This window comes from Rhipicephalus sanguineus, chromosome 7, assembly GCF_013339695.2.
Source record: "Rhipicephalus sanguineus isolate Rsan-2018 chromosome 7, BIME_Rsan_1.4, whole genome shotgun sequence".
Classification (NCBI taxonomy): Eukaryota; Metazoa; Arthropoda; class Arachnida; order Ixodida; family Ixodidae; genus Rhipicephalus; species Rhipicephalus sanguineus.
Genome location: NC_051182.1, coordinates 97968041 through 98089936, shown reverse-complemented (window position 1 = coordinate 98089936; position 121896 = coordinate 97968041). Strand labels below are relative to the sequence as shown.

Here is a 121896-nt window from a genome sequence, read left to right as displayed (position 1 = left end):
ACAATGCCCACGACTCGTACACCAATAAAGCACAGTTGATGCACATCATAAAAGACAAACGGGGCAAGAAAGAGCGGAAAAACATCTACGTACCTGTCGCACCTTTTTATTGGTATTGCTTTGCTTGATAATTCCGGAGAATGCCAGGTCTATTCGCTAAATATCTTGCTCCAATGCCACAGACAAGCGAGGGTTCGAGCCCACGACCATTCCAAAAACGGCTGACACGTTGACATCGGCATTACGGGGCGCGAGTCGGAGCTGTAGCCATTCCAAGCCAATCGAAGCCAGTTCTAGTTCACTTTGTTGATTGCGGCTGCTGCAGCCAGCTCGTGGCGTGTGGCAACGAAATCGTGCTGGTCTATTGACCTTTCCCTTAGCGCCGTGATTACGGTAGTCGGAGCGTCTCCAGGACGCCCGCTTGCCGTCTACGCTCGCCGCCCGTCGGCCTGTCACATCAAGCGCGGCACACACTTCCCGACTCGAAAAGCCGCTACAACATGAGTCACCTCGTTGGAAGATAAGCACTGTTACCCAGCAGCTGTCGCGCTGCGTATGTTTGCAAGCGTTGTTCGTACACGCGTCGCACACTTTTGACTGGTTTTCAGGTAAGCTTTAATACCACTTGGCGCGTCACGTGTACTTCAACGGTGTTACTGGGACGACTGCGTCCCTTTACGAGGCATCGCGTTGCAGAATTGCGCCGCCCGACTGTTTCTGGAAGCAGTGCATTGACGTGAAAGCGGATCGCGGTTGTCAGACAGACGAAGGCGCTTGCTTGTTTATTAGACCTTGTTTTTTGACAGTTACTGTTGCCAGCGCAAGCAAAGGATCGCGCGGGTCGTCCCGTTTCAACCGGTGGTTAGTGCCGTGCGCAGGCGGGAACTGTCAGTATACAACTGCGGCGCGAAAACGTAGTGTCTGTTTCGCGACAGCGTTTCCCTGAACTAGCTAACGTACGGGTCGAGGAATCGCGCTAACTCGTCGCGCTTATGTTTTCCCAGTGTTTTAGAATGAACACGGCGAGTCGAGATCGGCCGATAAGCGCGACGTCGTTTTGACGACTCGCCTGCGGAATGCCGGGGAAAAGCGAACTTGTCTTGACATCGACTGGGAATATTCGATGGAGAGAATCCGTGCGCCGTTTCTGTGCGTATACTTGAATCCGCTCCGGTGTTTTTGCACGTCGTTCAAGAAGCCTGGAAGAGGGCTCGCCTCGCATGTTTTATAACCACCTGACGTTGTTATGCTGGCGACATTTTGCCGACTTCCGCGATGCTGGACGGCACGCGGCTTTCCGATTCCGCTTTTAACAACAAACTTACTAGCGTGGGGCAACGGGGTCGGTCACATTCTTATCGGTGTTACGCATTCAGCGTACGAAAAGCGCGTGCCGAACACGGAACTATATACAGATCGCGACCGGGCAGCGTTACGATTGTTCATTGTTTTCTCCCTCTTTGTTCGCCCGGATGTGTTGTCGATCGCCGCATACTTCTCCGGAAAAGTAAAATACTGCGCATTTTCTCCCTCCGCAGTGCCATAGGGGTATCACATGGCACGGCAATACAGCCCTGCGTAGCAGTCATGCTTACTCTTTGGCTCCAGTAGTCCAGGCAAGAGAAGCTTCGCACAACACGAACATGGCTTGGGGTAAGTGTTCCCGAAGTTGCGGATAAATACGAGCTAAAATATGCCACTATAAGTGTGTCATTGCGAACACTTTAGAGGAGGACCTTTTTCAACTTGTTTCCAATACTGCCACTTGGTTCAGCGCATAGCAGATACGTGACGTGTACTAAGTGTTACAAATTTCTTGCGCGATTATCGAGATTTACACGTAATTGTGTAGCAGTGACTCACTGGGCTTTAATGGTTGTTCTTACTGCATGTTGATGTACACATCCGAATAATGATCTCAACCCCCTTTAGGTGCTGTATACACATTTGTGTACACGATTTCTTTTTTGCCTGTTACATCCAGTGATGGCACAGAAAAAGCAATAGACATTGGTCTTTAGGTGAATTAAACCCTTCCACATTCAATACATTCTCATTTAAGATCAAGTATGCTGAGTAGTGTTTAAGACAAATCACTTTGGTAGCGACACTGGCACATTTGATGGGGATGTTTGGCAGGCTGATAATGATAGCAGTAAATAAATCCTGCATATGTCGTGATGCTTGCAGCCAATAGTTGCTGTGTCCATGCAAGTTTCGTCAGTGATTCAACTCCAAAACACACATGATGATCGGCCGCGGAATAAGCACACATTTCATTGCTCTAGGGTTATCATGGCTCACTACGATTTGTGCAGAGAGACGTACTGCCACCGTCATGCAATAAGATAACCAGGTGTTTAATGAATTGCTGCAAGTTTGACACATTCTCTAACGAAACATCACAATTCATTCCCCGAAGGGGATAGATAATGTTTAGTGCGCCACTGTCTAAATTTGCGGAGCATGACTAAATGACTGCATTGAGCATATGACCAGTTAATTACGATAAAGCAAGAACCAACTTATTTTTGAGAGGGCACAAAAGGTCAGCTATTACAATAGACTGTATCCTCAATGTGCATATATGAGCCGTCATTATGCTCTTATCAATGACGGCAGTGATAGAGGTTTGTCAGATTGCGGTGTTCTTATCAACTCGATGTCTCCATGCCCCATTAAGGTCACACTTGATCAGATAAATTGTTTATTGCACTGTGATATGAGCAACAGGAAATGGAGATAGTTGTTTGCACTTATAGGGTGCAAAGGAAGATAAAAGACAGTGATGACTGTTGGTGGGTACTGATTAGCTCCGAGTAGGAACAAATTAATTGCATCGATAAGAGAAATATATGTCTTGCAGTGGATGTCAACGTGATCTGATCAAGCCGATCAAGAATGCGAAATATGATAAGCCTTGTCAAATGAGGAAGGAGCAAGAAATATCCGTGCCTTTTGACTTCGACTTCCAGGCTCAGTGGAGATTTAAATTAATGCTCACCGAAATGTAAGATTAGAGAAAATGTAATTTTCCATGCGCAATGTGGCTAGATATTATTCTGAAGTCCAAAGGGAGATTTCTCAATGAACTTGGAACAAATTCTATTAAATTGATCTCACTGGTATTCATATACTTGTGGTATCGCCACGAGCTGCCAGTGGCTCAATTGCACTTAACGACTACAGTAATAGGAAGTTTAAGGATGGCATAGTCGATAATTAAAAAGATATCACGGATAACATTAAACCTTTGTGGGTTGCCTATATTTTTGACACGATCATATAAAAACCGGCTGTGGTATATTCATGTAAGCTATAAAGAAATAATATAAAACAAATTTCATCAAAATCAAGCCATTAGTTTGCTGAAAAAAAATGGGACATATATGTCCTACTGTCTCATGAAGGCACCATCTCGAGATTGCATCAACGGGTATTTGGGATGAAACGGCCGAAGCAAGTGGCACAGAGTATCGCTTCTTAAGTTGTGCTGAGGAAAGTTGTTCAGACCTCATTTCCAGCAGTAGAACACCTGCGAGCGCTGTGGTCTGTTCCTGTAAAGCTTACTTCACCGTATGCACCAACCATTTTTTTTTCTCCATTTGCCTGTCCTTGCTTTGGCTGTCGAAATTGTCGAGTACCACTGTTGTCCCTGAATATGCGCCTACTTTTCAAGAGGTATATGATGTCAAGAAAAATATTTCCACGCACCAGTATCCGCAATTACGTTGAGGATGAGCGTGGCAATATCGCAGGGGATTGTTTCGATGCATTTATCGGTCAAGTTATTCCGCAAATTTACAAAAACATATGATGACTGGAAGCTAAAATCACCTCTCTGCAAAACCAGAAAAAGAGGAAATTATCCGGTATTTCAATTGGTAGGTTCTTTCTACCTGAAAAGAAGAAAATTCAGAAGCTATCGTGAAACATTGATCGAAATTCAGAGTCACTGTAACACTACTTCTGCCCTTCGAAAGTGTGGCAAAAGATTTTTTCTCGAGAATGCGAAGACTTAGGTAAGATATGAGTAACTTATCGTTGCGCTAATTGCGACGGGTGATGTGGGAGAAAGTTTTCCCTGCAGACGGAAAAGTGGGATGTAGATGTCCCGGTGTTGCACAAAGTGTTAAGTTACAGAAAGATAATAAAAAACCCAGTCCAAATGCGTGCATGTGGTGTCCTGGCTGAGATTGACATGAAGAAAAGATGTTTATCAGGCCGTATAGTGAGTAAAACGGGTACCCAACTGACAACGGAGAATGGGTGTTAAGAACATGTGCACATTCTTGACAATAGTACGGGATTAGATACATAGGTACAGCTTTGTTTGTGCGAATGCAGTACAGGTTTATCCGCGGTAGATATCTTTGGCTTGCATTGGGCATAGAATGAGCCAGTGATGTGTGCGACAAGTGATTTCCCCGGGAGCAAAATATTTACAGTAAATTGTTTGTTTTTGAAGCGTATTCTATTTTGTGTGTTTCCTCCGTAAGTCCGTGCTTTTGTGTGTGCGTGTTTCATTCGGAGGGCAGTTGGCAACTGGCCCTATGCATCTGAGGTTATACTTCGGCTGTGCAAGGAATTCCTTGTTTGTGTGTAGGAAGAGCCACACGCATTGCCTGCTGTATGACTGTCTCCATCGCTTATGGTATATTTAGGTGGTTGTTTCAGAGTGCTCTGGAGGCTCCGAAAAATTGATGTAGAAGAGCAGCTAGGCATTAATTCTAAAATAAGCGGGCCAATACGTAATCGGGAAGGAGGAACGTGATTTGCATACCTGCTTGTCCTCGTCGTAGAGCTTAAAAGCTGTTGAATTCACCAGTTTCAAAAAAGGTCAGAGCGTTCTCAAATGACCACCCAAATGCACCATTAGACATCCTACAAATTACTGGATCGTTAACCCATTTGTGCTTGGTCGATGCGTTGCGCCCTTTCGCTGACCCGTTCCGCTCGTTGCAGCTGACGCAGAGCCGTTGGACTTCACCTGCGAGTTCTGCAAGGTAAGCTTCGACAGGGAGAAAGAGTTTCGTGACCACTGTAACTCGCCCGAGCACCGCACGGTGCTTGTGTCCGATGGCGGCCGCACGTGGAAGCACCGGCCACCGCCACGCGGCTTGCCAGCCGATGGTCTCTCGATTTGTCAGAGGTGAGTGGTCTGCCAATCTCTTTCATGACACACTTGGTTTTCGTTTATTAGGTGGCGGGTCTCTGTGAGGGTGTTTGATCGAGCTCAACGATTTCGTCTTGCAGCAGCAGCAAAGCGGTTGTACTGTTAAAGGGGTACTGACACGAAAATTTTCAGTTGTCGTTTTTTAGTGTAGTATGAAAGGCAAAGCCCTCAAGAGCCTAGAAAGGGTAGTGATAAGTGCAAGTGCACCTTGAAAAAGTAATTACAGTATGTTTTTAAAAGGCAATTTCGGTTCCTACTGTACCCTGATGTCACAACACGGTATGGGCTTCTCATTACTTGCTCACACAATATATGGTGACGTTTCCATGGCCGCGCCGCATCGTGGCTTTGTTGGGGACGCACAAGTGGCCATTTTGAATGTTTTGGTGATGCACAAGCGGCATCTTGGAAGTTTTGGTACCTGATGTCATCACAACTAGCCAGACTGCTGCGTGAAGTCACCAGAATTAGTATTGTAGCCTGACGTCAAGCTAGTGTCGATGTTGATAGGCGCGTCACGGAAAAATTGACTTTATTATCGAAATAAAATGTCTTATCAGCGTTTGCTGAGCTTCACACTTGCTCAGCGTCGTCTCTACATACAGGAGATTGGTATTGCAGAGTAAACTCGCCTTTGAAAAAAGGTGTCAGTTCCCCTTTAAGCTCTAGGGCATGGGTTCGCTTCCCGACCATAGTCAAAGTTAATCCATAATTTTTTATAGGGCATGCCTGATAATCTTATCATAGTTTTGACATGTAAAAGTGCAACCCAAGGATTGTGCTGTACTGTTTCTTAACAATGCAGCAGGATAAGGAGGGTGCAGAGACTCTTCTGATCAACTGGTAGACTGGCACTATTTTCATGCCCCATGGCAGGTTGTGCTGAACCTCAATGTTAGTGTGTGGAAAGCACCAACCTTCGAATATGGTAGGTTAGTCTTTACAGCTGCCAAAGCTTTGCAAAAAGATTGTTTCTAGGTGCTGTGGCTAAAACAGCGCAAACGAAGCTGCAGTTGCCTCTGTGTCCTGGCTTGCGCACGAACACGACGCCGTAGCTGTCTCAACTTGTTGACAAGCTGCTATAGCGATCTCAGTATTCTGGTAGCAAGTATAAATTGGTTGTAGCTGATTCTAGATTGTTGTTGGTGTGAAGTGGGGCAACGTTACCTGCTACGAGAGTTGCATCCAACAGCCACTTGAGGTGGCAGCCGAAAGCTATCTCAGTTGAGGACCTCACTGCAGTACCCTTCTTGTTTATATTATCTCCAGTGCAAACCCCTGCCGAGATAAGCCTGATAACATATCACTGACTATCTGAAGGGGTCTCTATTGCGGTCTGCAGTTTGTTGACGCTGGTAAGATGGCTTTTTTTACGGCACGAACGTAAACACGAGTGGCACGTGCGGCATTTACGCGACTCTAAAGAGAAAACCGATCTTTCTCGTATTAGTAAATGACTTTTTCACAATACCAAAACCACCACGCTTACTGCGAGAAGACACTTAATAAGTGAGAAAACGCGTAAAAGGAAAATGCGTGGGGTGATGCCATCTTGAAGTTCCTGCACCAATTGTCATGACGTCATCTACTAGAACCTACATTGTTCCTAATCGGTAAAAATGAAGTACGTTGTCCTCTGAGGGGGCTAGAGACTTAAAATACCAAGTTCCAGGAAATTTCGTTGGGCCAATGTCGCCAAAATGCGAAAAATAAACATTGAAATCCATGACATCACAAGCAGATATTTCGGCGCGGAATTTAAATATGAGACCTTGGCCTTGATTTCCTCCTCTGTTATTAAAGCTACGACGGTGAAATTAATGACATTACAGTTTTCACAGTAAAATTTATCAGCCTAAACTGATCCATTGTTTCACTTCAGTATCTCTTTAATCAGTGCATTCATTCTGTAAAGTTGCCCTACTGATAATTCAAACAGTGAAACTGTTAATACAGGTAGGCCTATCTGTCTTTCAGTATGCACTGAGGGGATGCAAGGAGGTACAATCAATATGAGAGGGCTCGTGTTTTTGAACATACATTCTTGCATCATCATCTGCCAATTTTTGTACATACGGATGCCCATAGTTGCGCATTCTATAAGCGCAGCATCTGGCAACAATTTTCAAGAAATTTTTGTTTAGGTTTTCCGTGTTCCTCAATGATGTCTTGCGCAGCACTGTGGTAGCTAGACGACGTTTGTGGAGTTGCGGCAGTCATCTACCGCAGTGCCAACCATTTTGTAAACGCTCCGAGTTGTCGGGAACAGGATCTTCTGAGAAACTACAAAGCCTGTGTGTAAACGGGACGTGTGCGCACATGTGATTTGCGCTTTTTTAAAGGGGTACTGTCACATGACAGGCCAAGTGCTCGAGAGCTTAGAAAGTGTACTGGTAAGTGCATGTGAGTGCACCCTGAAATATTAATTATACGTTTTTGAAAGCTAGTTTCTGTTCCTACTGTACCTTGTCATCATGACACGGCATGAGCTTGTCGTCATGTGCTTGTGCAAGATATCGTGACGTTTCCACGGCCACTCCGCAATTCCATTGGTGACGCTGTTTTGGTTCCTGACGTCGTCGCAACTACCCATACTGGTACTTGAAGTAACCAGAACTGGTACTGTAGCCTGATGTCACGCTAGTGTCAATGTCAGTACGTGCGCCAGGCAAAAATTGACTTTAAATATCAAAATAAAATTTCTCAGCATTTCCTGAGCTTCATGCTTGCTCAGAGCCATATGCGCCCGCATACAGGAGATTTCTATGGCGTAGTAAAGCCAGCGTCGAAAATTGGTGTCAGTACCCCTTTAAGATAATGTCCTTTGCACGAGAATTGTTTACCATCAAACCTCGATATAACGAATTACCAGACATAACAAGATAACGAAAATTGTCTCACTGCTAAGTCAGTGCTACGGATACACATTGGCCACGAAAAAGGGTTGAGCTAAGTTGGTAGGGGCTTATTGTTAAGCAAATAAGGCATACGAAGACCGACGCAAGGGATGAAAACCTGACATCATAAACACTGCACATACGCTGCATTTGTGCTGCATAGTCCTCAACACTTGTGTCCGTGTTTGCACAGTTGACTTTACTTCACAAGGTGCTTGTTTTTAACGAATATTGAATCCAACAAAGTTACTTTTGTGTCATGTGGAACTTTGCATAATAAGGATATGAATGTGAACATTTGACACAAGTCTGTCTGGTTGGGAAGGAACTTGGGTTTCAAACAAGAGGACACCAACTAATGTCACAACGTTGGTTGGCGTTCCCTTGTTTCAACCACTGTGCTATAAGGTTTGGCCGTATGTGCAACTGGTAAACGAGAGAAATGGTCTAACATTTCCTTCCCGCAGCCACCATCTGTTTGGCCAGTGCCGGCTGGGAGGCCAGTGCTGCGCGGCCCATAGTGAGGACGAACTGGCGGAATGGCAGGAACGCCTCGAGTACCGTAGGGAGAGGCTCAAGAAGGCTCAGCAGAGGCACCTTGAGGTTTGTGCAAGCCTTGCCGTTGTGCGTTTCCTCATGCCTGTCGGCTGTTGAACTGTACGTAAGTAGCGTCACAGACCGTACGCGCATAGGTGTGCACACAGGCAGGCAGGAAGGGTGCCCCCCCCCTCCTTTTGCCAAGTCTGCCTGATACCTTTGTTCGGTCAGACCTGACCCATCACTGTTGAGAGCGCAGGTTTATGGTTTGCGTAGGATTTTTACAATAATGGTGGCGAAGGGTCCCCGATGTTGCATTCCAAGTACTGTTGCCTTCCCACTCTTACCCCTGGAAAGCTGGGGCTAAAGACAGGCCCTTATGTGAAGCACGTCATTGCTTATTCTCATTTTTTGCATGCATTGTGAACGCCGTTTTGGTTTGCACTCGACCAATTTTTTGGGGGGAGGGAGGGTTGCCGCGATGAAATCTTTGACTTACTCCAATGGAGAGCCCTGCACGTGCCTATGCTTATGTAGCCTCTACAGTTGCTATGGTCTTATCCACAGGAGGCTGTCTGATGTGGTTTTTTCACTGTGCAGTCTGAAGCAGCCACCAAAAACATGTAGCGTGCAGTCAGATTGCATCAATCTGAATATGGAGAGCAAAATTTCTCTGTGAGAAGCCATATTGGAAGTTCTTTGTGCACGTGTCACGCAAACAGGTTCTGAATATAGTACAGTAAAAGCTCGTTAATTCGGATTTCACGGGACCGGAAAAAAATGTCCGAATTAACCGAATGCCGAATTAACGAATAAACAGGAAAAACAACATTAAAATCAAGTTGCAGAGGCATACCTTTATTTGCTGAAGTATTTTGTAATGGTCGTCTGCGTTTTCGCGCAGATTCCGGCTGACATTACAATTTTTCTTAACTCTTCCAAACGGCCAACAGCATGCAAACTGTTGCAAGTGCTCAGGCAAACGTCCTCTAATATCAAAAGTGCCTCCGAGGCTTCCCGTGAGGTGCGACGATAAGGTCACGACATCATTAATAATTTCTTGATCGGGCAGGAGACCAGTCGTGGCGACAAAATCATCAATCGCGATGTAGTCCTGAAGGGTCATATTGTGGGAAGGACAGCATCGAAGGTCGGACAGTCATCGTCGGTGGACTCGGCTGATAACTCGTCGATGCCATCGTCAGCTACTGCCGCATGCTCGGGCCTCACATGTAAACACGGTCACAACGGGGAAAAATAAGAGAACTCCGCAAGAAGAGACGGTGCCGACACAACACAAGGGAAAATGGCGTCAGAGGCGCATTGGAGCGAAGAAAGAAGACGCCGACGTTCGGTGACGCTGCGATCGCCCTCACTAGTTGATGACGATGGCGATGTCGCTCAGGTTTCGGTTTCGCTCCAGTGGTGCCAGCGATGCTTTATCACACTTTTGTGTAGCGGCAGCCGTCAGCATTTGTCCGTATTAAGCGGTGCGGAGCCCAATTCTGACGAATTAACCAAGGTTTGCTCCCGTAGATTAACATGCACTTTGGCCGGGACCAATAGAGCCGTCCGAATTATCCGAATTTCTGAATTAACGGGTGTTGAATTAACGAGCTTTTACTGTACTCAAGTTCCACTATGTGCAGTTCCATGGCTGGGCCGTGGCGGCCAAAATCACTGTCCCATAGTGGGCACAGTGTTGTGTACTCATTTTACAGAAAGGGTGTGTGCTTCTGTTCATATTTCTAGCTGAATCCGTGCCTTCACGGTGGAGAAAGCCAGAGTAATCCACGAATAAGTGAGTTGAATCAAAACAAGTGGAAAAGGCTAGTGTGCTCCCATTTGACCAGTCAAAAGACGGATTCACTTCTGCGGAGTGAAATAATCCTGCTCCAGATTGACTAGGGAAAAACACCATGAACGTTGCTATGACGCTTTTAGCAGTTGTAAAGTACTGACAGCAGCTGTGAGGGATTGTAATATATGTGGGATGGATACGAATAACCAAAGTGTTGCACTGTGGCATGCAAGGTCTCCAGTATTCATTGTGGGGCATTCAAAAAACAGTTTGTAGAACATCCTGTTGGAATGTGCTTGCAAGCACCGGTACAGTCGCCGATCAGTAATTTGCACTCAATGGGCAACGCTTGAAGTCGGAATAACTGGAAGTATGTAATATGTTGAATTGGACAGAGGATATGTGCCCTCATTTCAGAAGCAGCCATACGAATCTTGTCAGCGTGTTGCTGGATGCACATGTGCTAGCACTTAGCAGGTATGTGTTGCAAACATTGTCATGCTAGAGCGATGACAGTATGGTCAATGCTTGCACCAAAGTTCCATCATCCAGCATTACATCGCAGAGTTAGCTAAGGTCAACTGCCCTTGTATAGTGTACCATCTGCAGGTTTATTGGGAAAAATTGTTCAGAACTTTTCTCGCGTCACTGCCATCTTTGTTGGCACAGACGTTGGTGCCATTTAAAGCTTCCTGGCAATTCGGAGCGAAAAACTTCATAGAAGGCTCCCATGCCGTACTTTCGGGACTTGTGATAGTTCACAGAAGTAGCTTTTTACATCTTACCATAATTGGCTTGGCTTAATCTGCGGTTTGAATGTGATCAGCGACTGCAAGATTTGCTAGGCACTTTGGAACCTTCAGGAGGCACTGCCAACTTGCCAAAACAAAAGGGTCTGTTCTACTTGACTTGGTGACTGACTTGGTGGCCATGCGTACGGGTCCAAATAACCTAATTGCGGCACAATGTATGACCCATGACACATGTAACTCCTATAGGTATATCTTCACGGTAGCTTTGAGGTGCACATTGCGTACACCTCAGCTTGCATGATTTGGGGCGCGTGTTCTTTTTTCAGGTCGTCACATGTGACACTGCGCTTTGTCTTATGCCTGGTGTCACGAACAATATGTACATTGCTTTATAGTGTTGTGAAAAGGAGTGGTGTAGAAGGCTAAGTTCGACTATGGAACAAGTAATCTTGGTGGTATTGCGAGCAGAGGTCCTCACGACAGCTGTAGTGTTATTACACTCAAACCTCATTATAACAAAGTTGCATCTGCCACGACAATAACTTCGTTATATCCGAAAATTCGTTATAAACGTTTATTTGTAACACTGTAGCTATGACAAGACTATTCTTCATTTACTTCGTTATAACCGATAATTCGTTATATCTGTGTTCGCTATAACGAAGTTTGAGTGTATTCCGCAGGGTTATCAAGAGTATGCCAAGGATCTGCTGGAGCGGTACGCAGAGGCGAAGGACCCGACGGACATGCAAAGGGTGATGACGGAGAGCATGAAGGGCCTGAGGCTAACATGCAAGCAGCAGCTCAAGCGTACGGTCACCTCCAAGGAGACTGCGCTTGTCTGGGAGTTTGAGCTGCGCACCATTGTGAGTATGGGCAGAGTCGACTGTGACCGTGTCATAGACTTTTTGGCTGACATTACTGCTGCCAGGCTGATGAGAGACTTGTGTTTTCTGATCGTGTGCTTTTGAGGAATAAACCTAATTACAGTAGGGTTCCACTGATTCGACCCTGGTCAGACAAATGAAATTGGCTGAATTATCCGAGGAATCAAAGTAAGCCAGAGGTGCGAAAAACAATGAAATACAGTAGAACCCCGCTGATATGTTTTTTGAAGGGACCGTAGGAAATAAACGTAAGAGACGGGAAACGTAAGAGCCGAAAAACAGGAAAAACGGCAAAATATTTAGTGGTACAGAATTTTATTTCAATTCTTACGAGTAGCACGAAAATTGGTGCGCTCAGCCGCGATCTAGTCGATGGATAGAAACGCGGAGCTTAGGACGGCCTCATCCACAGAAATGTAATCAACGTATGTGATTTTTTTAACACCAACAGCTGTAGGCATGAAAAAACTAAGCACACGCAATCACGACCGGCGCGGCGAGTCCGACCGCGAACCGCACGCACGACCACGCGAGCTCCAACCAGCTCAAACTCCTCCCGTTCTCCGACAAATAACGATGATGATGAGTCTACGCCAACGCGATGGCAGAAGTGAATGCCAATCTCGAAGGCCTTGCTTTCGCAAACAGTTACGTCATTCACGCCATGTTTGTGCAATACAAATCTCAGAGGCTATGCTTTTGTCAATAGTAAATGCCAATCTCGAAGGCCTTGCTTTCGCGAGCAGTTACGTCATAGACGCCATCTTTGCAATTTGAATCTCGAAGGCCATGCTTTTGTTTGCATCAATTGAAAGATTCTGTTGCTTGCGCCTCTCATGCGGCTAATATTACGGTCAAACGAGGCCAAACTGCGTGAAAATGCACCATGGCCGCTCTCTTTGGTAGTCACTCGGTCGGCTCCGAGCGCACTTCGCGACGTATCATACGGGAACGGTCCGACAGTTGCGACGTAACAGCGGGGTTCCCAATACATTGTATCCTATGGGAGCTATGCCGGGACAGGCGGAAAACGCCGTAACAGCTGGGAAAACGCAGCAGTGAGGAACGTAACAGCGGGGTTCTACTGTACCATGCCAACTGGCAGCATTTGACCCAAATGCCACATGTCCGCCAATTGATCAGACACCCACGTTTTTTGGGGTCCAAAATATAAACTTCGAAGTGGCATCAGAGCACATAAAATATGGAGCAGTTGGACGCACAGCGAATTTTTTAGCAATGAAAGTGGTATTTTGAACTATTTTCCCACTGCTTGCAAAATGAAAAAGACCAAGACAGAAAGTGGACTTTACCCTCACAGCAACAAACTTTATTTACATAATGTCTACCATTGTCACTCTTTTACGGTAAATATTTTTTTTACGGTCCCACAAAGAACATACAGTCGACTCTTGATAATTGAAACTCATAATTCAGACTTATGGTTAATTCGAACAAATCTTAAAGTTTTGGTTGGCCTGCTACATTTTCAATTAACTACTCCGTTGCACAAATTTGTTCAATTCAAACTTTTTGCTTGTCCATACCTGGAAATGTCTGCTGCCTATGCTGCTCCTAGTTGAACATCGCGTTTTTATGTTACCAACAGTCACCAACAAATCCGATTTCCTGCCTACAAAACGGCCGAACTAGCCAAACTGCGCTCGCCAACAATCTCGTGACCAAGTAAAAAAAAAAAAAAAGCGGACTGGCCTTGGTTTATCACGTGCCGAACGCTTCCTAAAGTCACTTTCGCCGCGATACATTGGTGTCATGCAAGACAGTGTCCTAAGAATGGGAAGGGGCTACAAGCTGTCGCAAGAGACAACACATTTTGTCCCTTACTTTACACTCGCGTGCACTTGTATAATGATTACCGGTGTAATCACTTATGTCTACAAACTTTACTGGCATTCATGCAGAGCTGTCTGTGATGTGGCTGCGGCACTGGGAAACAATAAACATCCCAACGCCGATTGGTATGTTGCCCCGGGTCATATTTATGAGAACTTCTGATAATTCAAAGTTCTGGTGATTCAAACAAGATCCTGAGGTCCCCTCAAGTTTGCATTATTGAGTGTCTACCGTATTAGAGGGTTCCTACTGTAACTTGACCGCGAGGCTTTCTTCGTTTGTGAGCAGACGCCGCTTCAGCGCCTGGTCCTGCTACACGACACCTATCGAGGCCACTTTGAGCTGAGGCGGGTGGAGAAGTCTCCGTTCAAGTTTGTGCTTGCACCGGGCTGCCAGGAGTGGGTGAACAGCCTCCAGACACCCGCCAATAAGAATGTGCTCATCTACTACATTCAGGTAAGGACAGCAGAGGGAGATGCTAGTCTCAATGTTGAGCGATGTTTCCATAAGTTTCCATAAGATTTCGGGCGTTTCTTGGATTTGTCTTCAGTGTCCCGGGCGAAGGTACCATAACCCTTTGTGACACGTCATCCTCATTTGAAGATGCGAGTTACTTTTGCCGTTTCTGTGCACCATTAGCAAGGGAGAGACCACACAGACGCTGAGCTAATGGTGAATTAAGGGGGGATGCGGCTCTCATATCGCGAAAAATGGCAAAAAATAGATTTTCTGAAAATAAAATTTTCAGTTATTTTTCTATCTGATTTCAAAATATCTACACTGAAAAATGCGCAGAAGTGCTTTAAAAAATTTGTTGTGCCCTCCGAGGTGGCGAAAATGATTGTGGAAATCGCGAAAAAAACAGTGATGTTATAAAAAAGTTCTACCTTCCCGACAGCACAGCCGGGAGCCGCCATCTTTGGCTCGTCGGAAGGAGCAATTCTTCGTGTTCATATCCCCCCACCCCCTTCTTCAGCTAGCTTCTCCATTCAGAAAGAAGCGCACAAAACGCAAATGTTTGAGGGTCGTTTCGAGGTCTCCGATTGGCTGTGTTTGCCATGTTGCCCCAGCGCACCTCGCCTTTGGTCTGATGCTCGCTCCAGGAGATCATCATCTGCTGCTTGTGCGTCGCAAGGTCATGGCTGTCAAAAATTGCGTTACTTCATGACGCGTTCGCACTCGTTCTGTGTTCCCTGCTTGACGATCACCTAGAATATAGTTACGCTTTAGTTTGGAGCTGCAATCGCAAGCTCGGTCAGATTATGATAGTGCGCTGCGCTCGTAGCGAACATTGCAAACGCGTGTATCGGACTGACTGTTTTGCGTTGACTCGTCAGATTCGCGGTTAGAGGTTCTGCTTATCAGCACTTTGGACGTCATGACAAAGACCATCGCAGGACGACTCTTTGTACTAGCGACCATGCATTACGTACTTTGAAACATCGGGCACCGCGGCCTGCGTGCCTGCTGCTCGGAGTGGTCACTAGGCCTAACTCTGCTCGCGGTGCCTACGTGCGAGACGAACCTCGAACATGACGGGCAAGAACAATGCACCAGCGGACCCGTGGCAGTGTGCTTCTCTGCAAGCAACGAAGCACGTGCCCGCTGGCTCTTTGGAACCGCGGATGGGCATTTTACGCATCGGCAGCGGACCCCACAACCAAGCTTGTCAGACACCAAGCCGCGGACTGCTGGGAGCAGCGACTAGCAATTTCGCGTGTCAGCACCTGAAAATTCGTGCGTCGTCACCAACTGCCGCCACCAAGCACATCACGTGCAGACTCATACTCTTATGAAAGCATTATAGGGCCGTTCTTAGTCTCTGCCAATTTTCATCAAAATCCAACCAGAAACAAGAAAGTCGGTTCCAAAAACCACGTCTTCCCTTAAGCCTGAGTGCTTAAAGTTTTGCGATCAATATTTTTTTGCATATAAAGAACTGTGTGCCAAAGTTATGCTATTTGTCTTTCGGAGTCATGAAAAAAGATATTTGAAGCACTGCAAGCCAGAATTCGCATTTATTGGTGGTGTTTTTGCCATATTTGCAACTATAAACCTCTCTTTAAAAATGAAATTTTTGTCGAAATGTTTTTCCCTTGCACTTGTTAGAACCACGGGAAATAGGATTTTGCAAACTGCATCCCTTGCATATACAGTCGTAGTCCGATTTCCCGGACCCTCAAGGGACCGCGAAAACGTCCGGAAAATGGGGCAGTCCGGAAAAACGAATGCACGTGAAAACGCACCTTTTTGGTAGGCATTTTTCGCTGACGGAGAGGGTCACGGCCGGATTACAAGATTCCCATTGCAATTCAGCCAATGCATCGTTTAGGTGGCTCTGAAAAGAGCCGTTTATAAAAAAAAAAAAATACGACGTGGCCGGCGCTACCTCATAGGTCAGCACTTGGGTGCAAAGAAGTTGCTTATTTTCTTTTGCACGGTCCGCTTGCCAGCGATCATGTCTGCCTCAATTTCAGTCAACGTCATGTTGCCGCTGTACACCGATGACAGTGTCATCAGTTCGCGTCAACTCCGAGCTCGTTGGCTGTGTAGGAGCTGGCTCTTCGTTCTCGGTGTCGGAGTCGTCGGAATCCTCCGTAACTTGACGAATGATTTCGTCATCGGTCCACTCCGCACATAGCTCGAGGTCTTTGTCAGCGTCGGCGAAGCCCTCAAAGATTATCCCGGCTGGAATCGACACGCCGGCAGCGCGCAGATCGTCGAAGGCAACGTCCGCGGATGGCAGTTCGTCACACACGCTGTCCACTTGGGGCGAGACGGCCGTCTCGGCGTCGAGTGTGAAGCCCGCATGGCGAAAACATTTCCGCAGTCTCTTGCGTAACCGCCTTCCACGATTCCGCTAGCATGCCGACAGCAGAGCTGAGGTCAACAGCGTAGCTTTTCCCGCTGGCGGAGCAGAGCACCATGCGGCTAAGCACGCGTGATTTGTAATGATGCTTCAAGTTACGAATCACGCCTTGGTCCATCGGCTGCAGGATTGCTGTGGTGTTCGGCGGCAGAAATTCAATCTGTACAGCCTTTAGGTCCTTGATGTGGCCATGCGCAGTTATCCACAAACAGCAGAACTCTTCGATTTTGCTGCTCGAACCTTCTGTCCAGCTTGCGCACGTACGCTTCGAATAGCTGCTGCATTATCCACGCCTTCTTGTTAGCTTCATAGAGAACAGACAGAGTTACTGCCCCCTTGAAACATCTTGGATGCTTCGACTTGCCTATTACTAGTAACGGAAGCTTCTTGCTGCCTGACATGTTGCTGCCAACGAGGACAGTGAGCTGCTCCTTGCTGTGCTTGCCGCCGTGGCAGGGGTCACCGGCAAATGCAAGCGTTTTCTCTGGCAGCAGCTTGTAAAACAGTCCAGTTTCGTCGCAGTTGAAAATATCATTAGGTGCAAACTGCTGAAGCAAGGACTGCAGCTTTCCATCCCGATATTCGGCGACAACGGAATAGTCGACGGCGCTGCTTTCTCTGCACATCTTCTTGAACTTCAAGTCATTGCGGCTCTTGAAATTGCGAAGCCATTCATCGCTGAACTTGAAGTCCTTCACGTTCATCTGAAGCGTGAAAACCTCCGCCTTCTGCTTCAATATGTCGCCTGACACCGGGATTTTCTTAGCGATCATGGCACTGGGCCACACAAGGAGCGCTTCCTCGAGCTGCGGGTAAACACCCTGACTCGCATTCTTCTTTCCAGCCCCGGTTGATTTGGCAGCCACTTCCAAGACCTTCGGCTTGTTTTTGATGAGGTCCGAAACAGTTTGCTTCGAAATTCCGAACTCCCTCCCCACCTCTGTCTGCGAGCGACCACTTTGGACTTGTTCAATGATGGCGGCTTTCTTCTCCATCGTGAGCCTACGAGGGGGCTTTGTGTCAAAGGCGCGGACGAAAACGAAGGAGCAGTCGGTGTCATCGCTGTAAACGGCGAATCCGCTCGACGAAAAGTGCAGCACGAAACAGCTAGGAACTCGGTGGATGCTGAAGGTAGGGAAACGTGATCACTGAAGATAGCGCGCAGCAGCAAACGATCAACCGCAGACACGACCGCAGAGCTGGGAGAGCTGACAAAACAACACGTGAACGAACACAGTGAGGTTTGGCTTGGCTAAGCTACGGCTGGCAACGGATTGACACGTGCGGTTTCGCGGTTACGGCAGCTGCGGAGCGGTGCGGCGGTGCTGCTGGCCACACCTGCGATGCGAGTATGGTGGGTTCGAGAATATGAAAACAACCAAAATGGCGGCGTCGGTGGTGACTTTGGGTCGGTGGTTAACAGTAAAAAGACCGGGAAATCGGATGGCGAAGGCTATAAGCGTCCGGAATTTCGGACTTTTTAATACATTGACTCTATGGGGAACTTGACGGTGCCACAGATGAGTCCGGGAAATCAGGCATGTCCGGGAAATCGGACGTCGACTGTATATTTGTTCGGTAGTGAAGAGGCTAGACTCAAAACTCTTTGAACATGCTCTGTTCAGCCTTGATCACTCGGACCCAAGCTCACTCAAGTCTGAGGTTGGCTGAGTAGACTCACTAGTCAGCACCAGCCTATGGTGAGGGCCAATCTCAGGATGAAAAATAACGAAACTACTACTGGCCTGTAGCAGTGGTCCACAGTATGGGCACCGGCTTGGACATGTGGTCAGGATCGAATTAACTGGAAAATAAATTAACCGAAGTCTGAATTAAGCGTCTGCTTATACCATCTGAAAAATACTGTACTTTCTTGCATATAACCCGCACAAAATTTTTTTATAAAATTGGGAGCTAGGAGTCAAACGGCACATTTGCCACTAAAAAGAACGCACACAGAAGATGACAAGGACGATGTATGGGCGGTGTCATCGTCCTTGTCTTCTACTGTGGGTGTTCTTTTTTGTGGCCAATATGCCTTCAAACGTACACCAACTAGGCCAAGAACAAGTTCTTCTAAAATCAACACGAAAAATGCAAATTCCAGTCTGCAAAGGTGGCTTCTTGGCTGTGCTTCACAGCTATGCAAGGAAGCTAGCTTCGCGGCAAGACGCGGATTATTTTGACAATTTTCTGCAAGTCATTCTTGATTTTGTAGGTGATGCTATAGAAAGTTGAAGGGAAAAAAAATTGGCCGCGTATCTGTGCGCTTTGCTGCAAATGTCGTCGAAAGACGATAGTCTTCTGCTATTTATGTTTTGCCTTGCCTCAGACAGCGCCTCTTCTGTTGAATCGGCCGCATCTGTCTGGCATTGATAAAATAAAGGCGCTGCGTGAGATTTGGACGCCATCTGACAGTGGCGCTGGGAAACATGAGCTTGTGCAGAACCCAGGGCAACTGCCAGGTGGCAGCACCATATCGTCGGCAGAGGGCTTTTTCATGCATAGCGTTGCATTTTCAGCGCAGCCTAAGAAACACTAGGGTCTGTAGAATTACGTATCTACAGTAGACTCCTGTTAAACGAAAGCTGAAGGGACCGGGAAAATATGTTTCATTTAACAGGAGTTTCGTTTACTGAGAGATGAAAAGGGGTGCAGAATTCAAGCACAAAACCAATCATGTTAGAGGCAGTTGTTCCATTTAAGCAGCAATTTCATTTAAGAGATTTTCGTTTATTGAGAGTTTACAGTATGTATTTTCTATAAAAGAACACACCACCTGATACTTATGTATTGATGGTGCGCCTCAGATATGCGTAATATTTGCTTTTGATCTACGATGTTCACAAGTATGAACGCAGCTACCAGTTCAAGATGGCTGGGCGTTCAGCAAGTGCTTAAACTTTGGCTGGGTGGCTGAATCGTGACAGACAGACAGAAAGACAGACAGACAGACCAAAATTTCTGTGTTCGAGTATCCCAAGGAAGACTATTGTCTTTAAAAAATAAGTAGGAGACTCACCAGCAAATATACGGCTGACAGTGTAAGTGATATGGCAACAGAGGGTGTTAAACGAAAAATCAGAGAAGTGCAGAGGATTCATTGGATAGCAGCGATGGAAAAAAAAGCTGGCTTTGAGTAACTACCGAAAGTGCAAAGACGAAATGAAGGAGGTATTTGATGGTAATTTAAGGGGAATTGCTTTGCTGTTTGAAGTAAGGTCGGGTTGGCTTAGAACGCGTAGTTATAAAGCGGGAATCAGTAAAGAAAAAGAAAAATGTGCATGCCGTGTGCAAGCTTATCAAATGACAGAGCATGTTTTATTAAATGCGAAACGTTTCTTAGCGAACCTCAGGTGCTTTGGCCGTTTCTATCTACGTATCTATCTATCCGTCCATCTCGTCGCCTACATCTGGGCGCTCCCCTGGTCGTCTCCATAACTTCTAATATAGCAAATTTGTCACAGCAGGGAATCAGTGTTGGCTGAACACGATTCGCTTGTCATGACACGAATAACTAGAGCTGTGCGAATAGCAAAATTTTGGGTGCGAAGCGAATTCGAATAATAAAGATTGAGCGCGAATCGAATCGAATAATTTCGAATAATTTTCGAATATTTCTCAAACATTTTTCGAATAATTCGAAGTGAAATTACAGAAAAAGTTGCAGAGAATCCCTAAGTATGTTCTTGTGAGATCGCAACTTGAAAGTGTTTCTTTTCGCTAGGTTGATGAAGCACTGGTGGGGTCATATTTCATAGTTGTCTTTCTTATCAAGAGTGAGGCAATGTAGAGGCCGAATTGTATTTATGTACATGATTTGGTGCAACCAAAGTGTTGCTGACAACACTTTACACGTGATAGGCAGAGATGCCATTTCCTCAGCCTCTCCCCCTCTTTCAACTGCTGTGGAAGGCCAACTGATGTGGCGGACAAGGGTGTGCTCCCTTCAAGTCTGGAGTTCCAAATCTGCCTCGTAGACGTCGATATATAAGAACATCTGAAATTTTGGATGCTAAAAAGCTTCGGCGTCCGATTTTTCAGACTTCCTGCCCATATTTCAGGTCCAAAACAGCATTAATTGAGCCCCCAACTCTGCCACATCTTTCATCTCCATATTGGAACCAGCGTTTTCTCGAGTTAATACATTTGCGACCGTAGCGGAGCTTGAAAGGCAGCTTTGCCGCAATACGGGGGTGTGATGAGGTGCAGCATGTAGAAAATGTAGGGACCACTTCCAAACGGATGTTGACTCTCTTGGCCAAGTTCGACCGTAACTGACCTTGAAAGGCAGCTTTGCCGCAATACGAGAATGTAATGAGGTGAAGCATATTGAAAATCTAGGGACCACTTTCAAACAGACGTTGACTGTCTCTTGGCTAAGTTCGACCGTAACTGACCTTGAAAGGCAGCTTTGCCGCAATACGGGGGTGTGAGGAGGTGAAGCATATTGAAAATCTTGGGACCACTTCCAAACGAACGTTGACTGTCTCTTGGCTAAGTTCGACCGTAACGGAGCTTGAAAGGCAGCTTTGCCGCAATACGGGGGTGTGTTGAGGTGAAGCATATTGAAAATCAGAAGGGGTCACTTTCAACCGGACGTTGACTGCATTCGTCTTTCGCAAGTTCGAATAGTTCGAATAGTAAAATTTCAGTGCGAATCGAATCGAATAGCAAACACTATTCGAAAAATATTCGAAATTTCGAATATTCGCACACCCCTACGAATAACGCAAAATGGCTGTTGCGTATGTCATGAAATGATGCTGCTTTCGCCAACTCCTAATCAGCTTCTCGTTTACACAGAAATCACGCTGCGCGGCACAATTGCTCGAGTTCTCGGCAAAAAGTATCACTTGGCGCTTGAAGTCAGCTGTGTAACTCTGCCGACGTTACATCGTCGCAACCACGCACAAGCAGATGCGAACCGTCACTGCCGTCACCCCATCATGCTGGTCGTACAACGAACAAAGAGCGAGGCGGCGAGGCCTCAGGCCAGTGCCAGTGCGACTGCGCGCTGGCAGGCGGCACCGCAGCACGGCTAGCGGGCTAGGGACTTCACAGCCTACCTAGGGAAATCATGGGTTTCATCGCACACAGGGCGGAGCGGCTGCATTTCACGGGGGCTTTGAAAAGGCGGTATGCGGCTATAGCATCAATAACCTTTTTCTTAATTACTTAGTCGGAAAAGGGGGGCGGGCGTGGTCTTTATTCCAGATTTTATGGTATATAACGGGCATATGTAGCAGGAACTGCTTGAAGAACAGTGGGTGCAGCAGTTGAACGCCATAAGCTTGGCGCTTTTAGTTCGCGAATATACAGTAATACCTCGTTAACTCGAAGTCGTAAAAACCGGTGAAAATTTCGAGATAAGCGGATTTTTGAGATAAGCAGAGTTTCGGAAATTGCCAGGAAAAATCGAGCTCTTTCCAGAAAAATAACTACTACTTACCGGTAGAGCTGTGCGAATAGCAAAATTTTGGGTGCGAAGCGAATTCGAATATTGAAGTGTGAGTGCGAATCGAATATTTTTCGAATAATTCGAAGCGAAATTGCAGAAAAAAAAGTTAGAGAGGATTCCTAAGCATATTCTTATGAGACAGCAACACGAAAGTGTATCTTTTCGCTAGATTGATCAAGCACTGGCGGGGTGGTGTTTCATAGTTGTCTTATCAAGAATGAGGCAATGTAGAGGCCGAATTCTATTTATGTACATGATTTGGTTCAACCAAAGTGTTGCCGACAACACTTTACACGTGATAGGCAAAGATGCCATTTCCTCAGCCTCTCCTCCTCTTTCAACTTCTGTGGAAGCCCAACTGATGTGGCGGACAAGGGTCTGCTTCCTTCAAGGGGTCATGAACCACTTTTCCAAGTAATGATCTAATGACCTCAGTATCGGAGTGTACTGCCTCCCGAATCGATTGCCGCAAAAATTTCTCGAATACGTCAAGAATCAGCGGAGTTACGAGGGTTTGGCGCACGCTCCCAGCGCTTTCTCTCTTTTCTCGTGCCGACGAGCGCACTGGAAGCTAGACAGGGAGGGATGGCATGGGGGAAAGAAGTTACGTCAGCGCGCGTCATGAAACGCGATCGCTATCCCGCTGTGATTCGCTTGCGCGAGTGTGGCGCCGGCAAGTGGCGGTACCCCGCGGCAAGAAGCGCATCTAATCCGAACGCCGCTCTCGATTTACGTCGGCTATCGGCCAATAAGCATGCTATGTCTCTTGCGACGTAAACTGACAGATCCGCGACGTAAACGGACAGACGCCCCGCCCACCGACGAGAGTGAGAACCGGCCTCTGTTTGAAAAGAGGGTGCCTGGGGAAACGGCAACTTCGCGCTCCGCTTGTGGCCATTACGCGGCGCGCACGACTGTAATATTTGGCAGAGCAGTTCATAGCCGTGTCAGCTTTCCGCAGGATGTGTTTTTTCAACAAGCCCAAGGGGTGCTTCATGACCCCTTTCAAGTCCGGAGTTGCAAATCTGCCTCGTAGACGTCAATATACAAGAACATCTGAAATTTTGGATGCTAACAAGCTTCGGCGTCTGATTTTTCAGACTTGCTGCCCAAGTTTCAGGCCCAAAACAGCATTAATTGAGCCCCCACCTCTGCGACATCTTTCATCTCCATGTTGGAACAAGCGTTTGCTTGAATACATTTGCGACCGTAGCGGAACTTGAAAGGCAGCTTTGCCGCAATACGGGGGTGTGATGAGGTGAAGCATATTGAGAGTTTAGGGACCACTTCCAATTGGACGTTGACTGTGTCTTGGCAAAGTTCGAACGTAACGGAGCTTGAAAGGCAGCTTTGCCGCAATACCGGGGTGTGATGCGGTGAAGCATATTGAAAATCTAGGGATCACTTCCAATAGGACGTTGACTGTGTCTCGGCTAAGTTCGACCGTAACGGAGCTTGAAAGGCAGCGTTGCCGCAATACAAGGGTGTAATGAGGTGAAGCATATAGAAAATTTGAAGGGGTCACTTCCAATCTGACGTCGTCTGTATTTGTTTTTGGGAAGTTCGAATAGTTCGAATAGTAAAATTCCAGTGCGAATCGAATCGAATAGCAAACACTATTCGAAAAATATTCGAAATTTCGAATATTCGCACACCCCTACTTACCGGCTTTCAGCAGCAGCTTCTAATCTTTCTTCTCGTAAAGGTTTGAAAGAGAAAAAAAAAGTAACATACAAGAGACGCTAACGGGCTGGGTTTCGCAGCACTGCCATTTTATTGAGCAGAGAAGAACTGCCGAATGCTGGTCTGCTTTGCGGTCGCACTTGGGCCAAGGAAGGCGTCCTCTAGCTGCTCGACGCATCGCGTGAGTCGATCTTCCCCACCGCTGCACTCAACCTTATTTCGCAGCAAGCGCAGCAAATTCCTTGTTTCGGCAGATGATGGCACCTCTCGAGGTGGTTCGTCGTCGTCGCCATCGTCTCCGTCGTCCCCTCCATTTGTAGCTATTTCAACAATTTCGGCGTCCGTCATTTCTCCTGTCATCGGCACATCCTGCTCGCACAGCGCGTACTCGTGAAAGGTCATGTCACCGTCCGTGGCACCATCGCCGGTGAGCTTCATCACATCTTGACAGAGTTCCTCACAGTCCGTGAAGTCATCTGTCTCCGCCTCTGGCAAACTGGCGGCACGTGTAAACCCCGCGTGCACGAAACAGTTAGTGATAGCCGCTGCGCGAACTTGCTGCCAAGCGCTGCTGAGGAGATGTACTGCTCCCGGCAGGTCAATTTCATAGCCCTTGCCGTTTTCGTACGACAATAAAATTCAATGCAGCAGGCTCTTTCGGTAGATTTTGCGGGCAACTTCAATCACACCTTGATCCATCGGCTGCAGCACAGAGGTCATATTTGCCGGCAGAAACTCTACTGTCACTGCTTGCAAGTTGTCAATTTTGCCGTGGCCTGGGCAATTGTCCACAATGAACAGGACTTTCCTGTTTTTCTTGGCCATCTTGTTATCGACGGTGCGAACGTACTCTTCGAAAAGAGTTGCTGTCATCCACGCTGCTTTGTTGGCACGATAGATAATGCCATTCGGCAGTCGTGCATTACGAAAGCACCTAGGCTTGAGAGCTTTGCCAGTTATAAGTAACGGCAGCTTTTCTTCGCCCGTTGAATTTGCTCCGAAAAGGACCGTTACCCGGTCCTTCCTTTGTTTTCCTCCCGAGCACGCTGCACCTTTCGGTGTGAAGGTACGGCTCGGCAGCATCTTATAGAAGAGTGCTGCCTCGTCGAGGTTGAATATGTCTTTGTCGGCGTAACTCTCTTGCAACTCGGCGAGCCGGCTGCTGCGCCAATTGTCTGCAGCGGCTGCGTCGACAGTGCTGCTCTCGCCGTGCACCGACTTCGACACAACACTGTTCCTTTTTTTGAAGCGGTCAAACCAGCCGCTACTGCAGTTGAAATCTGTGTGCCCCATTTACAAGGCCAGAGGATCTGCCTTGTCCATCATCAATGCTGTGGTGACTGGAAGGTTGGCCGCTCTGGCATTTCGCAGCCACACCATCAACGCCGCTTCAACGTCCGGGAACTTGGAGCCTCGAGCCCGCTTTCGCTGGCTGGAGAAGCTCTGTTGGTATCCATCCAGCACCTTCTGCTTGTTTTTCAGCACTGTCGAAAGTGTAGACAATGGGATGCCGAATTCCAGCGCGATGCTTGATTTTGTTCGGCCTCCTTTCTCCACCTCCTTAATTAGGGCAACCTTCCTTTCAAGCGTTAGCGACTTGCACTGCTTGAGTGACGCCATGCTCGCTGCACTCACGCTAAGTTGCCGCTCCTCACAGTCAGCGAAAAATCCGTACCGCGTGCGTTGCGCAGACTGAACGGAAATCACAGCTCTTGGAGAGAAAAATCATGAGCACTGCACAAAGCGAACGAGACAAACTGCGCCAAGCGTGGGCCGAGGGCCTGCTCTGCGCATGTGATGGCGATGGTAATGGCGATGCCAAATGACGCTCCGAAGGGTTGCTTGACAAAGTTGATATCACTAGGCTCCGACTTCACGTTCGCGGAAAGCATCGACCTTGTGGCAGGCGCCCGGCTATAAAAAAACAAACCAAAAAAAAAAACCGAGAGACTTCAGGCGCGGCAGCATCGCGCGAGTCTTGTGAAATGGTCCGGCGGCGGAATTTTTGTTCCACTCGCAGTCAAGATTTCGAGATATCCGCAATCTGACCCAAAATTACTTCGAGATAAAGGGCAAGAAATACATAGGACATATAGGAAATGGTTCGGTGCTGCGGAAAATTTCGACTTAGCCGATTTTTCGAGATATGCGAGTTCGAGTTAACGAGGTATTATTGTAGGTCGAGATTCTTTGGTCACGAATATAGGTCGATAGGTGGTTATGAGCAACATTTTTGGGGAAAAAAAAGGTCAACCTATATTGGAATAAATACGGTATGTGCCACAGGTGATTCACAGTCTCAATCGACACACTAACGGCGAACATACACCTTCAAATGCAAGGCAAGTGAGGAAGCTGAATACAGAACACTACTGGGAGACGCTCAACTGCAATCCACTCGTCCATGTGGTCTGCAGAATGACGTAGTGTTCTCTTCATTTCATATGAGGATGGGTGATGGCCTCATATGGAGAACCACTTACCGTGTTTCACAACCTCGTCCAGTGCACTGAATTAGATGCTATCAGGATAAATCACTTTTTATTACCCTACCAACAACAATTCCCACTGCATCCTTTTATGTTGATCGGTAGGGATGCGCTTTTTAAACATGAATCATTGTTCGTGTTGTTAAAAGATGGGCATAGTTTTCACTCCATATTCCCAGGTGATCCGTAGCACGACCTCTGATCAGAGGTCGCTACTGCGGTGACTCAATTAAAAAAAAGGCACCTGCCTCGCGGCCCTTGAGCTCAAGGGCGTTTATGAAGCAATCGTGCTGATGCCATATTTCCACTATAGTTTCATTACCACAAGCATTGCCATTTATTATCAGTCACACATTTCACATCACCCTCATGATTTTATTATATGTTTTACGCACCTCTAGTGCACAGTATTTTAGGCCCATGTACAGCCACGTAACATAATCATAGTTGACATCCATTACAAAAATCACTGATCATTGTTAACTTTCCGTCATCTCTAATGGCACTCTTTGGCCAAGCACGGCCCTTGCGCCAGAAAAAAACACATATCATCATCATCATCATCATCAGTTCAAGATGGCTGGGCGTTCAGCAAGTGCTTAAACTTTGGCTGGGTGGCTGAATCGTGTGACAGACAGACAGACCAAAATTTCTGCGTTCAAGTATCCCAAGAAAGACTATCGTCTTTAAGAATTTCTCAAGTATGCATTGGGTTCCTAGCTCGAGGCTGATTGGGATCCGCCCCTCCACGGTGGTCTAGTAGTTATGGCGCTCGACTGCTGACTCGAAGGTCGCGGGATCGAATCCCGGCCGCGGCGGCTGCATTTTCGGTGGAGGCGAAAATGTTTGAGGTCTGTGTACATATATTTAGGTGCACTTTAAAGAACCCCAGGTGGTCGAAATTTCCAGACGCCTCCACTACGGCGTCTCTCATAATCATATCGTGGTTTTGGGACCATTAAACTCCAGATATTATTACTAATTGGGATCCGTACCTAAAGTGATTTTCGTTTTGTATGCGTTAGCATCTGTTCCTGATCCCCTTGTCTGTCCTCCAGGTTGGTTTCCAGTCGTCAATGTACGCCACGTTTGTACAAACGCTGGCCTTTGACTTCGGCGGCTACCCCGTGCTGATACAGAACTTCAGTGTCGACATGGTGGCGCCGGACACGCTGAGCACGATTGAGCGCAGCCGCCGCCTCATCCTGACGGGTATGGGACGCTGGAATGCAGCCGCCATTGATCTGGTGCCCTTCACGGAACGCAGAAGGTACGTGGGTGTTTGTCAGTACAGTGAGACTTCTGCCCAAATGAGCAGATAGATGGATGATTACAGTGAAGTCCACTTATAACGATATCAAGAAAACCTAGAGATATGATAGTTATAACTGGTGATCGTTATATCTGGACTGCCGCAAAAAAATCGTCGCTGGGCATACCCTTTGTAGCACCAGGCTTGAATTCGCTATTTGCACCAATGACTAAATATTGTAGATAGTAGGATGTCAAAAACAAGACTTTATTTCTTGCTCCGAACTGTGTTGCGACGTCAGGGTACAGTAGGAAACGAAACTGGCTTTTAATAACATACTGTAATTACTTTTTTATTTTTTCAGGGTGGACTCACGCTTAGCAGTACATTTTCTAGACTCTTGAGGGCTTGGCCTTTCATTTGATGAAAAAAAAAAACAACTGAAAATTTTTGTGTCAGTACCCCTTTGACAGTAAGACTGTAGATTTGTGGCAGGAGCTCTGCATTCTGGTAACCGCATAATTGCATTTGGATGGTTATTCCCTAAAATATAATTTTGCTTGTGCTGAAAAAAATGGTGCAAGAGGTTATGCCACAACGTACATGATGCCCTTATTTTTGCATTATCAGGTTAAGCAATAATGAGTGCTCCAGAGAGCATTTTCTCCAGTGATCTGCAGTGGATTGAAATATTTATCTAGCTCTTAATAAAGGTTCCATTCAGGTGTTTGAATGTAAAAACACAACTTGCTTCTCCGACGTACTCTAGTATGTGAAATTATCTACTCGAAGGTGTTCGTAAATACAAAAATAGCTGCTCCAAAGTTCTCTAAAAAGAATTTGTGCTGCTCCCAAGCGCTCCAAAATGGAAATTCTGCTGATCCAAAAGTTGCTCCAAATCGGAAGTCCTTGGTCTCAATTATGGTGATTGTAAAATTGCGGCACAAAATTAAAAGAAACACGAACAAGCAAACAATGATACCCACAACACAGGCACATCCGCGCCTGTGTTTTGTGTATCATTGTTTGCTTGTCTGTGTTTCCTAAATTCGTCACTGCTGTTCTCAAGATCATGTATGACCAACTAGCCTGCCAGTACCACCTAAGCAAGTGTAGAGTCATGGTTAGTGAATATATGTGATTGCATGTATTGTCTTTGTTGTAGTGCCAAGGCACAGAGCCTACTTGAGATGTATCCGGCTCCAGACATGGATACGTTCCAGCTGACACAGGCCGTCATTGGCGAAGAGCTGACCCGGGAGAACTACCAGCCCCGGATGCATCAGCTCCTCTACGTTGAGGAGATGGCACGCGCAGACATCATTGCCCAGTAAGTTGATTGATGCTGGTTCTGGTCGGTGGGCACACACTGGGCATGTGCATCCTCCCTCTTCCCACTTTAATACAGTCAAATCCTGCTATAACGAAATTGACGGGACGCACAAAAAAGTTTGTTGTCGCGCAGTTTCGTTGCAGTGAAATTTCATCTTTAGACCACAAAAGTTAGGAAGATCTAATGATCATGACTCGTACTTTGTTCCCGGCAAGCGCGTGCATTGTCTTCTGCATTGAACTCTCGCTAACTCGGGAGTACTTGGCCGCACACCGAGTGAATGCATTTTCTCGCATATAACACACAAAATATACAAAAAATTTAGCGCTAAACTCGGGGTGCAAGTTATACGTGAATTTCGGTGTGCAAGTTGGCTACACGGCAATGCAAGGAAGGCGGCTTTGCGTCAATACGCGAGTTACAGACGAAGCAACCTAAAGTTTGCGCGCGCGACGCCAGCGCCGAATGCTTCCCTGATGGGCCGCTGAAAACCTCGAAGGTCGTCGGCTCGCCCGCGGAAGCGATTGCGTGCTGCCACGTGCGTGTTTTTGGCGGAGCGCGTGCTGCCGGTGATTGCGTTTCCAAGTTGCAAAGAAAGCCACGTAATTCCACAAGTTGGTACGCATCATTCTTATGCCGCGCAGTGCCACGTCAGCTTTGAAAAGATTTAAGTACTCAACTGAATTGTGAAACTGCATACGTATTCAAGAGAAATGCACAGGCAAAACAAGCGCAAAGCTGTACGCAGGTTCAAATCGTCATTTATTTTGCGTGCCTTATTTTGATCATAGTTGTACGGCAGACCGAGTGGTCGTTACGCATACAGCAATAAAGTTTAGTCGACTCCTCCCATATCGTCGCGCCCATTCACTACCTTCAGGAAAGAGCACACTGGAACACCGGCTGATCTGAAAACCCGTTGTGGTACTGCGCATACCGCGAAATATTTAACTCGGTGATCGCGATTGCGTATCTGCACTAGTGCTCTCCGATAATCCTGCTTGCGGCCTGCAAGCCCGTGATGCAGCCGCGTGACAGAACGGGTTCTGTATTGTAGATTTATCACATGAATGCACAAATGACGGTTGTACTTTTTATCATTACTAACTCGATTAGTTTATTCTGATAAGCCTTTGAAAGTCCTTGTATCATTTATTGGACGCAGTACTCACCAAAGCAAAGGCCATTTCTGATCGTTTTATATATGTGGTTCATACAGTGGACTATATATATGATGACAAACATTTTCGTGCCCCGCAAAAGCGGGCGCTCAAGCTACTTAACTTTTCCTTTTTTATTTCAAACGCGTAAAGAGGCCATATTGGTGCAACGGATATTGTAGCATTCCGTTCTTTCTATACATTGACTACTATGTACAAGGCCATTGTAATTGGTTACTAAAAAATCTCGCCCGTGTTTTTGAGGCAAAGCAGCACAAAACGTTACCATTCGCTCAAGTGCTGCTAGCCGAAATAGGGTGCGTGCGTGCATGTGTGTGGGTGTGTGTCTGAGTGTGTCTGTAAGCATCTTCGTTTCCTCAAGTTTTAGCAATGTGGCTCTTATGTTGCTCTGAAATGACGTTGCAAAGAAATAAACAGCAGTCGTGTTTTTTTCTTGGCACTCTTCTATTTTTGGAAACCGCAGGATTAGGAAAACAGTCCACCCCAACCTTGCGGAGAACTTGTGCAAAAACGAAACAGTGAAGCTACCATACGCGAACGCACCATTCTTGTTTCCCCCTTATGCATTGGTGCTTGATAAGGTGCATTGGTGCTTGATGAGGTGCATTGGTGCTTGATGCTTGATGAGGGCTAGTCGGTTCATAATTAGAGCAGAGAATAAAACAGCGCGAGGAAAACAATGACAACAAAGGAACGAAGCCCTTGTCCAATCGTCATCATTCTTTGTTGCCCTTGTTCTTGTCGTGGTGTTTCATCCTCTGCCCTTGAGGAGCTCACCCTAAAAATCGTTTGCAAGACGCTCAGCTTAAAGGGACACTAAAGGCGAATATTAAGTCGACGTTGATTGTTGAAATAGCGGTCCAGAAACCTCGTAGCGCTGCTTTTGTGCCAAGGAAGTGCTTATTTTGAAATAAAATCACGTTTTTAGTGGTCCGCATCGCGTTAGCGCGCTTCAAATCTCCCGCCTGAAAATACGACTCTCATACGTCACTGCTGCCATGCCCAACGTTGCCCGCTTTTACTGCGCGGCCGCCGACACTAGTAGCAGCCGAGCGGAAGTAGCGGGACCCACAGTAGCAACAACGGCGCTGCGGCAAAGACTTGCTCGGATGGGCACATTCAAAGCCGTCACCAAGTTGCGGTTGGTCTCGTAATCCTCAGTACGAAAGTGCAGCGAGCACACACGCAGAGGTTTTGACTGTTTAGCACACTGGCGCAATGGCATGTCACTAAGCCACTTCGAGCGTAAGGGTTCATTCCGCGGCACCCAGTGAAAAGACACACCGGTTTCCTTGCTGCAGCACTGGCGTTGTGCACCATTCGGGCATCCGGCAATATCACACGCATGCGGCATTTTGTCGAACTTTCTGTGAGAGCGACCTTCACGAGCGCGCAAAACACGCACGGCAGTACGCGAACCCGAAACTACCACTGAGACGGGCGAGGCACAGTTCGGCGAAAACGGAACCTTTGAACCCCGCGCGCCGTTCCCCATGGCAATGCCACGGAGGTTTTGTTTTCCATGAATCAAGCGGAAACGAACAAACAGCATTTTATTACGTCTTTTGATGCTCGGAATGTTCTTTTTTTACTGCTGCTAGTTTGATTACTAGTGATTTATTGCAGGCCGACTTCCCTACGTCATCGGGATCACTTCAAAATTGTCCCACTCGTGGCGCTCGTCATGTGATACATTTAGCTTAATTTCTCGGTAAGTAGGGCCCTGCTGTTGATAATATTGCCGTTTTAGAAGTTGTCATACATTGGGCTTTCACTCTGACATAAATTGTTATTTGCCTTTAGTGTCCCTTTAAAATCCGTTTTCGGGGGGACACGCCTGTTTTCGGGTGGTTTTCATGCCAAACTCAGGTTGGCATGAATTTGTCCATGCTGGTTGTGTTGTTTATAAACGCCTCTCTCATATGCACACATTTTGAAGCAGGGTGACTAATTCTACTTTTTTTTTGCGCTTATTTTCATACCGAGGTCGCAGAAATTCTCGTCAGAAATGTTCTGCGCGATCATGGTGCCATTTCTTTTCACCATTCTAAAAGCATGGCACACTAATTTATTTTCAACCTTTCATTTTCTCGACCATCTGGGTATTAACGTCGAACAAAAGGGTGGATTTCTTAGCCAGTCTCTTGACAAAACATGCTCTATACCATCTCCACCGACTCTGCAAGATCACGATGTTCAATAAAACACTAGAGCAAGTGCAGCGCGAGAGGAGAACGCCTGCACGAGCGCATTGAAGAGCTCATGCGTAGCGCGAGCAGAAAACGAAATGGGGAGAGAGAGAAAGCACGTGCTCACGTGAAGCGAAACGGAACGCACGCAGCATCAACGTAAACAAACCGGCGGCGGAGCGCCGTACGAGACCGCATAACGAGATTTCCGAAAAAGGGGGCACTTTTCAGAAAGGCGCAGCAGCGCCCCCTGGCCCAGGTTTTCTCGTCTATACACGTGGGTTTCACACCAGCAAATACTATGTGCAGGCTACCCTTGAAGCGTGTCGAGCGCGTAGCGCTGCGAAGGAGCGTGCCAAAGTTCGCTAGAGGCTAACTGAAAACGAAGTGCCGAAGCTCCGCACTACCACAGTCATAAGCGAGCGAAAGGAAAGCCGAAACGCTTCGTGCCGTTTTACGACTTTATTGCCTTTAAAGGGGCCCTGCAACACCTTTCTTAGTTATATTGGAATAGCCTCATTATTGACGTATGACTCTTCACGAGTCATATGCCGCAAAAATTTTTCGAATCCGTCAAGTCTAAGTGGTGTTACCAAATTATAGAGATCACGTTCCGCAGCTTTCTCCCTCAACTCAACGCCGTGAGCGCGCGGAAAGCTAGGCAGCGAGTCGAGGGAGGGAGCGCAGAGGAGCGAGGCTCCGCCCAAGAGCGCCGGCGGAATTTTTTTCTTCATTTTTTTCTCTCTGACGTCTGGGCGCAACCACGTGGTCTGTGCTGCCACTTCCGGTCGGCTTGCGTCGTTCTCGTCGAGCGGAGCCGATCGCACTGTGTATCGCGCGTGCTTGAAAACTGCGCGTCGGTTTGGTAATGTTGGGTGTGCACCTCGAACGCCGTAGTGTTTTCATCGCTCTGCCAACCATGGAAGCAAACCTGCGCGCTCGTTTGGAACGAATGACAGCTGAGATCGGTTTCGGCCCATACTCCGATACACCGCCTCGTAAGACGGCACTGGCAGACGACCCCGAAGCGCCGCCATTACTGGACGCCAGCATTGTTATCGGAGACATGCTGCGCCCCTGCCTCGGTCGGTCGTGAGAACGTGCCGACGATGCAGTTCCCAGCTGACGAGGCAACACTCGAACGGCTGCCACTCTCAACGGCAACCGGCGATGGTCAAAAGCACAGAAATATTCACGTTTCCGGCAGTGCGCATGGCGAAGAAAACGGAACCACGCAACTACGAGCAGACGAGCTGTCGGTGAGACCGGAAGTGCTAATATTAATGTTTGGTCGGCGTTTTTAACGTGATAACAGAATATAAACATACATATTATCTACTTATTGAACTCAAAATTAACAACAAAAGTAATAATGAGGGTGTTATCGTGATTATAACATCAGCCAATGGTAGAACTGCCGACAATCGCGTCATGTTTTGCGGACTAATACATCATTTGTCGAGAGAAGAGGGAGCAATTTTCAGCTGACTTTGAGAATTTATTGTAAATTCCAGGCCGTGCGCATCGCTATAATATTTGGCTCGCGTGTTCTCGGGAGCCTCAACTACCGATCGGCAGCGCTTTTTGAGCATGCTCGAAAAGTGTTGCAGGTCCCCTTTAACCTTTCTTCCGGCATGTTAGCTGCGTACTTGAGCGTATTCGCTATCGATGATCGCGACGATAGCGACAGTGGCATCCGTTGCGGCAAACAGTTCTGTTTTCAGTCTTTGAGTGCTGGCCATGTGCGTGCCTTCAGAACTGCGTCGTTGCTATCTGTGATCGCTTCTACCGAGGCTTTGACCGCAGCATTGCTTTGTGTTGGTGCGCGTACGTTGGATGCACGCGTACTTTTGTCGTCGCCCATGATGGTGTTGACACAACCACATTTGTGTTCGCAGCGGTTGCGGCAGAATGTAGTTACACTTGGACTAGGTGTGCGCTGGCCGCGTGTGTGCCTTCAAAATGCCGTGGATGTCATTCACGATCGCAGGACTTGTGACGATGAGCAGTATTTTTGTTTTGAGTGCTACGTCAAAACAATGGCGGGAGTTCTTGAAGAACGAGTCTTCCGCGGCCCGCACACACATCAAACCCTCCAGCAGCATCATGGCGGATGGACGATCTGTCGCCGAGCATCTCACTGGCGAATAATTTACTGGGATGTGCGTGTGGTGGCAGAAAGCATGTCTCCGATGAAGACACAGGTCTTGTGATATGGCCGCATGGCTCTGGCAACGAGAAATGGTCGAGTTTCAAGCGGAATTTCGCGGCAATCCTAGGCAAGCTCCTTTTCCTTATGTGGTGGCATTAGCGAAAACTTCATTCAAGCGGAAATACCCAGAAAAAATATTCGTTGTGATGAGACATTTTTCGCATTGTTTTCTATGGGCGGCTGACGGGGAATTGAAAATTATTCGTTGTGGCGGAAATTTCGTTGTAGCGGTATTCGTTCTAGCGGGATTCGACTGTATATGCTCAAACCTCATTATAACAAAATCACATCTCGCACGAAAATAAGTTCGTTATATCCAAAAATTCGTTATAAACGTTTATTTGTAACACTGTATATATGACAAAACTATTCTTCATTTACTTCGTTAGAACCGATAATTCGTTATACAGCATAGACCGCTTATAACGTAAGTCACCGGAGTCGCGAATATCCGCACTATAAGTGGTACCGCACTATAACCAAAGCAACATTTTTGAAAGGTTGCACGTGTGCAAAACATGACCAACAGGCAGGCGCGCGATTTTGACTATCGAGGCATGCGACAGGGACGTAAGTTTGCATCTGCTTACTTTTGAAAATGTTGAACGGTTAGCGTCCACGGACCTGCGGTGCCGATGTAACGAACGCGGAAAAAAATGCGCCGTCACGGGAAGTCGCCGTGGTAACACACTGCGCGTGTGCGATGTCGAAAATGGTGGCGACCACAAACCACCACTAGAGTGTTTCACACGCACGCCCGCATTTCCTTAAGGATGTAAGTTGCCCCTTCTAAATGCAGCAACTGCAAAATGTCCGCGGCCGCCAACATGGCAGCTAGCGCTTGTTAGGCCTAGCATGCGTGTTGCAACTTGGCATGCCGTCGCGAGAAGCTTGCCCTAGACAGCACGGAGATCGGGCGTAGAAGAGATTGCACTCGCGAGCTAAACCAAGGGCATCACACGTGAAACGAAGTTTCGGTTCGCGGTCAGGAGAACAGCCGCGGCAACTATCCTGAAAAAGTCTTTCAAGCTTGTAAGTCCGTCTGTTGGTGGCAAAGGCGAAAGCTCAATCGCGTCTCAAAGCATTCTTACTTGCGGGGGAATCGAGATTGCACGCGCGATGTCTGCGCTCTACGACGAAGCAACTTTCTTCCCGACGGACACAAACAGCGGTAACGCGCTCTTGATGCGGACACGGGCGCCCGTACGTAGCGGAGCGCGCACGTCAAGCACTTCTCCATCGGCCACGCAATCGCTCCCCCTCCTCACACCATGCACCCCCGCCAGGCTGCTGCCTCCCACCTGTCCCACCGCCATCGCTTTTTTTTTCTCCCCCCCACTCCTTGTTCGTTCGTTCCGCGTCTCCTCCTCCTTCGTAACGACGTCACCGCTCTCTCCCCCACTGGTGCATCTCTGCCGAGAAGCACGCTCGCTCCCTTGCATCTCTGAGAACGTTCCGGCAGCCGCATTATAACCGGTCCTTCATCTCGGGGGACTGAACATTAAGCGGTATGCGTATACATGGAGTTCTATGGGAGGGTAAACGGGAGTCAGAAAAAACTGCATTATAGCCGGTACTGTACTATAAGCGGTTATGTTATAAGTGGTCTGAGCTGTATCCGTGTTCGTTATATCGAGGTTTGAGTGTATACGTGAAAAAAGCACGAAATAAAACTGGACTTGGGAGGTGACGTGGGATGGGTGCAGACTGACAGCAAGTGCATTTATTCTGCACGTGCAGATAAAGCTCAGGCCACTTATAACATAGCCGCTTACAGTGCAGGGCGGGCTATAATGCAGTTTTTCTGACTCTCATTTACCCTCCCATAGTACTCTATGCATTGGCGTAGCACCTATTGTGCAGGTCCCTGAGGTGAAAGACTGGTTACACTAGAACCTCAGTGATACAAACCCGGCTCAAATGAATTTCAATGTGATACGAATTCGTGAAATTCCCCGGTCGAATTCCATTGTGTCCAATGGGCCAAAGTTCAGATGTTCCGAACTCTTGTCTGCATCTCGATGGGCGATAGGAACTTTGGTACCGATATCATTGAGCGACGGCTGCAAGCAGCGTGCTCTGGAAGCTTCGGAAGTATGCGTGCGGTCAGCGCACACACAGTCAGAACTGTGGTTATCGTTTGCCACAACCGCTGTGGATGAAGTTGCGGTCGCTGTTGACGCCATGGTGTATGATGACGACGAAACTGAAAATACATGCGCATCCAACGCTCACCGAGCGATGCTGCTTGGCACAACCGCGGCGTACAAAACCGAGGAAGACATGATCGTGGATAGCTACGATGTAGTTCTGAAGCCATGGACACGGATTGAAAACAGAACTACTGTTTGCCGCAACCACAGAGCACAAAACTGCGGTCGCTGTTGACACGATATACTGTGGCGACGACGAAAGTGGCTGTACTCTGAAAGTGGACGCGCATCTAGCGTTCACTGAGTCAAAGCAATGATGCTTTCTGCAACCGCTGTGGACAAAACCACGACAGGTACGATAATAGCGATGAACGATGTAGTTTTGAAGGCATGTGCGTGGCCAGTGCACACGGATTGAAAACTGAACTACCATTTGCCGCAACCGCTGCGCACGAAACCACAGTTGTTATCGACGTGATTGATAGCAACAACGCAGCTCTGAAGGTACTTTGCTGATGCAGCGGTAGATTAAAGGCAATATGGTTGTCAAAAGGCACGGAGTGTTTCGGCGCTCCTGTCATTCTTCACCTATGATTAGGGTAGAGCAGACTTCGGTACTTAGCTTTCAGTTGGCCTCAAGCGGAGCTTTGACGCGCACATTTGCAGTAGCCGCCATTGCTTAGTGGTCCGTTTGCGTGTCCCAGAAAGACATACGCGAGTTCTTTTGACTGAAATAAATTATTTGTGCATATATCATGGTTTGGAAACGGATTTTGCTAGTTTTTTGGTCATATGAAATTTCGGGTGATACGAATATTTTTGCTCCCCCTTGAGATTCGTATTGCCGAGATTCTACTGTATAATGCGGCTGCCGAAAAATTCTCAGAGAAGTAAGTGAGCGAGTGCGCTTTTCAATGGAGGTGGGCCAGCTGGGGAGAGAGCAACGACGGCATTATGAAGGAGGAGGGGATGTGTAGCAAATTAATGAGGAGCAAGGTTTGGGAGGAGGAAATAAAGAAAAAAAGGGGGTCAGCTGTTCCTGGTGCATTTCTGCACTGCTGTGGAAGGTGTTAAAGGGACACTAAAGGCAAGTAACAATTTATGTCAGAGTGAAAGCTCAATGTGTGACGTCTAAAACGGCAATATTATCAACAGCAGTGCCCTACTTACCGAGAAATTAAGCTAAATGTATCACACTATGAGCGCCATGAGCAGGACATTTTGGAAATGATCCCGAGGATGTGAGAGAGTCCGACTACAATTAATCACTCGTAATCAAACTAGCTGCAATAAAAAAACCTTCTGTGCATCAAGAGACATAATAAAATGCTGCTCATTCGTTTCTGTTTGATTAATGGAAAAAAGAACCTCTTTGGCGTTGCCATGTGGAACGGCGTGCGTGGTTCAAAGGTTCAGTTTTCGCCAAATTGCGCTTCGCCCGGCACCCGGTTTCACTCACACGGTCGCGTCTCAGTGGTAGTTTCGGTATCGCATACTGCCACATGTGTTTTGCACGCTCGTCAAAATTGCAAAATGTGATGTTGCCGAATGCCCGAATGGTGCATGCCGCTGCGCAGTAAAGGCGGGCAATGTTGGGCACGGCAACGCTTCAGAAGGACCGCTTTCAGGCAGGTCATTTGAAGTGCACTAACGCGATGCGGACCACTAAAACGTGATTTTATTTCAAAATAAGCACTTCCCTGGCACAAAAGTAGCACTACGAGGTTTCTGGACCGCTATTTTAACATTCAACGTCGACTTAATATTTGCCTTTAGTGTCCCTTTAACGTGCAATCAGTGGAGGCGGCGGTGGTCAAGCCAGTGGAGCAACTAGCGCAGATGAACTCGCGCAGCGGGATCTGGGCAGGCTTCATGTTTGCCAAGCAATAGTCTACGTCAAATGGCTGCACATTTTCTCATTAGTGCCCCTGTTGAGTTCGCTCAGCAGGGGCACCAATGGCCATGATTATGGATATTATGAACTGGCTACCATCAGCCATGGCCTTGATAATGGAAATTACAAACTGTGGATGAAATGGAGTTTTTTTTTTGGTGGAATATCGTTGTCTTTTGTAACAAGAATAGATTGTACTTGAATTGAGAAATTTATGGCCGATTTGTTTGAATACTTAGTTGCAGCAGGATAATGAAAGGCTACATTCATATTGAATCTGAGTGGCTTGCATCTGGTAAGCAGTCAGAACTTTCATGACGAACTGTCCATGACCTTCCGCAGCTACGGCTGTTTCTTGTTTCAGTGCATTCCTGCCGTCTCTCCTTGTCGCAGTGGTGGTGTTCATTTTGACAGTACCTTCCTCCCACAGGTACAACATCCGGGTATTGCTCGACGTCACCGACAATCTGCTGACGTCGTCGGCCAACGCGACCGAGGCATACTATGCCCAGGGTGGTGAGCTGTTCGCCTGCCTGCGCCTCGATGCACACATCACCGAGGATACGGCTGCTGGCCGCCTGGTCCTGCAGAACTGCCAGCTTGTCTGGCTAGCCCCTGTTAGGACGGCCGACACTGAGGAGGGCAGGCCGGCCAAGCCGAGGGTGAGCTGCGCCGTGCCGATGACTTCGTTGCGTTGCTTTGGGACTTATGGCACAGTGGAGCCTTGTTATTTCGAATTCCAGGGGGACCAAAACTTTGTGATGTGGCGTTCGAACTGAAGAGAGTCCCTTTCAATATAGACCCTTTTCATAATTGTAAAGCTAGCTTTCCTGTTGTGCAGTGTGCCCAATTAATGGCAGTTAGTCACCTCTGTGTGGTTTAGACCTCACAAGATACCATGCATCCCTGAATGGCTACTGCCTCATTGTCTGCATGCAGCATCGAGGGGAGGGAGGGGTCAATTAGAAATGAGTAGTGCACCATAGGATAGGAGGAGGTGGTGAGCACATCCATGGTAGGCGTGGTAGGTTGCAGGAGAGCATGCCGACCTACGGTCAGCTTCACCAACGGTATGTGCACTGTAGCAGAGGTGGGGATGTGGCTGTGGGCCTTTCTCTAGAGTGGAAGTTTTAGAAATTTGTCGCTTGGTGTCTTTTGTGATACCGGTGTCACACTGGCGCTTTTAATTGCGATTAGGCCCGATCGCGATTTGCGCATCGCGATCCGGCTCCGTGATTGCGATTTGGCTGACGTCTGTGCCAAACTCAATCCGGATTAGGCTGTACCGTGTAGCAGCGACCAACCTGTTGATTGCGATGACGAAGCCCGATCCGGGTCAGCCCTGATCGCAGTCAAAAAGTGCTCATGTGACACCGGTATGACTTTATCTCAGACTGCTGTTCTAGAACTGACAAGTTTGGCCATATTGTGTGTTCCGTGTGGTCAGCATTGATTTGCTGATCAGGCATCTGTGCCTTCCTTGATTGCCTTGAAGCAGGGGTGAGACAGCTGCGCATATTGCGCATTTTTGATACGATTCAGTTTTCCTGTGCCAAGCAACTCCGAAAGCATAAAAATCACAAAAATTGCACCGAACTGCTCCAAAACAGCCCCAAAAGCAAGAATTTTGATGCCCACCTAAGCTTCTGTGAGAAAAACAGGCTTAGTTGATCACATTATTTTCCAAGGAGCACCAGGACTACCAAGAAAATAATGCGTTCACAGAGCACACAGATGCACCCAAGTGTGTTTCTTCTATGCGCCTTTTTTATGAAGTATCCCATGGTGCCACCATAATCTACTCTGGACTGTTGTCAATATGCGTGACCCTGCAAAAATGTGCTGCTGTGCCCTGAGCGTGCTGCTTCTACTCGCTAGTCTGTGTGTTCTTGTGCTACTGGCGCTTAGTGCAAAATACCGAGTGGCATGCGTAGCGGGGTTGACTCTCAGCTTCTTTGTTGTGCGTAGCGTGTTCCTCCAGTTGCTGCGGTTTTCGTGTCGACCAGGCCCGTAGCCAGGTATTTTTTTCGGGGGGGGGCACTTGCTGAAAACCTTGACTATTTGAGAAAAACACCTATTTTTATTATTTATGTTTGGTAAAAACACCTACTTCACCAAAATTTCGGGGGGGGGGGGGGGGGGGCTAGCCTTTCCCCCCTGGCTATGGGCTTGGTGTCGACACTACTGCGTGTGGACCTATGCGCGCGTTTGCCGTCGGCAAGCACTTTGTGGCGTCAACTAGCTTCCTGCATGTGACATGTTTCCGCGATGCTCTAGCCCATGCGTTTGCAAACTGGGTTTCGCGAAGGACTTCTTATGGTTCCGCGAGCAGCCAGAACGAATGCAATCCACTCCTGTTTTACCCCCATTAGCAACTAATTTATTTATTTAGACAAGCGAATTTGCATTGCATTTTGCATTTAACAAAGCCATCGCATGCCGCATCCGCACACTGGGTGTCTGCGGGTAGCGAGAGACCCACGCGGTAGCAGCACTAAAGACTCGTCGTCTAGTGCGTGCCATGAAACTTGCACGATTTGCGTACCCGTGGTGACAGAATGCGCGCAGCACTGGTAATTCATGCTCGTGAGCTTTCAAACCAGTTCAAACGACATCAACGGGCGCCTCGACACTTTATTCATGGCTCATGGCGCATCGGCTTTCACGTGGCACAGTATTCATACACGGTGATTTGCCACTGCTGTATGTTGATTTTGTAATCAAATGTGCAACAAGCGTTTTAAAACACGAAGAGGCATCGCTTCGTGCCGGTTGTGGGCTACACGAGTGTTTAGGCTTAGCTTTACGACCGGTCTATTGTTCAACGGCTGTTTCGCTGCACGTCTGGAATGCCTCCTTTTTTTGCTTTGCAAAAAATAAAACAGGCCTTTGTATATCCGGCTCTTCGTTTTCGTGAACACATTGCTTACGGTGTGTAGTGCCTGAAGCATGCAGTGTATGGTCGGCGGGCGCTTTACGCGACTCGCGTGCGGGAATCGCAAGTCTATGTATTAATGTATTACCGGGCGTTGTATATTAGCAGTGGTGGCCTTCGATATTAAAGAAAAAGTGAATAGGCCAACGCACGGGCAGTGTTAATACTGTGGTTGCGTGCGCCGAGCGACATAAAAGTTAGGGGTTCTGCAGCACTCTGGAAAAGCAGTTGGGGTTCCCCAAGGCCATAAAGTTTGAGAACCCCCTGCTCTAGTGGTTTTGCATGAGAAGGCGGCAGCAGACTGATGCGAAGTGCGTTTGTATTGTCCCCCAGTAAAAGCTCTTTTGTACAGTACACAACGGCACTACCGTATAAACGCGTGTAAGGGCCGCACTTTTTTTCAAGAAATGAGGGCCAATTTTCAGGGTGCGGCCCATACACGCGACATTTTTTTTTTTAAGTAAAAACGCACCAGTTAGCGAACGAAGAGCGTTTATTGCAGTATACGACATTTCTTGCGACATAAGTGCTCAATCGTCGTCACTCGGCGAGTCCTCAGACTTGAAGTCCGAGATGAGATGGTGTGCTGCGAAGCGCCGTCACCCCACAAGCAGTCATCTTCCGTGCCATCCAAGCTGTTAGATATCCCGGCGACTTTAAAACTTCGGGACACAATGTCCGTCGACACCAAGCTCCTCGCAGATAGGATCCACCCAAGTACAGTCACCAAGGCTAGTCCCTTCACACGCAGCATGTCCGTTGTGAGTGCAAGACTATCATTCCGCACTTCAGTCACATAGCGGAGCAAGTCTTCTTCAAAATCGGGAAACTTGCACTGCTCTCCTCGGAAAGCGCGCTTAGTGCTGTTGGTGTTTCGCAAGGCTTCTTTTTGAGCACACCAACGTCGAATTTTCTGCCGGCGGCACGTTTCCCATGCTCGAGAGCATACTCGATCACCTTCAACTTATAGCCAGCAGTGTAGCTATTCAGGTACTTGCCCATTTTGCCAAAACGTGAACGCCGTGTAGAAAACAAGCTAGCACGAAGGTCTTCGAACAGTGCAGAAAACTACAGCAAATGGCTGGCTGAACTGCACAAACCGAACAACGCGAACGCCATGCCAAAGTTGATGATGCTAATGCCGATATGGATAGCGCCGATAGCGCGTTTGTATAGAGATGTGAGAAGCTAAAAATAAAATCCTGCTTTAACCTTTAGTTGGCGGGTCTATGAATACTAATAAAAAAGTTAAAATTTTTAGCCCACTTCACGAACATCTTAACACGAATAAAATCCAAAAATATATATATATGTATATACTCTGGTGACGATGATGATGGTTGTGTTTCCTTGCGCCATCTATCGACTACGCCTAGAAGCTTACGTGCGCGCATTTTGAATACGTATTGGTTGAGGAAAGTGTGGGTGCGGCCCTTACGCGGATTCTTTTTTTTTAGAATATGCACTTCAAAAAAACGGGGTGCGGCCCTTACACGGGTGCGGCCCTTACACGCGTTTATACGGTACTCTTGCAGTACCGTACGCGCCCGTTTGATGAGATAGTGCAGCGAAGTTTCTTGGCACCTGTGCCGCACTCTCGAAGGCGGTCCCACATAAGGTGGCAGCGAACGGTGGTGCAGCGCGCTTATGTTGTCTGTTAAAGGCGCGTTCACACTGAGACATTCGGAGGCCAGAGCGCGCGGAATCCGCTTCGGCGGCAGCGAGATCCGCCGGAAAAGCCCATTCCGCGTCGATCGGTCCTGGACCGATTTTTGCGGCAGCTGCCGCCGGATTCCTTCACCGCGAACCAATCGGAACGCGAGTGGAACATTCGAAAAATGGCGGCGCGCTTGTGATATCGCAGTCGTCGAAGCCCGCAGGAACAGCGAAGTCTTTCCTAATGATCCTGTAGCTCTTGACAACTGCCAAGTGTTGTCGCGATTAGCATCTTTGCAATACATCATCGCGATCTCGCAAAACGGGTAGCATTACCTCGGCTCGACCAAGCTTCTCGCGTCTTGCAAATCAGGACGAACCAACCACAAGTGCCTGCGTCGTTTCTTTTGTTCGGCAAATGCATGTTTATCCTCGTCAGACATCGCCAGAAAGTTGCTTTGAGCAGGCCAAGCAGTTCGACGACCCTGCTCCTGTTTATGCGCTTCACCATAACGAAACGCGTACACAACGCCGAGCGCGTCGATGCCAGCGTTCCTTCGCGCGAAGGGACGATGACAACTAGGCGCCCTAGTTTCGACGGTGCGGTTGCTAAGCGGTGTGAACAATGTTGACTTTCGGCGGCGCGCGAATTCCGGTCGCTGTGGCCGGCGGATTCCCCAGTGTGAATGAGCCATAAAAGCGGGGAGTACACTTGACGCTATGCCAACACTGCGGCCAAGCACATAGCTGAAGGTGCTTATTGTGATGTTCTGCTGACAAGGAGTGACACCGACCTACAGGAAGCTGTTGGGAAGCTTGCAAAGCTGAATAAGCAGACGAAGCAGACGTACAAAAAGCCAAAGCAGTAATCTACTAAATCATATTACTGATCTTGAGTAAGGGCCTACTGCTCTTCTTGTGTAATCACAATTTTTTTATTTTTGATAAGTGAGATGCTTTTTCGTTTTTTTTTGTTTCCAATGTTTGAGGTGGACCTAGTTTCCAGATCTTTTTTCAATTATTTCATATGTTTGTTACACGGGCTAGATTGGTCGCGTAGTACGTAAAATGGTAGTGTAGTTCATACCTGGTGATAATCCGTTAAAATAACTTCCTCCAAAGGCTATTTCAGTGTTGTGTATTCTAAGCCAATTAAAATATGTGCTTGTCCCCCCAAGTTGCTAGAAACTTGTTTTTTCAAGCTCCTAGGATGACATATTAAATTTCGCCAACTCTGCTCCAAAATTGAAATTTTGTTGCTCCAAAAACTGCTCCCAATTCAGTTTCAGCCATCTCACCCCTGCTTGAAGGGCAAACACTGCACAACTGAACATCATGGTGGAGTATGGCAGCGTCAAGGAACGCATCCTAGTGGGGAAATAGAGGGCAGTACACGTGTTTGTTGAAACACCCACACTGCATCACCACAGGCAGCACCAGCATGTGATTGAGCCCTGCATTACTATACTTTTCTTTACTACCACAGGTTTATAATGCCAATGATACTCAGAAGGGGGCGTGATCTTGTACTGTTGTGGTTACCACTGTAACAGTATTAAACTGTACTAAGCTGTACAATGTTTCTCTCTAGTGCAACACTGAAATTGTTTACGTTCTCACTGGAGTTAATAGTCGAAGTTGTTTTCTCACAGCTGCAATGACGAGCACGCGGTGTTGATATTGTGATCACGTTTTCACCGGTAGTTGACATTCAAACCCTTTTTTTTTAGTATGGTTACCTTTTTTCACTGCTCTCACGCATTTTGTGGCTACCTTATAAATCTGAGGCCTCTGTGGGCCAAAGAAATGAATTGGCTAGGCTTTTGTGAATATTCGAGCACTTAGAATCTTCGAATTTATTTGAAGTAGATTTAAATTATTCTAAATTTCAAAGTATTCGAAATGAACAAATAGACATAAATAAACTGCATGTAACCCCCCTGCAAAGGTGGTTTCACTGCAGTGGAGGGGTGCTGTACCGTGAATACACCTTTCCAGGGGAAATCTGCACTGTCACGAAGCCCTACTTCAAGGTTAAATGAACAAACTACCCTCGCATCGATTCATCATTTTTTAAGTTTAAAAGCTTGGTATTACCAGCTTATATGCTCTAAGTATAGTGAATTTTAAAACATGACGTATTTTACAAGTTATCACTTGCATTTTACCGAAAGTGAAATCCTGCTACTATTCAAAGTTGCTTCCACTTTCCTTTGAACCAAAAAGAATGACATTTGCACATGCCTTGTTTCAATTTAAAAGATATTGTGCAGGTTAGTTGGGTCATGATAAATATGCTAATTTTTCTTTATAATATGTTATATATACTATTCGAATTCAATTCGAAATTATTCGACCAAATCACTATTCGCTTTGAACCTAGAATTTACTATTCGCACAAGTCTAGAATTGGCAATTTGTGTGTTCGTACACCTGTGGGTCCAGGCACGCTGTGGTTAAGCAGTTATTTTTTATGTCGTAGGTGTATGAGCTGCCCATCCAGCTGGCCAAGAAGGACCGTGTCTACATTCGGCTGACGAGGGAGTGCGTCAACGAGTTCAAGCTGAAACCTGACACCAGCATCGATGCAGAGGTAGGGGCGGCTCTTAGCAATACTCGCCCACAAGGTGCGAACAACGTTAGCTTGATGTTTACTCCCTGTCCTGCTCCGACTGGTGTGTACGTACGGCAGGTGAGCAGGAACGCTTGTGTGCTTATAGTTTGAGTACACACATCACTCATGGCTGCAGCAGAAGGCAGAGTGGTGTGCTTGCTCGGCCAACAAGCTGATTGAAAGGAATGTGGATTGCACGTTCACGTTACTTGTGCTTCTATGAAGTAACGGCGGGAAATAGAAAAAATTCGTAATATCTAGGAATTCTTTATATGGTGGTTCGTTATAGGCACGTTTAACTGTACGTCTTTGTCAACATAGCAAAACGCAGCAAATGGCACTCTGTCGCCACTACCCTGTCGCTTCAAGACTGCGGCATTCAGCGCCTTGCATTCGCTGTTGTCGATGCCTTCTTTGGTCGCATCCGCTTCGCTTGGGCTCGTGTGTTGCGCGGGCACAACAAACTGTGCACGCACAAAGCAGTTTTGAACAGTAGCGGCTTCTACCTGCTGCCAAGAATAAGCCAGCAAGTGGATGGCGCTTAGTATGTCTGTGCTGTATGTTTTGCCACTTTCCATGGCAAGAAGCATCCTTCGCAGCAAGTTTTTTTCGGTAGGGGTGCTTCACCAACCGAATGATACCCTACTCTAAGGGCTGGGACAGTGCCGTTGTGTTTGCTACGAGAAGCTCCAGCTTCACGGCAGAAAGGTTGTGAAGTTGCAAGTGTGCTGGCGCGTTGTCGACAACTATTACAATTTTTCTCCCGCTTGCGGTGAAGCGAAGGTCCAGCAGGTGCATGTATTCCTCATATAGCTTTGAGGTCATCCAGGCCTTGGTGTTCAGGCAATAACACGCCTGAGGGAAGTCGTCCACCCTTGAAGCATCTCAGCTTCACAGCCTTGCCAATAACAAGGAGCGGTAGCTTTTCATTTCCTGCCGTGTTGACAGCAAAAGCAACTCATAACCTCTCCTTCACCTGCTTACCACCTGTGCAGGTCTCCCCCTTAAAAGCAAGCATTTGGTTTGGCAACGTCTTAAAAAAAAGTGCTGATTTGTCTAGAGACGTCTTCTGGGGCATATTCCCGCAAGATATCTTGCAGCTTGCTTCTGGCCCAGTCCTCTGTGCTGTCTTTGTCTGCCGCTGCACCTTCGCTGGAAACAACCTTCGTGGTAAGATTGTATTGTTCCTTAAATCTAGCGAGCCAGCCATTACTGCAGACAAAATTGTCATGGCCCATTGCTGTGGCGAAGCACTGCGTTTTTTCCGTGAGGAGGGGTCCACTTACAGGCAAGTTTTTAGCCCTCACATTTTTCAGCCAGCGCATCAATGCCTCCTCGACTTTCGGGTAGCTTGAACCACTTAAGCAACAATGTTTGAGGTTGGACGGTGCGCCATTCAGTACCTTCTCCCTGGCTGTCCAGATGCCACAAACCGTTGAAAGTGGTAGGCCTTTCTCCCGTGTCAACACAGACTTCTTCACTTCACGTTGGATGGCATTCACGATGTCGAGATTTTTCTTGATGGTCAGCACGCGATGCTTCGCTTGCCTATTCAACATTGTGTGGTCCTGTCACAATACGCGTCTGCAGATGCACGTTGAACAATATCGCACACGAAGTTCAGCCGGCTCAGCGCACATCCACCACGGTCAGAGAGACACGGTCAACCAACAAAACACCTTCAGTCACAACTCTTCATTGTCGCGTGCACTTCCGCCCGGCTCTTGTGGGCTCTCACTGGCAACGGGAACTAGCTGGGCTGCTCTGCCTGGCCTCCGAGATGGCATGCGGTGCAGTTTGCAGGCTAGGCTCGTGCAGTGGCCCCAGAGATACGCGTGTATGCATGCAACGCATAGCTCGAATGGCTCATATTTTGCATAATGGCTCAAAACTGTGCATAATCAGTTGGCCGTCGGAGCGTGAGACTGCAACTGAGGACTATAATTGGCATTCGACAAGTGAATTGTACGCATTAACCGACATGTATACGATGTACAGCTAAAGCTTAAGCGGGTAATAAATGCATTAACATAAAAGCAAAATGAGTCGGGGATTCATTTTAACTACGTTTAAAAAGAAACTACGGCTTATGTGGGTACGGTTTAACAAGATTCCACTGTAGTTTTGAAGGCACACACGCGGCCAGCGCACATGGAATAAAAATGGAACTAAGTCGTTTGCCGCAACCGCCGCGCATGAAACTGCGGTCGCTATCGGTGTGATCATCAATAACGACTACGCAGCTCCGAAGGTATGCGGCTTGTACAGTGGTAGACTGAAGGCAGTAAAGTCATCGTAAAAAGGTGCGACGGTTCGGCATTCCTTTTGTTTGCTTATGACTAATGGTGCGGGCTCCGGCACACTTAGTTTTCAGTGGACTCAAGCAAAGCTATGACGTGCGCGTTCGCATTAGCCAGCTGCGCCGTGTGTCCCAGAAATGCATATGTGAGTTTTTTTCGATGACAATAAATCTTTTGCGTGTATATTGTGGTACGAAAACAGATTTTGCTAGTTTTTTGGTGATACGAAATTTCGGGTGATACGAATATTTTTCGCTCCTCCTTGAGATTCGTACTATTGAGATTCTACTATGCTCGTAATGTGCTCAGTCTGTCCACTGGGTGACATTTCCTTTCTTAGTCTGGACTGCCAGGAATGCATTCGCAATGCAGGTTCAGTTCCTGCTCGATCGGCTGCCGCTGTGCGAGATGCATTACGCCGTGGACAAGTTGCCCATGGCCAGTCTCGTGTTTCCCGACTTCAGCATCCAGCCTCCACAGTGCCCACCGTGAGTACATTGGGAAATTTTATTTGCTTCTGTTTAAAGGGGCCCTGCAACACCTTTCCAAGTAACCGTCGAATGTCTTCATTAAAGGAGTTTATTGCCCCACTAATCGACCGCTGCAAAAATTTTTAGAATCCATCGAGTACGAGCGGAGTTACAGAGACTTGTCACACACTGTAATTGCTTTCTCTCTTCTCTCATCCTGACGATCGCGCTGGAAGCTAAGCAGGGCAGGATGGCACGGAAAAAAGAAGTCGCGCGCTTCATGACCTTGAGCACTTTTTTTTTTTCGAACGTGTGGCTTGCTTGCATTGTGATCATGCGCAAGCACGGGCATGTGGCGGCCTCTCATGGCGACCACGGTAACTATGCAGCTCACGATGCTCAAATCAGCCAATGGCCGTGAATTTGGGTACATGGTGCGGTCATGTGTGTACATGGCATCATTTGTAGAAAGAAGAGGGAACGATTTCCAGCTGACTTTGAGAATTCATTGTAAATTCCAGGCCGCGTGCTGCGCTATAATGTTTGGCTCGCGTGTTCTCAGGAGCCTCGACTACCAATCGGCAGCGTTTTCTGATCATACTGAAAAAGTGTTGCAGGGCCCATTTAAGAGAGTGCAGTTAAAACTCTGTGTATTTAACTTTATAGAGAGGTCAACTCGCTTGTCTAGAACATTGGAGTGTCACACTCGGGGCTGCAAGGTGACATCTACAGATACCACGTACAGTCGCTGACCGATAAATCGGACACCGACAATTTGGACATGCTCGGTAATTCGGACAGCCGCGCGGCACCGCCGATGATCCCGTAGAAGTAATGTGTAAAGGCGACCGATATTTCGGACAGCTGCGAGATCTACATTCGATAATCCGGACCCTGTCCGAGACTGTCGTGCACGCCAAATCGCCAGCCATTATCTCCTCCGGCACCTGTACCATACAAAGTATGGCCTCAGAGATTAAAACGAAAGCTAATTGGTGATCTATGAGGCTTTATTTCGATCGCTACCTTATGCCTCAGAGATTTGTGATTGGAAATGCCAATCTTAGAGGCACTTGTCAACTGTGGGAAATCGTATCGACATCGCGAACATCCTACATTCCGGTTCCTGTATCCCCGCGCTGCGCTGCTATCACCGCCATTCTGTCGAATGCGTCTGCAGCAAAGCGTTTTGCATGTGCGTTCATTTTTATCTTGAGACTTGCTTTATTTTACGCTCTGCTGTCTCAAAAGATCTGAGCTAAATGGCGCCAACGGTGCCCTCACAGCCAGCGCCGAAGGCCGCACTGACGACAACGAAACGCGGCAGATACAGTCAACTGCCGATTTTTCGGACGTCCGATTTTCCGGACATGCTCGAAAATTCGGACGCTTTCGTGGCACCGTCACCAGCCCCATAGATGCCAATGGTCAAGAACGTCGGAAATATCGGACGCTGAAACTCGTTGGCGTCCGATTTTTCGGACTTTCTGCCCAAATTGCAGGTCCGAAAGGTAATAATTGAAGCCCCCACCTCTGCTGCGTCTATCATCTCGTAGGTTCGAACCAGCGCTTTCGCGAGTCGACCTGTTTGTGACAGTAGCAGAGTCCAAAGGTCAGCTTTGTCGCGATGCCGAAGTGTTATGGGGTGAAGCGGACCGGAAATTCAAAGGGGCCGTTATCACGGCGCCGTGCGGCGATGTCTTTACGGATAAGCAGTGGAAATGCACGAAGGTGTGATGGCGGCAGGTGGCAAACGCGCCAGTACGGCTCAATCACTGACAAGCCTTACGATAAGCATCTTCAGTCAACTGTTTGATAGTGCATGTGGCCTGGTGCAGTTGCGTGCGTAGTGCACGTATTTAATAGGCGAGAACCCAAACGCGCCGCGCCGCCATTCATGCTGCCTCTTTGTGCGACCGCTAAGTGCGCCGCACAGACGTGTTGCCTTCACGAACGAAACCAGCTCGCCATCGTACAGCGATCACATCACACTGGTGGACATACAGGCGGACTTGGTTGCAGGTAAGCGGAAGTGCGGGCAGCAACGCATTGACAACTTTTTTCGGCTACCGGGACCCTGAAGTGTCAATAAAAGTTTTTTTTTCTGACGCATTCGTTTTTTCGGACATTCGATAAATCGGACTTATTTACATTCCCCGTGGAGCCCGAATTATTGGTCGTCGACTGTAGTTTGATATAGGTGACATCTGAGCATGTGCAGCCCCTATGATCAACCTGCCTTGCATTTTCTTTCCTCATTTATCGCTGTTGCTACAACTTCTGTTTAGGCCACCAGAAGTGCTGTTGACGATGTAGCACTGGAGAAAATAAGAAACAGAAAATGCACGATATGTGTGTGACGAACTGCCGGGATGATGACACCGCTATCCGAGAATAATCTTGCGGCATCTCTTGCATTGAGTGCCGAGCCGGTTGATCTCCCTCGTTTATTTTTTTTTTTTTCTGCGGCGTTACACTGCTGACAGCACTGCTGACGGCCAGCACAGTTGCTGTAGCCATGGCGATAAACAAGGAAAGAAAATGGAATGCAGGCATCATTGGGGGCTACGCATGCTCTGACATGGCCTATCTCAAACCACGTGTTATCTGTAGATGTCACTCATGCAGTCCTGATCGCAACTTTTCGCTGTCTAGACAAACGCGTTGACCTTTGTAAAACTGTCGTGAAATGCCCTGCGTTATAGCGCTGGTAAAATACTACACTTTGACACAGGGGAAGTATATCCAGGCTGACAAGCAGTTAGAATGGGTGTTTATTTTCAGTTTATGTAGCAGTACAAAGACAGGTTAAGAAAAGAGAAAGGGAAACAAGGTAAGGGAAACGTAAGATAGATAACTGTGGGCTACAGTTGAGCCAAGAACTGGTAAGAAGTACACTTCAGCCACAGCATCCTGCGAAATGATCAACTTTGAACAGGAGTAACGAAGCTTGTTTGTGCACCGCTCCCGCGTAATTAAGTTTCACCGCTCCAGCGAAGGAAGACCGAGGCAAGAAAGTGCGACTGTTGCTAGTGCCAGTTGTCAAACAGTTGAATGTCTTGCGGTTGCTTGTGGGTGCTCTTTCGTAATCCTGCATTATGCGACAGAAGCAGAGCAGCGATCCCCAAGTTCTGGTAATTGGCTGATGCACAAGGGAGCATGCATTCCACATGCGCCTTGCGCTAGCGCCCAATGTTGTCGTCTAAACGGCACCCTTCTGCTGGTGCTGTTCAGTGTTTACCATTAGTTTTCTTTCTTTCTCTCTTCTCTTTCACCCTCATTCTCTTTTTTATCTTAGTACCCCCATGCCTGTGCACAGTTTGTTGCGAGTTGACATAGGATGCTTTCGTGTGATTGAGCTGTGGGCGTTGTATTTGTTCCCCTGTGAAGTGCAATTGGCACTGTGCCGCTGCTATTATGAATGCTCACGAATGCTCAGTTATTTTGCGCAGTGAAGACAACTGCGTCGCGTTTTTTTTTTGCGTGCTCGAGGCCTGTGACTGCGAGTGCTGCAAACCCCAGGAGAAGTTTCCACGGGCCGATAATGTGAAATCATCTGGATCTCGAAGATGAGCTTGTCGACTATCTGAAGCTACTCCGTGTAGATTGAACTTGTCTAGGTAACGGCCTTGGGACACGCATGTGATTGAGGTGTATGTAGAAGCGATCTTAAAGCTAGGAAAACTGGATCACAGAAGCAAAGGAGCTGCCAGGAGAATAAATTTTCCATTCTAATCGTCAGCGTAGGGGTACGTAAGTTTTTATATTGCACCCGCGAATATTTGGTTGGCATTGGATTCGGGTAAAAAAAGATTTTTTTTTTTCTCGAGCAGTATCGGAGTCTTCGTACAATGCGGCGTCTGCATAAAATTGCGCCATATAAGTGAGGTTTTTAATCCATTATTTCTGTGGGGGTTTCGCCTCGACCAAACCGATTCATCGCAAAATGCGGGTGGTCGCAAGACTGGGGTATGTATAATCGAGGTTCCACTGTACTTTGCATAAAAGGTTTAATTTCAGGGCGATGAAATGTTAATGTAATGAAATAGCAATTTCACTGACCCCAGATTTTTTAAGCCCCAGAATTTAATTTATCATTGATGGCAGTTGTTCTAAGAGACTTACATGTGTAGCTCATGTTGAGTAAATTTTGGTTCTAATAAACTAGAAATTGTAGCTCTTTTATTTACTGTTTGCATCCCGTATGGTGGTTTGGTGGTTCTGCGCTGGCAACTTGTGTTACATACCTGGCAACTACGCTAGTCCACCTAACAGTGTTAGCTGCTGCCTTGCAGGGAAGAGTCTTTGAGCTGGGACTCGCGGCTCAACGAGCAGCAGCGCCGGGCGGTGGCGGCCATCACGGCCCCTCGCACGGTTCCCAACGTGCCGCCCATTCTGGTGGTGGGACCCTTCGGCACTGGCAAGACCTTCACGCTAGCGAAGGCTATGCTCGAGGTCGTCAGACGGACGCCGGAGACGCGGGTGCTGGTCTGCACCCACTCCAACAGGTCAGTGCCGTCGCTGCGGCCTCTGTCATGCGTGTAATAGTTGCGGAGGCAGTGAGCGATCGTGTGAGGTCACTATGCTTATGATGTATCGACGATTTTACATAAGACACATGGGTGCCGCCATCTTGGGCTGTTTAACAAATGTTTTCTTATTTTTTTATACAGTCGCCGACTCTTTATTCGGACATGCTCGTTTATTCGGACACCTTCGTGGCACCGCCACTTGTCCCATTGAAGTAATGTAAACTCGCAACTGAAAATTCGGACGCCCCACAGTGCGCCGTTCAACTTTTCGGACTCCGGGCAGCTGATTGCATGTGACGTTGAACGTCATGACAAGCCGTCAGCGATGTTTACAATATTTTTGCTAGGTTGCTAGCACTGAAACGTTGCATTGGCTATAGCTGGAGATCGTGCCAGCGTCAAAATCCATGCAGAAATTACAATTGCCAGTCTTGAAGGCTATGTTTGTTGGCTGCACGTAACCATTGCCTTTTGGCTTTAGCCACTCAAGTATCCATTGAACGGCTACCACAGCCATACAGCAGGCCAAGCCAAGCCAAGCTCTGAGTCAGCTCAATGCGGTGTTTGAGGTGAATGACCCTAACTCAGACGAAGAGAGAACGACAGCATGAGCGCTGCAACACCAACTAGCCCAACGTCATTCCCTTTCGGCGATTGAGGGTTTGTGTTGTCAGATGTTTCTGTGGCTAGGCCTGATCTGCGTCCCACACTTCGTGTCTAGCTCCTTCGTTTGTTGCTTGGTATGCGAGGCCTGATCTGCTGAAATGGCTCCGACGCCGCCCATTACATGTGCACCATCGGAACTCAAGAAACGCGACAACTACAAGGCCCTGATGATAACAAAAAAGCAGTGACCATTTGCCAGGTGGAAGGCGGCCGACCTCAATCCGATGTTGCTTGGGAACTTTTGCCAACAGAACGGAAAGTGGGGCAGTTAACCTTGATTCATAGCGAATTGAATTGTAGAGTGCAGAATACAAGATGAAAGACAAAGAAGCACACAGCAGCACTGTCCGTGTGTGCTTCTGCTCTGTACAATTCAATTTGTTATGAAGCTTTTGCCAAGTTGGACAATGATGAGATCGTCTGTCAGGTTCTCGAACCAGTGCGGGCGGACTGTGACGCCGATGATGCGCCGCCCACACCACAGTTATCAAATGTGGATTTTGCACAGGTCGTAACAGTGCTATTGACAACCTACAGGAGTACTTTTCGATGGAGGGGAAAATGTTTGAGGCCCGTGTACTTATATTTAGGTGCACGTTAAGGGGAGACGTGGGTCTTGAAAAAAGTTTTTTTATTACTTAGGTTAGCTGAATGAAAGTTGGTAAACTTATTCAGATTTTTCTGCAGATTCCAAATCTTCAAGTAGATTTTTATTATCTGCATTAGAACAAAAGATATGAGATTTCTGAGAGCATATTTCTTACGGTACTTTTCGGCAACTTTGCTTTGTCAAACACAAGAACAAAGTATGTGGCAAGACTGCCAGAGAGCTCATCTAGCCGATGATGCTAATTTTATTGTTTTCATCAAACTTCAAATGCAAAATAAATGCACGCAAATATGTGCGAAAAATTTTTGCTTCACACACTTTATGATTATTGAGAGTTATCATTTGGTAAACAATATTATAAGAAAATAAATAGCATCATCGGCTAGATCAGCTTTCTGGCATTCTTGCCACATACTTTGCTTTTGTGTTTGACGAAAAGAAGTTGCCAAAAATCCCCGTAAGAAATATGCTAGAAAACGTTGTAGAAACAGCATATCTTTTGTTCTAATGCAGCTATGAAAAATCTACTCACAGATTTGGAATCTGCTGAAAAAACTGAATAAGTGTATTAAATTTTATTCTGTTCACCCAATTATTAAAAACGCACTTTTCAAGACCCACGTCTCCCCTTAACTCTTTCGTTACCGCATGAAAATGGCCATTTTTTATAGGTCTGAGGAATAAATTTATTGCTAGTATAAATAATGCTCTAGGTAACATTGCAGCGCACCAAATTGTGCATAATGAATTGCTCTTTATAGATAACACAAGTTTCAAAACAAAGAAGTTGTTACAAAACTTATAAAAAATCTGAAATCTACCACTTTTGCAGGAACTTGAGAAAAACAGTACAAACAAAACACAATATCTACAAAAATATAACGAACAAACAAAATTCAAAATATACATTTTGAAGGGAAATGATCGAGGAATATTCTAAAAGAAAAATAAACAATCTGCATAAAGCCATTTCTCACACAGATCAAAAATACTGCAGACCGAAAACTGCTTCACCGCTCGTGCCATGCGGTGAAGCAGCTTCTGGTTTTCATGAAGCACGGGTAGAAGCCACAAGTTTCACAAAGAACGTCCGTTTTTTTTTTTTTTCAACTTTGCGTTCCTCATAGCACTTGCGGCAGTTTTTCCTTTTCGGCATCTTTTTGGGGTGGTGCTGCACTTTTTTTGGCATACGTCGGCATCTTTTTCGGCATACGTCAGAAGGCCCAAGATCTGCATCCAAGCATATTTGTTGGCATTTTCGCAGATGGTCCTGGTGACCTCTGCTGTGAAAAACAGGAAAAAATAATCGTGCGCCGTCGTGTAACGTTTTGCGCTGCTCCGGTGTGCCGGGCCGAGATGCGCGCCGGGCGGCCTTTTTGGTGAAAATTGAAGCTTTCTGGCTGCCGGCGGCAGCACATCCTGTCCAAGCGCTGTGCGTATCCTGCAGATAACCAGGACATCTCAAAGGTCGTGCACCGAGATCGGCAGATAAGCGCTTCCGACTGCTCAAGGCCGAAAAGGAAACTTATCGGTACACAGCTGAGGATGGCCTGGGCTGGCTCGAAGCATCGTCGCTGTCAGCGCTTGAAGATGAGCTGGTGTCGTCTTCGGACTCATAGCTCGACTCAGCTTCACTAAATTCGTGAGCTGGTTGAGCACGCTTTCGAGCGGAACGTTTTTCCCGCGACGCAGACCCGCGGGTTGACGACGCCATGGGAGCGGCCGAGAGATTGCCGCGCGCGCCGACGCTAACGCCCGATGCGCCCCTCTCGCGTAGATAAAGAGAAACGAAACCAAAACTGCTGCAAACTGGCTAAAAAGGCCAGATCAACAAGTTAGAGACGCGACGGACCTTCAGAAACGAGCTGTATTTGAATAATATTGCGCAAACTCGGAAGCAAAGCTCGCTAGTGAGTAGCAGGTGTCGTTTTTATGTAATTATCACAGCCAAAATTTATTATTTCGCAAAACTGACGACACAATTTGATAATTGACTTCTTAGGAATCGTTTGATACCAAAATGTTGATAATGACGGAGCACAAACATGAGCTGCGCATTTTTTTCCCGAGTGTGGCAGCCACGCCCCCTTTTCCAGTAACACATGCGCATTCGTTCGCGAAAAACTCCGTCAAAAATCGCAAGGTCGTCAGAGCGGGAAAATTTAAACGGATTGTAGAAGAGCAGTCCCAGAACTAAACGCGAGATGCTGCAGCATGCACGGGAAAAATTTTTAACGCGTCGAAATCGGCAGCTTTTTTCGTCGATCACCGGTGATCGATTTGAATAGGCGTGGTAACGAAAGAGTTAAAGAACCCCAGGTGGACGAAATTTCTGGAGCCCTCCACTACGGCGTCTCTCATAATCATATCCTGGTTTTGGGACGTTAAACCCCAGATATTATTATTTATAACCTACAGGAGTAGCCAAACACTAGCTGAAATACTGGCCGACTTGGTCACACGTAAGTGTGCATGTGTACACACGCTTATTGACAAGTTTTCTTCGGACTCCCGATTATTTGGACTTTTCGGCGGTTCCCACCGAGTCCGAATAAACAGTCGGCGACTGTATTGCGACGTGAATTAATAAGGTCGTGAAACGTCAAATGCACCAACCGAGCTGTTTCCATGCGCATGCATCTCCCATAGCACTGTTCGTTCAGTTTTTAAAGATACAAATTGGCAAGGCCACAACAGCCCAGTATGGTGGGACTGAACCCCGCACTTAAGATAGTGTATAGGTCGGCACACTCAACCTATGAGCAATGGTGGGAGATGAAAGAGGAGGGGAGGGGGTGGCAGTAAAGCACACACAGTGCTTTTATTTACAAACCACTGGTTATCTCAAGTTGTGCGTTACTTGTGCACCTTCATATAAGCAACATGCTATGTTCTGGTCATGAGGGCACACTGGCCACTGGTTGCCGGAATGTGACACTCGACTCGTTAGGTGGTAAGCCAGTTCGTATTTGGGACGCCTTTAGTGTAATAATTATATTGTATTTTGCAGCATAAAAGTACGACACTTTGGACACATGCTGTTTCCTTCATAACTAAGGCATTATTTTTTGTTCACAAGTGCGAGCAGGGAAAGAGAGCCTATATCTGTCCTTTACAGCATTGCCCAGTTTTTATGGAACGGATTATACAGGGAAACCTGGTTCCAAAATTGCATTCATGTGGACTTGTATTTAGATGCACGTTACAGAACCCCAGGTCGTCACAATTAATCCCGAGTCCTCCACTGTGGTGTGCCTCGTAATGGTGCATTCAGACGATGGACCGAATCCAGATTTGTCATGGACACGGACGGCTAATCCGCCGATGATCCGCCTGCAGGCGCATCCACACGACAGACAGTGTCATAGCAGACTACATCATCAGTAAGCCAGATTACTTGACCGCAGCCTTTGCACTCACCTGCGCTCGCTGCCAGCAGACCGGTTTCAGAGTATTCAACAACATGGAGGCCGACAGAACGCGAAGCTCGCCGAGCTTTGTTGAGCGTCATGCATTGTCGAAGACTGCAATTTGTTTAGGTGAAAACGGTGTTGGCAGAATGGCTGGATGGGGAAAAAAATCTGCTGTACAGAGAGCTGCTGAAGACTGACCTCGCCGCTGCTGTGCGTGGGGAATCGCATACGAAGGGAGGATACGGTGATGCGCAGATATCGGCAGTTTTTAAGTGCGAAGCACTTTAGGGGCCCAGGCTGTCGTATGCTGTCGTATGCTGTTGTATGCTGTCGTCGCTTGCCATATTGCAGGCAAAACCACGTATAGCATAGCTATCTGTAGCATATTGAGAGCACGCTCGTGCCAAGGAGAACTCTTCTTCCTCTTGTTCTTCGAGCGCCTTGATGATGTGAAGTGCGGAGAACTTTAGGGGCTCGGGCTGTCGTGGGCTATCGCATCCTTTTGTCGTTTGGCGTAACGCTGGCAAAACCATGCAGAAAAAGAAGAGGAAGCAAGCGAGAAATAGAAAGAAAAAAAAGAGATAGAATAGGAAGAAAAATAGAAGTAAATAGAAATTAAGAGGAAAAAAAAACACAGAAAAACTGTAAAAGAGAACAAGAGAGGAGAAAGGAAAGAGATACAAAGAAGGCTGCTCAGCTCTGCACTTCCTTCATGCTTGGCACCACCAATGCAAAGGTGCCTTAATATTTTTTTTTTTTTTTGGATAACAGGTACCGACAGTACACATTGCACTGTTGCACATTACAGTGATTCCACTCCTGCGCCAACTGCGCCAAAGTGCGCCAAATTGTATTTAGTGCGCCACCCTGATAATATCGACAAAATTTGCGCCAAACTGCGCCAAAGTCTCGGGTTTGGGGGCGTCTATCACCGGCAATCGCACCGCCGGCGCGTCAGAACATGTGCAGCTCGATCTTGGGGCTGCCAATAAAGTCGCAATCATGGACCAAGAAGTATTCCGCTTTATAAATAGCGCTCGCGCGTGCGTTCCGAGTAAGCCACGATGCCATGCACGGTGCCGACGCAGCTTCTGTTCTGCAAGTCTGCTCGACAGCAAAACGCGCTCTCTGCAGAGGCTCGTGACGTCTAGGCCTATCGGTAGCGAGAAAGTGCGACGGCGATTCATCGGCGGACGTCGTCTGTTCCAGAAACGCTGCTGATAGCTCGTTTCAAGCGTCGCACGGCACGTAAGGAAAGCAATGTTCAGTAATAACTACATGAGTGCCGCTAATATGTCTGTCACTTCTGTTTCCGGACATCGCGGAATGAAATATGGGATCGCTCGCAGTAGATATATGGGACAATATCGAATTTTCCTTGCTTCGCGTTTATGGAAGAGCACGCGAACGGTGGAAACGCGTTGACACTTTTCCTCAGATATACTTTATCCATGGATCTTCATCCAGAACAGCTTTTTCGTAATTCCTTCCGCCAGCACGTCCGAGTTTGTAATCACTCTGCAGTAAATACCCCCTAAAAGGCCCTGCCCTTTCGAGCACACGTGCTAGGGTTCCAATTCGAATTTTTTGCTTGCTTTTTTAAAAATGTCATCTCATTAGTAAAATCATATCTCCTGGTCGGTGCAGCCGCAAATGCGCAGCTGTCAGTAGCGGGCCCGTCGCTGACGGCCCACAGTGAAGCGGCTACGCCATGTTACACGTCCGCCCCTCGCTTTCGGGGGTCAATAGCCAACGGTAAAGCCAAGGTAAGTTTCGCTTAAGAGCAAAGAAATGAATGCGATACCAAAAAATTGTATTGTGAAACGAAGTAAGACTAGCAGCTAACTCTTTTAACGCGGTAGCGTTAGAGAGCTCGTGTCGCGGAAATTCCGCTGTCGGCGTCGGCACCGTTGGTTGTGAGCGAAAAATCATCCGTGAGCGAAAAATCGAGAAAGTAGCAAATAAAATAAACGATAAAATCTTCGGTCCCAATGAGGATCGAACCCGGGCCGTTCGCGTGGCACGCAGGTGTCTTACCACAAAGCTACGATGTTGCTTGCAGCTGCTTCGGACAAAAACACTACATAAATGTCATGTAGTGAAAGGAGTCTCGACGCATTTTGTTCGGCAGGTGTCACGACGAAAACGAGCCCATACGGTAGGCGCATTCGCGAGGCCATCAAACTACGTCGAAAAACGCCGGGATAGTGCAGCCATCGCCGCTAAATACACACACGAACTTTCAAACAGCTCTAAAAATGGACAACTATGTCCATCTAGAGGAAAACATATCAAGCCAACGCAGCAAACGCTAGATAATGTGCTGCCATCTGTGAGGCATTGTGAGAAATAAGTCTCGACTTTTCATGGCATCCGAGAGGGCCGGCGCGCGGCGTATATCTTGGAGGCCATGCGACTCTTGCTTTAGATCGAAAGCCTGTAAAATTCGCGCGCGTGCGTGTGTGTGTGTAACAATACACATTAATAAGTATGCACTTAGTGGTTGAAGTGCGCACTAGGGGCCGGATTTCGCTATCGCGTTCAACTCTTAAAGGCGAAGCTTAAGGGTCCCCCAATTTTTGAATCCGATCTCGCGTAAATCAACGAAACACTGGTTTAAGGTAATATGGCCCCTCCAGGAACCGAAGCGTTTTCTTGCTCTGAGTTTTCTAAACGCGAAGTAAGCGTTGAGAGCACAGCAAGTTTACGAGCCGTCTCCTGATGCCTCGAGATAGCGCGCGCGCGCAAGCGACTGCGCCCTTCGAACGTTGCGCCCCCCCCCTTCCGCTCCCCTGGCGTCCCTTCATGCTCCTTACCAAATACGGGCGGGGCGTTTCCTCTCTGTTTGATGAGCAATCGACGGCAGGCCCGCACGCGGGAAGATGTTATCTCATGCGCTGTCCGTGCAGCGGAGACAGACGGCCGGCTAGTTTAATCTCCGCTTCAGCCGCGTTCGTCGCCAGCGCTCGTGAGCTTTTACCCGCGGCTAGAATGCGCGTGGTGATGTTATTAATTTGGACTTTATACGGAAAATTACGGCAACGGCGACGGCAAAAATCCGCCGAGAGTGTCCATATAATTGCTATCGCAAGGGTCAATGTACGGGGCAGATTTTGCGCCCCCCCCCCCTCTTAGGTGATTAGGTGGGGGGCGCCCCCCCCCCCTTGCCCCTCTGTGCGCACGCCTATGCTCCTGAGATTATTTTTTCCGTGAGATTTGCAATGAATCGAAATATTTCTAGCCTTCATAAGAGCCCCATAATAATACTCAGGTGCTTGAATGGTAATGCAATATGCTTCTGTATTGCACTCCAGGATATAAAATTCGCTGCTCCAAAGTGCTCCCAGATGCAAAATTATCTGCTCCAAAGTGCTCCAAGATGAAAATTTTGCTGCTCCAAAGTGCTCCAAAACGGAAATATTGCTGCTCCAAAAATTGCTCCAAATCAGAAGTCCTCGGTAGCATCACTGACATTATGTTTCCAGTTCTTGGTTCGCATCTTGGCTTTAGTTTCAGTGTTCATACAGGGGCTGTATTCTGAGACATCCGCTTTCGGCGACAGTGTCGCTTTGCCTGCCATAGAATCCCGCGTGTGCAATGATTAAAACGACAACTTACCCACTATTCTCCAACTCACCAGTCAGCGTGCATTGAAAGTGATAGATATCTCAAAGATGATCGTCTTAGAATGCGGCACCAGAAGTAAACTGAACCAAGTGCCAGCAAGCGAAGAACTGAGATTGACTGTGAGGACAACCTCTCGAGCAGAAGAAAAGTGTACTGGTTGCCAGAAACTGCTGGTTTTCCCGCTAAAGCTGCAGCGTTCTGCTGCCGAAATCTTGATGTGAAAAACAGGTCGGGATTATCTCTTCACGAGCCGCGCGGACGAGGCACGAATGAGGAGAATCGCTGGTGTGAGGTCACGTGACGTGCCTTCTGCCTCTCTTCAAATCCGGATTCGGTCCATCATCTGAATGCACCGTAACTGTATTGTTGTTTTGGCATGTAAAACCCCAGAACTGAACTTTTTTTGTTTTTTTTTACGCATAAGCATTGCCTTTTCTTTGTGCACAGTGCGGCCGACCTGTACGTGTTGGAGCACCTGGATAAGGAAGTGCAGAACCATCCAGAACTGTGTCCACTCCGAATTCTCTACGAGTACCGAATGCCCAGCCGTGTAGACCGACGCCTCCTTCAGTACTGCCTTGAGGTGGGTGGGGTCGATCATTGATTAGTGTGCCACTGTGTGCACCAGTGACGAAGTTTAGGAGATGAAGCAGGGTTCATTTTCTTGGACGATGGCTTTCGGGGGTACTTACACTTTTGCAAGGCATTCGGCCATCTACTGCTAGTCATGGCAGTCCGATACCATACCATACGAGCAGTGCTACATTATTGCTCAGAGACGGTGGCATGTCCGGTGACAATTTCGTGAAGGTATCGCCGGAAGTGATTGCTTGGCATGTGTCAGTCGTGGTGGCACTAGATTTATTAAAGGGAAACGACACTGCATGCGCTTGAAAAACTTTTTATGCTGATCAGGTGTGATAAATGTACCAGGTGACGTTGCGCGTTTTTTTCAAGCGTAAGTGTTCAAATAACATTCTGCGCACTTCACCACTACTCGTTTTTTTTTTAAATTTCTTCTGTCTTTTGCCTCTTGCGTTTCCCGGCTTTTATGTTTATTTCTTACCCCCGTAATCTTGAGCACGCCTCAACTCGAATTTCGTCCTTCACTTGACCGAGTTGAGCACAGCGCCACTGCTCGACTGAAAATGACGCCGCGCTTCTCAAGAATCGCTGCAGATTATTGCCGATATGCAGTGATTTCTTCTGCCTAGCGGCGGCTCTCCCATCGACTTTCTCAAGTCAAGGTGAACAGACATTCTAGAATACGGAGGTTAAGGTCCCTTCAAAAACACATCAGCGTGGTTCTACTGCACTATTAAGGGACGCTGAAATAAAACTCTAAGTCAGTTTAGATTGATAAACTCTTTGAGGACTCCATTGTTAATTTTGGTATTGTAGGTTCATTGTTAAAAAAAGAAGTTTGAGTCAGTTTCATTTCTTTAATTTCACTAGCCACATTCAGCATTTGATCATGAATTGATGGCATGGATTTCAATGCATCTTTTTCATATGGCCCCTTTGACCCAGTCAAAATGTCCTGAAACTTGTCATGTGAAGTTCATGTCTCGATTAGAACATGGCATAGCCCAGTTTTAATGAAGAATTATGTAGGCACCAGCATACTCTGTCGACCCTGCGAGTTGTTGCTGAAAGCTCGAGGCGGTGGTGTTACCTGTATTTTCTTTATGTGTGTTTTCTCACATTTCAAAGGTCTTCTCGCTGCAGGAGTGGTGCTTTTGATATTATAGAATGGTAATTACTAGTTTAGTATTAAAATATAGAATTTTTTGTCTTTTAGGATTCTTTTTAAGTTATTGCTAGCAACAGGTGGGCAATGTTTGCAGTACGCTGCTAGTAAGTGAAGACAGTGATGTAAGTGATATAATTGAAGTGCATTCAAGCTTATGTGCTGCTTGCATAATTTTGAAAATTGCCGAAAAAAAAAAGTTGCAAAGACACAATATGTTCTTGAATCCAATTGTAGGATAGAAGATTACTTGAAAGAAGAAAAAAAAGTACCTGTTTCACTCAGAAGGTGAAGCATTGGTGGCATTAGCATAGTTAAACCACAATAAATGAAGTTGCTAATTTCTGCGCTTAACTTCGGTGTATCGAAACACCGTTGTATTGAAATTTGACTCCTTAGGGAGGTGCAAAGGTTTTTGCTTACAATTAGTCATGCTAGTGGGTGTGACCTCAACGTGTGCTGGTGGTGTCCGTCAAGGCGTTTCGATGGCTGGCATTTCCATAACGGCTGCAGGTGGTGCCCATTGGAATGTTTGATTGCCCTCGCAGGTGCCTCGGGATCAGCAGTCCAAGCAGGGACCCTGGTTTCGACAGCCCACTGCCGAGGAGATCGAGGCCCACCGCGTGGTGGTGACGACCCTGTCGTCATCCCAGATGCTCCTCGCTAGCAACATTAAACGAGGTTGGTGCAAAACTGAGCTGCAAGGAAGCAGTGTTATTACTTGGCAAAAGAATGCATTAAAGTACAGCAGACTCTCTTTAAACGGAACTTGAAGGGACGAAGAAAATACCGTAAAATCTCAAGCAAGCACCTCCCTGCGGTGAAAGATAACCCGACAAGATTTGAAGGGGGGCCCTTGCTCGGTTAGGAATCAAAATTCAAGATGGCGGTGGAAGAGCCGTGCGTGCTTGCAGTGAAATGCTTTATTGAATATGCGTGCATTCACTGCCGTTATTCGCCCGACGAGGGCGCATAAAAACAGTGAATGAAACGGTGAAAATGGCAGGAGGGAAGGGGGGGTGCTCTTGCTCGGTCATTGGTGCATATTTCAAATACAGTAAAACCCCGTTGATTCGGACTTCACGGGACCAGAGAGAATGTCCGAATCAACCGAGGGTTCGAATTATCGCGAGTACGATCAAAACACTAGAAAAATGTTTCTGCCACCGCCAGACATTTATTTCTTAAAGAAGTCTGTGATCGCGGTTTGCTTCGCGGAGGCAACGTGCAAGGAAATCACAATTTTGCTAAGTTCCTGAAGGTGGCTGTCCGTGCACACTGTGCCGCAAAGCGGCGGTCTAGCTGACGCAGCCAGGCTTGAAATATTTCGGCCGTCATCCAAGCCTTTCTATTAAAGCGGTAGTCGACAGGCAGCTGCTTAATGTTCTTAAAACATCTTGGCTTCGCAGCCTTTCCTATCACCAGCAGCGGCAGCTACTCTGTGCCGGTCATGTTCGTAGCCAGAAGAACCGTCACCCGCTCTTTACTCCGTTTCCCGCCGACGCACTGGTCCCCCTTAAACACGATCGTCTTGTCAGGCAGAGCCTTAAAGAACAGCGCTGTCTCGTCAGTGTTGAAAATGTTGCACGGCTCGTACGTAGAAAGGCGTGCGGAAAGTCCGGAACGCCAGGCCTGCACAACGCTGATCGTTGATAACGCGGACGGACCGTCGCCATGTTGCCTGTTGCTGATGACAGTAGCGATGCACTGCCTTTCATTGTGTATGTGCCTCCGAGATGCAAAGCTCGTTTTAAATCTCGGAGGCCATAATCCGATCTCATTACCTCGTTTTAAATCTCGGAGGCCATAGTCCGATCTCGTTACCTCGTTTTAAATCTTGGAGGCTATGATCCGATCTCGAATATGTTCAGATGCGCCGTGGATTTCGGCTGCGAATCCGAATTATATCCGAACCGCGGCCGTGGCGGTATCCGCTACTGCTTCCCCGTTTCGACCCGACCTCAGTCGGGAGTTCGAATTAACCAAAGCGCGGTCGAATCTGTCCGAATTAATGAGAGTTCTCAGCCACAGAACAATGCACATTTTGGACGGGACCAGACGCCGCGTCCGAATTGACCGAAATTCCGAATTAACGGGGGTCGAATTAACGAGATTTTACTGTATCCCCAAAAAAGGGAGGGGGGGCGCTTCTCGGATAGGGGCGCATGCTCAGGATTTTACGGTATGTCCCGTTTGACAGGAGTTTAAGCTTGGCGCGGTTATACTTAGTCATTTCGGTATCTTCGACGTGACTCCTCCGCAGCTGTTGCTATGGCACATACGCGGCTTGGCATGACGTCACATCAGCTGTCGCGGTAGCTAGGCGCGGTGTGTTCCCTTGCCGAGCGTGGCTTGGTGGCTGCTTCTCCATTGCTACTGCTTCGGCGCATGCGCGGCTCTGCATGACGTCACACCAGCTGGCGCGGCGGCAAGGCCAGGCCAGGTGGTGCGCAGCTGTGGCGTCGGTGGTTGCTAGGCAATGGCGCAGCAAGGTTCCTTGCGGGGAACAGCCGTTTTTGTGCTGTGCTTAGCAGCTTCGCCGTTCAAAAAACGCAGTTTTCAGTTCTTTGGAGAACAAACCGACAATAAACAGCAGTTTTTGAAGCGCTCATTGGGGGGCCTTGAAAAGCCACTATGAGAATTGTGCAAGTTCGGTCACGCTCACTGTGTCCTCTTCTCTCTCTCTGCGTACACAGGTTTCTTCACGCACATTTTCATTGATGAAGCGGCACAGGCGATGGAGACGGAGTGCATTCTGCCCCTCGCCCTGGCTGACAAGTACACCCGGATAGTGCTTGCTGGCGATTACATGCAGGTGACGTTGGCTCTTTATTTGCAAAGTTCGCAGTGGGGCATGCTGGATAGCACTGATCTGTTAGAACAGTGGCAGAATAAACTGAGAGCAAAGACAGTTCCAGTTTTTATAAGTATGAACCAACTAGTTCAACAACGAATTTACTTAAGCTATAAATCATATCGCTGTTTTGGCACATAAATCCAGGGATGGGCAAATAGTGAATTTGAGGTTCGAAGGGAATAGTGATTTGGTTGAATAATTTCGAATCGAATAGTTTCTCCAGTTTGAATAAAAATGAAAATTTTTTCATGAACCAAGTAACTTGCACAGTATTTTTAAGAATTGGAACTAGGCGTGTGCAAATTTCAGTTTTTTCGTTTGAAGTGAAGTGGAAGCAACTTTGAATAGTAGCAAGGAGTTGAATAGCAGAAAGGTGCAAGTTATAGGCTGTAAAATACGTCCCGTTTCAAAATTTCCTATACTTAGCACTAGGCTTGTGCGAATAGTAAATTTTAGGTTCGAAGCGAATTCGAAGCGAATAGTGATTTTGGTCGAATAATTTCGAATCGAATTCGAATAGTATATATCACATATTATAAAGAAAAATGAGCATATCTGTCATGACCCAACCAACCTGAACATTTTTTTTTTAATTGTAACAAGGCATGTGCAAATGTCATTCTTTTTGGTTCAAAGGAAGTGGAAGCAACTTTGAATAGTCGCAGGATTTGGCTTTCGGTAGAATGCAAAAGATAATCTGTAAAATATGTTACGTTTTAAAATTTACTATACTTGGAGCTTATAAGCCGGTATAACAAGTTTTTAAACTTAAAAAATGATGAATCGATGTGAGGGTAATGTGTTCATTTAACCGTAAAGTGGGGCTTCGCGGCAGTGCGGATTTTCTTTGGAAAGGTGTGTTCACGGTATAGCACCCCTTCACTGCAGTGAAACCACCTTTACAGAAGGTTACAAACGGACTGTGCGGATTTTTTCTGGAAAGGTGTATTCACGGTATAACACCGCTGCACTGCAGTGAAACCACCTTTACAGGGGGGTTATAAGCGGACTAATATACACCTATTCGTTCATTTCGAATACTTCGAAATTTTCAATAATTTAAATTCGAATCGAAGCGAATTCGAATACTGTATTATTCGTTCGAATATCCGAAGCGCTCGAATATTCGCACAAGCCTACTTAGCACATATAAGTCCGTATAACGCTCTTTTAAACTTTTAGGGGTCGTGGTCCTAGTCAAGCCCTTGAAGAGGCTTTTTGACCCCTGCCCTCAGCATCCCAAATTATGAAATGTTGGAATGAATAAAGTTTCAAAGTTTTCAAAGTTTCAAAAATAATTAATCGAAGTGCAGGTAGTATGTACATTTAACCTTGAAGTGTGGTTTCATGGCGGTGGGGATTTTCTCTGAATAGTTGGTTTCATGGCATAGCAGCCCCACGCTGCAGTGAAACCACCTTCTCAGGGGGGAGGGGGGGGGGGTCACAAATGGTCAAACATGTGTGTATTCGTTCACCTCGAATACTTTGAAATTTCGAATAATTGAAATTGGTCTCGTAGCTAATTCTAATACTGTTTTATTTGTTCGAAGTGCTCGAATGTTTGCCCACGCCTACATAAAATCCCTGATTTTTTCCCCCTTGAAGTTCAAGTTCTGTAACCTAAAAACATTTTTGTTGGTGGAGTGGTTTGCATGTAGCATATGTAGAATGGGCGAATAGTGAATTTGAGGTTCGAAGCGAATCCGAAGCGAATAGTGATTTGATCGAATAATTTCGAATCGAATAGTTTGAATAGTACTCCCCACATATTATTAAGAAAAATTGAGCATTTTCTTCATGACCCTTGGACAATATTTTTAAGAATTGGAACTAGGTATGAGTGAGTGTCACTTTTTTGGTTTGAAATGAAATGGAAGAAACCTTGAATGGGGGGTATCAAGATTTGAATAGCAGTAGGGTGCAAGTTATAAGTGGTACAATACGTTACAAGTTAAAAATTACTATACTTAGCGCATATAAGCCCATATAACACGCTGTTAAATTTTAAAAAATATGTACACTTAACCTTGAAGTGTGGCTTCGCGGCAGTGCAGATTTCCCCTGGCAGGGTGGTTTCACGGTGCAGCAACCCGACGCTGCAGTGAAGCCACCTTTACAGGGGGTTATGTGCGGTCAAACATGCATATATTCGTTCATTTTCGAATAATATAAATTCATGTCAAAGCGACTTTGAATACTGTAATATTCGTTCGAATATTCGAAACCCCCGAATATTCGCCCATCCACAAGCATATGCTTTGCTTTTCAACCCTTCAGTGTGCCTTACTCTCGGTCATATCCTTCCCCCCTCCTTGCTGCAGCTGAACCCGGAGGTGTTCTCAGTGTTCACACGCGAGCGCCGTCTGCACGTGTCCCTGCTGGAACGACTGCACGACGCGTTCCAGCACGCCACCCGAGGCAGCGGGAACTCCCGGCACCCGTGCCAGGTTGTGCTTGAAGACAACTACCGTTCGCACGAGGCGCTGGTGCGTTTCACTTCGGAGAGCTTCTACGGGGGACGGCTGCGCGCCGTCGGAAGCCCTGGTCCACACCATCTGCTCCAGGCCCTGAGTTTCTTCGTGGCGCGAGGCGAGGACACTCCCCAGAACGGCAGCACCTCTTACGTCAACCACAAGGAGGTAGGAGTGGCCGTTCTTTGGGATGTACAGTACACTCAAACCTCATTATAACAGTCACATCTGCCACGAAAATAACACACCGTAAAAACCGGACTATAGGTCAGACCGCAATATAGGACGACCCCCCAAACTTCGAATCGTAAAAAAAGAAATTAACAAAAATCGCAAAGTATCGCGGCACGCCCTCACCTTGATAAAAACGCAACGCAACTACCGTATTTATTCGAAAATAGGTCGGGCACGAATATAGGTCGACCCCTACTTATAGCGCTCTACGAGAAATAAAAAAAAAATATTCGAATATTGGTCGACCCATGTTTTTTTTAGAAACAGGAAAATTGAAACATAGCACACCTTTATTTACAATTAACTTAGCGCCCTAGTCGCTGCCGGGAGTGTCATGTTCGTCAGATGTGCAAGGAAGGTTGTCGGATTCTTCGCAGGCATCCTCGGCATCCCAAATGACGTCGACTTCGCTGCCATCGATTGCGTTGGAAATGCAGCACTTTTTAAAGCCAGTCACGATCATTTCCACTGGCAAGTCTTTCCGCGCGTCCTTCACCCACGTCGCAACTTTATTGAGGGAAGCCCTTCTCGCGGCGTCCCGTCGGTGTCATTGCAGCATCCTCCTTCATGAGCCACTCTTTGTAACTCTTTGTAACTCTTCGCCACCCGGTCCTTAATGTAGCCGGGACGTCATACCTAGCGGTATGACGACCAGGTCTGTTGGCCTTCTGCAGGGCCTCCTTGACGCCCGGAGCCTCAGTTCTTTTTCAAGAGCGTCATGCCTGCCAGTTGCCGGGCCGCGAAAAGCACGACGCTATCCATTGCACGCGAACAGTCGGTCCCGCTGCTTCCGCCAACCCCTAATCAACTTTTATGTCGAACTCACGCTGAGCGGCAGAATTGCTGGAATTCTCGGCAAAAAGTATCACTTGACGCTTGATGTCAGCTATGTAGCTCTACCGACGTGACACCATCGCAACCGCGCATATGCAAATGCGAACCGTCACGTCAGATCAAACAACAAACGAAGAGTGAGGCCTTAGGCCAGTGCCAGTGCGGCTGCGCGTCGGCAGGGCCTTCACGGCCTACCTAGGGAAATCGCGGGTTCCAGCGCAAACATGGCGGAGCGGCTGCATTTCGCGGGGGCTTTGAAAAGGCGGTGTGCAGCTATTGCACAAATAACTTTTTTTTCTTAGTTACTTAGTCGGAAAAGGCGAACGGGTACGGTTTTTATACCAGATTTTATGGTATATAATGTGCGTATGTAGCAGGAACTGCTTGAAGAACAGCAGGCGCGGCAGTTGAACGCCATAGGTGCGGTGCTTTTGGTCGCTTTGATCGCGAATATTAGGTCGAGATTCTTTGGTCACGAATATAGGTCGATGGCTGATTATGGGCAACATTTTTGGAAAAAAAAGGTCGACCTATATTCGAATAAATACGGTAGCTGCACTGTGGTGACATTTATTTTTATTTACACACTGTTCAATGCTAGGTGGTCACGAAGTTACTCGAACTCGAGTCGGATGATGTTTGTCTTTCACTAGCGACGTCCCAGAGTGCATCGTCCTCTGAGCCATATAACGCGTTGCTTATGCAACATTTGCGGAAGGATTTGCGAACCATCTCTTCCGGGAGGGATTTTCCAGGCTGAGGACACCCAGCCACAAACGGTTGCGAGCGGTGGACGCCGTAGGCGGCCAGTGGGGGTCTTGGGATTGTCTCCCAGCATCCACTCACTGTAGAGCTCGCGCACGCGATCTTTAAACGGCTTGTTTAGCACAACATCCAGTGGCTGGAGTATAGAGGTCAGTCCCCCGGGGATGACAACAAGATCCGTCTTGCCATCGGACAGCGATCGCTTGACATCGGCCGTGAGGTGACCTCGAAAAGAGTCGAGCACCAGCATGCTCGGTTGTTGAAAAAGGGCACCCGGTCGCCGGTTCCACACGAGCCGGATCCATTCCAGCATGAGGGATTCGTTCATGAACCCCTTCTCGCTTGCCCTCACGATTACATCCCGAGGAAAGTCCTCCTTTTGTAGCGTTTTCCTTTTAAAAATAATATAAGGGGGCAGCTTCTTTCAGTCTGCTGTACACGCGAGCATCACAGTAAACCGCGAATGCTCGTTGCCCGTTGTCAATAGCTTGACTTGCTTCGCTCTTTTCTCGGTCACAGTCGTGTTCGATGATATATCGAACCAGACCGGAGTTTCGTCAGCGTTGCCCATGTGGCCCATCACGTAGCAACGCTGTCGACGAAGCGCTGATACTCCACGAGCTTGTGCTCGAACTCTGCTGGTAGTTTTTGACACACTGAAGTACGCCGCCGCAGAACAAGGCCCTTCCGCTTCATGAATCGGTGCACCCACGATGGCGAGCCCTTGAATTGCGCCCTCGTGAGCCCCGAGTCACGCGCAATCTCGAGCGCTTTCACGCGGATGCACTCCGTTGTCACGGGTAGCGACCTTGCGGCGAGTACCGTTTCCAGTTCGGGGTGAACTGCAGTCCGTCCACGAAACGACGTTTTCTTCTGGTTGCTGCAACTTATGATGCGCTGTTTCTGGCTCCTCCAGTATCAGATGCTCTTCTCCGTCGGACCGAATTCTCGTTGTGCCGCCAGGTTGCCGTGGGCTTCTGCATACTCGATGACTTTTTTCTTGAAGCACATTGTAAACTGCCATCGGCTGCCACTCATATTGAAGGAGATAGCCTCAGATAGGGATAATTAAACAGCGCAAAACCAACGCAGCCACCCTTGCTTCGCAGTCGGCACAAACAAAACGCAAAATCGCGTCGCCCAACGGTGCTGTTGCTGATGCTCACGATGGCAATAGGGCTACCGACTTCATCAACCCATTGTTGCAAGACTTCCATAGGTTTTCTGCCAATGACCGGTATATAAGACGAGGGTCGACTTTTCATCGCGTTTTTTTGAAAAAAAATTCGACCTATATTCCGGTTTTTACGGTAGTTATATCCGTAAATTCATTATAATCGATAATTCGTTATATCCGTGTTCGTTATATCGAGGTTTCAGTGTATTAACAGCGTAGCTGTTGTAAATCGAGCCTGCACCGTCTGCATGTCTGTCGGGTGTCACACAGGTCATGTGACCAGAGGGGGGAATGAATAAAGAAATAGATAAATACAACAAAACATTGATGCTAGAAATGATTATGATGATGATGCTCGAAGGCAGGGGGTAATCAGTGAATGAGAATGCATCTGTGATCTGCAAGTAGTGGGCTGCTTGTCAATCACTGTCATTGCCAGTTTGATGCTTCTTCTCTACTGCGTCACAATGGAAGTCATGATTGATCAAGTGCATTTGTATGCCGCAGAAGGCATTCGCGTGGAACACTTTCGCAAGAATGGATGATATCACCCCTTCTAATAATGCTATCCGTTTCTTTTTTTTAATGAATTTAGAATCGCCTGTTTTGTCCTTTTTTTCTCGTCAGTTTGTTAATTTGGTGATCTACATGATGAATTTCAATGTTCATAGTCTGGGAAGGCATGAGTCAGGGCTGCACTCTTCACATTTTGTCTCAGTGCATCTCTGTTGTGTTGCCTTCTTGCTGCCAGGTGCTCGAGGTGTGTGACGTGGTCAAGCAGCTGGTGGAGCAGTGGCCCATGACTTGGGGGCCCCGTGACCCGTCAACCGTGGCAGTTGTGACACCTTACTACGACCAGGTGAGCGTTGTGACCATGCCAGTGAGTCCATACTGGAATGTGGCTCTGTGAACTTGTATCTTTACAGGGGTGCAACAGCTGCGTCAACTGCGCCAATTTGTTGCACTTATTGTTGCACCAAGTCGAGCCAAAACTGAAATTTGTTGAAATTGTGCCATGCTGTGCCAAAATGCCCCAACCAGCTCAAAATTTTCACAGTTGCGCTAATTTTAGAAACAAATGGAGGCTACGTTCGACACCCGCAGTTTGGGCATCATCATCCAATCCGGTCCAGACGCACAGAAAAGGCGTTGATGTGCTTTGTGTAGGGCGCCCGAAAACTTTCTTTTTTCTGCTGTTGCAATGCTGATCTACATGGACATTTTAAAATCAAAAGTGAAAGTTTCGCTTAAAAATTGCTAACGCCCTTGTATTCGAGGAAAGATTGGCCATTTGTGCAGGAGACTCCCAAATTTTTAGCAAACCTCCCGATTGTGCTGATATGGCCATAAATCTCCCGGTGAGCAACCGTTACCTCACCGCAAAAGGAAAGAAAAAAAAAGGACAGTGGTTCTAAAATTTCCTGGCCTGCGTAATGATCGCATCCCCAAGTCGGGGTCACTTTCTCAAGAACAAAAAAGTGCTGTCTATATGCAAGTCAATACGATACCATGCATTGCCGTGGCTGCCACAGTATGCACTTGATCTTTCGAGTGAAGTGGCAGAGAAATGAAAAACTGGGGCTGCTAAGGTCGCCGTGGTTGCTTGATAGGCTTCAATTTAAGCCACCTCTAGTTTGTTAATGTGCACCTATGTCTAAATATACGAGTGTTTTGCATTTACATTCAGCTTCAGCAGCCTCCTTTAGTATGTGTCTGCAGGGGGGGGGGGGGGGAATGAAGCAATAAGTATTGTGCCTAGTGCATTGTAGCAACTTTCACTTGGGCAAGTTGGCATGCGCCTAATTCGTAGCTGGCAACTGTGATTGCCAGCACGGCTGTAACAAAGACCAACCCATGGAAGCTCCAGACAGTGCTCCAGACCCTTTCCAAATGCAACAACTGCGAAAAATTTCGTTGACTCGGCACCAAACCGCAACTTTGATTGTCCGCGGCCTCTACTGACGAGTCAACTAGCGCTCGTTAGGCCTAGCGTGTAGGTTGCAATTTTGTATGCTGTCGTTGGAAGCTTGCCCAAGACAAAACGAAGGTCGGGCATGGAAGAAACTGCACTCGCGAGTTAAAACGAGCGCAGCATGCAGGAAACAGAAATTTTGGTTCGCGGTCGGCAGAAGAGGCGCGGCAACTGTCCTGCAAAAGTGTGCCACGCTTGCAAGTCTGCCTGCTGGTGGCAGAGGCGAAAGTTTGATCGCGTCTTAAAGCACTGTCATCTGCGGGGGAATTGACGTCTCACACGCGATATCTTGCTCCAACAACGATGAAACTATGAAACGATGAAACAGAAAACCAAAGAACCAAACAGCGGTACTGTGCACTTGATGCGGCTGCGGCGGCCCGTTCAGAGTGGAGAGCGCGCATGACAAGTGGCTTGAGCAAAGGGGCAAAGGCTTCTCAGTCACCGAGGCAGCCTAGGCAACCACCCCCCTCATACCACGCGCTCACGTTACACTGCTGCCCTCCACCCCTCTTTAGCTTTCATTTCTCACCCCACTCTTCTTTCGTTCTCACCACACATCCTCCTCTTTCGTAATACAATCATTGCTCTCTCCCCAGCTCCCCAGCCAGCGCATATCCATGCGCTCGCTCCCTCACTTCTCTGAGAATTTTCCGCGAGTCGTATCGTAACCGGTCTTTCATCTCAGCGGTCTGCTGCACAATAAACGGTATACGTATACAGTCGAACACACTTAACAATCCCAGATATCCAGATATAACAATCTATCTGTTATAGCGACCATATTTCGGTGCACTCACGATTTTCCTATGCTGCCTTGTGAGACTGCGTGCACATATAGCGAACATTCCTCAAAGCCTCCTACTTTTATAACGTACACTTCAGACACGGTCGTGATAAAAATATGGCGCATACGAAGCGAGAAAAAGTTAAAGTAGGTCTTCTAATGCATGAGAGAGGCGCGTGCTCGCGCGTGCCCTGTTCCAGTTTACTCGCGACGAAGATATCCTAGATCGGCGAGCAGCACACGCAGATTTCGGATGCTGGCGAGCTAGGTCGATCGCTCACTTTCCAGGCATTTCTTCAGTGGCAGAATGGCAGCGAAAAAAAAAATATGAGGAAGTATGAAGCCTTGCTGTTCAGCTTTCGCATGACAACCTTTTCTGACGCCGTTCTCTGCGGCTACGACCGCCTACGATGAACCGAACAATGCATTGGAACGCAAGAAACCATAAATGCAAGAAACTATAACCGCGATAACTGTTGTTGCATGGAAGTTCATTGTGCCCGTCGACTCATCGACGCCACAATGTGTCTCAAAAGATTTTCAATCTTTTCGGTAGAGACCGGTCGATCAGTGATTATGACATCCGCGATTGCGGTGATGCCTTCACAGATAAGCATCGGAAAAGAGCGAAGGTGAGGTGGCGGCTGGTGATGAGTGTGCCATTATGACTTATCGCCAACAACTTTTGTTATCACAGTGATCTGCTGCTATCTGCTCAGTTATGCGTGTGGCGTAAACTGTGCGGATTGACGGCGGTACAGTGCGCCATGCTGCTGTTCGCAAGTTCGCCGCTGCCGCCTCGTGCGAGACTGCTGTAAAGTGGACGTCGCTTTGTAGAAACGAAAGTAGCTCGCTGGTGTTAAATAGCGCGAATACCGAGAAACTCTGATGCACTCACAGCGAACTTATACTGCATGTTTTATTAGGCGACAAGCCAAGCACGCCACGCCTCGTCGTGCAGGACAGCCAGAGCCTCGCGGAGATGTAGAGTGCGCGTTGCTTGTGAAATGCTTGTCTTCGCCATGTTAAACGAACAGGTTACTCCCTGCACCCATGCACGGTCTGGAGTGAAGCAGGCGCGAAAAACGCACATACAGGTGGCCCCGGCAGTGCTGGCGTGAGCCGAGTAGGCAACGCGCTGTGCGCAACTAGCTAAGGATGGTCTGCTCTATGTAGTGGTACTGCGCCTCAGTGAAACGGTGTCAGTTCATTGCGAAGACGGTTTTATTCACCCATGAGCACGCAACAGGAGTTGCTTCACGACGCGAAAAGGCTTAACGAGTCACCAGAGTGGTGGTTAGCGCTTTTTAATAAAAATGAGCAGGAAAAGAAACTGACTTCGTCGCTAAGTGCACGTTTTTAAGGGAGAGTTCGTATACAGCGAACTGCTGTTACAACGACCACTTTCCGCAGCACTTTCAAGTTTGTTATAAACGGGTTCAACTGTACATGGTTCTATGAGAGGGTGAACAGGAATTAGAATAAAATAGCGGGTCCTGCACCATTCATAACATCCCGCACTGTAATCGGTTACATTATGAATGGCCTGAGCTGTACAGGAGGTGCGAGGAGTTATCAAGTAGACCGTGGAGACACCGCACTCCGTCTACTGCCAAGGCTTGCGACATGTCTCTGCAAACCTTGCACGTATGTCAAGAAAGCATATATAAGCGCTATGCATCTCAGGCCTGCTCACCCTTGAAGAAGAAGACAGTCAGGCTTTGAAACATGAGGTATTTATAATAAAGATTGGTTGGAGTTCTTTCTTTTCCTTTGATTTCTATTGCCCCAACTAGGCAGATGTCTGCTGTATGTTTACCTTTGAGTACAGTCGAACCAGACTATATCGAACCCGTTTACATCGAATTATCCTATATATCGAACAACTTCTGAACACGGTATAGTTACAGTGAGAATATATAGCGAAAATTACGGTTACATCGAACAAGAATAGCAGCGGCTCCCGATATATCGAATGCCGAGCGGGGCAAAAATGCCCCCGGAAGTTGGCTTTCCCTTGTAGCGGCAGGGAAACTGGCGCTTTTTCCCACCGCTCACTCCAAAAGTGGTTCAACCAGGCGGTGCATGACCCGCTTTCCCTACCGTGACTGTGCTGCGTCAATCGAGCCGCCGTCACCCCCTTGCAAAAAATGATCCTGACTCACCCGCAGCGCTTGATGAGACGGCCAATCAGGGCCTCTTGTACTCTCGTTGTGCGAGCGCGTGGGTCGTGCGAGTTATCTCCCTGCATTTCTCGTTCGTTGTGCTTCGCACCGTGCGCCTGTACCATGGTGGCTAGCGTGAAGCAGCAGAATTTGCCTTTCGCCTTGAAGCTCGAAATTATAAATCGAGTCGAACGTGATGAGAAGTCGGACGTCGCGGCAGCGTGCAAGATTCCGAGGAGCACTCTCAGCACGATCTTGAAGAATAAGGCGGAGATTAGGGATAAAGTGGGCAAAAGACCCGGTGCCCGTGGCGCCCGACGAGTTTGTGAGTGCAGATGATGATGTCACAACCACGGGTGAGCTCGAAAACGAAGACTACATTGCCGACATCGTACCGAGCACAAGTGAAAGCGGGCATAATGACCAAAGCAACGACGATCTTTTGCCCACATCCTCAGAGGTGATTGGTGCTCTCGCACTAGTCCGGGGCTTCTGCGCGAATGTGGAAGGTTGCGGCCTCGCCTGCTCTGACTCTTTAGACCATGTTGAGAAATGTGTGCTCTTGCAGGCAGCGAAGTTGCTCAAACAGAAAGAAATGGAAGGCCATTTCAAGCGCAACTAAGCTAGCTTCGTCAATAAAGTGCTTTTATGAATGGTATGTGAATTTATGACGTCCAGTTCTTTAGCAGGCTTATATCGAATTATGCCCTATGTTGAACTGACAGGCGTTTTTTTGCGAGTTCGATATATTCGAGTTTGACTGTATATTGGTAGGCACACTCCTAGCACTACTTTCCTGGTGACATCTGGAATCAAGTGGTTTGAGCATCAGCAGCAATTGCTTACTTATCGACTTTAGAGACTGTGGCCAAAAGGATGAGAAATGGGGGCCTCCTCCTGTCATTGCAGGTGCAGTGCATTCGTATGGAGCTACGGAACCACAAGTTGTCCCAGGTTCGAGTTGAGAGCGTTGCAAATGTTCAAGGTACGTGTATGTTGATCTCACCTAGGTGTTTGAGGGGACTCACAGGATTTGATGCATTTCTGTTCATGAATGGCTCACGTTCACTGACATGAACTGTGCATTGTCTTCCACCATGTCACGGTTGCTGAGTGTGCCGGGGTCGTGTTGTATTTTCGGCCCCCAGCAAACTGAGCTCCCTGTGCTAGAAAATGAATGACAACAATCTAGCCAAGAAGCATGTTGCGAGATATGTTCCATGCAAGAGTAAAGTTGTGTATGAGATTCAGACCTCAGGCGGCAGTTTCTACGTTAGGCAGATGGGCTGTTGTCTTAACAACCGCCTGCGTGAGCATGGAAACAACCTGAAGACAAAAAGCGGCAGCGATTTGGCCATCCACTGTGCAAATTGTGGCTGCCCGCCTATTTTTCACGAGACTCGGCATTGAACTGGTGCGAAGATCAGACTGCACATGAAGTGTTCGAAACCTTCGCTGTGAAATGTAAAGGTGTAGCATGTGTTAGTATGCCTACGATGAATATAACTGACCAGGAGTGTAGCTATCTTTGTAACGGTTCTTATTTGACTCAACAAGTTTTTGTCAATGGATGCATGTGCTAAGAAAGAGAAAATAGACAACCACCTGTTAGTAGCACGAAGCCACAAGGAAATCCGTACGGTTTTCTCAGAACTAAAGCCCTTTATTCCTGAGAAACGGCTTTATTTCTGAGAAATCCATATGGATTTCCTTGTGGCTTCGTGCTACAAACGGGTGGTTGTCTATTTTCCCTTTCTTAACCCTTCCGCCACCTTGCGGAATTCCGCAGAACTGATTTTTAGGATGCATGTCCTATTGGAAGTTCTGATAACTTACCCCTCCCCTGTGTACTCTCGTTCGAGGTATATAGGCATATGTGCACAATAAACCGAAGCAGTTAGCTGTCAGCACTGGCCCTGTGTCCTCACCTGTCCGTGTTTACATTGTACCATTTTTAAGTGTGGATATTTACCAACGGCTTGCATTCAGACGTTCTTAGTTCAAAATAGATTTCTGGAAAAGGGCAGTGGTGGTACGAGTCAAAATTAGGTTGCCAACTCAGCATCTTTTTTTTTACTATTGACCAAGATATGGCTGGGCCTACTAGAAGCAGGAAAATAGTACGGGAACAGTGGCACGTGAGCAACGTTCGCTATAGGAAAGGCATGCTTTCCGGGAGGAAGGTGCCACTGTTGGGAGACCATACAGATTGATGTGAAACCCTGCTGCAGCTTTATAAGTTCCGAGTTCTTCTGCCGTGAAAATGTCCTTCCATTCGAAATGGGCATTGTACTGGGCATGACACGTAGCCGTTATTTTGAAAGCAACAAGCAAACACAAATTCCTGGTTAAAATCACCACTGCACATCACTAGAATGACTTCCATATGCTGGATAAATGGCCAAACAGCGAAGAATGTTTTGACTTGTGAAGTATTCAGATTTGGATGCACATGCACATGGTACCAACGTGCGTTGCAGATTTGTTGAAACTGCTGGTTTTTGTTGAAATTGAGTCCATTGTGGTATTCTTTTTTTCTTATATTGTGGCACGAGTATTGAGTGACACCCCTTTCTCATCCATGCACTTCCAGCTGAGCACTTCTGATTTGCCAAATATTCGCAAAAAGTGTTCCAAAAAACAGAAATCGATGGCTCTCGTTAAAGTTAACAGTTGTATAGGATTTATATGATAACAGAGCATACCTTTACTTAAGATAAGAGCCAATTAACTGTCAGAATAATAATGAAGATTAATTATTGAGTTCATTGAAAGATTGTGAGCAGCGGGGATCGTTGCGGCACCTGGTGGAGCAGATCTCAACCACATGCTTCTTTCTACATAGCCTCTGAGATCTGCTTTGGCAGTGCGTGAAGTACAAGGTTAACCCAAGGAATACACCAGGGCAGTCGAACGCCGATGCGCAAGCGCCAACACCAGACACATAAGTGAATTATAAGGCTTGCCTCTAAGCTTTTTTGGGGGGGCTAGTACTCAACCTAAATGCAAAGGTCAACTTCAGCAACTGAAATTGGGGGGAAAAGCTGCATCTTATTGCAATCTCATAAATATGGTGGGAATCACTTGATACAATTTTAAAAATTTTCACTGAGTCAGGTTTCGGTGTATTGGCTATTGCATTCTCACGTTGTCATTGACTACAGGAAGCGAGCTGTAGGAATGTAGTGATCACACATCTAAAGTCGGGTGAAAGGCTTAGACATGTTGCTGACCTCACCTCGCAGGCAAAGAGTTCCGTGCCGTGATTCTGAGCACGGTTCGTACTCGTGCCACCTGCCTGCAGCTGGAGCGGACGACGCCCTTCAAAACTGCGCTCAACTTCGGCTTCCTCTCGGACGCCAAGCTTCTCAATACGGCCCTGACGAGGGCACAGTCGCTCGTCGTTGTCGTTGGGGACCCCATCTCACTCTGTTCCATCGGCGATTGTCGGTAGGTGCCTGCTTGTTTGCGATTATAGTTACGGTGATGCAAAGTTGAAACAAACGTGGAATTGTTAAATGAGCATAGATGATGAGGCACTCTGATCAACTGATGAGGCACTTTTATCAGTTTATAGAAGCACATCATCAGCTGTGCTTGTTTTCACATTCCCGTGTCTCAACGACACTAAGGTTCTGTGTAGGAACTACATACAGAAAGCTTCTGTACATGCGAACACAGGTACATGCATAGAAATATGCAATGTAGTGGATAGAAAGTGCCTTCCATTGTAGCTCAATTGGTAGAGCATCGGAAGCGTAATTTGAAGGTTGTGGGTTTGGATCCCACTGACAAAAAGCGTGATTTTTCATTCCCTTTAATTTGTTTCCATTTACGTCCTCATACTGCACTTTCTGCTAAAAGCAACAATTATTGTCTCCTATGCTTTCCTTGGCCTAATTGTCTGTTGGATTCAATAGATTCAATAGGCCCCAACGTGAGCATTAACCAAAGTGTAATTTGTTGTTGCTGACATAAGCTCTTTGAAGGGACACTCCAGCGCTCTTCAAACGCAATAACAAGTGTGATTCCGATATGTAGGCACTGCTCTTGTAGCTCGCGTGTATGTTGTATGTAGGGTAAGAAACGAGACGAGCACACAGGACACAGCTGGCAGAACAGAGAAGGAAACGGGACGATGAGCACACAGGACACATCTGGCAGAACAGAGAAGGAAACGGGACGATGAGCACACAGGACACATCTGGCAGAACAGAAAAGGAAATGGGACAATGAGCACACAGGACACAGCTGGCAGAACAGAGAAGGAAACGGGACGATGAGCACAGAGGAAAGAGCTGGCAGAACAAAGCAAGAAATGGGACGATGAGCACACAGCTGGCAGAACAGAGAAGGAAATGGGACGATGAGCACAGAGGAAAGAGCTGGCAGAACAGAGCAAGAAATGGGACGATGAGCACACAGCTGGCAGAACAGAGAAGGAAACGGGACGATGAGCACACAGGACACAGCTGGCAGAACAGAGAAGGAAACGGGACGATGAGCACACAGGACACATCTGGCAGAACAGAGAAGGAAATGGGACAATGAGCACACAGGACACAGCTGGCAGAACAGAGAAGGAAACGGGACGATGAACACAGAGGAAAGAGCTGGCAGAACAAAGCAAGAAATGGGACGATGAGCACACAGCTGGCAGAACAGAGAAGGAAATGGGACGATGAGCACAGAGGAAAGAGCTGGCAGAACAGAGCAAGAAATGGGACGATGAGCACACAGCTGGCAGAACAGAGAAGGAAATGGGACGATGAGCACAGAGGAAAGAGCTGGCAGAACAAAGCAAGAAACGGGACGATGAGCACACAGCTGGCAGAACAGAGAAGGAAATGGGACGATGAGCACAGAGGAAAGAGCTGGCAGAACAGAGCAAGAAATGGGACGATGAGCACACAGCTGGCAGAACAGAGCAAGAAATGGGACGATGAGGGCTCAGCTGGCAGAACAGAGAAGGAAACGGGACGATGAGCACACAGGACACACCTGGCAGAACAGAGAAGGAAACGGGACGATGAGCACACAGGACACATCTGGCAGAACAGAGAAGGAAATGGGACAATGAGCACACAGGACACAGCTGGCAGAACAGAGAAGGAAACGGGACGATGAGCACCGAGGAAAGAGCTGGCAGAACAAAGCAAGAAATGGGACGATGAGCACACAGCTGGCAGAACAGAGAAGGAAATGGGACGATGAGCACAGAGGAAAGAGCTGGCAGAACAGAGCAAGAAATGGGACGATGAGCACACAGCTGGCAGAACAGAGAAGGAAACGGGACAATGAGCACACAAGACACAGGTGGCAGAACAGAGAAGGAAACGGGACGATGAGCACACAGGACACAGCTGGCAGAACAGAGCAAGAAATGGGACGATGAGCACACAGGACACAGCTGGCAGAACAGAGAAGGAAACGGGACGATGAGCACACAGGACACAGCTGGCAGAACAGAGAAAGAAACGGGACGATGAGCACACAGGACACAGCTGGCAGAACAGAGCAAGAAATGGGACGATGAGCACACAGGACACAGCTGGCAGAACAGAGAAAGAAACGGGACGATGAGCACACAGGACACAGCTGGCAGAACAGAGAAAGAAACGGGACGATGAGCACACAGGACACAGCTGGCAGAACAGAGCAAGAAATGGGACGATGAGCACACAGGACACAGCTGGCAGAACAGAGAAGGAAACGGGACGATGAGCACACAGCACACAGCTGGCAGAACAGAGAAAGAAACGGGACGATGAGCACACAAGACACAGCTGGCAGAACAGAGCAAGAAATGGGACGATGAGCACACAGGACACAGCTGGCAGAACAGAGAAAGAAACGGGACGATGAGCACACAGGACACAGCTGGCAGAACAGAGAAAGAAACGGGACGATGAGCACACAGCACACAGCTGGCAGAACAGAGCAAGAAATGGGACGATGAGCACACAGGACACAGCTGGCAGAACAGAGAAGGAAACGGGACGATGAGCACACAGGACACAGCTGGCAGAACAGAGAAAGAAACGGGACGATGAGCACACAGGACACAGCTGGCAGAACAGAGAAGGAAACGGGACGATGAGCACACGGGACACAGCTGGCAGAACAGAGCAAGAAATGGGACGATGAGCACACAGGACACAGCTGGCAGAACAGAGAAAGAAACGGGACGATGAGCACACGGGACACAGCTGGCAGAACAGAGAAAGAAACGGGACGATGAGCACACAGGACACAGCTGGCAGAACAGAGAAGGAAACGGGACGATGAGCACACAGGACACAGCTGGCAGAACAGAGCAAGAAATGGGACGATGAGCGCACAGCTGGCAGAACAGAGAAGGAAACGGGACAATGAGCACAGAGGACACAGCTAGCAGAACTAAGCAGGAAACGGGACGATGAGCACACAGCTGGCAGAACAGAGTAGGAAACAGGTTGATCACACAGCTGGCAGAACAGAGCACGAAATTGGACGATGAACACATAGCACACAGCTCGCAGAACAGAGCAGGATACAGGATGATGAGCACACAGCTGGCAGAACAGTGCAGGAAACGGGACGATGAGCACACAGGACACAGCTGGCAGAACAGAGAAGGAAACGGGACGATGAGCACACAGGGACACAGCTGGCAGAACAGAGAAAGAAACGGGACGATGAGCACACAGGACACAGCTGGCAGAACAGAGCAAGAAATGGGACGATGAGCACACAGGACACAGCTGGCAGAACAGAGAAAGAAACGGGACGATGAGCACACAGGACACAGCTGGCAGAACAGAGAAAGAAACGGGACGATGAGCACACAGGACACAGCTGGCAGAACAGAGCAAGAAATGGGACGATGAGCACACAGGACACAGCTGGCAGAACAGAGAAGGAAACGGGACGATGAGCACACAGCACACAGCTGGCAGAACAGAGAAAGAAACGGGACGATGAGCACACAAGACACAGCTGGCAGAACAGAGCAAGAAATGGGACGATGAGCACACAGGACACAGCTGGCAGAACAGAGAAAGAAACGGGACGATGAGCACACAGGACACAGCTGGCAGAACAGAGAAAGAAACGGGACGATGAGCACACAGCACACAGCTGGCAGAACAGAGCAAGAAATGGGACGATGAGCACACAGGACACAGCTGGCAGAACAGAGAAGGAAACGGGACGATGAGCACACAGGACACAGCTGGCAGAACAGAGAAAGAAACGGGACGATGAGCACACAGGACACAGCTGGCAGAACAGAGAAGGAAACGGGACGATGAGCACACGGGACACAGCTGGCAGAACAGAGCAAGAAATGGGACGATGAGCACACAGGACACAGCTGGCAGAACAGAGAAAGAAACGGGACGATGAGCACACGGGACACAGCTGGCAGAACAGAGAAAGAAACGGGACGATGAGCACACAGGACACAGCTGGCAGAACAGAGAAGGAAACGGGACGATGAGCACACAGGACACAGCTGGCAGAACAGAGCAAGAAATGGGACGATGAGCGCACAGCTGGCAGAACAGAGAAGGAAACGGGACAATGAGCACAGAGGACACAGCTAGCAGAACTAAGCAGGAAACGGGACGATGAGCACACAGCTGGCAGAACAGAGTAGGAAACAGGTTGATCACACAGCTGGCAGAACAGAGCACGAAATTGGACGATGAACACATAGCACACAGCTCGCAGAACAGAGCAGGATACAGGATGATGAGCACACAGCTGGCAGAACAGTGCAGGAAACGGGACGATGAGCACACAGGACACAGCTGGCAGAACAGAGAAGGAAACGGGACGATGAGCACACAGGACACAGCTGGCAGAACAGAGCAAGAAATGGGACGATGAGCGCACAGCTGGCAGAACAGAGAAGGAAACGGGACAATGAGCACAGAGGACACAGCTAGCAGAACTAAGCAGGAAACGGGACGATGAGCACACAGCTGGCAGAACAGAGTAGGAAACAGGTTGATCACACAGCTGGCAGAACAGAGCACGAAATTGGACGATGAACACATAGCACACAGCTCGCAGAACAGAGCAGGATACAGGATGATGAGCACACAGCTGGCAGAACAGTGCAGGAAACGGGACGATGAGCACACAGGACACAGCTGGCAGAACAGAGAAGGAAACGGGACGATGAGCACACAGGACACAGCTGGCAGAACAGAGAAAGAAACGGGACGATGAGCACACAGGACACAGCTGGCAGAACAGAGCAAGAAATGGGACGATGAGCACACAGGACACAGCTGGCAGAACAGAGAAAGAAACGGGACGATGAGCACACAGGACACAGCTGGCAGAACAGAGAAAGAAACGGGACGATGAGCACACAGGACACAGCTGGCAGAACAGAGCAAGAAATGGGACGATGAGCACACAGGACACAGCTGGCAGAACAGAGAAGGAAACGGGACGATGAGCACACAGCACACAGCTGGCAGAACAGAGAAAGAAACGGGACGATGAGCACACAAGACACAGCTGGCAGAACAGAGCAAGAAATGGGACGATGAGCACACAGGACACAGCTGGCAGAACAGAGAAAGAAACGGGACGATGAGCACACAGGACACAGCTGGCAGAACAGAGAAAGAAACGGGACGATGAGCACACAGCACACAGCTGGCAGAACAGAGCAAGAAATGGGACGATGAGCACACAGGACACAGCTGGCAGAACAGAGAAGGAACGGGACGATGAGCACACAGGACACAGCTGGCAGAACAGAGAAAGAAACGGGACGATGAGCACACAGGACACAGCTGGCAGAACAGAGAAGGAAACGGGACGATGAGCACACGGGACACAGCTGGCAGAACAGAGCAAGAAATGGGACGATGAGCACACAGGACACAGCTGGCAGAACAGAGAAAGAAACGGGACGATGAGCACACGGGACACAGCTGGCAGAACAGAGAAAGAAACGGGACGATGAGCACACAGGACACAGCTGGCAGAACAGAGAAGGAAACGGGACGATGAGCACACAGGACACAGCTGGCAGAACAGAGCAAGAAATGGGACGATGAGCGCACAGCTGGCAGAACAGAGAAGGAAACGGGACAATGAGCACAGAGGACACAGCTAGCAGAACTAAGCAGGAAACGGGACGATGAGCACACAGCTGGCAGAACAGAGTAGGAAACAGGTTGATCACACAGCTGGCAGAACAGAGCACGAAATTGGACGATGAACACATAGCACACAGCTCGCAGAACAGAGCAGGATACAGGATGATGAGCACACAGCTGGCAGAACAGTGCAGGAAACGGGACGATGAGCACACAGTGCACAGCTGGCAGAACAATGCAGGCAACGGGACGATGAGCACTCAGGACACAGCGCTGTGTCCTGTGTGCTCATCGCCCCGTTTCCTGCACTTTTCTGCCACAATAGGAGATTTTCCTAATTCAGCGCCACCTGTCGGCAGCAACGAGAAGCATTTCTCAGCCGCCATTAGTAGGTCGCGCGCCGTCAGAGCATGCAGTCAGAGTACACACGCGCGCGCTTCAGATTGAACGCTCGCGTGCGATCCTGTTTGCGCAAATAGTTGCCGTTTTCGATAGAACGGGATCAGCGCAATGCCAGCCCATTGCTGTGCACCGCAGTGCACGCAAAGAGGATTTCGAGACGAGGATGGGTCGAAGGTAAGCAGAAGCGCGCTTGCCCGCGGCTTTGTTTGCAATCGGTGCGCGGCTGATGCCTACCTTTTCTTGCAGGTCTCGTTTTTTTTCTTTTCCGAAGGATACGGACTGGAGGAAAAGGTGGATTATAGCTATTAAGCGTGACGAAGGCCCTTTCTTCACCGTGACGAAGTTCACAAAAGTTTGTTCAAGGCATTTTACTGAAGCAAACTACTTGCCAAACGTCGCCGGAAACCGTCGTTTCTTGAAGCAAGACGCCGTGCCCAGCATCTTCGCGTTTAGTGCTCCGAGGCCTCCACCAAGAAAAAAGCCAAGAAATCGAGAACCACTTAACCTCGTCAGCGCTACAGTGCCTTCCGAAGGCGGGCGATCGACTACCGCGGATGTGAGCGCGTAGACATCTGCTCTCCTACATCGGTGACGAGCAGCATCGATGGCGTGGTGTGTGGTTGTGCGTGCTCGCTAAAGATTTCCGACCTCACCGAACAACTCGACGTAATGACGGCGCGTGTCCGTGCGTTAGAGTCGGAAGTAAAGAAAAAAGCCGAAGAAGTGGAGCTCACTAAAAGTTCGTTGTACAAAGCAGAGCGAGCGCTCGACATTGCAGCACAAGAGCGTAGCCAGCTGGAGAAGCGCGTGAGCCGAAAGTTTTCCGTTGAGTGCTTTCGGGATAGCCCTGTGTACGGAGACGTTTTGATCGAGGCGGTTTGGACGTAGCTTCCCACAGCAAACTTGTGACTTCGTTCATCGTAGTGCTTCGCTAATCTTTTTGAGGCGCTGTAGGCTTCCACTTTTTCTTCCGTAAGAGTCTCCGGAATAACTGCGAGACTTTTGGACCACGACATCACCACCAAAACAGTAAGCGAGACGCTGTAGTGTGGGCTCTCCGACACTGCCCATGCAACTGCCTGAAATGACGCCCTACTAATGGCGGACGGCAAAAAAATCAGTGTGGCCAGACTGAATTAGGAAAATCTCCTATATCAGTACAGAATATTGTTTTTAGGAAGCAAGAAGCAGCGGTAGCATTTTGTGGGACTTACTTCCCTCTGTAATGCTGCAGTGCCCTGAGGGTAAATATGAGTGAGATGAAATGAAGTTGGTGATTGCCACTCGATCCATCGCTGGTTCTTCAGGGTTCGTAGCGGTCGTGGAAACCCTTGAAAACCCTGGAATTTTCAAATAGCATTTTCAAGGCTTTTGTACACAAGTACACATTTGTGGAGCCAATTTTTAGCAGTTGCATTTTGGATTGTTCTGTGCGAATAATCGAGCACATATTATAGTTGTCTGATTCGCTATGACAATCTAAAATTTGAAAGTAATTAAATAGAACAAATTGACATATTCTACCACATGTAACCCGCCTTAAATATGGTTTTACTGCAACACGGGACTGGTGTGCCGGGAAACCACCTTGTCAGGGAAAATCCATCCCAGCACGAAGCCACACTTCTGCACTTCAGTCATTCTTTTATTGGCATCTTATATTGCCTAAGTATGAGAGATTTTAAAACTTCAAGTATTTTTCCACATATAGTTCGCATCCGACTACAATTCAAGTCCCACTACTATTTGAATTCACTTCAAAATTATTCTATACTAGTTGCCATTCTGTTTGAGCCTAGAAAGTCATGTTTGCACGAGCCTACTTTTGATCAGAGCGTTAACGAGGATTTCATTTTGTGGCAGTGGAGAGGGAAGGGTGCCCGAACCCTCTGCAGATGTGTGTGTGCATATATCATCTGGTGAATGCGTTCATCGCCTAGTTGGTACTTGCTATGTGACATACTAATTTCCCTTAAAATGACACAAAGTAAGTTGGAAGTGCTGCCCTTGTTGTCATGTTTGTGTTTTTTCCCGCGTTTTTGTGTTATATTAGCAGCGATTATGTCATCTGTATTTATATAAAGTTAAAAAATTCTCAGGCTGGCAATGTTCATTTTGTATGTGTGTTACGTGCACACGTGCTCACGCAATACATCCATATTGTGAGGTGAATCAGTTGAAGCAAACTAGCAGAAGAATACTGAAACCTGCGGAAAACAGTGTAATGCCATAAAACCTGCACTGAACAAAATATGAGTGAAGAAAGGAACTGTGAAACGTCCTTTAGTTAGCTATTGTGAAAAAGTGCCTGCTTTGGCTTGTGTGCAGTGAGGGATGTGCTTCATGCTGTAAAAGCTGGTGTTTCCTTTTTCTGTGATCTCAACAAGTGTTGTTTCATGTCCTTGAAAATTCTTTGTTAGGTGCTTGAAAGTCCTTAAAAATCCTTGAATATTTTTCTTCAAAGTTGCTATGAACCCTGTTCATTGTCTCAGAGCAGCTTTGTCTGGCGCCAGTGTCTTGCAGTTACTACAAGTGAAACACAGAAAAGAAATTGGTGGGACAAGTGCCATTCTTCAACCGAAACGTTATTTGAAATGAAATGTGAAGAAAAATCCATGCGGAATATCCTTTCAGAGTCGCTAAGTCATACTTAAAGATTGACTTTTACCTCGGGACACCCCATGGTTGCTGCCTTCACCAAAACTTTGTTTTGGTGAAGGCCACAAACTCAAGTTGTTTCTTGCGCCGATGATGTCAAGATGCATTAGCATCTCGCCCGGCAAACCAACCTTCTCGTGTCTTATTTGTCTTGTGCCATGATCATTTAGTTCGATCATAGTGGTCATGCTATATTGTTTAGCTTATGAACAAGAAAGGAACTGTGGCAGAAAGTGTGTAGGTGAGTTTTAGTGCGAAAGATTATCAGTAGGGGTGTGCGAATATTCGAAATTTCGAATATTTTTCGAGTAGTGTTTGCTATTCGATTCGATTCGCACTGAAATTTTACTATTTGAACTATTCGAACTTCCCAAAGACAAATGCAGTCAACGTCCGGTTGAAAGTGACCCCTTCAGATTTTCAATATGCTTCACCTCATTACACTCTCGTATTGCGGCAAAGCTGCCTTTCAAGCTCTGTTACGGTCAAACTTAGCCAAAAGACAAAGTCCGGTTGGTAATGGTCCCTAGATTTTCAATATGCTTCACCTCATCACACCCCCGTATTGCGGCAAAGCTGCCTTTCAAGGTCCGTTACGGTCGAACTTAGCCAAGAGACAGTCAACGTCCGTTTGGAAGTGGTCCCTAGATTTTCAATATGCTTCACCTCATCACACCCCCGTATTGCGGCAAAGCTGCCTTTCAAGCTCCGCTACGGTCGCAAATGTATTAACTCAAGAAAACGCTGCTTCCAACATGGAGATGAAAGATGTGACAGAGTTGGGGGCTCAATTAATGATGTTTTGGACCTGAAATTTGGGCAGGAAGTCCGAAAAATCGGACGCCGAAGCTTTTTAGCATCCAAAATTTCTGATGTTCTTATATATCGACGTCTACGAGGCAGATTTGGAACTCCGGACTTGAAGGGAGCACACCCTTGTCCGCCACATCAGTTGGACTTCCACAGCAGTTGAAAGAGGAGGAGAGGCTGAGGAAATGGCATCTCTGCCTATCACGTGTAAAGTGTTGTCGGCAACATTTTGGTTGCACCAAATCATGTACATAAATACAATTCGGCCTCTACATTGCCTCACTCTTGATAAGAAAGACAACTATGAAATATGACCCCACCAGCGCTTCATCAACCTAGCGAAAAGAAACACTTTCATGTTGCGATCTCACAAGAACATACTTAAGGATTCTCTGCAACTTTTTCTGTAATTTCACTTCGAATTATTCGAAAAATGTTTGAGAAATATTCGAAAATTATTCGAAATTATTCGATTCGATTTGCACTCAATCTTTATTATTCGAATTCGCTTCGCACCCAAAATTTTTCTATTCGCACAGCTGTAATTATCAGTTAAAAAAGAAAATGTTCCATGGGCATCGTTTTTCTGTAAAAGGGGGCATTGTCGTGAAAGGTTTCTGCATCATTGTTAATCCGGTGTCCAACTTTCTTGCAGGACTCTGTGGGAGAAGTTTGTCTTGACTTGTGCTCAGCACGGCAGCCTCTACCACATGAGCTGGGAGGACATCAAGTATCAGCTGGAAGGCTTTGAGCTACAAAAAGAGTATGGCCTGAACCCCCACGCCAAGTGTTTTTGGCCGAAACATCCCTTTCTGCACAGAAATTCAGTGGCTGATCCACAGCCACCCGCACAGCCGGCAGCAGCACCAGGATTCAATGGGCCTCCGGGCTCGACATATCCGTTGAGGCACGTGCCGGCATCCCAACCTAACTACTACTTGCCAGCGATAGACCGTCGTCTATTCAACGTGCAGCCTCCCAGAGCGCCAGCCAACTTTCCTCCACCCTTACTGCAGTATAGCCAAGTCGGGCCCAGCTGGTGGCAGGTCCCGCCATCAGTGCAACGCTCTCTGAACCAGCAGCATGTCCCCAGGATGTATGGCCTGCAGCAGGTGCAGGCACAACCGCAGAGGCAGCAGCAGTACCAGCAAGGCTGGCAGCCGTACCCCCAGCATACACCGGAACGTCCGGTGGCCCAATACCAGCACTTCCCTCCTGCGCCACCTCGGTCGGCTGGTCAGCCACCGCACCACGGGCAGTCGGTAAATTGGTTGCTGCCATTTACTTCTCACAGACCGCCAGCGCACGTTCCGCAGCAGCAGCTGCCCCCTGAAGTTCCATCTAGGCAGCCGCAAACAGAACCAAAGCTGTTTGCCCAGCCAAACGTGCAGCCGAAAGTAGTGCATATTCAAGCGAGTGGCTACGGACAGAACCACGTCCAAATGGAACAGCCACACAAGCAGTTGTACAGACAGCCGCTCGGGTTTAACTCCGACCCGAGTCCCTCCGCAAGTGACGCCAGTCGAGCTCCTGGAGCCCCGGCTGCAGCGAGGGCTGCGGGTGACAGTCTAGATGCAAGCTTCCGTAACATGCTGCTTAACAACGACGACGACAACGATGTTGGTTGGGAGTCTGTTGGAGCGAACAAGCCAGTTACAAATGGAACTGTATCCGAAACAAGGTTGCTACGGAAAAAGAAGGCGGTCGCACCCCGTTTCGCTGCACTGCAGCATTCGGGTCGGTCGACCAGTCAACCTTCCAGCCAGCCGGAAAGGCCGTCGAAGGTGCCTCTGAACGGAGCGGTTGCGGGGGAAAGCTCTGCCAGCACCAGAACTGTTACGCAAGCTCCGCAGCTGTCGCAGCCGGCTTGGCCTGAGGTCCGCAAATTCAACTCTGGCACCCAAAACGGTGCAGTGCAGGTCAAGCCCAAAGTGTTCAAAAATTCCACGTGGTCCGGAGGACAGAATCGTGTGGCACAATCTCAGGAGCCAAAGCAGAAGGCGAGGCCGACGGTTGCTTACGTCGCTGCCGTGACTGAGCCCGTGACGTGGGATAATAGGACTTTCGACGAGGCGCGGCGCTCAACGGAGCGCGCCGCATCTTCCTCACCTGCAGCCATTAACAACATTAATTTTGGCCTGGATCTGTACAAAGCCCTCACCAGTGACGATGAGTCCGTCAAGGATCGCCCCAAGGACGCTACGAAGCTGACTGATGCCCTTAGGGTGGGGTTTGCGCAGGCTGGGTATGCACAGGCCGCTGCCGAGCCGACGACAGCAGCGGAGCAGACGACAGCGGGGTCCAAGTTTGGTCCCATTGGAAGCAGGCCACCCGACAAGCCGAAGTTGTCGTACAGTGACGCTTTGCGTAACGGCCACACGAATGGCTTTGTTGCACAGAACGCCAAAAAACATTGAAAATGGAGCAGTGCTTGCACGTGTGCCCAATAAACTGGGGTTGGCGGCTGTGCAGTTTTTGTGCGTCTGCTGGCCAGACGTGGAAGATAGCATGCTGGGTTATTTTTCACGACCAGGAAGTCCTCGCAATTCTGTGGAACATCGTAAATGTGAATAATATTTTAATTTTTCTCGAGCGGTGTGCAAGAATACTCCGATGCGTGCATTCTTTTTTTTTTTTCTTGAGACACCAGCAGCCCTTGTTTTTAAGTAAATTTGAGGTGCTGCTGTATAAACCAGTTTCCTTGGGCAGTGCCACTTTGCACGTGGATGCTAAAAGCGTCCACGTCATGTGTTTTATTTTAAAGTATTGCGTAGTACAAGTTCCTTCCTCACTCTTCATGCAGTGGCACTGCTTGAATGTACTTTCGATTGTTTTGCGAAAGACTATTTCACTGGTTCGTTTTTCTCGATTGTGTGTCCCCGTGTGCCAAGCGTGACCATTGATGCGCGCCAGCTCGGGGCACAAATGTCCAATCTTCGAAGGAATTCATCATTAGCGGAACAGAGCACCTGGTTGCCATACTCATCTGTGGGTGTGTGCATCGCACCAATGCGCTCATGGCCTCGCGATCACACGCAAAAGAATCTGGCAGAGATGGCAGAGCTGGGTGGCTTTATCTCGTCCATCCTCGGAATGCCGACGACTTGCCGTTGCTGATCTCTCACAGCATTTCTGTCTTTCTAATGTTAAAGTTTTAGTGCCGCTTACGGTGTTTTTCCTCTTTTTAGTTCATCTCGTGCTCTACCTTAGCTGCAGCGCTTCGAGGAAAAAAAGAGTGTCTGCAGTTGTCCGTAAATTGCAGTTCATGAGAACTTTTGCAATGGCCAATAGTGCTTCGTGATCTGTGATAGGCGAGGCGTAAACAGCTCTGCACATTTGCTTTGCTCTTCTAGAGTTTCGTTTTAAGCCGTCAGCTGTACCATGAGGTTGGAGGTGCTCGGCTTGAAATGCGTGCACATTTTAAATTCCTACTATTGTCGTTGCGGCGTAGACAAGCAGACCATACCGAGCTCGCGTTACTCCAGTTTATTTCCTGGACTTGATAATAAAAAGAGTGTGATTGAGATAATTGCTGGGGATGCCAGTGCCCTTATTAATGTTCACTCTTGCTTGTTTTACCTTAAACGTATTGTTGAGCGGCAATTTTTTTTTTGCCTTTGGTTCTCCTCCTTTTAACTTCAAGGTCCATTCTAGGGGTCATTGCCCCGATAGTAGAGCTGACCATCCCATCTTGAATTGCGCGCATTACACAAGACTACCAACAATGTCCTCAGCGAAGGTTTATAGAGCCATCCAGAAGCATTTTCTGTGTGTGATTGTTTTTCTATTGTGATTTGTGTGGAACCTCCCGAAGAACATTGGACGATAGTCAACATGGCCTTGTTGATCCTTTGTCTGTTTCAACGTTCCAAGACGAGTGGTGGCGATCACCTTGTCTTGGAGCTGCCTAAATCTCAAATCTGATACACCATTGTGTCCTCTCGCACTGCATTGTTTGGTGGTACTCTAGAAACATCTTGTGTTGTGTCAAGCGTAGTGTGACGTGGGGTTTAAGTTACCGGGATTTTAGCGGTTCGCTCGAAGCTGTTGTTGGATGTAGAGGTACTGTCGATGTTTTCGAGACGTCTTTGGATCGTTTAATTTGACTACGTCCGGGTTAATGTGAAAAGCTGGTTTAATTTTTCGTTACTTGCCGACGCAAGTTGCGTCATAATTGGTGGCAAGGTAGAGACGTGTTGTGTGTCCCCACTTAAGATGTCACCTTTACAACATCCGTCACTGTATTCGTCGGAAGGCCTGGCAGTTTGTGTTTTTCTCTTAAATGACGTGACCCTTTCCCTTCCCTCTATATTTTTGATGCGCACTTGTGAATGTTATTTTGAATCTGAGATTTGCATGTGCACATCGTGTGACCTGCACATTGGGACACCTAATTGAGGTTTTTGACATTGTGTGGCCACCCACACGAGGTGGCCGAGTGTGCTTCTTCTGGAATTGATGCCTAGTGGGAACATTTCGACATCATTGTTGATGACTTGCTTGTGACTGTTGCGAAACGAATCATTTCTTTTCCGTCTGCTTGATCGAGAGAGTACAACTTGCGAGATTTGGACGTGTCCGTAACCTTCTTGGTGCGCAGAGGTTCATCCGCAACAAAGTACAATTTTGTCGCAAAATGTCTGCATATCCAGGAGGGTACTATTTTTTTAATCGCTAGTCCAGCTACTTTTGTGATTCTGCCACTTCTTTAGAAGGAATTGAACGGTCTTGCTGCTGTTGATTATGAACTGAAATGCATCATGCCTTTCAAAGACATGTCATTGTTTTCTTTTTTTTTTTTGTCTTGGCCGGCAAAATTGCATTTCGCTAGGCTTTGCTGAGTTGATGACAAGAAGAACATGCGGTCGTTAACGATGCTGATACAGCAACTTCCTCTCTAAGGCTTTTGACGGTCATAGCGTTTACATGGTCATTAAAAATGCTTGTTTGATTAGAGTGGAAGTGTAGTGGTTGTGTAATGTCTGCATTGCAAGAAAAGGAAAAAGTAGTGGATTCAAAGCTGCCTTTTGAACTGCTACCAGCCATTGTGAAACTTGAATCGCAAATTAGTTTTTGATTTTCTCTCAGAAGAGCTCCAAGATACAAGCACATTCAAAGCGGGCTAGGTGCAGACTAAATATTACCACGTCTTGTGCAAAATGTAATATAATGGGAGCAGAGGACTCTGAAAACAAAAGGAATGGCACATTTCATAGCCATGTTTGCAAAATTAAAAAAAAAAACTGTTTTGTAGTAATGTCTAATGTACAAGCCACGTGCTGCAGTGTGACTACATGGGCATGCTACGTATGTACAAGCAATAGAATCGTCATGTTGTTCTGGGCATTGTCTCCCCTTGTGCCGTGCTAAGGGCCTACTGACAGGGTTGTGATGCATGGCTAGTAGAAGAGCAGTTGCAAAACTGTGGTTAAAATGTGTATGTATATGTACTGCATATCTTTGCAGCAAATCGCTCGACGGCCCATTTTTTGGTGGAGGGCATCGGTGAAGTGGATCAGCAGATTGACAGGGTAGAGTCTATCGGTACCTCAGCAGCTAGGGGTCACATGACCTGAGCAGAAGTCACATATGAAGTCATTAAGAAAGTGGCACGTTGCTATCAGCCCTGTCTGTGTCAGTAGCGACTCTGGCAAAATAGTAAGATCCACGAAGTGGCACGGCATAGGTAACTGGCCCCACAATGGCATGGGCCAACCACTGACCCTGGAAAAGTAGCGATACTTGTGCAACGGCCAGGCAGAACCTTGCCTTTCGTTCAAATTGCACGGTGGTGGTGCGACGTCATATGTGGCATTTCTGCCCATGTCACGTGACTTCAAACTGTTGCAAGTGCAATTAGACTCTCCCGATTAATACAGGCCGATACGATTTGTTCATTTCATTTCTGCAAGAGTGTGCTGTAATGGTCTGGTTGTCACATTATTAGAACAGAATCGAACAGCGCTTCCAACAGGACAAAGTGAAAACGATGGACATGATGCTAACTACTGCTGTACGTTGCAATTTAGCTGAAATATGTAGGAAGCAGGTTCTACACAGATGACAGCACATGCAAATTGCTTCGCTTAGCTTGCGTTGCTCTTTATTATGCACTTTTCGCTAATTGGCTGACAGTTTTTCGGTTTTTTTTTAACGATGACTGAGAATTGAGCCCTTGAGCATGAGTTTGCCTCCTTAACTGTGTAATGCCCAAACAGAGAGTTTCACATCAACAACATCTGAAACATCCTGTTCACATTACGCTATCGCGTTCCACTCTTATTCGAAGTTTACACATCCTTCAAGCTTTTTTTTTTAGTCTTATTTGCACATGAAAAAAACACCAAAATGCGAGTTGTAACTTTAATATTACAATTGCACACTAATTGGTTTGCTGAGCTATCTACAAATGAAACCTCTCTCCAGCTTGTCAAAAGGGCGACTTCACAGGCTGTACTTGCGTTTCAAATGTATAAACCTGAATTAGTAGGTATTGCAACAACACAGCACATATGATACATTGTTACACGGTTGAATTGTCATTTATACATCACCCTATATAATATGCTTTCAAACACGCTCCAACTAGGCAAGAACTGGTTGTCCTCATACATCACTCTGTTTGGCCAATCTAACAGGGCCTGCATGTAAACCATACTGAGGGCATGCGACTACTTTTGTTTCTTTAAAGCAGTGTTTGTTAGTCAGCACCATGTCTGTTCTCGCTTCGTCCTGTATGAAGCACTGTTCGATACTGTTCATGTAAGGAGCAATAGAGGGATTGGCGTCAAGTGGTAAGCCGAGGCAGTCTGCCACTATTCTGCAAGATAGCGGTGGATGGGTGACAACAGTGGCAATGGCGTAATGGTTGTAGGGTATGGGATTGGGTATGATTCTGTTCATTTAATAAATCAAAGAGTGGCCGGCCTCAAGTGAATTTTGCTGTTTTGTCACTCTGCTTGTAGTGGTTCACGGTGACAGTGGTGGCTGTGGTGACTATAGCTCGATAGCTGTGAAAGATTGGACCGAATGTGAAGCCGAGGCATTTTTGTGATACGGAATCGTTCGCCACGTGGGTGGGCCTTTTGCCGTTGTCGGCGCTAAATTAATCTTTTTTTTTAAAGTGCACTGCAGTTCTTTGTGTGCATTTCTTTTTTTCTCAGTTCTACATGCGCTGATGTTCTCTGTAAGAGGTGATATTTGAACCATACTGTCCCCTTTTGCTGCACACAACTCGACGAGTGTTCGGTTCAGTTCTAGGGCCAAACAACGAAACGTTCCTTTCCTTCGACTGCGTCCTCACCTTACGTGAGGCCTCATTACAGCCAAGTACCGACGGAGGAAGCAAGCGTACTCTGAAAGCTCCCTTCACCCGTCCTCGCGGGAGGAATGGTTGCCGCGCTCCTGCGTTCGAGATTATAGAACATAAGCTTTGCTCACAAGCGTTTATTCTGTAAGAAAAAGTTGGGTCACCACATCACTTCCAAATTGAAGTGTTAATATAGAGACGCGTGTACGCTTTCTTCCAACTGCGATTACTAAATGTGAAAAGCCACCGTAGTCGAGCGCAAAACGTGGTGCGTTCTAGCAACACTGAAATGCCCGCCTCTTCAAACGCTGTCAGCCTAAACGCGCTTCACCGTGCACGCACGCTCGCGTCTCCCCGCAGAGGTGGGGTGGGAGGGTTGCCTCGGAAACAAGCATCACGTGGGCTAGCTCATCACGTGGGCTAGCTGTGAGGTGAAGCGCTCGTTCAGGGCCAGGAGCGGACCTAAGGACGCACGAAGGTAGCCCCAAAGCAACCTTAAGCTGAGGAAGCGCCAAGGAAGCCTTCACCGAGGGCTCCTCAGTGAGGAAGCTTTCAGAGTGACATAAGGCGGCCTCACCAAAATGAAGGCTTCCTTACTGAGGAAAGGAACGTTTCGTTGTTTGGCCCCTAGAGTCCCATTTGTGCATGCTGATGATCTCCCATAAACATGGCCACCTTTCAAGTTGCTGTCACACACAATCATACTGAATTTCATGTTTTTTGATATGGTCTTTGTTAAAGATTGGTATGGATTTGATTCCTGGAATAATAAAAGGAGAAAGAAAATTGTACTTTTTCACCAAAAGAAAAAAATTTGCTGTGACATGGTGCATCCTTTTCTTGCGTTTCGTCACACGTGACGAATCGCGTGACTGATCTCACACCGAGCTTCTGTTACACTCGTGCCAAGGATGTAAGTAGGTACAATAGTCCTCAGCTGAGTGACTGGCGACTACAGATGGAAGAAGTTGCACATATTTTCACACTTCGTTTTTGCGTCTCGCATAACATTAGTGAGTGGGAAAGGCAGAACATAGGAGCTGTGTTTTTTTTTGCCAAGGTTGTTTTAAGGACAGTGTTGTTTTCAAAAGGTGAAGGTGATTGTGCAGTGGAGGTAGAGCTTGTCAAGTGCTTTGCAATGTGCTTTGCTTAACTGCTTGAGTCCAGGCTCAGAATTACGCAATTAGTATTCTTTTTGTTTTTGCACTCGATCAGTTGCGAGAGTAGAGCTGTGCGTATATTATCAGCACTATTGTCGGATCTTGAGTGATGAATAAGATTGGAATCTTAACTGGACGGAAGGATGCGTTGCAGTTTACCTTTGCTTTCTTAATTTTGCTTTCTTTAATTTAATGAGAGCTTCATACACTCACTGCAGTCACTGAACTAGCGTTCGTGTTCGGCTGTTGAGCTTGAGACCATGTGCTTACAAAAGGGCCACTGTGACTGCAATAAAGGGACCCTTACCAGGTGAAATTGCAAATTTTGATTAAGGTATGAACCGTGTAGTGTTTTTCCAAAAGAGCTTTTCAAATTGGTTCGTTATTAGACCTGTTGGAAGAGGTTGAACCGTTTGTTATCGTGCCTCACTATAAAGCTATCTCTCTCTCCCTTTGCCTTGATTAGCATTCACACATCTGCACGTTTATGTTGCTTGCTTACGTCCATCTTCATTTTATGCTTTACATTCAACAGGAACACACAGACTTTAAGACATTTAATCTTAAGTAGCAGACATTCTTAATTCACACTGCACACATAAGGCAAGCTTACATACAGCTTTGGGAATACATGCAAATTTGCTCTGTCAGCTCTGAGTAAATATGCTTAACCATAAATATTGGCTGTCAATGTGCTAGGTAACAATGAAATGAAATGTTTCACAAGCTTTAGGCACTGTGAATTGTGAAAATGACGGGATGGCGCACACTGTAACAAACGCGCATAAATAAACGAGATCAGCGAAGTGTGATCAAAAATGAGCAGCAGGACTGTAATGCACTCGTGTCGCAAGAACATTGGCCCGTAACAAGAACACACTATGTGAATGAACAAAAGCTATCTTCCTTAAGCACAATTTACAAGCCTGAAGTTGCACTTTACATAAACACTCTGCGAGAATGCATAAGAAGAAACACTGCAACAATGTATGCCTGTTATGCCTTGTCGTGCACGACTATCACGTGCAATCAACTGATTCAACTTCATCTTGAGTGCTTCTGACTGCGCAAGCGGAGATGATGGTGTGTAACCGAAAAACGCGAAACCCTGACAGGTTCAATGGTTAATGCTACATTGTCCCCGTGTTTTATGAAGAAATAAGTGGCGAGGAGTAGATAGCGCCTGTAGGAGGGGTAGCGAAGGCGAGAAAAAAAACACTCTCTCGTCTTTGAAATTGGAGTGGTTTAGGGGCCGTCTAATACAAATAGCTGCTAGGTGGTCCGCCAGGACGAGAAGGCACACAGGAAGGTCACCACAGGTTCACTTTTTTTTTTCGAGAGATGGCACGTCTATTGTTTTGTGTCCTACCAGTGTTGCATATTTTACCCAATCACATACTGCACTCTGGTGTGTTTTCAGGATGTGTCGCGCAGGCATTTTCTCTCAACATGCCAGCAAGAAGAAGAGAGTTGTAATGCTCTTTAATGTAGTGCATAGCATTCTCACGAAGAGTGCTCGCAGAATGAAATGCAACATCAAAACTTTGTGTGTAACAAATGGTATGCGCAATTGCTCGAGATAACCACATCATGGTGCTATGAATCCAAAGGTGATGCTGGCTCTGATGTAAGTGTGTGAGCTATTATTACGCCAGTGTGAGTCAAACTGATGACAATGGAAGCGGAAGTGTGGTCACTACTTGGCCCTAAATTGTCGCGTTTCAATCCATCAGCACTGCACACTCACATGCTACTCTATTTGGCGAGAGGGATTAGGGACAGAAAGGCCCTAGGAGGGTGTGATTATAGGGGAAAAGAGGGCAAGAAAACATTATATGGTTATGGTCATGGAGGATTATGGTATATACAGGCGAGACGAAGGTGATGATGTTGATGGCTACAGCTTTGTGGCTGTATCGTCTATGTGGCTGATGAAAAGGCTAAAATAAAGACATTGGCACTGCTTGAAACAAAAGAACGGATGCATTTCCTGTAGGTGTGCAGTTGCATTTTAGTTTAGCTCGGAACAAGTTTAGCTCGGAACTTGTCGGCTCTACTTGACAGCATATGAGTGTGACACTAGGCACCACTGTGCACACACAAAATGCAAAAATGTTTTCTGCTTTTGCTACTACACGCAATGTCAGTATAAAGTCTGTGTGCTAAGGGCTATGCCATCTTTGCTTTGCTGCATGCGTCACACTTAGTAGTTTCAACTTTGCACTTCATTTGTCTGCTGTACGATAGACAAAACTCTAAAATGGTGTGCCAGTTCATCCGTAAATTACACAAAGTAACAGAGCACTGCATTCAACTGGGCACATTGTTAGGTTATTCTGGTGTGGTCTTTGCAACGAAGGAAAAAGTGTCTGCATAGTCAATTGCGCCAAACCAAGAATGCAACAGTGTTTTTCTATGTACAACCATTTTGTGGTACAGCAACAGGTTTAAATTATGCAAAAATGATGGTGCATGAAGAACCAACAATATTTACATTGCATCCATTTTGGCAAGCACGTCTCTCAATATACAACTGAAACACATTTGCCAAGGGTATAAGAGCAAATTGGGGAGCTGTAAATGTAGGATCGTCACGCTGCAATCAATAATGTATAAAGCCCCACAGCTTCCTTCTCTAAATATTAGCGGTCACTGATGAAGAAGACTCTGTAGCGTGCACATATAATCTTCCAGCCTTGAAGATAAATAAGGCAGCTACTACATCACAAAAAAATACAGTGTCTGCCACATAAAGGTACAACTTCTTTCAGATGTGCATGCTTTGCTCGCAGCCACGTGATGAAACAAGTACTCTAGAAACCTGAAAATCTACTTCTCTAGAATGTGATGTAAAGAAATACATATCTAGCACCACATGATTGAAAGCAGATTGCTATGAGGTCGTGGGAAGCTGCACCAAGTACACATTTAGTGAGAAGGCCTTGAGGAAGTCAGAGAGTGACACCCTACCGTCAATGTAATCTGCGTAGCTAAACTGCGGGAGGTGTTCGCCGCTAAAGTGCACAGGAAAAGTGTAGAGTCTGAGCAGGTTAGGCTTCCAAGATTCCATCTCGGAGTCTACAAACACAGGTGGTGCAATGAGATAGTTCAAGTGCGCCCGTTTTTCAAGGAAATAATGCTTCAGGTTGTCTCCTTTGAAGTCGGTGCCCATCAGGTCGACAACTGTCCACTGCAGCACTGTCCTTCACTGCAAGCAGATGGCGAGGCGGCATGTACGTGCGTGTAAACACGACAGTAGCGGTCATATTGTCTGCCTTGTGCTGTGCGAGGTGGTCACGGACGTGCGTCATGCACGGAAGCAGGCCACCCTGGTGCACGTAGCCGAAGAAAACCAAGCACAGCGCATTTGCCATGCTCCAGAAGATGATCAGCTTTGTTGAAGCATGCCGTTGAGCCAATAGAACCACTGGGACCAACAGCGGCACCAGAAATCGCGGTTCCTGGTGCTTGAACAGCGACAAGGCGCATAACGGCATTAGCAGGGTGCACGCAGCAACCACGTCGAACGTCTTGGAGACCGTAAGGATTTTAAGGCCTTCCAGTCTTGAACTGGATGGCAACCTGTCGTAGAGGACTTTGCAGGAGGCCCCGAGGGCCACAATTCCAAGCATGTTAAACAAAAGTGGGACATTGACAAGTACGTGCAGAAAGTTTGGGTGCCTTCCGTGCAACTCTAAATTGGTTGTGTTGAGATTATAACGAATGAAGTTCAGCGGTGTCACAACAACATGCAGTGGGCTGTGGCCGGATAAAATGTCGGGGTAAAAGTAGAAAGTATCGATGATGATGGGATACTGAGCCCACAGTAAGAAGCACCCGCCAAGCTTAACCGCACGTTTTGCGAATCGCTGCGCTATTTCGGCATGCGTGCGACACTTCTTGGTTTTGACAGTTGCGGTTGACTCCGCTGCACAACCAAAAAACGACGGCTGGCAGGGCAAAGCAAATAAAAGTGGGTCGGTTGAAAGTCCCGATGCAAAGCAAGAATGCTATCAGGTAGTACCTCCGCGACACTTTCACCCGGGCGTCCTTGAGCTTCAGTTCGTCGTTGTGCATGATGTCCTTGACGGAAAGCAGCAGCAATGCTAGCAGCCATGATTCAACAGAATTGCTGAACGTTCTTGTGTAGAAAACCATTGCCACATAGGAGCTGGCGAAGAGCCCAATGGCCTTGATGCGTCTGTTCCGTTTCGCAGGCGGTGCCGACAGATGGTAAATGGCATAGTCGCAGGCGAATGATGCAGCACAAGCAAAGATCCGTGGGACTATCAGAAACAGGAAAGGCGAGGGCAGCGTTCCAGCCACGGCTACGTATGGCCATATCCACTTTAGAATCGACAGCGGCGCAAGTGTGGTCAGCCATATGATGGCTATGCTGCGTATGGGGTATGGACTGGTGAACTCCCATGTCCGATGTGCCTTGAGCTCAAACAGGTCACCTGCGAATTGAAGGAATTAAGTGAATCTATCATCACTAATGTGCGATGCAATGTATGATGTAGTTAACTAGATGCCATGAAGTCTAAAAGCTTCACTGTGAAGTAGCACAAAGAAGTTCAAACATTTTTGTTTGCTATTGAATGGACAAGAAAGCGCACAGACCTGAAATACATTTGCTGCAACACACCGTTATATGCTAGCTTTCCTTGCATACTGATAGAAGCTGCAAGGACAGAGCTCCTCGTATGCCCATATCAGAAGAGCTCTGTACAGTCAGCCCTTGTACAGAGCTCCTCTGATATGGGCATACGAACTGCGCACGTGCATTACAGGCCACCGTGACAAACACCGTGGCAAATTAGCTGACAAAATGCTAATTACCCCTGGCATAGTTAATAAAAGTGGACGCGACAAATTGAAGATGTTGGTGTTTTTATTGAACAAGAACGAATAAGTGTTTGATTATGACAGCGCTGTAATCGATCGCGATTACAGCGCCTAGGTTATGCTGGGGACAGCCCACTAGGTTATGCTGAAAGATGAACACCATCACATTGCAATGCATGTTGCAATGAGACAGCAAAGAAGAACACGAAAAGTAAAACGTGCTGCACGCGTGGTGGTTATTTGCTTCCTCTCTTTTTCAACGCGCTGTCATGCACTTTCGTAGCATCACATCAACAACTCTTGATTACGAAGATGGGCCCACCGCGTAAGGCACCAAGTTGCAAAAGACAACAGACCACGCACAGCGTTTTGAAAATTTGAGCACATATATGAAAAACTCAGCGTACTTGGAAGGAAGACACGCGGGCATAGCGTGTCACAAATGGTTTCACACGTGCAGTTACCGCTCCAAGAGTACGAGTGAAGGTGTCTGTTTACCTGCAACGACTTCGGTGCTTTGGAAGAATTCATCGGGGTGTATGTAACCTGTCTGGCCGTAGAAAACGAGGGACACTCGCAGGATGGCGAGGGTGATCCACAGGGGTCCAACGTGCTCGTAAAAGCGAGTTAAAGTAGACATTCTTGTTTATCTTACGGCAGCCATGCACCTGCTGTTCGCGTATCGCGCTTTGCGTGAGACGCCAAGTTGCCAACTTCTTGTGCCTAGACCGCCTAGACATCCCCAGAATAACGCTGTAACGCCTCTCAAATCCCGAGTTTGTCGTGTACGGGAGGAGGTTGCGATAAATGAAAAAAAAGAAAAAGCAAAACAAATAAATAAACATAACAGACCAAAACTCGCGTATTTGACGTCTGTATGTGACGTTTACGCGGGCATTTTGAAAACGGAAAGTAGAACATGTTTCCGGAATTATAGTGCCTAGAATATATTCTAGGCACTATACCGGAATGTTGCGTGTGGTGCACGAATTTGGTCAAGGCCAAGGCGATCGCACGAAGGTTGTTGGCACACGTCAATTTGTTTGGCATAGGAGACGTCTGGGAGCAAGCTCGCTCTTAACGTAAGGATCAATGCCAAACATGTCGTAAAGACAGGCGGCGCATCAATTCTTTCAGATGATTTGCGAGCATAAGAGTGCGCACATGTTGGGGGAAGCATAGGGGGAGGGGTGGTCGATGCGGTGAAATTTGGCCCAGGTGTAAGATATGTGAACTCCGTGAACTTGGCTACCCCTAATGGAGAGCCACTCCTGGCTCAAGCCAGGAGTGGAGCGTTGGTGTGGCTTGGGTGGGCGGCAATTAGGTGCTGCATGGTGAGGAGCGCAAGTGCCCCTTTTGCACACCCCTGCCGACCCCCATGGCTTGAGCCCCTCGGAAAGAAGCGTGGGCCCTCGCCACCCTTCTACGCATCGTTCACGTAGATTATGCCATAATTCATCAGCAGCAGCCTGGCCAGCATTCCGTTATAGCGCGGAAAGCGCGGCGCTTTCACAGCATGGATAGCAGTGATCGGACAGCCAGGACCTTCGTTTGCCACCGTTTTGCCATGGCCTTGTGTAGACTTTGTGTTTATAAACAACCAAGTGGTGGCCTGTTCTCTTCCCCTCACGCGCTCCTTCGCGCTACAATGACTTATGAACGAAGTGTATACGTATCGTCAGTGGAAATCCGGAAGAATCACAAGGGGGGACACACATCTTGCCACGGCGGCTATTTTGTTTTTATAAATATACATTTTATTTATATTTATGTAAGAATAAGATCATGCTTTGAAATAAAATTGTAAAAACTAGCATGGGGTCCCAGCTCGCGTAATTGCGTTGTTCTATTGAGTCTTCTCTGCACCGGTCGAGCGGCAGTTGCGATTCCAATAGTCTCACACACCTGAGGGGTACTGAACACAGGTACACACAACAATATATAAACGGCCATTTGAAAAAAAAAAAATGAATGCGCTATATTTAACTGTCTAGCAATTCAAGTATATGATGTTTGAAAGACAAATCTAAAGGCGGCACACATTCAAGGGGTGCCCCCCCCCCCCTGCCTAAACACAAGGAGGGTCAGGACCCCCTGACCCCCCCGCGATTTACGCCATTGCGTATCGTCGAATGGAGCACTTTTCGAAATGTAATCTTAATAGCGGAGCTGGTCATGCTCGGAGAAGCCCAGTTAGTCGTGAACAAAAACTAGCGCATCATCACGAACTGCGCGCTCTCTCTTCGTCCTCTTCTTCATGTTCTACTTCGCTCCCAGAACCTGCGCGCCGATTTTTCCGGCGTGGGATGCAATAACTCGGATGGACGAGAGAACGAGCACATAGTTTTAATTATGAACAAGGTCTCCGTAGCGGGGCCGAAATGTCTTTGTGTTTGTGTTTTTTACAATTGGATCGGCGTTTGATTTTTCCGCCATGAACTTTCCCAACCAGATATGGGTTTCCGTCGAACCCTGGATTTCAATTCACAGAGAGAGAGAGAGAGAGAAAGAAAGAGGAAGAGAGAAATAGAGAGAGAAAGGGAAGAAAGACTGCAAAAGATTGGAAGACAGAGAGAGATGAGGTAGAAAGAAACAAGACACAAAAAAAGAGAAAGAAAAACAGAGAGCAAGACAGAAAGAGAGAATCAAAGAAGGAGAAAGTGATAGGAATCAAAGAGGAATAGAGAGAAAGAAAGCATACCATAACCACGTATAGTATAGTATAGCAAAGAGGGGGAAAGGGAAATGAGGGAGAGGAAGAGGGGAAAGGGTCTAGCATAGCGTAGTCAATATACCAAGAGGGAAAGCAAGTGAGGGTGAGGCGGAGAGATAGGAGGAGGGGAATCCACCAGCTCCGCTGTTTTCTCAGTCTTCGCACCACTATAGTGCATAGCTTCCCCAATTTCTTTTTTTAGATGCGAAGCATCTTATGGCGGAGTTCCAAACCGGTGGTGTGCGGCGTGACCACCCTTACTGCGCATGCGCAAAACCTCTCCACACACCTCATCTTTACTCCCCTCTCCCCTTTCCCTCTCCACTCCCCCTCTGAAACGCGTGCTCGACATGCCGAAACGCTGCTTCGCATCGCCTCATGGTCCCCTTTAGCGGGAGACGGCGTGATTTTTTTTACTCACAAAGCACACCTGACAGCATTTCGATAACACTGTGGACATTGGAACGCTACACTGTATGATCTGTATTTGCAGCAGGTGCAAGCTTGCAACAGGCCCTTGTAGAAGGCCGCTCCTCCAGTTTACTCTCCGATGTGTTGCGTGCTCGGCGCGAGCGTGGTTTTCTTCTGGAATGGTCATAGGCAACTTTGCTCTTTGTCCCTGTGCCCACCGAGTGAGCGTTCGCAGGACCAAATGGCTCTTGCTTGACCACGCTGCACCCGCGGGCGGCCGAAGGCGGTTCTGGCGGGTGGCACCAGTTTCGGAGCGATCGCAGGTTGCAGAACACTACATCGCTGAAATGGCCGTTTCGAACTACCTAACGGGGGATATTCATAATGCTTGGTGCTCCGACAACACTGGGCGCGTCCGCCATTTTTTGTTGGGCGCCATCGCGGGATCGTCTGCTAGCGTTTCCATAAGGAGAAGCTGAGCTGCGTGTCGTTTGCGAAGCTTTCGGGCCAAGAAAATGCGGCTGTTTCTTTCGTCATCCAGCGCCGAACGGTCAGCGGACCTCACTGTGCTGTCACAAATCGACAAAAATTCAATATCGGAGCTCTGCGCGCTTAAAAACTCATCCGGACGGCAGCTGCAAGAGGCTCACCGCATCGCAAAGCCGAACTGCTGTTCTCTAGTGGCGTTTGCTTCCCATCTAGGGTAGGCGTTCAAGAAAAGTGTTCGTTGCAGAAGAGATCTGACTGTCAAGCTTCTAAGATAACCTTGCACTGCAATACACCTCTATCGTATTTCCCACTGCGATTTTTTAACACTCGTCAGATATCGACACACGTTGTTTCTGCGCGACCTGTACAACGCTGTACTGCTTTCCTCAGCTCATTTCTTTGGCCACAAGTATCTCTACACCCTCCGCAGTAGTGTGTGTCGTATTTTTTTCGAAATAAACAAGGCATGGACATTTGCATGAGTGCGGTGCGCCGCAAACCAAACAAAGGTACTACTTACAAGGCACGTCGACAACACGGGCGTTTAAAGGGTAACTTGTGGTGCGATGCAGTGGCGTAGCCGGGGGGGGGGGGGTCGACACCGGGCCCGTGCCCCCCCCCCCCGCGAAATGTTTTTCTGCCATGTGTTACAGAGCACAAAATGACACTCGACCACACTTACCTGCCCGGACACCACGTCAGATCAGAAAGCGTGCCCCCCCCCCCCCCCCCCACCGAAAAAAATTTCTGCCTACGCCACTGGTGCGATGTAACGTCAGTCCTCGCGTTAGAGTACATACGTCAGTATTATCGAAACTAAGTGCACCTTATGGTGCAATCATGCGAATATCACTCGTAACTTTGGTTAATGTATTGCACCGGGGTCGAGCAATTCTTCATGGTAGACGACGAATAGAAACAGCGCTAGACACGGGACGAGAAGAGGACACAAACACACATTCTCGTCCCGTGTCTAGCGCTGTTTCTATTCGTCGTCTACCATGCAGAACCAACCAGCCCAATCAAGCACATTGTTAGAGCAATTCTTCAATATAGCTTGCTGAATCACAGGAATACAAATGTAATGTTTATTAGACTGCTATAAAAGCGGAGCCAACACTCGAACCACAAACGTTAATCTGATATGACGCCTGTATAGTAGGCTGTATAGTAGGAGTACATATGTAGTGTTTATTGCTTTCTTGTAAAAATTGGGGCCCGCTTAAGCTTCGCCTTTAAGAGTTGAACGCGATAGCGATATCCCGCCACATCCTCATCGTGCTCTGTTTCGCTTGTCATTATGTTCAGTCGCCCGGTCTCTCTCTCTCTCTCTCTCACACACACACACACATTCGACACACCTATAGTAAAGGTACAGGTTTCCGCCCTCTTCAACAGCACTTTTATGACAACATTGTACCCACTACGTGTGTGTAAGAGAATGCGCGCACTAATATGTATGCCCTTTGTAATGGGTTGCATGCTTTAAACCGGCAGCAATTACGCGCGTGATACTTTTTCGAAGTTGCGATGCACCCACTACGTGTTCGTAAGGGAATACGCGAAGTAGTGTGTGTGCCTTTTGTAATCGGTGGCCGGCTTTAAACCACCAACTCGTTATGCAATTCACATGGTGTGACGCCCGATGACAATATACGCTTGTGTACCCCGTTTTACTGCGATATTACACCTCGTATACTGTGACATCTGTACACAGGACGCGTATGTCTGCCAAGCATTAAAGTTAATTTCAGCGCAGTTCCAAGCAATGGAGTGGCTCTGTGGTAGAACACCTGCTTGCCACGCAGGCGGCCTGGGTTCGTTTCTCGCTCGAACCTAAGGTTTATTATTATTTATTTTATTTGCATCGGTCGCGGACAAGATGGTGATTTTTCGGTCACAACCAACGACGCCGACACCGGAATTTCTGTGGAACGAGCTGTTTAACGCTATCGCGTTAAAATTAGATAGCCAGCACCACAAACACAATTGACGTTGCACCGCCATTACACCTGCATAGGCTGTTTTTTCCAAACCAGTTCATAGACCTGGCGTGACTTTGTGGTAGAATATCCGATTGCCACGCAGAATGCTTGGGTTCGATTCCTGCTGGGATTCTAATTTTATTCTTTCCATTCGTCGGGTCAACGCTGCCGATGTCGGTTTTTCTTAACGCTCTCGCATTTAAATTACCAATGTCTGTTCTCGCCGTTTCTGAATAGATATAAACTGTCAATTACCTGCGGCGCATACCCGTACACCGCGGCCCATGGTAAACGGGTATGTGCCACACGTGTCTGGAGGAAAGGACAGGATTTTCACGTTATTCATGTAATGACCCGACAGTCATATTCGTCAAATCCTCTTACCCTTCCATGTCAGTTTTGATCTACACCAAGTTAAGGAGATGATTGTGAGAGCCGCCAGACGTAGGCGGCTAGATAGATAGATAGATACGTAGATAGGACCACTCAAAGTACCAAAGGTTCGCTATAAGAAATGCTTCGCATTTAAAGCTGAGGTTGAAGAGCGCTTTCGCGCGCCGATCATTTCCTAACCAAAATCACAGCGCTGATCTAGTTGAACAAACTCGCGTCCGTACATTCTTTTTCGTCGTTCAGGTAACTGATAAATTCGATTTAAAAAAATTCGGCAGATCCCACGTACCGTGGGAGTCGATGTTATGCGAAGCAATCGGCGGGAAGGTGACTGCGGCGCAATTTTTTTACTGAGCGAAACGTTACAAAATGGCGCTAAATATTTGTATAAATTTTATACGCACACATATATGTTGAAGAGCCGCATATGTGTTATATAACCAGTTCTTACAGTTGGGTAACGCTGCCAACAGCAACGTGGGTAGTACCAACACCAGAAGCGGTAAGCTGATATGTAGTGCTTATACTTGTCCCTTATGATAGAGAACGCACGCACGTTTCACGAACCCGTGTGCATGTGTGGAAGAGGTTCTTGACAGTTCTTGAACAAGGTCATCATCACCGTGATCAGTGAGCCCCAGCAGCTGGTCATGACTTGTTATCGGATCCGGTCGTGATCGCGGTGACGAGGGATCCACGTGTAGCGAAGTATGAGGTATAGTACAGCTGTTGGAAATTGTGAATGCCTCGGTCATTTCGTCGACAAATTGTCTGTCAATATAGGCCGTAGAGGCTGGTGGGCCTGGATAATGCTACGTAGACCAACATCAGTGGATGGCACTTGTCGTATTCGTAGACTACTTGGGCGTATGTGACCTACGCAGCCTAGTCTACAAAGCGGCCGTCAATCAATTTGGCATCATCCTCGGTCAGCATGAGGCCATCGCCCAGCCTCGTAAGAAATGAAGAGGACACTGCGTCGTTCTGGCGGACTAAGTGCACTTAACGGTTTGATAATGTGAACATCATACGTAACTTTCGTTAATGTATTCCTCCGGGGTCGAGCAATGCTTCAATATGGCTTGCTGATTCATAGAAATACAAATGTAATGTTTATTAGACTGCTATAAAAGCGGAGCCAACACTGGAACCACCGACATTAATCCGATATAACGCCTGTATCGTAGGAGTACACATGGTAGGAGTATCATGTAGTGTTTATTGCTTTCTTGTAAAATTAGCCAGCACCACAACTACAATTGACGTTGCACCGACATTACGCCTGCATAGGCAGTTTTTCTAAACCAGTTTGTACATCTGGTGTGGCTCTGTGGTAGAATACCTGACTGCCACGCAGAATGCTTGGGTTCGATTCCTGCTGGAATCCTAATTTTCATTCTTTCCATTCGTCGGGTCAACGCTGTCGATGTCGGTTTTTCTTAATGTTCTCGCATTTAAGTTACCAATGTCTGTTCTCGCCGTTCCTGGTTATATATAAACTATCAATCACCTGTGGCGCATACCCGTACACCGCGGCCCATAGTAAACGGGTATGTGCCACACGTGTCTGGAGGAAAGGACAGGATTTTTACGTTATTCATGTCATGACCCGACAGTCATATTCGTAAAATCCTCTAACCCTTCAATGTCAATTTTGGTATACACCAAGTTAACGAGATGGTCGTGAGAGCCGCCAGACGTAGGCGGCTAGATAGATACGTATATAGAACCGCTCGAAGTACCAAAGGTTCGCTAAGAAATGCTTCGCATTTAAAGCTGAGGTTGAAGAGCGCTTTTGCGCGCGCCGATAATTTCCGAAACACAGCACAACGCTGATCTAGTTGAAGAACAAACTCGCGTCGGTACATTCTTTTTCGTCGTTCAGGTAACCGATAAATTCGATTAAAATAGTGTTACCTTGTTCCCGCCATTGTCAGGGCTCCCTAGCTGCCTGAACGGCGCACGAAGCATCGGGTAGTCATAGCAGATTGTCGACAGATGACGCTGTACATTTTCAATGTCCCCTATTTCTTACAAGAATTTGGGCGAGTTCGTAGGGTTTCACTTCTAAGGAGTAGCGCAAAAGACAGGAACGCAAGAAGGAACGTCTGATCTCTTTGTTCCTTCCTGCGTTCCGGTACGTCCTTTTCGCTACTTGTTCAGTAATCAGTACGAGCTTCGTCGGGCTATATCAGACCGTTATGTAATTGGCGATCAGTACTATACGCTCAAATGGAGGGCCAAGTCGTGCGTGCATACGTTCACGTAAGCGTCACATTCATAACCCATTCGGCTTCACGTATGCGTACCTGTATAGACGCCCCCCCCCCCCCCCGCCTGGTCTTTATTTGCTTAAAAAGAGGGCCGTGTACGTAGGCGCACACGCAAATGCGTGTGCCCGGGAGACAAAGTTTTGCGTTCTTCTGGCCCGAACATGTCACAGACACTTATCGGCCGGGTTCATGGACGTGCCCGGCGTGCAGCCGAACGCGATGGCGAAGTCGTGCATGTTTCGCAGCGGGCCGTTGACCCTGTACCATCCGGGACTGACCGGCCCGTTAGTCATCAGCTTGACCGCGAAGCGAGGGTTGAGCCGCTCGCAGTGGCTTCGCGCGTAGTACAGAAAGAAAAGCTGCTGTCCGCTAAGGTTCGGTGCTCCGGACAACCGGTAGTCGCCGTCGTGCGCCCCGAGCTGTCGAAGGTAGGCGTGAAACGCCGTGCGTACCGCCAGCAGGTCCAGGAGGTCCGAGGCCGACGTCCTGGCCGAGTTGAAGGGTACGCGGCTCGGGTTGAAGTCTATGTCCCTGTATTGATTCTCCAGGCAACGCCGCAGCCGCTCGAAGTAGTGCGACTCCTCGGACGCCGGTCGTTCGAGGTCGAAGTTAATGGCCTCGTGCCACAGGAAGCGGTGCAGCTCTCGATAGACTCGCGGCCCGACGCGCGGCAGGTGAAGGTGGGCGGTGCTCGAGTCGTTGGGCATCATGAAGTCGAAGACGGGCAGCGGTATTTCCAGGTGGTCGTACGGTGGGTCGAGCGTGGCCCACGCGTTCAGGAAGCCACCCGTCCAGGAGGTCTTGTTACCGAAGAGGAACTCGCGCTTCTTATGGGCCGCCGTGCGCATCCAGAAGTAGAAGAAGTGCGGCGTCGGGTGCCGCGGGTTGTTCGTGTACAGGCCCTCAGCGTACGACTCGGCGGCCTTCTGCTCGGACAGCCAGTACGGCATGAGGGCTTCCCAGTAGATGTCTTTAACTTGGTTGGTCGCGTGCTGCTTGAACGTGTTCCTAAACATGGTGGAATTCTGGAGGTCGGTGAGAAACGTCTTCTTCAGGACGTCCAGTACAGTTCGGATCACCGAGGGACCTCCCAGCAACTCGAGGGCCCTCTTGAACGTCAGGTAAAGCGGCACCGCGGGCTCGTAGCGTTCTAGGAAGCGAACGCACATCTGAGCCGGGTCCAAACGCTCTGAGAACTCGGCGTAACGGGAGTAGGCCACCGAGGCGAGCGTGGACCGGAGAGTCCAGTTGCTTATCAGGGGCGTCAGCTCAAGGACGACGCGAAAGGTGACGTAATTGAGCAGGTCATGCTTCGTCAGGGCGAGGGTGCGCATTCGGTCGAAGTAATCGGTGTCCGAAAGGTGGACGCTGGTCGTCTCCGGCATCGTCGAATCGCCACCCACCGCAGCTTCGAAAAACCTGTGCAAGTTTACGGTGCCGAGCCTGGGCAGGTCGATCATCTGACGCGTCGAGCAATTCTTGAGACGACCAGCGTCAAGAACGGCCCGGTTGGAGTTCAGCATTCGGCGAATCAAGGTTTCGATAGTCGTCACATTCGTCATCGCCGACGCTTCGAACGGAGCGGTCGTCTGCTTGGTCATTGCCTGGACAAGGAACTCGTAGGCCTTGCCGACCAGACGACCCGCGAGCTGCGGTTCTGAGCCTAGGAAGTGGCGAAGCAAAAGGTTGCGCGGCTGGCCGATTACAGCGCCAGTAAGACCGCGATACACGCTGAACAGCGTCTCCAAACCTATCTCGGAAAGCACTCGGCCCACCTTGACCGACAGCGTCTGGTCGGGAATGGCGCTGTCCGCCTTGTACGGCCACCCCTTCAGGTCTAGATGTCGTAGTACGGCATCCCTCACGTTGCGGAAGAGGTTCGGCTGCGGCCGGACGCACTCGTCGATGAAAAACTTGAGCTCCGGAAAGGGCGTCGCGTCCGAGCGGATCACGTTGACCAGCAGCTCGCTGAAGAGGTCGACGAGCGCGTAGTCGACTGAGACGCGGTCGCTCTGCACGTTAGACGGCTGTCGGTGCTGCCAGCGGACGCACACGTGCTGGTAAAAGTCGTCGCACGGTCTGATCTTGGGCTCCAGTTCGTCGACCAGCTTGACGCCTTGCTCGACGCACGCCTTGCTCGTACACTTGGTGCCCTTCAGCATCCTGTGGAGGCTCTTGCGAGGTCCTCGCGAATTCCTGGCCGCCGGTCGCCTCGCCTTGAACAAGTTGCGGTTCTCTTCGGGAGGCTGGATACGCCGGTCGTTGCCTTGGACACCGTCGGGCGACGCCCTGGGTGGAGCCGTGGCGTCGGCTTGGCCGTCGGAGTCGGTGTTGGACACATCGGTGCTGTTCTCGAACTCTTCGCCCTCTGCGCCCTTGGCGTCCTTGTTGGTGACGTCAGTGAGGACCATGGAACCGACAAGCAGCAGGCAGGCGACGGCGATGAGAAGGAAGGTAATGGCTCGCACGCTGGTGCCGCCGACGGCATTGCCGAATTCGGAGTTGGGTCTGGCGCGGTCGGCGTTGCGCTGCTGTTCGTCCGCTAGGCCTGGCTGATCCGCGGCGATGAGCACGAACGGCTCCTCCTGCACCGAGCCGAGGACGTTGGTGCTCGACTGTTCCTGCGGGGCCCTGCTGCTCCCGCCGCCGCGGGCAGCGCGCACGTTTTCGATGCGCGACATCGAGGAGCTGACGACGATCTCGTCCTGTGGGATGTCGAAGATGAGGTGCGACTCCTCGGCCATCCTAGACGCGTCCTCGTTTCTTGCTTCCTGCGAGCCCCAGTCCTGCGAAGCGACAGATGTGGTGCTGCTTCTTCTTGTGTCCTCGAGCGCGTGGCGCGTGAGCACGTTGGAGAAGTGTCCTCTTCTTCCTTTCTTGAACGGTGTTCACTGCGAGAAAAAAAAAAAATTCGGGTGTATAAGTTCTCACAGGAGCCCTCGAGGCGGCGACGAGACAAGAGCTCGACGTCCCCACGTGGGAGTGTAGACCCGATCGCGGTAAACCTTGGAGGACACTCAATAAAGTTTTTTACCAACAAAAATGGTTGATCCCCCAATTCTTGGCCAACAGTGGGTGCGAGTCACAGTGAATAACAATTTGGCGATTCGGGTGGATGGATGGATGGAATAAAATTTATAAATGTTCTGCAAGATGCGCGCGGACGGAAGGACGGACGGAAAAAACTTTATTAAGAAAAAAAAAACACCTGCAAGGTTGCCGGCCCGGGCTCAGGCCACCCGGGCATTATGTGCGGTGAGGCATAGCCTTTCCACCGCTGCCCGGGCCCGCTGGAATGCCCACAGTTGTTCTTGTAGATCTAAGCTAGTCAGAGCGTTTAGCCATCGCTCCTCGAGAAGGTCCGCTCCTATGTTGTCGTCTTTGTATATTGTGCTGATCCGTGCCATAAGATATGTGCCATATCTGCGTGTTCGTGCTTGCAGAGCATACAGCTCGCTTCTGGGTATTGTCTGGAATTTACTCTGTTTAGGTGTACTAACGCGTTTATAAACGCGTTCGCGGCATGGCTCCCACGTTGGGACTGAAAGGCCTAGCCTGACAGACGCACTGCGGGCTTGCTGGCCGGCCCATTTCTGGTCGGCTATGCTGGAGCTCCGCAGGGAAGCGTCCCACCTTGCCGAAGTAGCATCGGGTGGTAGCGAGTCTGTACGGATTCACTGTTACGAAACGGCGCAACTGGAAAGACGATCGAACAGAAGACAGCTGTCGGCGCATGCGTTCGTGTGTCGTATGTGTGATCGTCTTATTCAGTAGCGCAGTTTCACGTGAACTCCCAGAGTCCCTAATGCATTCGCCTAAGACGACCCCATTCAACAGCATCCCTCGATATCCATGTTTTATATCCATTCTTTTATTTGTTTATCTGGCTTCACCTAAAGAAGTTTACATCGTTATCAATAGTATTAAGAATACAAGTGCTCGTCTCGATAAGCTTTATGCTGTTAACATAAAACTGATAGCGCATTCAGTCGGCCATTCATTATGTCACATTATCAGTCTTTCGTTTCAAGCTGGTTTCTTTGTAACAGCGCTGAGAAAAGCCGAAGGTTATTCTCGTTTTTAAGAAAGACTACAAGCGTTTAATCCAGGGGTCTCAAATCACCTCAGCTCAAACTCACGACAGCGATCCGCAGTCGAGAAACGTTCCGATTTGGAAGAAGGCCTTTCGTATCTCATAATAATCGTTAGGTGTAACTTCCCAAAACCACCATGATGATGAGAGACGCCGTAATGGGTGGGGGGGGGGGTGATGGGGGTTCCGGAAATTTCGACCACCTGGGGCTCTTTAACGTGCACTTAAATCTAAGTACCCGGGTATTCTTTTGCATTTCGCCCCCATCGGAATGAGGCCGCCGTGGTCGGGAATCGAACCCGCGCCTTCGTGCTTAGCAGCGCGGCACCCTACGTGCTGAGCTACCACGGCGGGTCCTTCCTTATCTCACATATGGGTCATTTCTGAAGGTGATGTTGAAAGGGATTTGGCGTCTCCAGAATGGCTATAATCTGGACGCCGATTATGAAATATAGAGATTTACTCCACAGCTATGTTCAGCTCATGGTGACCGCGACGGGTGCTTCACACATAAAAAAAGTGCTCCAGACCAGTTACGTCTGTGTAGCTTACCCGAACATAACCTTAATAATCGCAACAAGCGAGAAAATAATGCGAGATACTATTTAGCAAAGTCACGAAACTTTATTCCTTGTAAGCACAATATAACTGCCGCAGTTCTGAACACGCTGGCTTGATGGCTGGAAACTAGGGGTGTGCGAATATCAAATTTTTCGAATACGAATCGAATACGAATATCCACCTTCGAATATCGAATCGAATATCGAATATCAAAGGAAAAATGCCTCCACAGTAACGATATTTTATTTAGCATGTAGCTATTTGAGAAAAAAAAAAAACATTAACAGCCTGACTGGCCACACAACATACCCTGCTATCTCCAGAACACAATGTCCAGGCTAGCACAATGCACATCACAACACAAGCAAATATCACGGCACAATGAAAGTAATGACTAGATGTTATCATGAAGAAATATGAGTTGCTCCACATGATCAGGCAGCAGGCGCTCCCTTCTAACAGAGACACCCCCCCCCCTTCCACTGAAAAGGCACGCTCGCTTGGAACAGAAGTGGCTGGTATAGGGAGGTACATGGGGCAAAGCTTTGCCAGACTGGGGTATCTGAAGGTGTCTATAGTCCGCCACCAGTCACATGGGTCACTGTCTTTCTTCAGAAGTGGTCCCGCATAGTGAACGAGTGGTAGTGCGGCACGTTACGGCCGCATAATATTGAAAATGTACGGTTACATGATCGCCAACAGTGCTGCACGTCGGAGATGCACCAGCAATAAATCATACGTATTGGGGCGCTCGTCGCAGGCAGATGTCGTGCTCCGTGTATTTACGATGTTTATCGCTCCTCTTGGCAATGTTTTTAGCTATACGAACGCATCAGAAATGTGGAAGACGAGTTATTTACATGATAATCGAATCGCATATTAGAATTTTTCGGAATATTCGAAGTTATCGAATATTCGAAACTTTTCGAATACACGATTTTCGAATCGAATACGAATATTTCGAATGTAATATTCGACGAATATTCGAAACTTTCGAATATTCGCACACCCCTACTGGAAACGCTTTGCTGTGACGAGAGGAGATACGTCCTCATTGACTCCTTGAGCGGAGACGATCCTCGAGGTCGATCGCTGGCGTTCATCAGTCATCCTCGACCGGACAGCAGACTTGTTCATTAGGAAAAGAAAGTATAGGAAGAAGACATTCACGTGCGGCCCGCGGGCCGCGTGTGTGGGACCACTGGTTTAACCTCGAACCCCCCGCCCATAGCAGTTCTTTCGTTTTTCACTAAAGCAATCGAAAACCTCTTAGGGACGTTTAAAAAGATATATGGACTAGTTTCTTACTTTTTCAAGTAATAAGTTTGGTTGCAGACGGGGACTAAACTGAATTAGCTCTAATGCCACTAACAGGACAGATAATATTACATAGCCAATGTTGTTGGTGGCGTTTTGTTGACCTTTCAAGAGGATTTCAGTTTGAGTTTCAGTTTCAGTTTATTAATAATTGAAGTTACAGTGATTGGTACAAACAAATATGCAGACGATGGTACCAAAGTCAATGACTGCAAACCCTCGAATTCTATTATGCTCGACATTTTATTTCAGAAACTGGGATCCATTGGTCAGCGGGCGTCGCTAATGATATGTCCCGCAGCGTGATTGGCTGAAATATTCTCTTACGAAAATTTTTAGCGTAAGACGTGTTTCTGAACGCGGGCCCTGGAGTCAGTCGGTGTACCTGGGCCCCCATTAGAAGTAATTCCTAGATACTTGCATGGTCGCAAACAATTGATATATTAGTGTCCTGTGCATATTCTAATCCCAGAACATCAGCATCGACATTCCACGAGGGCCAATATTGGGCCCGCTTTTATTTTTTTAATTTAAATCAATGATCTTCCGCAATATCTTGTACATTCACCCTCTGTACTTTGTGCGGACTATACCACTATACTAACTGCCGATAAAGACGTCTACTCGATGTCGTTTGTTTGAATATCGACTTGATGAATGTTGTTAAATGGTTCAATGAGAATTATTTAAATATAAAACTAAAAATGTAACGTCGTCATATTTTCGTCATATAAAGAAATTATTCCTAACAATCTTTTTGTGAGCAATACATGCTACTTACAGTGCAATGTTCCTCGGGGTGTGTAACCAGACGCACATATATAGTGTACCCTATGGTGAAATAGCACACTTCTGAGGCAGTTCAATTCACATACTTTGTTGCTTATACGCGTAAAGCATCGCATGGCATTGAAATCTTGCTAGAAGTTTGCCCTTCCTATCGTTTCGAAATTTTGATGTCGCTTTACTGCGCTTTCTTGCATAGCAAAAAAGACTGGAGGACGCTTAAGCTTCGCCTTCAAGAGTAGAACGCAATAGAACCTCTTTGGCGTTGCCATGGGGAACGGCGCGCCTGGTTCAAAGGTTCCGTTTTCGCCGAACTGCGCTTTGCCCGGCGCCCTGCTTCGCTCACGCGGTCGCGTCTGAGTGGTAGTTTCGGTATCGCGTACTGCCGCGTGTGCTTTGCGCGCTCGTGAACGTCGGTCTGACAGAAAGTTCGACAAAATGCCGCATGCATGTGATGTTGCCGGATGCTCAAATGGTGCCCGCCGCCAGCGCACGCCGCCGTGCAGTAAAGGCGGGCAACGTTGGGCACGGCAGCAGTGACGTGAGAAAGACCGCTTTCAGGCGGGTGATCTGAAGTGCGCTAACGCGATGCGGACCACTGAAACGTGATTTTATTTCAAAATAAGCATTTCCTTGGCACATAAGTAGCACTACGAGGTTTCTGGACCGCTACTTCAACAGGCAACGTCGACTTAATATTCGCCTTTAGTGTCCCCTTAACGCTATCGCGTTAATATTATATCTATTGCATTATCATCATAGGGAAGCAAGTATGCCTCTCATCTATCAGCCATTCAGCACCTTCAGCTGCTTCATCTCTAATGCGTCGTTCTATACTCTTCTCGCATTCCATTTTATCGGTTAAAAAGCTAGACAGATATTTTCTCGGCGTTCTAATTTATACATATGTGAATGGAAAGCCTCCAATTCCTTTACTGCAGACAAGTCAGTTTCCTTATGTATCATCAATTCGTTCTGCAAAATCTACGTACTTTCTATTACCTAAATTCAGGACTAATTATGGGAAGTTTAACGTTTTCATGGATATCATTTTGGAATTGTTTGCCCGTAGTTGCAAAGAAGGGATCCTTCGAAATATCTAAAAGAAGCCTTGCGTTCACACTTTTATAAATCATAAGTACTATGTAGTATTCATAGTTACTGCTTTTGTAGTTCAGTATATGTGTTTTGTTTCCCGCTTGCCTGCACATATTGTATAGCTTATCGTTCTGTGTCCACCGCTGTTAAACAAAATGTTGTTCTCTCGTGTATGATTTTACAGACCTCACTCCCAGTTACGCGACTTTCTGTTTACATATATATTATATGCAATGTATGAAATACACTTCGATAATAAACCTTGAAATCTTGAACGCTGATAGAAAAATAATTGATACGAGCTTTTATTGTTGTCTATTTCTACGAGGACACCTCCATGAATCTCATTTTCGTCTATTGCTTCCTGTTATATAGAGGGAGGTGTCCTTGGAAGTACAAAAGGTCGCGCTGATGTTTGCCCCGCCAGCGCATCCGAACACGTGCTACGTGTTTTCAAAACGGGTGCCCTTCGTATCGGACAGCCGCGAAGCCTTGGCCTTGTCGAAGCATCATCGATTCAACTACTTGTGCACGATTTCCGTCGGGGCGACAGTCTTTTCCTTGGTTTTCACTTTGTGTGCGTTTGTGTGTTTCTTTTCCCGCACAACTCGATGTTCGGCTGCCTACATTACATGTCTACTGACAGAGACGCCGGTGCGCTGCATCTTTTCGCGAGGTGCTGGCGTTTTTCGCGATATTGTTTCTTTACTAGTGACACAGCATTCGTGTGCTTGTGTGTGAGTATTTATAACAAGACGCTATTATGTATAGATCCATCGTAGGTGCTTTCTTTCCGGGTTTCGTTATGTCGCGAACAATTATCATTTGTCCCCAGGCGACTAACTGTACACCCTAACAAAAAAAAAAGAGTATGTGTTACTCCTTTCAGTGACTCCGGAGTTGCCACGTATATGACTCTCTTTAAAGAGACGCGTTAACTCTCTTTGGAAATCATTATACTCTGTTCAGAGAGTCATGCAATCCACAGAGTGTTCACATGTCTCTTTAATGAGAGTCATATAAATGGCAAGTCAGCACTCACTGAAAGGAGTCAAATGAGTCTCTTTTTTTTTCCTTGGACTGTATAGGCCACAGTGGTCTTGAGAAAAAGTGAAAGTGAAATACTACAGAAGTGATAAGAAGAAGGGATGTATCACATTGTGGGATACTCACGTAAATTTTTTTCTCGTCACAGTGAGGCTTAGGCCGCGCCACTCAATTTGCTGGTTCTCAATAAGGTCTATTCCTCCTCCCCACAGGGCTGGTCTGGTGCCCTCCCCACTATGCTATGAATGGGGTGTATACGTATGAGAATATCGAACGCCTTTTTTTAATCTGTCGTTGCTTGTCATCTTAAAAAAAAGAAAGAAAAATGCTAGATACACCGTTTAGCAGAAACTGGCAGGTTTTTCTATGCCGAACATTCTTTTATATAGTGAGAGGAGAGGGAGCCTTTTCGATAGCAGATTGCCACGTGAATTTTAGATAAGCCGTAAGGATGCTTTTTTGCTTCAGGGTGACATTCGCGCGATAACTCATAGTAAATCACTGTTCCTTCATTTCTTGCGTGAATTCCTTGCTGACCGCAGTAAACACATACATATACACGCACGCACGCACGCACGCACGCACGCACGCACGCACGCACGCACACACACACACACACACACAAGAGAGAGAGAGAGAGAGAGAGATACAGAAGAACCCATGCGCGCACGCACGCACGGAGTTCCGTGAAAGGAGGACTGCAAAGATTTCATGCTTATGTTGTTACGCTTCTGTAGCTTCTCTAATTGCACTAACTACGCAAATACAGTCACGTAGAAATATGCATAAAGAGACTGCGCAGAAGTGCACTTGCGTATCCAGCACACACCGAAAACGTCCTCGTCTAGCTGCGTAAAAACAAGTTACATTGGGCGCTTCACACTACATGTCTGAACGCCGGCGGCTACACAACGAGACTCGCCACGCCCACAACTCTCTAACCATACATCGCACCGCACTCGCAATAATCCTGGCGCCGCGTAGACTCGCCACTTTCATCGTGTTGACTCGCGCAAGCCGGACTAAAGAAGCGGCGAATGTCACGGTTCTTAAATGGACGCTCTCTGGGAGCCGCCCCTTCCTTGTTGCGCTCTTGAATAGGAGTCGAAGGGGACGACAACGTTCGACAGCTTTTCTTGGCAGCCTTCAACGTGCAGGTAGTCTTCGCGAGGTGTCTCTTCTCGTAGGATACAGACAGGCTAGCGTTCGCGGGGAGACCACAGAGTTGGCTCTGCGTTCGATGAAGCAAGAGTGAATTCATCGGAAGCCATAGTGTAGCCAGTCCCTTCCCTCGTATAAAAGGATAGGCAATTGGTAGCGGCTCACTGTCCAAGCATGAAGGTTCCGGTGTTGGTCGTGGCCTTCGGCCTCATTTGCCTGACGGTTACTGAAGCTGACGAAGAGACCGGTAAGTATATCTTGGTTCTGTTAACAACGGTTGTTGCGGTCATGCTTCGGTTAACTCTATAGGTCCAGACTTTATTATTTTTATTCAGCTTAGCACATAGCAATGTTTGATTGAAAGCATGAATATATTCCTCGGGATGCCCCTTGTGAAATTTCAGTAGTGGCCTAATGAATCTGTGGTCCGCGAGCCGACGTATATAACTGTATATCTGATGCGTCCGTATCACAGGTAGGCAAACTCACTCATGAGTCGGCTCACTCAGATTCACTCAGACTGAGATCGAGCCGTGAGTCTGAGTGAGTCAGGCTGAGTGATATTTTCGTGAGTCTGAGTCGGAGTGAGTCTGGTTGAGAAAAAATTCAGTGAGTCTGAGTCCAAGTGAGTCCGAATGAGGAAAATTTTGGTGAGTCTGAGTCCGAGTGAGCCCTAAGGGCAGAATATATTTCATGAGTGAGTCTGAGTGGACTACAAATTTTTTTTTCCCGACCTGTGGTCCTATCTACTCAACTTCAGCATTACTATCAGCCTTATGATGACTCATGTTCATGCTCACGTCTACTCACACATACTTCAAAG

The 121896-nt window shown here is 47.6% G+C and overlaps 4 protein-coding genes across 5 annotated transcripts in view; 2 read left to right on the top strand and 2 right to left on the bottom strand.

Moving 5' to 3' along the window:
• The first annotated feature begins 289 nt into the window (after nt 1-289).
• On the top strand, nt 290-96687 carry LOC119399636 (probable helicase with zinc finger domain). Its single transcript, XM_037666445.2, has 20 exons — nt 290-608; nt 1539-1653; nt 4966-5152; nt 8541-8676; nt 11847-12029; nt 14193-14360; nt 27465-27676; nt 28824-28988; nt 39051-39282; nt 45694-45804; nt 48498-48613; nt 52891-53103; nt 61891-62026; nt 63742-63874; nt 65890-66008; nt 68372-68689; nt 72283-72390; nt 77365-77440; nt 79701-79905; nt 90085-96687. The coding sequence occupies exons 2-20, from the start codon at nt 1644-1646 to the stop codon at nt 91844-91846; spliced, it is 4590 nt and encodes a 1529-aa protein (XP_037522373.1). The 5' UTR covers nt 290-608; nt 1539-1643; the 3' UTR covers nt 91847-96687.
• Nucleotides 96688-100774: 4087 nt separating this feature from the next.
• LOC119399635 (GPI mannosyltransferase 4) lies at nt 100775-103412 on the bottom strand. Its single transcript, XM_037666444.2, has 3 exons — nt 103245-103412; nt 101810-102358; nt 100775-101772 (listed from the first exon to the last, which is right to left on the bottom strand). The coding sequence occupies exons 1-3, from the start codon at nt 103384-103386 to the stop codon at nt 101024-101026; spliced, it is 1440 nt and encodes a 479-aa protein (XP_037522372.1). The 5' UTR covers nt 103387-103412; the 3' UTR covers nt 100775-101023.
• A 7762-nt stretch (nt 103413-111174) lies between these two features.
• Nucleotides 111175-113754, bottom strand: LOC119398867 (membrane metallo-endopeptidase-like 1). The gene has a single exon (XM_037665684.1). It carries the CDS (start codon nt 113752-113754, stop codon nt 111175-111177), a length of 2580 nt encoding a protein of 859 aa, XP_037521612.1.
• A 7354-nt stretch (nt 113755-121108) lies between these two features.
• LOC119399634 (mucin-6) overlaps nt 121109-121896 on the top strand; it is a 15202-nt gene continuing 14414 nt past the window's right edge. For both annotated transcript variants that reach the window (XM_037666442.2, XM_049417800.1), the window contains exon 1: nt 121109-121320. In XM_037666442.2, coding sequence (XP_037522370.1) covers nt 121248-121320 — 73 coding nt within the window. In that variant the 5' untranslated portion in view covers nt 121109-121247. The remainder of the gene's footprint in view (nt 121321-121896) is intronic.

What these genes read in the sequence shown, in the direction of transcription:
- LOC119399636 (XM_037666445.2), top strand. An exon ending in GAGCGTTGCAAATGTTCAAG is followed by an intron (nt 77,441 to 79,700) that starts GTACGTGTATGT and finishes CTCACCTCGCAG; the next exon opens with GCAAAGAGTTCCGTGCCGTG. An exon ending in TGTTCCATCGGCGATTGTCG is followed by an intron (nt 79,906 to 90,084) that starts GTAGGTGCCTGC and finishes ACTTTCTTGCAG; the next exon opens with GACTCTGTGGGAGAAGTTTG.
- LOC119399635 (XM_037666444.2), bottom strand. Translation starts at nt 103,386, where the DNA reads ATGTCTACTTTAACTCGCTTTTACGAGCACGTTGGACCCCTGTGGATC. An exon ending in AAGCACCGAAGTCGTTGCAG is followed by an intron (nt 102,359 to 103,244) that starts GTAAACAGACAC and finishes TTCAATTCGCAG; the next exon opens with GTGACCTGTTTGAGCTCAAG. An exon ending in CAGCGGAGTCAACCGCAACT is followed by an intron (nt 101,773 to 101,809) that starts GTCAAAACCAAG and finishes ATGCCGAAATAG; the next exon opens with CGCAGCGATTCGCAAAACGT.
- LOC119398867 (XM_037665684.1), bottom strand. Translation starts at nt 113,754, where the DNA reads ATGGCCGAGGAGTCGCACCTCATCTTCGACATCCCACAGGACGAGATC.